Here is a 144179-nt window from a genome sequence, read left to right on the forward strand (position 1 = left end):
TATCGGGGAAACCCTCTGCATCTATGTGAATGGCCTGTTGCTTTTGTTGCTTCTCTCAAGTTGCTGTCTTCCTGTGCCTGGTGACTTTGGGAATCAGTCCTAGGGTGCTGTCTCCCTCCAGAGGATCGTGGCAGCTTCTGCTAGGATCTGGAGGTACTGATGGAGATCATTTTAATTCAGCTTAAACAACAGGTCTTCCTTGTTATCCTTTCAAAAAAGGACAACTTTCTTTTTGAAGGTCTGGAGTCCCTAATTTTGTCTCCTGTCATCTCTCCCGTCCACCTTGCTCTCATCGGTAAAGGTAGGCTTTTCAGAAGCCATGCTAGCTCTGAGTGACCTTGCCTAGGGCATAACTGACACTTGATCCACTCGGACCAATTTCTTTCCATCAGGAATTCAGCTGGCATTCAGAAACAGCTGGTCAGTTTCCATTACATAAACTCGGGAGCCAGAGGGCAGCTGGAGGAGGAGCAGAAAGCCAGTCAGCAGGGAAAGAAGGGAAAGCAGAGAACCACATAGAGATACTGAGTGTTCGAGTTGGGGGGGGGGGGGCGCTAGATGCCATCTATACTTTGGCTCACTGACACTTTCTGTGCCTTGAGGATAAACTTTCCTGTCTAGTTTATACTAATTTGGGGATGGAAATTGTAACTAAGAGCGATGATACTATTAGGAAGGAACCAATGGACTATTACCAGTGGATTCAGGGACAAAAGAATAAATCAAGAGTCAACATGGCTTCATTAAGTCATGATCTGTGACTGACAAGCCATCTCCCAATTATTTCTGTCAGTGATATCACATAGGATTTCCAAAACCACTCTACCAGAGGGATCACTCACGAGGAAAACTCAGCAGTATCCAGGGAAAGCTGTGGGTGCAGGACAAACGGAACATGAGACCCAATGGCAAGCAGCAACCACAGTTGTTTGAAACACAGCAGAGTGGGCTAGTACCCCGACACCTAAGGACATTCCATGTTTAAAGATGAAAAGCTCCGGAAGATGAGACTGAATCGTGCCTGAGTTTCAGGATTGCAGATAAAAGTTTACTGAAGGTAGTGATTAAAATCAGAGTAAGAGTAGAGCTTACAGTGTTTGAGAGGAGGCAAATTTGTGCTCAGCTTGATTCAATACCAACTAGGCCCAGCCAGGCAGTGGTGGTGCACACCTTTCATCCCAGTACTTGGGAGGCAGAGGCAGGCGGATGTCTATGAGTTCGAGGCCAGCCTTGATCTATAGAACGAGTTCCAGGACAGGTTCCAAAGCTACCAAGAAACCCTGTCTTGGTGGGTGTGGGGGTGGGGATACCAACTAGGCCCAAAAGGAGAATGACCAAACATTCAGTGAGGGAGGGTGGGGAGTGGGTAAGGGATCACACTGAAATAAATGGATTATGTGGGAAGGTTAAAGAAGATTGTTCTAAAGAACCGGGGCTGGGAAGTCTAAGAGGCTGGAGGGATGGTTCAGCAGCTTGCTATGCTTCCCGAGGACCTGAGTTCAGTTCCCAGCACCTTAGTTAGATAGCTCACTGACACCTGTAGCACCAGCTCCTGGGGTCCAGGGCCCTCTTCTGGCCTCCACAGGCCCTTCACACTCATGGCATATACTCACACAAATAAATTTTTTAAAAGTTTGCAAAAAGTGAAAGTCGGGTAAAGGGAAGAAGAATCAGGTCCTACAGGTCTAACAGTCTCATCACTGCTGTGATGGCAAATTCTCACTGGGAGTGGTGGTACATTCCTGTAACCTCAGCTTACTTTTAAGTGATGGGCAGAAGCCAGGCATGAAACACACCTGTATAGAAAGAAGCTGGCACTCAGGAGGCTGAAGCAGGAGGATTACCATGGGTTTGAGGCCAGTCCTGGCCATACAGAAGGCTGTCTTCAAACTAATTAATTAGGCTCTAACACTCATAAACATTGGAATAAACAACTTGCTAAGAGTAGTTGGACTGGTACCTGATGAATGTAGTTAAGGGTTTCAATTGAAAAGACGCTTGAGGGTTGGGAGAGCAAGAGGCGGCCTACTACCCAGCTACCTAGAGGTGAAGTTCAAACTAATTAAGGAAAGCTGACAGACAGAACTGCTAGCTTGGGGAACCCAATCTGTTTAGAAATACTATTTTGGCAAGAAAAGAACACTCTGTTAAGAGACGGCTTTCAGCACCTGCATTCTTTGTTTAGTTTTGGAAGAAAGAGCCAAGACAAAAAAAAAAGAAGGTTTTTAGAATTCAGGCTCTTTGAAATTACTACTAAACGCAGATCACCCAGCAGACCAACTGGCTAAGGGCAAAAGCAGGTTACTCAAAAAGTTAGCCCCTGCCCAGGTTTTATGAGCAACAACTCTGAGGCTAACCTGCGATGGTTTTAAGGAAACACACAGAGAGATTCACAGAGTTCAATGAATAGTCTCAGTTAAGAATTGTCACTTTATTCTACCAATTCAGTATCAATGATATACAAAAGGATATAAACAGATTATCATAAATAGTTATTACTATAGGAAGACACACAAACACTCATGAAGAAATCCAGAACAGGAACCCAGTGACTTCAACATGTCTACTCACCAATTTAAGGTTTATTCTAGAAGTTTCCCACTACTCTGCAAAAGCAGTTTTGTGGCTTTGTATGTCCAATTACTCACAAACACAGGTGCTGATAAAATCACGTTTTGTACTCACAGCCAGAGAAAGGCTTTCAAAGACTCTAATTTTCAGGCCATCACATCAGTAGGCTTGTCAGCAGGACGAAACTTCACCAAAGGAAATGTTTCTCTCCTCTCGGCCGCCCCCAGGTCCTCCTTGGTGCAGGAAGGAAGGTGCCTTTCACGAACACCCACACCCACTAACATAGAATGGAGAAAATGGTTGATCCCTTCCACCTTCCAAATACAATGCAGAGCTAAAGGGAAGGGCAGTGCCTTGCTCCCCACCAGGCAGACACAGTGTAGTCTCTATCTCATACACAGCACACCCATAAATATTCATACTGCTATCAAATACACTTTCACCCAGAGGACGTAAGAATGGCAAGAACCTAAGATGAACCAGACATTTCATAGATGTAAGTCGAAGTTTAAAGGAATCGCCTTCTTCTGTGAGTTACATGCCACAGTTCTTTATGGAAACAAAAGATTAAGGGCTTGTCTCCTGAAATGTTTCAGTCAGAGGCAACCAGGGAATATAAAAAGCTTATGGCTTTAATTCACAGAACACAACAGTTCTCCATTATCTAGCCATGCTTCTCTTGTCATCCGTAAGAAACTGACACACTGGAAATCCAACTTTCACACTGAAAAAGGGTCAAGTCAACTTAGCACACAAGCTAGACGGGGCACTTAAAAGACCCAAAACTTGACAATTGGGGAATTGTCCCAAAAGGACACTCTTAAAGCTAGCAGGCTTCATTTATAATTTGCCCTGTGTTGCTTGAAGGGGTGATAGGTTTTGGAGCTAAAATACACTACCAAAAGACATAATACATCAATGAGGCCAACAAAGGTTAGGCATACACATCACATTTAAGATTCATATACAATACTTGAAAGGAAATCTTTTGGGGACACTAGAGGGAAAGATAACAGGAAAGGATTTATGAAGGAGGATTTGGTCCAAAGCTAGTCCAATGAATATCTACCAGCAGGACCTCCAATGTTTCATCTCCAAAGAAATGATCTAATAAGTCATAAAATGACCACATGTACATTTGGGACATACACGCTCCTGAGTACAGTGAGCCCTCAGACATCCTGTCTTTGCTCAGCACTTGATGACTATGTGTTTCTGGCTCTAAGGATTGTCCTATTATATTTTAATTAGCCAGTTAACACAGCTGAGGCTGCTCCCTGTGTGAAGACAGACTAGATTCACAACATAATTTGATCTGGTAAAGACAAACAGTAGGGGAATAGGAAGCTTCCAAGGTCTTCTTACAAAACCTTTTCTCTCATTTGAAAACCTCTGCCAATCGCTTAATGTTGCTTCAAACAGAAAGCAAAACTGGCTGGGAAATGTCCATATTCTCATCGGTTACTAGCATAATACAAAATGAATTCATAGATGTTGCTCAATTATTTCTCAAAAACCAAATGTGAATGTTTAATCGAGTAACTTAAGAACTCAATTTTTCCACATTCCTTTATATAGAGTTAGCATCTGTAAATTGAGACTCTTTTTGGACAATCATGCAAATTTAATTTGTCCCTGGAAACAAAAACACAACCTAACAGATTAACAAAATATGTCCTGTAGACAATATTTTTACTGTGAATTTTTCTCCACTGTTACCATTTTTATCCTTTAGTAAACAAACTAATCTTAAGTTTATGTATTTTGAGTTTACAAAGAGCTAAACTCTTAAAGTGATTAGGAAGACAGTATCAAGTCACCCTACTTTAACTTCTGAGCTGGCTCCACTCTTTTCAAAAGTAAATTCTAAAAAAATTGTGAGTAATTATTATCAAGTTATATGAGCGAGAGACAGTTCGGCTGCCATAGATGCTCCTGTAAAGCTGAATAAAGATTTTATTATACCACACACACAAAAAGCATTTGGTACAGAAAAGGCAGTTTTCGGTTATTCTGCTGAGAATTTCTTTCCATGATTTCTCCCATTAAAGTATAGTTTTCAAAGCAAGCACCACGACAAAGGAAGCATCTAATTAGTCCATTTTCTTCTGATCCAAGAATGCTGAACACTCACTGTCCCATCTGTAGTTGTATCAGCAGGGTAATGAACACAGTTTATATTACTCAACTACTCTTTGAACTCCAAGAACTGTTGAAGTCTTTTCTGATGTTCTGCAGATGCTTGCACAGCACTAAATGAAACATAAATGCAAAGCATAAGCTTTATTTTACATTAAGCATATTAAGTGAACCACAGAGCGCAGAGTCAATATTTTTCAAAACAATTAAAAATGAATAGAAATCTTCACTTATTTAGTACTTCTGAAAAAGCTGGATGAAAACCCTTTTCAATCTAATGAAGGCAAGGGCTCGCATTGGGCAATGGCATGTTTCTACCTTCTGAAAGACCAGAGCAAATTCAGAATGACAAGTGCAGGCATCGCTCTAACCTGCTCTACCATGGAACCTGCTGTGCAGAGTTCCAAGCCCTGCAGTAGATTTTCTGGATTTTATTATTTTATTCAAACCAGATTCAAACATTATCTTTGAATTGTAGAGTATTTGAATTGCCTTTAATATAAAATCCTTTAAACTAAAATGTTTGGTTAAAACACAATAGATTCCATTAATCGTTTTCAAAGGTAACAGCTTGGTGGCTTGGATTTATTTCTCCCTTTGAACATACACTATGCTATGGATGGGGACTCAGTTCTCCCTCCACTCTCCATCACAAAAGCACATTATCTTGGCACAAAGCAGGCAAATATACCCTACAACTAGTCCACAACTTCTTTGTAAACGTTTGAACAAAAATTGAATATAACAAAAATGTTGGGTTTTTTCTATTTTTTTGTTTTGTTTTGTTTGAGACAGAGTTTGTCTGTTACAGCCCTGGCTGTCCTGGAACTCACACTGTACAGCAGGCTGGCCTTGAAGTCAGAGATCCACCTGCCTCTGCCTCATAAGTGCTGGGATTAAAGCTGCGTGCCACCACACCCAGAGATTTTCAAGTTCTTAATTAACAACAGAATCACCATTGAATGATAAAATAGCTGAAGAACACCCTTTTCAGTACCACAGAAGTCTTGTTTTAATGTCTTCGCTACAGAATATCCTACAATGCCTCTTCATCATCTCTGCTTCCTGACCCCACAAAGAAACCTCTAATGGAGCCACTTCACTGTGAAACACGGCACCCAGGAAGGTGCTCACGTGGTGGCTGTCGCTAACCAACCACCATCTTGCCCCATAACTCTCCAGTAGCAGATAGAGAATTGCTCTAAGCTCTGCCACTCAAGTACATTTTGATGTTATAAGCTAGAAGTAAACCAAATTTGCCTAGTTATGAGCCACTGGAGCTGGCTATGGTGGTTCACATCTGTTACCCCTGTACTCAGGAGGCAGAGGCAGGTGGATCTCTGAGTTCAAGGCTGGTCTGGTCTACATGGCAAGCTCCAGGGCAGCCAGGGCTACATAGAGAGACCCTGTGACAAAAAAAACCAAAGAGTTTACCTCATCTGTACCTGGTTCTCAGAGTGGAGCACTGGATGAATAATTAGATATTACACAGGGATAACACATATTGTATGATGGGCTTTACATAGATGGACAATTCCATTTTTTTCTCTATCAACACCAAGCAAAACAAAGTGGGAGCCTAAATACCATCTACAGGTTCAGAGCTTGGGGACCACATGGCTCACTGGTTAAGAGTGCAGCTAGAACCAGAGTTAGCAAGATCTGGTCTGAATGCTGGCTCTATAACTGACTACCTGTATGACCTGACCCTGGCTAAGCTGCTTCAGTAACTTCCCCACAACCACAGACAGCAATCCTGTAGCCAAACAGAAACCCAGAGCTAAGACTCTTCCGAGTGTACCACTCTGTTCTGACTCTGCTCTTCGGTGCTAGTGACATAAAATATGGCTTTCCTCAGAGGAAGGAGAAAGGCAGAACCTCATTCTCATAACCTTCAATTTGCCATCTGTCTACCTTTCTTAGCTAAAAAAAAATCCTTATTTGTACCCCCATGCTCTGTGCTTTTTGCTGTCAGTAGACACCCACATATACTCTTGATTGATCATTCTGTATCAATGAGTGATTTTGAGCACATCTTCTATGCCAGTTCATATCCTAGAGGCAGACTAGTGCTGTAAATGGAAAGAGGACAGATTTTGTTTGTTTGTTTGAGACAGGGTTTCCCTGTGTAGCCCTAGCTGGCCTTGCACTCAGAAATCCACCTGCCTCTGCCTCTCGAGTGCTGGATTAAAAGAGTGTCACCACCACCTGAAAGGCCTGAGAGGACAGAATTTTTAAGAGCAAGCATGACCTCCTTTCAGGTTCACATTCTAACATGAATGTACTACCAGACAAGATTTAACTGTTCTATGCCTGTGCTGACACACCTGTGTAATTAGGATAACCCCTGCCCTCACAAAATGGTTGAGAAAAACAAAAAGCTACAATCCATGGCCATCATATTAGATAGCACAGGTTTAGACGTTAATACATGATTTTTGTTTGCTTTTAAACAGTTAAGTAAATGTCTCAATGATACAGGACCATTTGGTTACAGAACCAAAGTGTGCCGGGAATATTTGCTATTGCCACTGCCCTGTACTGTGGACAAAAGCAGGCATACACAGTACTCTGTTACTGGCTGCATTAAAAAAAGGCAGAACAGTCTCTCATGCCTTCTAGAACTCATTCTAATTACAATAAACACAGCTTAGTTAGGAAACCAGTATCCTTCATCCTGTCCAGCTAGAGCATTTCATGAGAGCAAAGCAGTAAACATCAATGAAACTAAATATAAACAGGCCTGGCACTTGTGGTTTCTCTCTGGTTCAGTTTCTGAAGGTGTTGTGATCTGCCTGTATTTTTCCAGCATGATTCACAAAGCGCCAAAGCCTCATTTATGGAATATTCTGCTCACCCAAGTACCCAAGTCTCAGTTTCTTGACCAAAATGTAAAAAGAGAATTATTTTTAATATGCTTTTCTGAAAGGGCAGTCAGGACTTTTTTTCCTCCTTTAAGGATCTTTTGGTAACTTAAATATATCACAATTATATATATCATATTTGCTGCTCTTACAACTTTCTGTCTTTGGAAGAAATCCCCAAAGACAGTCATAAACAGAAATTTTAAATATAAATACTAAGTCCATATGTAAGCTCTACTCACAGAGAACCATCAAGGACCTATAAGAAAGTTTTCAATCCATAAACCTTCTCATACCCAGCTCTCAAGAGGACTCCTGAGATAGGCCATCAATGTGGATCAGATGGGTAAACTTACTTCAGATGTTCACCAAACGTGGTGGCTATGCGGTAGATAGCAGTTTTCAGAGAGGCCCTGAAGGCAAATCTTAATGTTTTGTAGGATGAGTCCATAAGGCTTCCTGAAATCCGGGGTGGTTTACTAGAAGCATGAGGCAGCTTAAAATACTTGTCAACAGCCTAGATCAGGAAGAAAGAAAACTCATTAGTTCAGATTATCCTGAAAGCCAGGGTAGGCGAGGCCTGAGACATCTCAGTGGGTAGAGGTATTTGCTGCAAAGCTGTGTGACCTAGGTTCACTGGAGTTCAATCCCCAGGACCCACAAAGGAGAAAAATGACTCCTTCAAGTTGTCCACTGACTTCCTCATGCATGTCCACACACACAAAATAAATGTAAAAACAATTTTTTTTAAACCAAATTTTAAAAAGTCAAGTCAGAGACAAGCATTGGTGGTGCATGCCTTTAATCCCAGTGCTCTGGAGGCAGAAAGAGGCAGACCTTTGTAAGTTTGAAGCCAGCCTGGTCTGCAGAGTGAGTTCTAACACAGCCAGGGCTACACAAGAGACCATCTTGAAAAACAAAAACAAACAAACAAAAAAGTCAAGCCAGTCTAACAAATTTTCATTATAGTTATCTATAATGTACACATCTACAATGTCATATGTGTTCTTAGTGAATCAGTCTCCAGGACCCAGCGAAGCCCCAAGATGCCACACTCTGCTTATCACTGGCGACAGGGGAACATCTTCTATCCTGACCGCAGCAGAAAGGACCAGAACTTTAATCTTTACTAAAGAAAGGCTTCACTAAACTGCTTTTCTCTTTCTTTTTAATTCCACATTAGGTTTTACAGTTCTAGAGGATGGGTGCCAGGGAGCAGCAGTAGATGGGACAAGAGACAGCATACACAGTGAAACTGATTTTATGTATAGTTGATAGAGTTAAGAAATGAAAGCTTAGTCTTTGAAAGGTCAAGAGCAAATATAGTTTTTAAAATTTATTTTATTTTATGTGCATTGGTATTTTGCCTGCATGTGAGGGTGTCAGATACTAGAGTCAGAGTTGTGAGCTGCATTTGGATGCTGGGAATTGAACCCAGTCCCCTGGAAGAGAGAGCAGTGCTCTTAACCACTGAACCATCTCTCCAGCACCAAATACCACGATTTTAAAATAGCACAGCTATTACAGTAAGAGGAGAGAGAAGCAAAGACAAAGGGTGGCGAGTGTTCAGGGAGGAGAAATATGTCACATCCACTGTATTCACAGCCACAGATACAATCACCAGGGGCGAAATTACCCCAGCCATTGTGTTTTGAATTTCAGGAGACCTTGTACATCATCTTGTTCTTTCTTATTTTAGCTCCCTATTTTTGCTCAAGGACATAATATACCCATTTCTTTGGATTTTGATGATAGTTCTTTTGTTTTTCATACTGTCTTTCCTTTGCTTCCTTTGGTCTCTATCAGCCATATTAAAGTCCTTCCTCAGAAAGCCAGTGATGCTTGGCTCCTGACTGCAAGTGGAACTTCCCAAGGAGCTGACTAAAGCTTCCTGGAGCTGACAGGGTTCCTGGAAGGTAATCAGCATGAACTCTGAGGTGAACTCTACACTCAGTCACTAGACATCTTTGTCTCTATATCACCCCAGAACAGTCATCTACTATCCTTGTGTGAAGGGCGGGGCCCCAGTGTTCAGTGAAACTCATCTTGTGCAGTCCCCACACTGCCAGCCCACCTAGGACCCGCCTCTGGGATCTGTTCAATGTATCAACATCTGCTTTCCAGCTTCACAGGCTGTGCTGCTATTCATTCTGCCCGCTTATGGGCTCATGTATTTAACAATCCTTTACCATACACCAGAATTTTGGAAAAGGAACAAAATTCGATGCATATGGTGAGTATGCCATGGCAACTTCAAGTCCAATCACTTGTTCTTTCACAATGATCACTCATTAGCGATATTACCTAAGAATGGGCATAGCTGAAATACTTTAGGCAGCATGGGAGGTAGTGTTCAGAGAAACACTTGAGCAATAATAAATAACACTGAGTCATAATGGAGAGGTTATTCTCGTTGTAATTTTCCCCCCACACTTGATTTCATACTGTTATACCAAGAAAACAGCCGTCATTCTTTACTACGTGGATTCACTGATCTCGTGACTTTTATAGTCTAGTTACATCACCTCCTGGATTCCTTCCCTAGCACCACACAACCACATGCATATACATACGGACATGCGCGCGCGTGCGCGCGCATGCGCGCGCGCACACACACACACACACACACACACAGCCTTTAGCACACTGACAGAATGACATGATAATGTAGAATATCTGGAAATGTAAGTCAGAATATAAAGATAGCAAACTCAAGTTTTATCCAGTATTTTACAGCTTTAGTCTAAAAGCAACAACAATCCAGGGTCTTATTTTGCATCTTGGCTGATCTGGAACTTGCTGTGTAGATCACGTAGATCCAACTCCTTCTGCTTATTGTTTGCTGATATTAAAAGCCTGGGCTAACACACCAATGTTCAATTCCCAGCACCCACAAAGCAGCTCACAACCTCCAGTTCCAGAGGAACTAATACCCTCTTTGGGTTTCTGCAGGCACCAAGCATGCAAATGCTGTACAGACATACACGCAGGCAAACACCCATACACACAGAATAATTTTTTAATAAATAACATGGGTTCTCAGGATTTGAACCAGGTCCATGTGGTTACACGGCCAGTGCTTCACCCACTGAACCATCTCCCAGACCTGTCTGTTATTTTGGAGAGTGGGTCTTTCTATGTATGCTTCTGAAGCTAGTCTGTAGCTAATGTGCAGGACTGATTGGCCTCAAGCCAGCATTTCTCCTGCCTCGGCTGCCCAAGTGGTAACATTACAGGCATGTGCCACCACGCCTGATTTCTAACTCTTCTAAGATCAGTGTCACCACAAACATTAGATTTCAGAGCCATGCTCCAAAGTCAACAACCACTCGTCAGACACAGATGCTGAGAATTTGAAATGTGGCAGCACTGAATTGAGGTAAGCTGTACAGTGAGAGACACACGAGATTTCCAAAGACAGTGTGAAGAAAACACAAAGTACCCGCCAGACAGCTGTGGCAAACATTTGTAATCCCAACACTCAGGAGGTAGACACACATAGATCTCTGTGAGCTCAAAGCCAGCCTGGTCTGCAAATCGAGTTCCAGGACAGCCAGAGCTGTTACACAGAGAAATTCTATCTGGAAAAACCAAAACCAAAATCAAACAAACAATAAAAAAACAAACCACAAAACAATTTTACTCTGATCACAATAAAATGACTGTGCTAACTAAAATAAATTAACACTAATTTGCATTATTAACAACTACATTCTGTTAAGGTAACTTTTACAAAGATGAGCTATTGTTGCCTGAGTCTGCACTATTCTGGTTTGTCTAAGTAACTGTTATGGTAGAGGGGCATTATCCTTTGTCACTGTCAGTGGAAGATTTTTATTGCTACTTTTCAGGAAAGAAGGAAGGAAGGAAGGAAGGGAGGGAGGGAGGGAAGAAGGAAGGAAGGAAGGAAGGAAGGAAGGAAGGAAGGAAGGAAGGAAGGAAGGACGAATGAACTGGAGTTATAGACAGTTGTGGTGAGCTGTGGGTGCTGGGAACTAAACCCAGGTCTTCTGGAAGAGCAGACAGTGCTTATAACTGAGCCATCTCTCCAGCACCAAATTACTTTATTATTAATAATCATTTTCCCCATGTCTAGTAAAAGACTAATAAAACAGAAGAATGTTAAAATCTTATGATTTCAAGAAACATTATATAAGAAGTTTGGGCACATGTTTGTAGTTATTTATTCATAAAGGTTCCATTGAGTGTAGTTGGTAAGTTCTTTAGCTGAGTGTGCCCATGCGTGCACTTAGTCCATCATGTGGGAGGCAGGGCACACATAGCAAGTTTCAGCACAACCAGGATCACAGGGGAGACCCTGTCTCACAAACAAAGACCCAAATTTTTAAAGTTTTAGATGTGTATGAGTGCTTTGCCTGCTTGTATATACGAGCACCATGTGTGGCTTGTTGCCCATGTCAGCATTGGAGCACCTAGAACTGGGGTAACAAGTGATTGTGAGCTGCTATGCTGGTGCTGAGAACCAACTTTGTCTTCCGATCCTCTCCAAGAACAGCTAGTGTTTTTAATTGTTGAGCCACCTCCCTAGCCATCTACAGAGAAATTACAACCATTGGCTTTTCTTACTTTAACTGCCTTATCCCCAAATCTGAAGTTAAAACAAAACAGCCTGAAAACTAAAAACTTTTACAGCTCCTTTGGTGGCAAAAACTGACCTGAACTTCCCTCATCTGGCAGAAAAACCTGACCTGAGCTGACACAGGTTATTTATAGACCTCTTCTCCTCACCCCACCCACAACACGTGTTCAGCTACTTCATGGGAGAAAAATACTCACTTTCCTTCTTAGGGGATCTGCCTCAGATACTATAAGGAATGTAACATAGTATGTTTAAGTCCAAAATGGTACACTTAAAAGAATTTTTAGAAGCTGGAGAGATGACCAGGGTTTGATTTCCAAAACCAACACAGCAGCTCACAACTGTCTGGAACTCAGGCTCCAAGAGATTCTACACCCTCATATAGAAATACATTCAGGTACCGGGCGTTGGTGGTACACGCCTTTAATTCCAGCACTCAGGAGGCAGAGGCAGGCGGATCTCTGTGAGTTTGAGGCCAGCCTGGTCTCCAGATCGAGTGCCAGGATAGGCTCGAAAGCTACACAGAGAAATCCTGTCTCAAAAAACCAAAAAAAAAAAAAAAAAAGTAATACATGCAGGCAAAACACCAATACACATAAAATAAAAATAAATCAACTAAAAAAAGAATTATCTGAATTCTAAAATATATGATGTGGTTTAGGATGCCAGAGTATCTTAAACCTGTATTCTATCTACAGGAAGCCAAACTAGATTTTACTTTTAACAAGTTCTTTTCTTTTAAATAATTAAGTTAAAAGGAATGATTTAAATACGAAATAGATTAAACATTCAAGTGACTAAGTAGGGCTAGTACAATGAAAGTATGTGGTGGGGAGCAACTAGGCTCAGCACAGGCAACTGTGGTTTACAACAACCCATGCATTTACTACCTGTAGTTAGAACTAAAACACTCATCAGCTGAGACCTGCACAAGCATCCACTGAGCACTTCTCTGGGAACTGTACTTGGTTCTTGCTCTCCACTCAGATGACGTAATGAGGGTCACACACAACTATCAAGTATCTCTGAAGAAGAAGAATGAGCAGTGATAGCCAGCACAACACACTGATGGACAAAATGCCCTCGGAGAAAAATTAAACACTGCTTACACTTTGGGCTTACAGAGAGGCTGCTATTATGAAAGTAACTGCCCACTTATATTTCCACACAGTTGTACGTGAGCAAAAGTGAAATAAAGACAATCAGAAGTGTCTTTAGACACTGCTAAATGTCTCCAAGATGACAAAATGCCCATGGCTGAAAAGCACTCTCAATACTGGTAACTTGGCTAAAATAAGTGACTACAATTACTGTGTGCCTGCAACTGAGGTAAGCACTTCAAAAGTATTATCTCAAATAACAATCTGCTAAAGCAGCCACACATGACAAGCTTTGCTCATATTAACAGTATCTGCTACTTACCATATGTTCAACCCCTAAATAAACCACTCTAGACCCTTTATAGTTATTTCTGATAATCCTTATAATTCTGTAAGGTACAGAATTATGAATATCCCAATCTAAAATTTTAAAGTCCAAAATGTTTTGAAATCTGAAGTACTCTAAAATGGATTTGGGGATATTTCAAATTAGGGACCCTCAACCACTAAAGTCTACCCAAATATTCTCAAATCTGAAAAACCTCATAATCTCAAGCATGCACTTCTGTGCATGTGTGCCAGAAGTCAAGCTCAGCCACTGTCTACCTTGTTTTATGAGAAGGGCCTCTCACCTGGGCTGGGGCTCAGTGACTAGATAGGCTGATCACTGTCTCTGGGACTGTAAACCACCATCGGCTTTTCTGTGGTTGCTGAGAACAAGCTCACATCTTCATGCTTGTGTGAGAAGCACTTTACTGATTGAGCTATTTCCCCTAACTCCAGGATCCGAAACCCTTTCAGCACCAAGCATTTCAGGGTGACAGCTGACATGTATTTCCACTTATGATCTCAGAAAGCAGAGCTGAATTATTTTTCTGTCCACTCAGAAAGCAGTGAAGCCTGGATATGAATGTGGAGCTGTCCTGTTGGGTCTCCTAGACTGCTTGCTTATAACACTACCAAAAGGTCTTGGGAACTTAGGAGAAAATGTTTCTTCTAATCTGAAAGCTTTTTACATATAGAGAGTTCTGTCCAACAACACAGGAGTGACAATAGCGCAGTACTAAGAATAAACATTTACCAACCACTTAGGAGAGGTCAAGAGACTTGACCACACCTCCACTCCTCCTGAGGCAGGAACCACTCAAATCACACAGAGATATATTGGTCATATAATGTATCCTTTTATACATTTCACAATTTCTAACACTGGTTTATTTATAGCTTCTAATTACTGGAATCTTGTCTTTGGTTTGGTTTTTTTCAAGACAAGAGTTTTCTGTGTAGCTTATTGTCCTGGAACTCACTCTGTAGACTAGGCTGGTCCAAAACTCAGAGATCCCCCTGCTTCCCGAGTGCTGGGATTAAAGGTATGCTCTACCACTACCCGGCTAATTAATGGAATTGTAAATGCAAAGAAAGACAGCAGATTTTTTCCAATAAAACCCAACTATGTTTGACTCCAGAGCTGACACTCTGGCACTTATCTTAAGAAAGGAAGTAAAGAAATTCACACCTTTGCCAAGCCCTCGAGGGAATCTGATATGTATACTGCTTAGGACTTGGGGTCCAAAAGCCTGGTTGCCAATTCTGACTCAACCACTTATTGGATAAGATCTTTTTTAATAAATCATAGCAATATGTAGCCTTTCAAGAGAAATTCAGTACTGTAAAACAACTTCCCAAGTTGCTACAAACATTTTTATAAAGCATCTCTTTTGCAGTATTACAACACACAAGTTAGATCAAACCACATAGATATGTACCCTGATTGTAGGGTACTGGTGAAAACTCTGGGCCTTTATGAAGACCAATTTCCATTGTCAACCTTATTGAGAATCACCTAGGTGACACACTTCTGTGAGTGTGTGTGTGTTGGGGAGTAGGGGGACCCTGAGGTTTAACGGAGGATCACTTGCTTTGAATGTGGGTAGCACCATCCCAGGCACCCAGTGATGTTCAGACTAAATAAAGAAGACACAGCAACTGACAAATGGTTGGTATAATGGACAAACCTGCTCCCACCATCACAGGTCTTCTTTGCCATGATAAACTGTATGCCTCTGAACCCAAGCAATACCTTTCTCCCTAAGGTGACATTTGTCAGGTAGTCACAGTGATGAGAAAATTAACTAATAGACCTTAAAACTTAAAGCTCTGGCCTGCAAGAATATTTCTTCTCCACCTTTACTTTCTTTCAACTTCTTTATCTTGAAAGAAGCTATTGGCCACTTCAAATCCCCTTCTATACTTCATTTCCAAAATTAGGTTAGGGCCAGCAAGATGGCTTGCTGAGTTAAGTACTTGCTATCAACCTTGCTGACCTGAATTTGAATCCTGGGACCTACATATGTTAGCAGAAAATCAATTCCTGCACATTGTCTTCTGACCTACATCATACAGGCACACATGCACAAACACACATGCACAAATGTAAGACCCCACAATCTTAGTTTAGAATCATTTGCTATGTTCTGTCATCTTCCTGCATTTCTTTCTAGGCATTGAATCCTTATAATGGTAACTAGATTTTTTGGGGGTTTTTTGTTTTGTTTTGTTTTTTTGTTTTTGGGGGGTTTTTTTGTTTGTTTGTTTTTTTGTTTGTTTGTTTGTTTTTTTGTTTTTTCGAGGCAAGGTTTCTCTGTGTAGTCCTGACTGTCCTGGAACTTACTCTGTAGACCAGGCTGGCCTTGAACTTATAGAGATCTGCCTGCCTCTGCCTCCTGAGTGCTGGGATTAAAGGTGTACACCACCGTAATTAGCTCTTGGTGTGGCTCTGTTCTAGCCTGCAGGTTCCTGTTAGAAAAGAATGTCTGTTTCCCACTGTATGTCATTCCATGGTAACTCCTGGATAGTTAAGTATCTGTTGGGTAAATGGATCTGGGAATGAGATAAATTTCAATGTTCCATGATCAAAATCTAACTTGCAGATAAAGAGAAAAAAAATACAAGAGGACTGACCTCCTATATCAAGGTGACATTTCAGAATGAGGCTCTCTGAGACTGTTGATGTACAGTGCCCTCCAAATGAACAGGGTCTAGAGGCTGATGGTGTGGATGGCCACACAGCGTGAAGGAATCCAGCCTATGCCACACAACTATCCACTCCACCTTCTCCCCTGCTACTGGGGAATGTAGCCCAGGGCTTTGCCTTTGAGCATACTAGGCAAGTGCTCTATCACTGAGCTAATCCTCAGACCTCTTGGTACTCTTATTTTGAGATAGGATCTCATTAAGTTTCCCAGGCCAATCTTGAATTCATTTTATAGTCTAGATTGATGGGGGATGTTCTTCTGTATATGTTTCTCTTATTGGCTGATGAATAAAACAGTTTGGCCAATAGCCAGGCAGGAAGGATAGACAGGGCTACAGGAGGGAGTGAGGAGAGACAGGGAGGCCACAGAGACACCATGTAGCCAAGGAAGGAGTAACAGGTCCGGACCCTTCTCCGGTAAGATAAGACCATGTGGAAATACTCAGATTAATAGAAACAGGTTAAAAATTAAAAGAGAGCTAGCCAATAAGAAGCCCTAGCCATCTTTTTATAATTAATATAGCGTCTATGTGTTTATTTGGGTAAAAGCGGCAGCGGGACCAGGCTGGAAAGAAACTCCAGAAACATTAGGTGAGCAAATAAGTTGCGATTCTCCTATCTCATCCTCCCAAAGAACTGAGATTTTATGCCTGCACCATTAGATCTAACTTGACCAAAAAGAAGAAAGAAGAGAGGAGAAGGAGAAGAAAAAAAAATTTAAAGATAGAGTGTCACTATGTAGTCTTAGCTATCCTGGAACTCAATATATAGACCAGGCTGCCCTTGAAATCATAGATCCACCTGCCTCTGCCTCCAGAGTGCTGGAATTAAAAATGTGCACCACCATGCCTGGCCTATAAGTAATTTAATGGGGGTATTTTAATATATATATATATATATATATATATATATATATATATCTGTAAAAAATTTTTATAATTAAAAAAAGTCATCTTGGCCCACAACTTTTTACCTCTAAGTACCTAGAAGTAAAGACAACAACAAAAATGACTGAATTTCAACAAGATGACAGTTGTTCCCTACCCACTGGTGACAAATTATCATGAATTCTGTAATGCTCTCAAATGAATTTCTATTTTAACTAACCAAAACAGCATACAAAAACCTCTGGGGAACAGCTGAATATCTGTAACTTATTCAGATGTGTATGAACTTGTGAGTCACTTGATGTGACCTAGAAGGATGGAGTGGCCACCACCAGAACCTACCTCTGGATACCCATCTCTCCACTCTTTGTCCTCTGAATAGCTTGAAGGGTTAGAGCCTCCCCATCCTTTTCATTTAGCCTTTAATGGTTCACAACTAAATGACTGATGTTATTATACTGAGAAGTTGAAAAACAAAATCAGAATAGTGCCACATAAACGACCCTTAGTAACAGCCAGAAGCTGATATTATGTAATTTGCCTTAATTATGGAGACCCTTAGAAGTTACCCTCTTCATTATGAGCAACTATTCCTTCAAGAAACATAAAACCAAAGACATAAAATAGAACTAACATTATATTCACACAACATTTCTGTGTCCTCAAAGTAAAGGGGCAGTCATTATCGTCAGTCCACTGCATCAGATTGCCACTCAATTCAAAACCCTGACTTATGCAAATCAACAAGCAGTTTAATAAACACCCGTCACTTGCCAGTTATCACATGCTAGGAGTAAGAAAATGAAACAAAAATAAATCCCTGCCTTTATGCTGACTAATTTGAGTCTTGACATGGGAATTACAAAGCAGAGCTATAAAAAATAAGAAAGCATGTATGTAAGAAAGTAAGTCACACTATAAGATTAATTACTAATACGTAGCCACATAATGTCAGGATATCTTTATTAGGTAAATGCCTAACTTACAGAGTTCCCTAGCCAACTGGCAGGAAAACAGAGCAAGACAAAGAAGCAGGAAAAAGAGAGGCTATCATGTGCGTTCCCTAACCCTTCAAACTTCTCCCACTTCACCCTGACATCACCTGGACCACACCCTGACAGGCGTGGTCAGGCACAGCTGTAGCCAGACATTAGGAGGCATGGTTACGGTATCTCCCTACATCACGCTTGAAGGGAAATGTTTTAATCTACAGTAGCTTTAAAGCCTGTGTCTAGAGTCAAAATGAGAGGGAGCTCAGGGAAGAGGCTGAAGTAACAATTCTGGGCAGGAATGTCCGAAAAAATCAGAGTTGGGAACAAGGAACAAAGAAGGGATGGGTAGCAGATAGAGAATTTTGTGGGTGTGGAGAGGGACTTTAAAACGCAAAGATAAAGGATCTAGCACTAAAGCAGCTGAAGAACCACACTAGCCTGGAGAAGGAAAGACCAGCTAAGGAGGAAACTAGAAGGCAGCGTGAGGGCAAGGAACCAGAAAAAGAGGGCTATAAAGCAAAAGCACAAGGGGACTGTGCTTGGAGCAAGGGCTCTTACCTTAAGCTTTACTAGATAAACTACATATTACTTTCCCAAAGCTCTGAATTAAAATTCAGCATTGGCTTTAATTAGGAATAGGGACATCAAATCACAGTAACTTGCAGTTTCTGTATTAAAGATGTCACCTCATCTTCACATCTGTTACTGCTGTTGCAGTTATCTTAACATACCATTCATCTTATTACTTATTAATGAAACAATCAGAAAGCACATAATACTATAGCATAAACTCGTATCTTGGTAATTACAACTCAATACAACTCATTTCCTTTTAACCCTAGGACTTTTAACAACATTAAGGGACTGCTCAGATGGTACAGCAGGCAGAAGTGTTTGAGTGCAGGCCTGAGTGTGTCCGTGATTACAACAAAAGGCTGTCTGTGATACAACACTCACAAAGGAAGGGATCTTAATTCTTACAAATGAAGTGTCAGCTCCCTGGTCCTATTCTTTGTCTCTCTGACTCAACTGCACAGGCCTCTTGCCTCTTTCTGTTCTGCCCTTCAAAAGTATTTTCCATCTCAACTCCTTTGTTTTCAAGGAAAGGACTGACTCTTACAAATCTGGAAATTTTATCCTCCCACCCAAAGGTATGAGTAACTGCAATCCATATAAGTAGACTGATTTCTTTCTAGTAAACTCTGAAGAAGTAGGAAGTCCGACAGTGGGGGAGGTATGAACAGAGTAACTGCAGAGTACTGTGAGGGCAGTGAGATCTCTGTGCAGTCAGTAAGATCATCTAGCTCACTTGTAGCAGCATCAGTCACTCAATTTCAAGGGGTTCCAGTTGGCACTTTCTAAGGAAATTAAACAAATATTAAGATTCATTGCATAGTTAAAGTTAAGTACTGTACCAAGAATCTTATACATATCTCTCTCTCTCTCTCTCTCTCTCTCTCTCTCTCTCTCTCTCTCTCTCTCTCTCTCTCTCTCTCTCTCTCACACACACACACACACACACACACACACACACACACACACACACACACACAAAGTTGAACATAACATACTATAGATCATAAGCCAAAAAGTTTCAAGGATAGAATCATTCTCTCAAGAATCCTATATGGGAGAAAACCAAATCCCAGGACATGATGGTAGACAAGGTCGAGAAGGATGAGGGATGAGGGATGTGAATTGCTGCTCTTCTTGAGGCTTGCAGTTAGCCTAGGTTCAAGTCCTAGCTCTGCCTACTCTGAGGTTTGTGTATAAACTCCGATGTACACTACTGTACCAGTGTGCCTCCCTCATCTATAATCAGAGAATCGTTTGCTTCACAAGACAGAAATAAAGATGTTCTGAGGACAGAAAACATGCCGAGTCTCAGTTGCCCCTGTTGTATATTTAGGCAATGCTGGGCTGGGAGTGGGTGGTACATAACTATAATCCCAGCCTTGGATGGCAAAGGCAGGAGGATTAGGACTTTATTGGACCACACGGGTTACCTTAATGAGACCCTATCACAAAAGCCCCCAAAATAAAAACAACTCAAAGAGAATCTTCAAAGCAACAATAATAAAAAGAGGGGGGAGGAAATCACTGGTTTTATTAAGACTTAAGTGGTAATATGAACTAACTTTTAAACAACTGAACTGTGGAGCAAGCTTTTTTCTCCTTTCCTAAAAGATTCCCCAGACTGAAAGATGCAACAAGTGTTACTCCTCAGAGCCAGCTCAGTATCTCCTACAAAGAGCCTATTTCACCCAAACACTATTTCTAAATGTCCAAGCTCTTTGTTTATACTTCCCATGGCCACAATAACAAAAGGTAGAGTAAAACAAATCATTTAAATTAAGAAAGGAAGGGCTAGGCATGATGGCACTTGTCATTAATCCCAGCACTGAGGAGGCAGACAGGCAGATCTCTTATGACTTACAGGCTCCAGTATTACATAGTGATACCCTGTCTCAAAACAAAAACAAAACAAAAAATGTAAACTAGGAAAAAAAAAAGAAAAGAAAGGAAGGAAAAAAAAGAAAGGAAACCTGCAGGGCTTGGGGATGTACATCTTTAGTCCCAGATCTCAGAAGCAAAGTTTGAAGCCAGCAAGTTCAAGACTACACAGTGAGACCTTTTCTAAAAATGAAAAGGATAGGAAAAAGAAGTAAGGAAGGAAAAGAGAGAGCCTGTTGGAAAGCAGGAAGTATGTTTTCTCATTTGCTTGTTTCTGCTTTCCTGTAAGTACAGGACTAAAGAGGCCTGTGGTGAAAACCAACTACCCTGGGCGTTGGTGGCGCATGCCTTTAATCCCAGCACTCGGGAAGTAGAGGCAGGTGGATCTCTGTGAGTTCGAGGCCAGCCTGGATAGGCTCCAAAGCTACACAGAGAAACCCTGTTTCAAAAAACCAAAAAAAAGGAAGGAAGGAAGGAAGGAAGGAAGGAAGGAAGGAAGGAAGGAAGGAAGGAAAAAGAAAGAAAGAAAGAAAGAAAGAAAAAAAGAAAGAAAGAAAGAAAGAAAAAGAAAACCAACTACCCAGCCTTGGGACACCCAGTGGCCTTAGTTGTTGAGCCTCTGGCCAATAGGGAACTTGCCTGATTAAGTGATGAAATCAATCACAGGTATTTTCAGCAGCTCGTGGGCTGGGGATGTAGCTCAGTTGGTAAAATGCTGGCTGAGCATATGGAAGCCCTGGGTCTGATCCCCACATAAAACTGAGGGTGAAGTACAGTATGGTGGCTTACACCTAGTAAGTACTCCAGCATTTGGGAGATAGAGGCAGAAGGATCACCAGTTCAAGGTCACCCCTGGCATACAGTGAGTTTAATTAAGGCCAGTCTGAGATACATAAAATAAAATTTGTTCTTCTTGTTCTCCCTTTTAGATTGTGATTTTCTAAGGGTGAAAACAGATTCAGGGTTTTTAATTTCTAACACGTTTTGTTACTGGACTGGAGAAATAAACAGAAACAGCCTGCACCCATGCCCAACACTATGACAGATCACTTACCTCCTGCAGGGTTAACAAAGTATTAAGGATAGCTGGGAGTGTGGTCTGGACAACTCCAAATCTATCTTCTGTAAATGATGCTGCTACTAAGTGAGACAGACCTCAAAGGGAGGAGAAAACAGGGAAGTAAAATTAGACAAACTCACCTGGAATATGTCTATTTGAGAAGACTGATAGGCTAGCCATAAAGAGAACTATAGAGAAAAGCTACAATACAAAAGTGGACAAAAGATCGAACAAGCCCTGAAAAAATGTTCAACTGTCTTAGCACCACAAAACAAAACATACAAACAAACAAGGCCTGACAGCCATAAGGACACTTTTCATGGAGTGGTCAAGACAGGCCTGACTGGGTCCCTGAAGCACCAAGAAGGTATTTATAAGGTAAAACAGTTCTTTAACAGCTAAGTTTTCATATTTCAATATAAGTAGCCATAAGGTAAACACTATGTACAGGCTGCACTTTAATTACATAGAAAAACATCTTTATTTATGTACAAGAAAAATTCTATCCAAATCAAAATCCATCTAGGCTTGTAACTGTGGCTCAGTGGGAGCGCTGACCTAGTAGATATGAGTCCTGGGTTCTGTCCCCAGAATTGGCAGGCGAGTGAGGAAGAAAACTATCCATATAAAACAAAGATTAAAATGTATCTGAAAATTCAAGGATTGAAAGCCAAATTCCAGAAGTGACCGCTTATGAAATAGACTTCAAAATTAACTGATGTTACAGATTACAGTTCTAAGACACTGCTTACCTTCTAAAGCCCAAATATGCATTTGGGCATCTGAAAATACAGCCTGAATGGAGGCCTCTGGATGCTACAAATAAAACAAAAATATTTAAGTAAATATTTTTGCAAAATGCAAAAATCGCAATTTTATCAGTTGTGTGGTCTGTAACAATAAGACTCACAGCTGCTCCCAAAATTTAAAAACTGAAATAACTTATTATAATTTTTAAGCACAACAGAGCATACAAACTTACTGTGTAATCCCAGGCCCCTAAGTGCTTCAGTCTCTCATTTAAAGTAAGAGTTACCTGTAATGAGCCCACCCCAGACAATGAGCACAGGGATCACTCAAGGAGGGTTACGAAAGCTCTTTAAAAGAGAAGAACCTTGTAACTATGGGTTACTTCTCATAAATTGTCTACTACTCTCAACCCAATAAAAAGGAAACGCACCAGACTTCCTTAAATAGCCCTGGGTAGGCAGTAAGAAGCAACAACTGGCCTATCTAAATAATGCTGGCAGGGCTGTGCTGCACAGGCCTGTAAGCATAGTTACTTGGGAGGCTAAGACAAGAAGATCTGAAGTTCAAGGCCTGCATGGGCTACAGAATGAATTCAAGACCAACCGCAACTTATTGAGACCTCTCAAAACCCAAACTAGAAGCAAGAATGCTGGCTTCCCATAAGTACCCAGTGGAGACTGGGCTCATTACTACAAAGATTCTCAGCATTGTCTACATCTTCACCACACAACAGCATCACCTACAGCTCTTCACCACACAACAGCCCTTACAGAACCAGAATCAAAGCAAATATTCACTTACAGAGGAAAAGACTTTGTGCTCAACAGAAACTTCCTTCTCCATAAAATAAGGACCACTGTTAGAACTACAGGAAGGAATTTACGTGAAAGTGCGGTCACACATAAGACACTCACAGTAAGCTTGTTTTCCCCTCTGGAGACCAAGAACTGCAGTAAAACTTCGGAGAACTCCCATCCTCTTGGTGAGAGATAAGACCCTTGTTGCTAAAAGATGGCTAGTACCCCGTTTTGGGGGAAGGCAATTAATTGACCATTAGGTAGCTATTCCCTTCCCTTGAAGTGAAAAAGCAATGTGAAGAAGTTGAAATGGCTCTTACGCATATTCACATACTCATTTCAGGGTGTCGCCAACATCATATATATGGCTTCAAAGAGTACAAGTGAATAATGAAAACCTTTGCTTGTGTGTGCCAGTGGCTCCATGAGCCCGTGCACTAATACTGCAGTGTGTACAGAAAGAGGGGTTAAGACATGAACATTAAAAGCAAAATACTCTGACCTATATGTGGACAAGGGTTTTGCTTGAAGAAGCATTAACACAAAACAGCTACGTGTAACCAAAAACACAAATAAATCTTAAGTTTCTGCAACTTTGAAATTTACTGCCCAGGGAGAGCGGAAACAAGTGGTAGGGCCACCTGAAGGGGTTGTTTGCTTGTTTGGGGGTTTTGGGGTTTTTTTTTTGTTTGTTTGTTTGTTTTTTTTTTTTTTTTTTTTTTTTTTTTGTGTGTGTGTGTGTGTGTTTGGGCTTTTGGGGACAGGATTCCATAAGTTGCCAGGTCTCATTTCACACTCTCAATTCTCCTGCCTCAGCTCTGGAGTGCTGTAGATTACAAATGTAAACCACAGTGCTGGCACAGAATACAACTTTGTGGCCTGAAACAGGACTTTTTAATCCATCAAAATTCAACATCAGTCATCTAATTCAGTCTCCTCTCTTTTGAGTACAAAACAGGCCACAGAGATGTGAACAGGAAAATGAGTCATGAAGCACCAGAAAGCTTGACAGCCAGCACCAAAGGGTCAATGCTGAAAATCAACACAAAGCTGCCGGCAGCCACCACCTCAGGGGAACAACTACCGATGCAAGCCCCAGGAATCATGGGCTTACTTGTGTGTCTAGGGAGAGAACTGTCCAAACACAGGGCAGTGATCTCAATGCAGCTTGCTGAGATTTTATCTGTAAATATTACAAGTCAGATCTTATCTGCTGCCTTGAATTTCATCTCCTCTCATCCCATTCTCAATGCTGTCGTTTTATATTCTTACCTTACTAAAAAAGTACATTATCAGCACCCGTTTTGACAAGAAATTCTTAATCTGAGTTGGAAAAAAAGAATTAACATGGTTATACTTTCAAGTCTACTTAAGTACAGTACACATTTCTAAGTTCTTCCTGCAGAAGAGTTTTCTAAGTGCAAATGTAGCAATGAACAATAGTTACAATAAACTATGTAAGCAAATACCTCTGTGCTATGGACTGGATAAACACCATGAGACACCTAACCTTAATTGTGTTTCCATGTACATGCACTGGACACCCAATTATAGCCTTGCCAATAACAGAAAGAAATCTAAGAGGTTTAGGTAGAACTTTTAAAAAACCAACTTTTCCCCTAAATTTGATACAACTGCTGTCCCTTTAACATCCCCAAGATGTTTTCTATAGGGTGTTACAAGATGACATTTACAGAAAATAAGTGTCCTATATCAGACTCTAAATTAACTGAGTTTAAAGTAAATCTGTATCTTGCTAGACTCTCTCCCAAAGCCACACTAAGCAAAGAGATGTAGAAGGATTTCACCAGCAAACATGTTTCTATTTATCCCATTTTAATAAGTAAGATTCTGCCAGGCAGTGGTGGCACACATTTAATCCCAGCACTAGAGAGGCAGAAGCAGGTGGATCTCTGTGAGTTCAAGGCCAACCTAGTCTACAAAGAAAGTTGCAGGACAGGCTCCAAAGCTACACAGAGAAACCGTCTCAGAAAAAAAAAAAAAAAAAATCTTTAAAGTCCCTGACCCATCAACTGCTTCCATTTACAGCAAAAGTCCTTGAAAGACTGTCTTCAAAGGAGGTATCCATTTTCTCTCCTAATCCCTCCTGAACTACCCTTCTCTACCCAAGAGCTCCTGTCAGGCAAGATGGTTCAGAACTATAGCCTCAGAAACTGACACTCTACTGCCTGACTGGGCTATAGAGAAAGTTTGGAGCTAACACGGGCAACTTAGGAGACCCAGTCCCCAAAGAAAATTAAACCCAGGTGGTGGTGCACGCCTTTAATCCCAGCACTAGGGAGGCAGAGGCAGGCCTCTGTGAGTTCCAGACCAGCCTGGTCTACAAGAGCTAGTTCCAGTACAGCCTCCAAAGCCAGAGAAACCCTGTCTTGGAAGGAAAAAAAAAAAAGTTATTAAAAAACAAAACAAAACAGGCTGATGTAGCTCAGTGGTAGAGAGTGCTTGCCTGTGTATACCAGTTTTATTTCCAATAGTGGACCTGGTGACCTCCACCTTCCTAGCTCCATGTTAACCCATCACTCCCACCCCACGCTTTTGCTGTCACTCTGTCCTGGTGAACTTCACCTTCCTAGCTCCCATGTTAACCTGTCACTCCCATCCCATGCTGTTTCTGTTTCTGTACCCCTGCCCTGCTCTGGGAAACATGTTCTTTACTCGCCTCAGCTGCCGCTCCTTAAGAGTCAGTCCTTTGCTATTCCCTCTCATCTCTCTGACTGTTAACCAGGTGAGGGTCCAGCTTAGCTCTCTTTCCTTCTGTAGTCACACTCAATAGCACGAAGTCTCAGGGCTTGGAATGCTCTCTATACCCTAATGACTTATCCAAAAGTACATTACCAGAATAGTATGTTCCAGACATATATCTAATTTTCACTTGCTTTACTATCTCAAAGTTCCCACACCCAAAATCAAACTCCTAAGCTCTCCACTTCACCTCTTCCTTCAGAATCAGTGGTAAATTGCCCCAATTACCTGCAACTATGTTAGTCTAGTGCCTCAGGTACTTGTTCCTGCATACCAAAAGCAAATTATAGGCAAACTCTACTACATCTGTATGAAAACATGTATCCAGACCTTGACCATACTTTACAGCTGCCATTACAACTCCCATGACCACACACCACCGTGCCCACTAGAAGACTTTAGCAGTTTTAGCACTGGCTCTCAGCTTCCATGCCTGCTTAGCATTCGAAGTCCAGATAAGGAAAAGTTTCACCTCAACCCCACTATTTTAAAAGCTCCTTCATAATGTAGGTACATTATAACATCCTATGAACAAAACAATATGGCATTTTCCATCTCACTGAGGGAAAAGGTCAGCTTCGGCAACATCAAATGCAGCCCAAACTCTGGTGCCTGCCACCTCTCTGAGCTCATCTGCCTACCAACCACTGTCCCTCACTCTGCGCCAGGCACACTAGTTTCCACTGCTCCTCCCTCATGCAAGCCAAGCGCACCCCTCCCATGGGTCTGTGACCGACTCTTCCCATCTTCCCTTCTGTTCTCATGAACTGTCACCCTCCTTCCTTTAAGTACTGTCTTTTCCTACCGCTCTCCTTTTTAATATACTTAAAACATCAAAATTCTCTTCTTTTTAAATATATTTTTCCTATTTTGGACATGATCTACCAGGATGCAACTTAGTTAAAAGCATGTCACAGCATGAAGCAACTTTTGCCCTTAATAGTTCCCAGAACAGCCCTTAGATTAATCCAATTAGTGGCACTCTACATTTAAAGAACTATAGCATAATATACTTGCTTACTCATCTATTTCCCTTACTATGATATAAACATATGGGAAGGGCTTTGTTTTACTTGCTGTTTAACCCAGAACCTAAAACCCAACGATCTCTTAAGGAATTAACTCATGTGAAATGCATTATAATTCAAAACACTCAAATACTGGTGATTTCATGAGTCAATCTGACACTTGAAGCATTAAAAAAAAAAAGAAAAAGAAAAAGCTATTACTGCTGTGAGACTCCCTATTCTTCTAATGATATAAATATAAAACCTACAAATGTATCTTCCTACCTGTTCACGTTTATTCTGAATCCATGAGTAAATCACATTGGGCTGTCTCACTGTCTTACCCTCAGCAGTGGCAGAGGTACAAGGAGATGGATTAGAAAAGTCAGATATTTGCTGATCTATTAAAAAGAAATGACAAGGTGAGAACTTGGACTGTCTGATCCTGCAACTATGAGACTTTAAATTTTAGAAAATAAACAGCCCTCACCAGAAGCATGAGTCCATAATCGGGGCCCTCTTCTTATTAGCTGAGGACTTTGGGGAGACCCATAGCAGGTGTTTACATCAAAAATTCCAGCCATCCGATTCACTACACTGGAGCCAAATGGGGTCCCAAAAGGATTTGAAACATCAGGTGTGGATAATTTTGGAGAAAACAGTGATGTTTTAACTAACGGTGGCACTGAAGGCATCTGGCTAGATTTTGGTGTCTGAAAAGTAGTTTCTTCTGTAAAAGAACAGATGCAGTGCAGATGAGACAACGAGGCCCAGGCAGGCCAGCAGAGGGTCTCAACTCTACACCCTGCCCCCATTAAGGCATTAAACCAAAGCACAGTAGACGGCTTCCATTTGGATTTAAGTCCCTATATCCAGATTTTATTTTTGTAATCCAGGAACAACTCCAGGAATTCTAGATTTGTTTGTTTTATGCATTATTTGTGTGTGTGTGTGTGTGTGTGTGTGTGTGTGTGTGTGTGTGTGTGTGTGTGTGTGTGTGTGCGCGCGCGCGCGCGCGCGCGCGCGCACGTGCCTGTGTAGAGGTCAAGGGACAAGAGTTCACTTTTACTGTGGGCTCCAGGGTCAAAGCCAGATTTTCAGGCTTGTACAGCAAGCACCTGCAGAGTCACCTCACCAGCCTGTAGACAACTTCCGTTTCCTGTCACTTCAATGTGGCTGCATTCCCCTCCACAAGTATCCTGATTTCATGGCACATTTCTCTAAGTGTTTTCAGATGAACTCATCATATGTATTTTACTTTTAAACAGCAGACTACCGCACCACAATCTATCTAGTTTGGCTGTATGTTCCCATTTTAACTACTCCTTGGCTAAACCCATCCAATGCATGGTAAAGACAGGCAGGAAAAAAAATGTTGGTGCTTTCCAAAAAAGTCCCACCAAAGACTAATTTGTTGCTGGACCCAGTAAGGCAGACTTGTAATCCCAACAACTAAGGGAGCTGAGACAGGAGAATTACAGGTTCAAGGCCTACCTGGGCTAAAGTTTGTCAAGGCTAGCCAGGAACACTTCTAAGACCCTTTGTCACAATGAAGAGTTAAAAAAAAAAAAAAGGGGAGGGCTGAGAATGTAGCTCAGGGTTAAAGTACTTGTCTAACATGCACAATCCTAGGTATAACAGAAAAAGACTAATTTGCCCAGGATATTTATCGATATGACCAATAAAGAGCTTTATTAAAAGCCATCTTATATTGGGCTCAAGTAGCTAAGTTGTAGAACATATTCTTAGCCTATGTGAGGATCATGAGTCAGTCATTTATCAGCAGAAAAAATAACAAAAAGATAGCTTGTAACAACCAATTCAGTTGAAGTATGTTACACAAAATCAGAGGAACTTTTTCAACACTCTGACACAAAGCTTTGAGACAAATACGCTGCATTAGGATTTTGCTTTTTTAGATACAACTGCAATAAAACATTAACATTGATCCCAGCACTCAGAGGCAGAGGCAGGTGGATCTCTGTGAATTCAAGGCCAGCCTGGTCTATACAGTGAATTCCAGACCAGCCAGGGCTACACAGTGAGACCCTGTCTCAAAAAAGAAAAAAGAAAAAAAAAAGAAAAACATTGAAAGTGCTAAACTTTTATCACATAACTTCAAGATAATGTTTTATTGTGGTAACTCTGGCTGTCCTGGAACTCACTCTGTAAACCAGGCTGGCCTTGAACTCACAGAGATCCACCTACCTCTGCCTCTGCCTCCTGAGTGCTAGGATTACAAGTGTGTGCCACCACAACAGGCTGTATCATTTTATTAACTAGAAAATGAAAAAAATGTACCTTTTAATGTTCAATGACTTGCTGCTTTTCAATCTACAATGATAACAAAGGTCTTTCTGTCTTGATTTAATACAGTATCTGGTATTGTTACTTTAAATCTATCTCACCTGAACATATACCTCACACATGCAAATAATCAGGGATTAACTACTGTCACTTCTCTAGGAAACAGATAATGTTTCTTTTTCCACTCTTATTCAGAACTAGAAGTCACCTGGAGAATTCAATTTCTTGGGTTCCACTGAGTATGATGAAGACATCCTCCCATTTGTAGCAGCAGCTTCTTGGTAGAGAACCAGTTTCTGAGTCATATCATTTAAAAGACTCAAACACTCCCTCGAAATGGCAGTCCAATTATGGGGATGTCCACCTAGGATAGCCAAACAACAGCTTTTAAAATGTAAAAATTCCTGTATCCTCTTCTCAAAGCTTTCGGCTTTGCTCCAGACCCACTTTTCTCAGATGAGCTATTATTGTTACTCATGACATCTAGTACACAGCAATTTAAGAACTTGGTTGAATCAATTTGCTTAAAAGTATGCAAACAAAAATTTGGACTGTGCCCTTAAAAAGCTGCCAAATTGGTTGCCAAAATTAAGCCAAGCACTAGGACGAGTTTTTTTCAAAGACCAGAGTTACTTCACTAGCAATGCTGAAGACTGCTAAGTCCATGGAAAATGAACTAAGACAGTGAGAGAGAGATCGCACAATGATGCTTCAATGGCCGCTACACTAGCTGTTCACAGTGCTTCTTTACATCTTCATCCACAGTTGTACTCTGCCTTTCCCCAGTCAACCACAATCCAAAACCAGCAAATATAAAACCTCAATAATAACCATTCTGTATAGCATTATTTAATCTCTGCCATTCCACAATAACTGACTGCCTGGGACATTAACTCACCTCACACCCGACATATTCATGCTATATATGCACTACTTGCTAGGCAGTCACTAAGTAGTCATCTAGGTTATCAAACTGACTGTCACAGTATCAAAATGCTGTGTTCAAACACCCCTAGTTTATTGAATAATGGCCCCTTGGCACAAGAGTATTAATAGTAGCAATTTCACCATAGTATATTATTATAATTGTTCTATTTTCTTCTTATTGCTATTCATCCCGTATGATGCTTAATTTAAACATTTTATTATAGGCATGCATATATATATATATATGTTTATACATATACACTGGAAAGTACAGGTACAGAGGGCTCAGTACCACCCATGGTTTCAGGCACCACTGGGAACCTTGGAACATGTCACATAGATAAAGGGAGAGACTGTATAAGAGCCAGTATTTGCACCAGGTGTGGTGGCATGGCAGGTGGATCCCTGAGTTGAAGGCCAGCCTGGTCTATTGAGCTAATTCCAGACAGCCAGGTCTAGAAGAGGAACTGTGTTGAAAATTATTTTTAAAAAGTGAGAGAGGACCTATAATTGCTATTATATCTCTAGGAGTGACTTGGCTGTTTGATAATGATATTTTTAAAAAATATATTAAAATAAGAGGCAAAAAAACCTAACCAAAAAACAAACAAACAAACAAAAAAAAAAACCACACACCAAAAAGCAGACCCAGATTCTACAACTCAATTCTTCATACTCGGAGAGTTTACATATGTGTCACTGTATTATTTAACATGAACTAATAAGTATCATTCATTAAAAAAATAAAAATCTCTTCATCTGTCTTTGATTTTCCAAGACTTTTGTCTACTGAGTTATCACATAAAGATCACGTATGTTACATTAAGTGTTAAGAAGAGCAGAAATCACTGTAAACTTCTCCCATCTCATGTCATTCGTTCCATCTTGTGGAACTCTCACACATACTCCTTTTGAAAGAGGACCATCCTAACCAACAAGCACACACGAGATTCCCATCAGTAGACTGATGTGCTTTATTGGTAACATGGAACAACTAGGAACTGTATAATATTCTAATTAAATTTCAATCACATGCCCCAGAACAGAAGTTCTGTGAAACAGCACATACTATTTTGTCAGTTGCTTGAATCTCTGGAAATACCATGCAGAAGATGAGCCCAAGAGTGACAGGAAAAAAGCACTGTTGCCACTTCTCCTCTATAGCAGCACCAGCTCTGGATTTTTCACCACTAAAGGGAGCAGCTCTGATCAATTATATTTTTATATAACTCGGCTTCATTTCCACATCACTTTTTACTACATATGATCCTTTAACAATCTGGGAATTGGCGGGCTTAGCAAAATAATGGAGAGCTAATTAGAAAGCAGATGAAAGGTACCCACTGGGGCTGAGGCTGGGGCTGGACTACTTCCCTGCCAAAAACAAGGCAAGAGCTCTGGCAAAGTCAGCCCTGAGCTTCCTGGCAAGCACAGTAGAGAGTCAGGTCTGCCAAGGGCACCCTCAGCTACCATCAGATCCAGTGTCTGCCTACCTTTTCTTCTAAGGGAGGCAGAGTAACCTAGCAGGAGCAGAGCTCTGTTCATGGAGCCAAATAACGGAAATCTTACTCCAGTCCTGACTCCCATCTAGGAATGAAGCTACCCAGTTCCTAAGATTCCCGGCAGCATTAAGACAGCTGAGATTCTTAGGCTGCTAAGACCCTTAGCACATAAGTTCCTCAGATTTAGGATTTAACGAGCTGAAAGAAATGAATATCCACAAATAATTGAATATTTTTCCTGGTGACATTAATTCAACCCACAGCAATGTAATCGCTCAAGTCATGTAAGATTTAGTCCATTCTTCAGGATGTGCGGTATGGATGAATACACCTCTCTTCCAAAAGTTTGGAGTACCTTGAGCACTTGTATGTACATGCACACGTGCACACATAATTGTGCCCAATTAAGAATACTAATCTGAGCAATACCTGGTTGGCTGAGGCTAAAAACTTCTTGCCTTCGAGAAGGAGAATATTGCGAAAGCAACATCAGGTCCTGTAAGGCCAAATACTAAAAGAAAAAAAGAAAGACTGTTAAAGCTTCAACAAAAATCATACGCAAAAACTAGACTCATTACATATCCAAAGAGAAATCAGATAGATGTTTTTACAAAAAAGCAGTATTTCAGAACTACAACCTTCTATTCTGGATCTCCGTAACTCCTGCCTCTACCTCCTATACACTATAAGCTCCAGTCATATACAAAAATTACAGAACTCTTCATTTTTATAGCTCTGTAATGGAAAACTCCAATATCTCTTGCTTCTGGAACTTTCTCTGTCCTCCCACACACACACACCCACAGCTCTCAGCTGTGGCACTTCTGTCTGTTGCTTCTTCTGCTCCTAGTAACCACACTGTGAGGCCCACAAGAATGGGGGCATTATCTTGCTCACTGCCGTACCCAAAGGCAGCACCTAAAACATAAAACACACAGCTATTGCATTTTGCTGAAAATCTACCTTCTCCCTGGCAAGCATCTTTACTGTAGTACTCCAAAGCATTTTTGCTTCTGAGAAGCTGCCTAGTATTGGAACCAAGGGGAGTAAGTGGCACCACTGCACTTGCCAGTATAAACTTAGCGGTGTTATGTGTCTGCCTTTTCCATTAGGCTATGCTATATCTTAGCCATCGTTCTAACCAAATGCAACCAGCAGTACCTGACACCTGCCTACTAATAAAGATTTAGTAAGTAGTCAAATGAGTAGCTAATTCCAACCATTTTCTTTTAACTATTTTTAAAGTAATAAGCTAGCTGGACATGTTGGTACATGCCTGGGTCTTTGCATTTAGAAGGTGGCTTAGGCAGGACAACTGCAAAGTCAAGTCCAACCTGGCCTACATAGCATGATCCTGTCTCAAAAACACAAAAATATACAATATATAAGGCACTATGATCTTTTAGCTTTATGTATACTGTTATATTTAGAGATTTCCTTTAAAATCTCAAATTGTAATTTGAATCAAAACAATTTTTCTCATTTAGTTTGATTTGTAAACTTCTTTAACTTTTATCATTATGATTTGTTTTAGAATGATCAGTAATCCGTATGTCAACATACAACTAAGCACACTACCTTTGAGACTACAAAGACTGCATGAATAAGAGTGTCTAGATCCAGTAATGTAAAAACTTACCATTGTTACTAGGTTATTGCCAGGAATGGTTTTATGTATTTAGTTGACTACCACTACATCTTATGCTTGAGAGAACTGTACAAGTTTATAAAGTTAGCTAGCTCAGCTATGGTAGAGCAGGCCCGTGGTCTCTATTACTCAGGAAGCTGAGATGAGTCCAGGAGTTCAAAGCCATCCAAAAACATATGTACATAGCTGGTGCATACACAGGGTACTTTACTTTTGTATTTAATCACTTGAAACAAGATTTTCTTTTTTTAAAGAGAAATGGCATTAGTAGGTCATTTTTACAGTATCAGTACTAGAATATTCTAGGCCTGTGGCTCTCAATCTTTCTAATGCATCAGTCCTTTAATACAATGCCTCATGTTTGGTAACCTCCAACCATAACTTTTTTATTGTACTTCTGTAACTGTAATTTTGCTTTATGAATCATAGCATGAATATATGTGTTTTCCAATGGTCTTTGGCAATCCCTGTGAAAGGGTTATTTGACCCACAGGTTGAGAATCCCTGTTCTAGGTCCTCAAAAAGTCTATCTAAATGCCTAGCTGTGCTGATTATTACCTCTAACTGTAAATAAGGCAAAGATAACTGACTGCAAGCTGCACTCTTCTGGTACCTTTATGATGAGAGGAGGACTGCTGTTTAGGACTTTCGGGAGGCATTCATCTGATTCCTCCGCAAATGGCGGCTGGACAGGGAACACATAAGCCTGTTGGATACAATCAGATACAAAGAATATGAAAGGAATTCTTCTCATGACCTTGTTATAATCAGTGAGCACTGACTGAGATTATAGAGAGACAAATACAATCAAATCAACGTCTTCAATGATTCTTGCAAAAGCACTGTTTAAATAAATGCTACTGTGAGGGCTGGAGAGATGGCTCAGCAGTTAAAAGCATTGGCTGCTCTTCCAGAGGGCTAGGGTTAGATATCTCAGCACCAATATTGCTCTCATATGGTACAGATAGATATACAGGCAGACAAACTCTCATATACACAAAAAGTTTTAAATAAAAATAACTATATTTTCTAGCCGGGCGTTGGTGGCGCATGCCTTTAATCCCAGCACTTGGGAGGCAGGCAGATCTCTGAGTTAGAGGCCAGCCTGCTCTACAGAGTAAGTTCTAGGACAACCTCCAAAGCAAAACAGAGAAACCCTGTCTCAATAAATAAATAAATAAATAAATAAATAAATAAATAAATAAATAAATAAATAAATTTTCTCAGGTGTCACTGTCCCTATTTTATCAAATTAGACAAGGTTTCTCTCTGTAGCTTTGTAGACCAGGCTGGCCTCGAACTCACAGAGATCCACCTGCCTCTGCCTATCGAGTACTGGGATGAAAGCCCTGCTCCACCACCACCCGGCTCAAAATGATATCTGTTAATAGAAATAAATTCCAGGAACAAAATTCCTGTGAAGCCACTGGAAATTACAACAGAGACGGTAAGATCAAATAAAACACTTCTTTTCTATGACAAACACATCTAGATGAATTTTTTTAAAAAATGCAATTCTTCACTTAAAAATATTTTTGTAGGGCTAGAGAGATGGCTCAGTGGATGTTCTTCCGAGGACTTTCGTTTAATTCCTATCACCCACATGGCTGCTCACACCTGTTTGTAACTCCAATTCTAAGGGATGCAACACCTTCACACAGACACACATACAGGCAAAACACCAATACACATGAAATAAAAATAAGTTAATTTAAAGCAAAAATTTTTATGGAGCTGGAGAAATGGCTCAGAGGTTGGGAGTCCTGGCTGCTCCTCTAGAGAACCTGGGGTCAATTCCCAGGCCCCATGCGGCAGCTCACAACTGTTGCAACTTCAGTTTCAAGGTACCCATAGCAATAGACATGTATGTGGCGCACACATATATGCATGCAGCCACATAACATAAATCTTTTTTAAAAAATATTTTTATGAGAATTTCCAGGTTAATTCAATTTTCAGAATTTCTTAATAAACTTCAAGATTTTCTTCAAAAAGCAAATATTGCATAACCACATACTTAAATGTTGATAGTATCTATTTCAACAGCATGTAAAATTAATTTAAAATTTAGGCCTATCTCATACTCAAAAACGCAGGAAGAAAGCCAGGCTCTAAGCAAAGCATAGCAAATACCATCCTGTTTAACTCCCAGAAACTCTGGGAACACCAACTCTGTTCCTTAGAAATACAGAGTGAATGATAAAACCGAAAACCAACTAAGTAGCACGGCTTTGAGCGGTGATCATCTTCTGAAAGCACAACTTTCTATACTCTGAAACACAATAGTATTAACAAAAAAACTCCAAATACTGACCTCTGTGGCATAGATTTTGAAGAGTATCCATGAGATGTACCAAGTCATCAAGAGGAAGACACCGCATAGCCAAACATGGTAGAGTAATGAGACATTCAGGAGGCCACCTATTGTGTCAAGAGGCCTGTGAGCCTGCCTATGAAAACAGTAAGTATCAAATTCCCACAGCAAAGACAAGAACTCCATACTAAGAAACACACTTGTTTGCTGGCACCCTTCTACAGCTCTTTCCCTAACAATTCCTCAGAGGGATGTTGGGGAGCCATAAGGAAACTGCTGGCAGGAACTGGCCTTGCAGGTCCCTGAATTTTTTGTTTGTTTGTTTGTTTGTTTGTTTTTCGAGACAGGGTTTCTCTGTGTAGCTTTGGAGACTATCCTGGCACTCGCTCTAGAGACCAGGCTGGCCTCGAACTCACAGAGATCCGCCTACCTCTGCCTCGCAGGTCCCTGAATTCTAAATGTGCAATACCATTTACTGTGGAAGTCAGAGCCATGTTTATAAGCCTAACTAGTTAGGACAGGTAGAAGCTTATTATTGCTAATTCATGGCTTAATTCTTTAAACCCATTAAAACATGACTAGGGAACAAGGCATGGAAAGAGAATTTGAAGTTCAAGGCCACCACAATCTCAAAAACACAGGACTTCTGGATCAGATATCAGCTCCATGTGTGTGCCATATAAACAGTTTCAGGGTTGCACATGTCACAAAAACAATGATTTCTGCTTTTTAAACAACTTTAAAAACTACTAGATTGTTACGAAGCTAAGAGCACACATCCTACAAATCCTTGAGTAATTTAGTTTGTAGTGCTATAAATTCTACAATCACAAAACAAAGCAATTGTCCAAAAACAGGCTTTGAATCTGAACGCCATCTACACACCGCTGTTGGGTAAATCACTACGTATTATCCAGCCTTATGCCTGCCTTCATTTTCCTTATCCATAGAACAGTATAATCTGTTCTTCAAACTCTTCAGACCCTCACAAGATTTAAAACAGCTTATAATAGGATTGTCCACACTGTACTTGGTATTCGTAGGGAAGGCCAGTAAATGACAGCATTATGTTTAGCTTCTAAGTAAATACCGACTTGCATGAAGGAAGAATATTGGGCAGTTGACCTAATATTATAAGGTATTTTTTTGAGTGAAAGAAAAAAACCCTAAATTTCTATCAAATATTGTTTTCATCTTTCCACTTGAGCCAGTTCACAAGGTAGACTAACTGAATGAATGGCCCATGCATTTGGTTTCTCGTCTAGTAACTAAGCAGAGGACAAAACTAAACTCTTCCAGAGATCCTGAGTTCAATTCCCAGTACCAACATGGTGGCTCACAACTATTTATAAGAGGATCCGATGTCCTCTTCAGGCATGCAAAGCACTCATACATAAAATATAAATAAATAAATAATCTTAAATTATTTTTAAAAATTTGAAATCTATAATACCTCTAAAATATCCAGACATATCAAAATCCCAACTACTGAACCTAGTGAATTTCACATATGATACAAATCTCACAGTGAAGTAAAGGATGCACATTGGAGGAAACCGATTTTATCCAGCAACAACAGGTTAAACCCTTTATGGTCTCTGCTTATTTGAAAGAGGATCTCCCTGTATAGCCTAATCTAGCCTCAAACTCATGATCCTCCTGCCTCAGCCACATTAGTCCTGGGACCATAGGATTGTACCACTAGCAAGCTGAAATGAACCCTTTAACGGTGTGCAAAGCATGAGTGAGATAACTAACATGGTGTGTGCCAGTGCATCTATTAACTGCCACCTTGCTCAACTATGGTTACCCCATAGGCAAAGTGAAAATAATGACACATTACTAATGTGTAAATTTTTTCAATATTTATTTGACAATTAAACCATCACTATGTCATTAAAAGTTCCGAGACAGTGATACAGCTCAGTGGGTAAAGACATTGTTACCAAGTCTAACACCTAAGTTCCATCCCCAGGGCCCACATGATAAAAGGAGAGAACACACATAATATGTCTCTGATGGCCATGATACACACAATAAATATACAAATGTAAAAAAATTCTATGAGAAGAAAATTATATTTGCTCATTTATCTGTGGTTTTTTAAGATAGGGTTTCTCTGTGTAGCCCTGGCTGACCTGGAACTTGCTTTGTATATTAGGTTGGCCTCGAATTCACAGAGATCTGACTGCCTCTGCCTCTGAATTGCTGGAATTCAAGGCATGTGCCACCACTGCCCAGCTTAAAAAAAATGCATTAATTTTTTAATAAATCATAGAGATGATGAACAGGATAAATTTTATGACATGTAATGAATGGCAAAGACAGACATGAGCCATGAAATTCTGAAAGTCCACTTTCTTTCAGTATAAAGATATCTAACAGCAGCAGCAACAAAATGAATTGCTAGTTCTTATGTCTGGGTGAGGGTCTGTGGGAGTGGAGATGGCCAGGAGTCTTTCATTATGTATTCATTTGTTTTTGTTTTAAATTATTTATTTATACTTTATATGTGATGGTGTTTTGCCTACATGTATGTCTATGTGAGGGTGTCAGATCTTGGAGTCACAGGCAGTTGTGAGCTGTCATGTGGGTGCTTAGAATTGAAGCCAGGTCCTCTAGAAAGAGTAGTCAGTGTTCCTAATGCTGTGCCATCTCTCCAGCCCCCTTGGTTTTGGTTTTTTGAGACAAGGCGTCACTATGTAGCCTTGGCTGGCCTAAAACTTACTATGTATACCAGGCTGGCCTCAAATTCAGAGACATCTATCTGCCTGCCTCAGTTCCAGAGTGCTGGGATTTAAGCTGAGTGCCATATTCTTAAACTATGGAAGCCACATGCATTAAAAACTAAATGTGGTAATTTTTCCCCTGAGAACTGTATGTGTGTAAATACATAGAACTCACTCTGTATATCAAGCTGGCCTTAACTCACAGAGATCTGCCTGCCTCTGCCTCCGAAGTGTTGGGCATGTGCCACCACTGCCTGGCTTAAAAATAAATGCATTTAATTTTTAATAAATCATAAACACAATGGACAGGAATCTTTCACTGTGTTCATACAGGTGCATGATTCAGAAATTTAGTGATTTATTAATGATTTAATTTTCAAACATACATTGAAAGGATTACATACCTTCCAGTATGTTTAGGGGATTAAAGTGAAGTGGATAAACCCCATGGCGCACAGAGTATGGCACTGAACACCCAAACTTAGTAAGTATGAGAAGCTGAGGAGTCTAGTACAGAAGAGACTGGTAGGGAAGCCAGGTGTCAAGAAAAACTTAGCCTTCACCTGCTCCCACAGTGGCTAATGAGTTTGAGCAGCAATGTGGAGTTTTCGGCCTACAAACAGGACAGGGCTTGGGCCAGCACCTTCTTGTTACCAAGCACCTCCTGTCTTCTGATGGCTCTTATTTCAATTAAAATAATTAAAGGGTAAACCTAAACAAAGCATCTAGAAAGTAGCAAAATTTAAAAGGAAGGAAACAGAAGTAAATAAAATTAGACTTGGCTTACTCATCTATGTGAAGGTCCATAGCAGTGCTAATCCAAGCTTTGGGAATATGTCCTGAGGAGAACAATACCAAGATAGGAATGTGAGACGTTAGAATAACAACTCTTCAGTGTGCTTTAGACTACAAAGTTCTAGTACACAGGGAGACTCAGTTAAAATGCTAGGCTGGGATTAGGAATAGAGAGGGAAAAGGGGTAATTTCTAAATACTGGAAGTCCTTCCACTGTACAATTCTAAGATATATAGGTTCCAGTCACCATAGATACTAAAAACAAAGCAAGGCAAGTCAACTCCAATGGATTTTACGCAGTACTTCCAGCTCTTCAGTACACAATATATGTGGCTAACAGATGCGTACCATGGACTGTGACCAATTCCATCAGCCCATCTCAAAGTCCACAGGTGAGTAGTCACTCATCCCTCTCTCACCCATATAGAGAAAAATATGTGGTTGTGTTGCTTCTGAGCTGGTAAGATGGCCCAGCAAGTAAGAGCTCACCACCAGAACCCACATGGCAGGAGAGAACCAACTCCTGAAAGCTGTCCTCTGACTCTGACATGTTCACTATCTTTAGCCATGCAGCACAGAAATGTCTGCTGACTATTGTGCAACAGATCTCTAGAACCATCTCACTATGTATGACTGAACACTTCACCCATGAATAGCTCTTCCCCTTTCCCCAGCTTTCAGCCTCCGTAACCACTGCTCTGTTCTGGCTGACTTGTGTAGCACCTGGTTTTCTGAGGTACATGTAACAGCTTTATTTTATGTGGCAACACAAGAGCTCTCTCCTTTTAAAGAGAATTTTACATGTATATATCACATTCCCTTTAATAAAAATTAACTGATAAGTGCAAATACTAATTCAATAAAGAGTAACTTTGCAAGTGACATTTTCTACACTATGAGCTAATAATATATTAAATTAGAAGGTAGAAATTCTTACCAAAAAAATAATACACAATGCAGAAATTTCTGACCACAAACAGGGATTCCACACAGCTATGTTTAACTAGTAGAGGGAGAGATCTCCTGAAGCGCAAAAATTTATACTGCTGTGGAAAACAATAAGAACAAAGTCAAAAGACACATTCAGCATCACCCTGGGATGGATACTATCAACAGAGGCAGAGGATGAAACACAATCACTAAGAGCCGGGGTTGCAGCTAGATGGTACAGGAGCTTGCCTAGCATCTGTGAGGCGTGGGTCAATCCCCACTAACAAAAGGAATTAAACCTGAACAGAGCACACTATAAACTGGGAGCCTATGAGATGGTTCAGTGGATCAGGTGACAAGCCTGATGATCGGAGCTCTAGCCCACATGAGACTCGGATGCTACAAGTTGTACACACACACAGAGAGAGAGAGAGAGAGAGAGAGAGAGAGAAATAAAAATGTAATTTAGAACTTAAAGATCCACGATAATTATACAAAAAGACAAACTATTCTGATGTTTAAATAGTTTATCATTTTTACACTCTATAACTAAGATCAGAAGTAAGAACCCTAATAATATCAAGTAAATGACTACCGAGAAGGAAAGCAATGGGCCAGTCTTCTCACATTTGCTTGTTTCCTATCAGCTCACCTTGCTTTATTCACCAACTTAAAATGCACAAGACAAGATCACTGGGCTGGAGAGATGGCTCAGAGGTTAAGAGCACTGGCCGTTGTTCCAAAGGTACTGAATTCAATTCCCAGCAACCACATGGTGGCTCACAACCATCTGTAATGAGATCTGGTGCCCTCTTCTGGCATGAAGAGACACATGTAGGCAGAATACTGTATACATATTAAATAAATAAAATTAAAAATAAAATAAAAAATATCACAAACAGTAAAAATCCTAAGCCAGTGTGCTCCTTTGCCTCGGCCTGCTCCTTTGCCTTGGCCTTTCAGGGAGGCAAACTTATCACAATAGAAATAAAGACTCGGGGCACCCAGATCCATCAATTCAACTATTGTCACCCACTCTTCACCTCTCTCACTCCACTGTCTTACCACCCTCAAAAAACAGTGCCCACCCAGACAGATGGCTACACACTTGTAGCTGAAATACACATTTTGGCCAAATGTTAAGATTTTAAAGTGAGGTATGATAGCACATGCCTGTCACTATCACTTGAGGTAGCAAGAGCCAGAGCTCAGAACTAGCCTAAGCTATTCAGTGAAACTACATATATATAATCATACAAAGTTAATCTGAAGTGAAAGTTTATCATTTTAGAATAAACTTTTGAGATTAAATTCAAAATTTTATCAAAAAGATTACAAAAAAAGGTACTAAAATTTGTCATTGCAATGTAGAAACAATAATTTATAAGCATTGTCAACTACTAGCTCCTGTGTTCATTGCACATCTGTGATGTTAAGTGATGGTCAGTTTCACCTGGAGGTCCAGCAAGATGATCAGGAGTGTCTTATTTTCTCCGACACTATTTTTTCCACTCTCTTTATGTGTTATGTCTGGACTTGAGGTCATACACAACAAGGTATTCCTGTATGGAATTTTTCTCAAGATAATGTGGGTGCATCCAACTTTTAAATTCTTCTTCACAAGTCTAAAGAGTTCCTAAGCAGGAAGTTTTCTTCACACAACGGCAGGAAGGTGAGAATCAGATCCTTTGAGGGACATATGTATTCTCACCAGAACTCATGCTCACCAATGCAGTGGACATGTGACACGCTAGCTGGGAGAACCCTCGTAGGCAACCCTCAAGGACAAAATTCTCATTACCACACATGATTGCTTTATACCTTGCTTCTTTTCCACCAGTGTGGGAGCCAGTGGGAAGGAACTGGTTCTAAAGCTAGTTCCAGTGCCCAGGCCTCACAGTCAGAGCGGAAATGAAGTATGTAAAAACACAAGCAGAAATAGCAGATACACATGGCTCACTTCCAGGCTTTATTCCTCCTAAATTAGTTGGGGTTTTTGTTTTTTGATTTTTAACGTACGTGTGTGTGTGTGTGTGTGTGTCTGTCTGTCTGTCTGTCTGTCTGTCTGTCTGTCTGTCTGTCTGTCTTCAAGCTGATGTGTCAAAACACACAATTGGAGGTAAGAGGGCAATTTTGAGAGTTGGTACACTGTGGGATCCAGAGACTGAGTGCAGATCATCAGATTTGTGCCCCAAGTAGTTTTGCCTGCTGAGTATCTCACCTGCTTCAGATTAGATCTTTTAAAAACCTAGTGAATGAGCAGGGGAAATGGCTTAATCAGTCAAGTGTTTGCCACCCAAGCTTGAGGACTGAGTTCAGATCTACCACACTCATGCAAAAAGTCAGAAGCAGTAGTACATGCCAAGAGAGAAGGATCCTGAAGCTCGGGGGCCAGCTAATTTTGCCAAGTCAATAAATTCCAGATTAAGTGAGAGACCTTGTCTTGAAATTTAAAGTGAGGATCAATAGAGGAAGACATCAATCTCTAGCCTCAACACATGCCAAGTGAGTAAGCATACACATGTACACATTCATGCAAAACACACACACCATAATTGACAACAGTTTTTACTATGACACTCAAGCCAGGTGTAAATTGTATTCTAAAAAGGGCCTTATTCTAAAAAGGGCCTGAGACAATAACTGATGTGTTCTTAAACCACTTGTACATCCCTAAGCAGGTGGCTACACCAAGCACTTAACATGAATGTTGGCATCCTCCCACTCCAGCCCTGCTAAATCATAGCAAGTGTTACTATGACCAAGCAAGGAGAGAGGGGTACAGCATTCTGAGGGGCAGCAGAAAAGGGTGACTGCAGTTCTCACAGCACATGGAAATCTCACAGGCACAAATGTCTTCTACATTGCCCTCTGAAGATTACAGTGTGAAAGAATGTGCGTGTCTGAGTGCGAGCCCATGTGTGTGTGTGTGTGTGTGTGTGTGTGTGTGTGTGTGTGTGTGAGTGAGAGAAAGAGAGAGAGAGAGAAGAGTCTGAATGGGAGTGGGTATTTGTGGAGGCAGAGGGCAATCTCTGCGTGCTGCTCTTCACCCCATACCCCCAGGCTGGCTGACCTCTGAGCTTGAGGTCCTCCAGGAGAAAGCAGATTCGACACCTGCACTACTGCATTCTTGAGGGACCTGAACTTGGCAGTCAGGAGATTTTACCCACCTATAATCAAATTCCAGTTTTACTGATCACATCTTGACATAATCAGATGAGGTTAGCCATTTGTATAGACACGGCAATGTTAATATTATAACTAAAGAAATGCTCAAATTATATCTTACCTGTATAATAGGAAATGGAAGATAATTCATGTTGTTAATGAAATATAGAAGACTGTAGCTATAGCCCATGAATGCCCCAGCCAGTAGGAAAAAGAGATGATGTTCATTCATGCAGGTTTGGGCAGCAGGGTTATCTAAGCTGAGGGGAAAAGTTAAGCTATTAATTCAACAGTCAAAGACACATTATCATTGTTTTAAGGCTACTTGCCAGAAGGCAAAATTCCAAGTTAATCACTTAAGAAACGCTCCAATTCTAACAAAATGACTCACTTTAGGTAACAGGAGCAAAGATTAACAAAGCATTTTCCCCTGACGCATAAGACCCTAACTATTGCTGTTTCCTTGGAAATCTGAGGTAAGAATGTGTACAACAGTCATGTTGCTTCCAAGGCAAGTTGACTTCATCTTAACAAGGACAAACAATCTGCAGGTACCTAATGGAGCTCTGTGCTACTCATGTCTCTAACTGGGCATCCCACTCAGCACCTCTGGATGCTGTCTTTTAAGTTCCCAGAAAGACACCAGATCTGGAGAGCACTGGCCTCTAAATTAGGGAGCACCATACCCAACTGACAAGGATCTTTTTTCCTTTTCCCTGTTATACCTATATCTGCATCCATGGCCTGTCATTCTTAACTCTCAAGCAGCTGAGACTGTCCCTGAATCACTTCCAGAAACCCAACAGCACCTGTTACACAGCGTCTTCCATAGACAAGTATCTTTAAAATTTTGCCAATTTCCTAAAACATAAAATATCTTAATACACAGAAACAGGAACTTCTGTGAAAGCCAGGAAAGCAGAGTGCTACACTACTGATCTCCACAGCTCTCCTTTGACTTGGTAGGGTAGCACGGTTTCTAGAAAGAAGAAAACAAACAAACAAACATATACTATACCTCTCAGTTCCAGTACAGGGAGCCACAAGAAAACTGTACTGGCCCTTGGTGATGATGGCCGCACACCACGCCACCACCATTCCCATCGCAGCATGTATTAACGAGTGCATAAGCTGCTGAGGGTGAAGGATTCTGCCTATCAGGGCCAGCCGGGAGCCGGGTATGGAGGGCACAACTGTAGAAAAAGCATAGCACCATGGCTTCATAATCGTGGCACCTAACACTGGAGGAGCCGCCAACCCCCCTCACCACAAACACCCAATCAGCGGAAATCCAGTATAGAAACCTCTTAAGCAAACAACTCTAGCTTTAAAAACTTGAAATAACGGCCTGGCAGTGGTGGCGCATGCCTTTAATCCTAGCACTTGGGAGGCAGAGGCAGGTGGACTCTGTAAGTTCATTGCCAGCTTGGTCTACAGAGTGAGTTCCAGCTCCAAAGCTATACAGAGAAATCCTGTCTCGAAAAACAAAAAAAAAAAAAAAATCTCTCTAAATTGCCTTTATTTCAGCATTTGAAACTCACTATAGAGTCCATCTGTGAAAAATAAGCCACAAAGGCGAAGATCACAATAATGAACATTAAATACTTGTACGGTTATTACTATTTATATATTTGTAGGGAGGTCCATGTGGAGGTTAAGCTAGCCCTCTCCTTTACCCACTAAGCCTGCATACGAACTTCTATACAGGTATTTCAGGACCAAAAAAGTTCTCTGGAAGTGACGGGGGTGGGGTGAGGCAGGGACACCCCACACACAATTGTGGGAATAGAGTAAAGAATATTTATGTTAGGCTGCCTGACATAGACATGCAATAATCTTTTAGTATACACAAACAAAAGAGATGCCATGTGGGCAAGAAATGGAGTGTGAAGGGAGGACTCAAACACTTGGCATTTTAGGGAGGACGCGGCCATCGCCTCCTCTTCCCACTAACACTGCCCTGAGAGCCAACTACGTATCAGACTTCCTAATGTGTCAAACCCTGCCAAGTCATTCAACATTCTTTCAATCCCCATCTTCTCCCTAGGAAATCATTCTTCATCTGAAAATCTCGCCTTCAGCGCTTAATACAACTCCTCCTTCAGAGTCTGGTTCGGCCATCAGCCCCTCTAGGCTGCGTCCACGCTGGGGAAAGGTGGCCCCTGCACTCCCTCATACCTGCCCAGAGTACCTGTCAGCAAATACACTCCAGATCCTCGGGAGCAAGCTGGGAGTGCATGATACTTGGTACACAGTACACACATAAGCCTATTCCAAAAGCCAACATGGCCAGTGAGGCTTTAAAAACACCTCTGATCCCAGCACTCAGGAGGCAGATCTCTGAGTTTGAAGCCAACTTGGTCTACAGAATGAGTTCCAGGACAGTCAGGGTTACACAGTGAAATCTGGTCTCAAAACAACACCAAAAAATAAAATAAAAACACTAACTTGAGCGCCCTCACCTGGCCCATCTTCATATAGAAGCTGGCCCAGGAGCACAGTACAGTGAAAGAACACAGGCCATAAGTATAGGAGCTCTGAACAGGGTTAGAATAGACAGAGACTCACCAGCAAGAAAGTGCTACAAAAGCAAAGAAATACAATACGTTACAATATCCAGTTGGGACTTAAAAATTTACATACTTTAAAAAAAAAATGGAACTTTTTTTAAATACTAAAAAGCAAAAAGGAGAGGAAAGATGTCATAAAACAAACAAATAATCAGAAAAGCCTTAAGTGACAAACTCAGGAGTCTGAAAAGGCAAGAAAGGAATAATTCTCCCAAGGCAAAGCCCAATTTTTTAAAATTAAATATTATAAAGCCATACACTTTGCTATTTGGGGAGAAAACCGCACAAAGTCAGTGACATATGCTTGCAATCCCAGTAACCAGGAGGCCGAGGCAGGAAGATTACAAACATGAGGTCAGCCCAGATTTGGTTCCTACCCTATAAGGAATTATTTCCTATTTATTTGCCTATGCACAGCTTTAACACTATCTGTGAACTACTAAAAGGGTTACTTACATTTTTTTCATTGTTGTAAAATATAAAAAATGTACACTTCTTAAATGTACAGTTCTAAGACATGAGAACATCTACACTGCTGGCACGCAGCCCAGCACCACCTCCTGACCCTTCAATCCTCCCAACAAACCTTACCCAGTGGCCATCAGCTCCTGACGCCACTATACCACTGTCTTTGTGACTTTGATGACTCTATATACCCAACTTCTGTAAGAAGACTCATATAATGTCTAAAAAGTCTAAATATATCTTCAAAAGAGAAACACCAAAATAATAGTAAGTACCACACTGAAGGAATAACAGAATATGACTATGTACACATTTTTGAAATTCTGTCCTGTGTAGAATACATTATTTTTGTTTTGTTTTGAGACATTGTCTAGCCATCTAACCTAGGCTAACTGTCTTAACTCACTACAAGGTCAAAACTGGCCTCAAAATTGTGGTGACCCTCCATCAAACATAGTTAATGCTAGGACTGCAAGCATGTTCCACACCCCTAATGTTCAAACTTTTAAAAAGATTAAAATCCGGAAACACACACCAGGCATTGGTGGTGAAACCCTTAAATCCCTGCACTTGAGAGGCAGAGGCAGGCGGATCTCTGTGAGTTCAAGGCCAGCGAGTGCCAGGATAGGCTCCAAAGCTACACAGAGAAACCCTGTCTCAAAAAACAAAACAAACAAACAAATTCGGAAACTTACCTGTATAGAACTCCACATTGAAAATACTTATTATTATAATTACCACTGACAGCAGCAGGAAGTAGAAGATTACATGGGAACTACATAAGTCATTGAAAGAATCTAAAACACAAGAGAAATGAATTACTGAGGGTTATTCAGTCTTACAATTGTGTCAGCACACTCCAATATAACACAAGTTCAAAATACAACTAGTGTTTTTAAGCTTATTTGTGTGTACAGATGTCTGTGTGAATATATATGTATCTGTGTACACACCACAAGGCAGAGAGGGCACTGGGTCCCTCGGAGCTGGAGTTACAGGCATCTGTGGGACATCTGGTTTCTTCTGTGAGTATCGGGATCCAATCCTTGGGCCCATGATTGCACAGCAAGCACCCTTAACCACTGAGCCTTCTCAGAAGATTCTACAACTCTAGTTCTAACTTTAAAAGTCTGCCTTTTCTTTTTCTTTTCTTTTTATACTGCTGACAATAGAACATCAACACAAAAACTCCAAAGTGAGTTATTTAGACTTTGTTCTGGGTACTGGAAAATGGTATTAGAATTTCTTTTAAATAGCACAGATGTTAGTAAGAGAGAAAATACAACCATATGCAAACATTTCATCATGTGAAAGCTACCATAGCAACATACCAAGTTTCTTTCAAAATGTAAACAGTATTTTTAAACTCTACTTAGTAAATGCAATTAGTGCCTATAGCTAAAGTCAAAGTAACATGGAAATAGTATAATTTAAAAGTCATCTAAAGGGCTGGTCTAAATAACAAAAACCAGTGATGTCCCCATGAAAACCAAAACACTCACATTTCAGAGCAACTCAACAACCAACATGCTTCCAAGTTTAAACTATGTGTGTTATTATCTAAAAATACTAACAAAAGAAAGAGACATGGGACATGTTTGCTGAACAGACTCACTTAATAATGAAAGCAATTATTTTTCAAAGTAGAATTCAGAGACCAAAATTAATTCCAGCATTTCCTAAGCCTCCACAATTAATTAGCTGCCATCTCAGTATTGGCTTATGGGTTAATTTCATCAGTCCTGTGTGACTTAGCAAAGACACATCAACAAAAGCATGGCTCTATCAATTAGTAGCAATACTTCCAAAGGCCAAACAATACAAGATTCTAACTCCTTGATTACTGGCAGTTTCTAACCCACCGCCCCGCCCACCCCCCATAGGGTTTCTTTATGAAACAGTCCTGGCACTAACTCTGTAGACCAGGATGGCCTTGAACTCACAGAGATCCACGCCTGCCTCTGCCTCCCAAGTGCTGTGATTAAAGGCAAGCACATTCCATCACTGCCCAGTTTAAATGTTTTTGAAAATTATTATTATCCCACTGTGGGAAAATAAATTTGAAGACAGAGACTTCAGACACTAGCTGGATGGTGAACAGATCATTTTAACCTGAACCTTAGTTTTATATTTACAAACCACATATAACAATACCTCATTATATGACAATATAGCAAAGAGGTAATATACGGAAGGTACTCAGGGCCTGGCACAGTAATGGCTACAACCAATAAAGCCAATAGCTACATTTCAATGAGCTCACTGATGGTTTTAAATTATCTTTGTGTGGGTGCGCTTGTTAATGCGTGCATCTATGAAAGCCAGAGACTGACACCTGATCTCTCCCTCTGTTGCTCTCCATCTCATGTTTTGAACCTAGAGCTCACCAGCTGGCTAGGCAGGCCAATGAGCTCCACCACAATACTGGGGTCATGATGCATGTCAAACACCTGGCTTTTATGTGTGGGCTGGACACCTAAATTCAGGCCCTCACGCTTGAGCAGCAAGCACTTCACCCACTCGGCCACCTTTCCAGCTCCTGAACGTCATAATTTTATTTTACATCCAAAGATTCCAACATTTCAGCCTGCTTCCATCTTCTTCAGTAAACTTTTCCTATGTCTTTCCTGTCATTCTTTATTTTTGACCTCTCTTATCTTACACAACTTTTGCTTTGTCACTTACTGCTTTTGAAATGTTTTCTCTGTATGTATCCCAGGCTGCCTGGAACTCCAGCGCCTCCTAATACACCCTCCTAAGAGTTGAGCTATAAGAATGTGCCACTAGCCAGGTGGTGGTGGCGCATGCCTTAATCCCTACACTCAGGAGGCAGAGGCAGGTGGACCTCTGAGTTCAAGGCCAGCCTGGTCTACAAAGTAAGCTCCAGGACAGCCATGGCTACACAGAGAACCCCTGTCTCAAAAACAAACAAACAAAAAAACAACAAAAAAAAGTGCCACTAAGCTACACAGAGAAACCCTGTCTCAAAACAACAAACAAAAAACAACAAAAAAAAAAGTGCCACTAACCTAGTTTAGACTTTTTTTTTTTTATAATTAGAATATAGGTCAGCTTCTATCTACAATTTTAAATAGATGACAAGGACAGTACTTTTATTCTTTAAAAGATAAAATTCAATAAATTTGTCAAAAGGAAAAACAAACAAAAAAGAGAAATGGGGCTGGAAAAATGGCTCAGCAATTAAGGGCACTTGCTGCACTTCCAAAGGACCTGGGATCAGTTCCCAAAACCCAGGAGGTGGCTCACAACCCTCTGCAACTCTAGCTTCAGGGGATCCATAGGCATCAGGCATGTATGTAATGAGCAGGCAAAATATTTATACACATAAAAATACATTTTTACCATAATAGAGGGAGACATTTTACGTTTACAGAGAAATCAGGCACTAGGGAAATGTCTGGAGATCTACAAAGATGACACCACTAACAATCTAAGCAACTGAGGAGAGGCTACCTTAAATGCCCTCCCCTGATTATGAGATTGATGAATGACTTATATGCCATCCTAGAGCCTTCATCCAGCAGCTGGTGGAAGTAGAAGCAGACACTCACAACTAATCACTGAACTGAACTGGAACCCAGATGCAGAGAAGGAGGAGTGAAGAGCACAGGGGTCCAGACCAGGCTGGTGAAACCCACAGAAACAGCTGACCTGAACATCAGGGAACTCTTGCTCCCCAGACTGATAGCTGGGATACCAGCATGGGGCTGATCCAGACCCCAGGAACATGGATTTCATTGAGGAAACCTCGGAAATCTACAGGACCTCCTCTAGAAGTTCAGTACTTATCCCTAGCATAGGTGTGGACTTTGGGAGCCCATTCCACATAGAGGAATACTCCCTGAGCCAAGACACACAGGGGTGGGCCTAGGCCCTATCCCAAAGGATATGATAGCTCTGATGACACCCTATGGAAGGCCTCACCATCCAGGGGGAGCAGAAAGGATATGTGATAGGTAGGGTTTTAGTTGCGGGGGTGGTAGGGGAGGACGGGAGAGAGAAGGGAACTGGGATTGTCATGTAAAACAATCCTGTTTCTAATTCAAATAAAAAAAAAATCTGAAAACAAAATACATTTTTAAAGGAAAAGACAAAAAGGCAGTCTTTATTTGTGTGGTGTCTTTTTCTTTTTCTCACTGTATGTCCCAGGCTGGCCTTGAACTCTGATGGTCCCACCTCTGCCTCCGAAGTGGCCCTGGGTGGCCTAGAGGTGTACACTAGCTATTTATGTAATCTTCTAATGATTTTTTTTGTTCTGTCATCATACAAAATCTCTGACACACTTACTGATTTTTATAAACAAAATGTCAGCTTGTGTTATGTAGGGAGTGCCTTTATCTTATCTCAGTGAGTGTTTTGACATGTCAATATATAGGCAGTAACTGAGAATTACCACTTACCTGACAGCCACTGTATAGGATGGAATAAGTCAATGCTGCTGAAGATTATAAAGGCTGTTGTACAGACGGGTAGAAGCAACACCGACCAAATGATACTTCTAACTATCCTCCAACCCAAAACCTAAAATTGAACAGAACTCCTCAATCATGAAGTCAGTTACATTCACTTAGCTATGCAAATCCCGCCTTTTCATATAGGCTACCAGCGCTAACCACTATTTATATCCCAATCATAGTCCATGCAGTTATATATAAACCGAACGGTTGCCGGTATCTGTATTGTCACATGCCACTACAGAATCCTGTATTGTCAGGGAACTGATCCTGGCATTTCGTCCAGAATCACGTGTAACAGCAAGAGTATTTAAAGAGAAATCACCTTTTTTTTTTTTTTTCCTCAGTGCACACATGTGCTCACTACCAAACACACAAGTACACGGAAAAAGAGAGAAAAAAAAAAAGAATAAATTCTACAGGATTTAGTGTGACTGCTGATACAGGTAATTAACAAACAGACCCAAATATTTTTTTATCTTTAGCCTGGGATGGATTAGAGTACATGCAGGTAGAAACACTATTCAAAAAAAAAAAAAATCTTCACTTTTATTCTCTTTGCGCCCTTACATAGAATCGATGCAGGAGTAGCCTTAAACCAGGAATATTTATATGCTCGGTTAGGTTCTTCCCAACCCCAGCGTCTGCTTTGGCCACACCACAATCTTTAAACGCAGGGCACCACTTGCCATTTCGTAACCCCAGGGATCCAGGCATTCATTATGTAGCAGCTCGAATCTCTACTAACATTTCGCGCTACATCTTTCCTACCCTGTCCAAATCTCCATTGCATTCATCCCACTCGCGCTGACCAACTTCTCTTTGGACTCCAGACCAACACCCCGAACCTAACTTCCACCGCACCCTTGCACGCAACCCTCAGGCGGCCAGGTCCCAGCGCGCGCCTCCGAAACCGCCCCTTCGGAGACAGGCCCCTTCCAGTCAAGCGCGCCGCACCACCAGAGCCTGCCCGCCCAGCCACAGGGAGGCAGTGAGCGTCACCGCGCGCCAACTCACGCGCCAAAGGATGTCCCGCGCCCCGCCGACGCAGGGCCCACTCGCAGCGGTGGCCATGGAGATGGCGGCACCTACTCTGAAGCGTGCCGGGGACAGAGTGCACGCCCGCCACCACTGTTCAAAGGTAGGAAGGCCCCGGGAGGACCCAGCTGGGGCTGCCTGAAATACTGCCTGAGCAGGGCCCTGGACAGCCGCCAGACTCTCTCCCCACGGTTTATTCTGAACAGACTCGGCAGGCCAGAACTGCCTCACAGCCGCATTTCCCCAGGGTGGTTGTGACTTGAGGAAACGTCCTCTGGAATCCAAGACGTCCTTCCGAAGCAGGGTCCATCGGGGCGCCAAAACCAAAGGGCGGCGGTGCTGCATGCTGGGAACTGTAGTCTCGACGACCCCTGCGAACCTAAGGGAGGAGGAGCGTTGCATTCTGGAACTTGGAGTTCCAAAGTAACAGGCTCGCGCTGTAACGTGATGCATGCTGGGAACTGTAGTCCTTTTTTTTCTTTTTTTCTTTTTTCTTTTTTTTTAAGATTTATTTTTTTAAGATTTATTATGTATACAGTGTTCTGTCTACATGCCAGAAGAGGGCACCGGATCTCGTTATAGATATTTGTCAGCCACCATGTGGTTGCTGGGAATTGAACTCAGGAATTCTGGAAGAGCAGGCAGTGAACCAATTCTCCAGCTTTCTTTCCTCCTTTCTTCCTTTCCTCCTTTCTTTCCTCCTTTCTTTCTTCCTTCCTTCCTTCCTCCTTTCCTCTCCTTTCCTTCCTTCCTTCCTTCCTTCTTTCCTTCCTTCCTTTCTTTTTTCTTCCTTTCCCTTCCTTTTTTTGATTCTTTCCCTCCCTCATCCCTTCCTTCCTTTTTAAAAAATAAACTGTGCCAGCCAGTGGGAGTGAGTAAGGATAGTATACATTAAGAAATAACAGAAAATGTAATTTTTACTCCTTTTTCCCCCCAGAATGCCACCTTTCTAAAAAGTAAAATCAAAGGATACAGCAGCCTTCTTCTTAATACTCAGTAATTTGATGAAAACCTTTTTTTAAAAAAATGAGTTTTATTGCTAAGAAAGGTGCATTTGTTTTTAACTCTAGCTGTAACACTTGCTAAGTGCAGTATCTTGATCCTCTTTGTGCCTCTGTTCAAATGTAAAACAGGATAAAAACACAACATCCTGTTGATGGGGTGAAGATGTAAATACTATGCTATAAAAAGATAAGCATTGTAGGCAGGTTTGTGGCTGAGTTAGTAGAATGCTTTCCTAACATGCACCAAGTCCTGGTTTGATCTGCAGCACCCCAAAAAACATGGCACAGTGGCATATGCCTGTAATCCCAGCACTCCGAAAATTGAGGCAGGAGTATAAAAAGTTCAAAGTCATCCTTAGATAGTGAGTTTGAGACTAGTCTGGAATACATGAAATGACTGCTTCCAAAGAGAGGAAAGGTCACCATGGACAGTGAAGTTCTTGCTTTGCAAGCATGAAGACATAAATTCAATCCCCAGACCCAGGTGAAAAGCTGAGCACAGGTGGGAATTTATAACACCAGTGCTGGGCCGGTGGAGATGATGAGGTCTCTGGGGCTCACTGGCCAGTCAGTGAGACTAGCCTACCCTGTGAGGTGTAAGGTGATGAGGGAAGCAAGGTGGAAGGAGCCTGAGGAACAGCACACAAAGTTGACCTCTGGCCTCCAAGCACATATGTACACACACGAATGCACACACGCACGTACACACGCACACACAGCTTCTCACTAAATCAAGTTCCCCTTTCCCCTCTCTGGTTGCTTTTGACCTCCGTTGAAAGCCCTGGGTGAGCACCGTGAACATGTTTTTATATTCAATTGCATGCCGTGCCAACATTCAGTACCCTAGAAAGGCTGAGAAGTCAGAAGACACCATGTCTTGCTGACACTGAGGAAACTAACAGGCTACTGAGAAAAACTGAGATGGCACAAGGATGCTCTGAACGGTTTGGCTTCTTGGCTTACTTACGATTATATTACATTCCAAAATTACATTATTATCAATCACACCTGAAACACTGAAGACAAACTGGAACTAGATTTGGTTGGTGCCATCTCTACCAAGAAGAAACCTTCTTTCTGAACCAGTCATGGAAAAAACTTTTTTTTTTTTTTTTTTTTTTTTTTTTTTTTTGGTTTTTCTCGAGACAGGGTTTCTCTGTGTAGCTTTGGAGCCTATCCTGGCTCTCGCTCTGGAGACCAGGCTGGCCTCGAACTCAGAGATCCGCCTGCCTCTGCCTCCCGAGTGCTGGGATTAAAGGCGTGCACCACCAACGCCCGGCAAGAAAACTTTTAAAGAATCAATTTACAATAAATCAGAAAAATATTTAAGGGAGTCAGTGACTGTTCTGAATCGTGGTTTCAGATATCTTGGTCTATGGTCAGATGACTCCATCTTTTCAGGCTTGGTGAAACAGACAGCATTGTGGAGGAAGGAGAGCTTGTGGTGGGAAGGAGGCTGCTCACTTCAAAGGGCCTGGGAAGCAGAAAGACAGGATGGGAACAAAATAGATCTTCAGTGACCTACTTCCCTTAGCCAGTTCTCCTAATTTCTACTGCCTCCCAACACTGCCATTAAATTATGAATCCATCCGGGGATTACCCATTGTTGGAATCAGCAGTGGGTTAAAATGTGAAACTGATTCCTCCACCTCTACCCTAATTCCCTACTCTGAGTGTGGTGGTGGAGTAGGGGATGGGGTCGGAGGGAGTGACCAATAAATAGCTTTACAAATATATAGATATGTAGATATATATACACATATATGTATATGCATATATATTTTTAAATCAGTCTAAATAAGTTTCCACAAGCACACGTCAGGTTCCAGGAAATTGGAGGTTAGTTTCTGCGGCACAGACTACCAGGTGTCTACCTCAGTATCCTCCCACTTTTTTCAGTTGTAGAATCCCAATTTCAAGAGATTGATATGGGGAGAACTTATACCCACCCTGTGCTTGTGTGTGTGGCCAAGGGATTGGGTTCAGGCTAACGCTATATTCAAAACACCACATGGCAGCTTCTCAGACACAATGCTAAGTGACTCAGAATGTGGTCCTCACCTCTTAACCCCTTCCTCCATTATCTGCCTGGATTGGGGTGCACTAGAGCACTAGCGCCATACTGCTCCACAGGAACAGGGTACTGCAGGAAAAAATAGACCACTGCACTTAGAGGAAATAGACCACTGCACTTAAAGGAAATAGACCACTGCACTTAAAGGAAACCGGTATTTAGAACAATCACACCAGTCCAGCAAAACCTGACTCCACACCCTGACTCAGATAACACAGGAAAGAGGACATCTTCTTGGTCAAGCAACAAGTAAAACTTGTAACTTTTACTATTTATAGATTTTCCCATGTTGTTTAGCTTGGTTTGGGCTTTTGAGGCAGGGTCTTGCCGTTAGTCTAGACTGCCCTTCAACTCATAATCCTCATGCTTCAGCTTGCTCAGTGCTAGGATTGCAGGCCTGGGACATCGCGCCCATGTTTATCATATTCTTAAGTCATCTTCTGTAAATATTCATCTTCTCCTTTTGTCCAACTCCCCACTGGCTCCTAACCCTCACAAAAGCAGGAACTTTGCCCTGCTTCTTATTGTTTCCAAAGGGCTTGTCATATTAGTAAAAGTCCAAGGATGCTTATTAAATGGACAAAATAATGAATAGGACAAAAGAAACTAAGTATATCATAAAATGTCCGTTCAGAGCAATGTTTGGTATCTAATCCAGAGAAATACAAAATGTGGGAAATTGACAAAGTGTTGAAACCGCACAGGACAAAGAACAGATTGTAGGCAAGAGCATTATTACCTAAATAGAGGAGGCTGATACCCCCCCCACACACACACACACCTAGTGAGACCACCCACATTCAGGGATGCTCGAAGCTCACTGCAGCTGTCGCTCAGGAACTGAGAAGTTAGTTCCCTGAAACGGTTGAAATTGTCACAAGCATCCACAAACAATCCATAGTTGCCGTCTAAGCCCTGGTTTCCTTGCCAGGAGTGAAACCATCTTGTAAGATAATGTATTGAGTGAGGTTTTGCTCAGAAACTATCTGGTACATAGTAGAAAATTACAGGCTCTCAGTCAGGTAACAACAGGTGTAACTAACTCCTTGGCCCGTGAAAACAAACAGGGAGGGGTGTCCCCTTTAGACAAGCAGCAATTCAGAAAATATACACAAGACATGTGAATCTATAACCCAGCCCACCCAGATAGAATAAAATTAACTAACTTATGTGATGTGGAAGAATCATAACAATGAGTGGTACGAAAACGCAATAGTTATGTGATAGAATTTAGGGAAGATATCAAAATAAGAGAAAAATCATAAATGGAAGTTGAACTAGAAGGAATTCAAGAGCTAAGAAACACAATAGCAAAAGTACAGCAAAGTAATTTTTAATCATAAAGGAATAAAAAAAACAAAAAGGATTCAAGTGACTAATGGGGGCTGGAGAAATGGCTCAGTGGTTAGCAGCACTGACTGCTCTTCCAGAGGACTCTGGTTCAATTCCCAACACCCACGTGGCAGCTCCCAACTGTCTGTAACTCCAGTTCCAGGGGATCTGATGCCCTCACACAGACATGCAGGCAGGTAAAACACCAATGCATATATAAAATATAATTTTTTAAAAGTGACTAGTAGGGGCCTGGAGAGATGGCTCAGCCATTAAAGGCTAGGTTGACAACCAAAAATATAAAAGTAACTAACAAAATAAATAAATAAAAACAAAGTGACTAATGGGGGCTTGAGAGATGGTTCAGTGGTTAAGAGCACTGGCTGCTCGTCCAGAGGACCAAGGTTTAATTACCAGCACCCACATGGCAACTGATGACTGTGTGTAACCAAGTTCCAGGGACCCATCACCCCCTTCTGGCCTGCAAGGGCACTGCACACACATGGTGCACAGATACACTTGCAGAAAAAAAAAATACCCATATACATACAAATAAATATTTTATGTTTTTTAACATTTTACTTCTTTTTTTTAAAGACTTATTTATTATGTATACAGTGTTTTGCCTGCAAGTATGCCGGCAGGACAGAAGAGGGCACCAGATCTCATTACAGATGGTTGTGAGCCACCATGTGGTTGCTGGGAAGTGAACTCAGGACCTCTGGAAGAGCAGTCAGTGCTCTTAACCTCTGAGCCATCTCTCCAGACCTCCAACATTTTACTTCTTTTTTAAGATTTATTTATTTAGTATGTGTAGTATTCTGCCTGCATGTATGCCTGCAGGCCAGAAGAGGGCAACAGATCTCATTATGGATGGCTGTGAGCCACCATGTGGTTGCTGGGAATTGAACTCAGGACCTCTGCAAGAGAGCCAGTGCTCTTAACCACTGAGCCATCTCTCCAGCCCCCATATTTTATGTTCTTAAGTGACTAATAGAGAAGAATACATTTTTAAAAAGTAAAAGTGAGAAATAGAGAAGTTAGGCAAAGAAGATCTAACTTCTGAATAATGAATGCTCCTGAAAATCCTCAACCCTTATCTTAAGCCAAACAGCAAGACACAGAAATGGGGGGATTTCTTTTTTGTTTTTAAATTTCTCTGATGATTAAGAACTATTAAAAATTTCCTATGTCATTTCAAATTCTTATTTTATTTTATTTGAATTAGAAACAGGATTGTTTTACATGACAATCCCAGTTCCCTTCTCCCACTCGTCCTCCCCTACCGCCCTCCCCCAACTAAAACCCTATCTATCACATATCCTTTCTGCTCCCCCTAGATGGTGAGGCCTTCCATAGGGTGTCATCAGTGTCTATTGTATCCTTTGGGATAGGGCCTAAGCCCACCCCCGTGTGTCTTGGTTCAGGGAGTATTCCTCTATATGGAATGGACTCCCAAAGTCCATACCTATGCTAGGGATAAGTACTGAACTGCCAGAGGAGGTCCTGTAGATTTCTGAGGTTTCCTCACAGAAACCCATGTTCCTGGGGTCTGGATCAGTCCCATGCTGGTATCCCAGTTATCAGTCTGAGGAGCAAGAGCTCCCCAATGTTCAGGTCAGCTGTTTCTGTGGGTTTCACCAGCCTTGTCTGGACCCCTGTGCTCTTCACTCCTCCTTCTCTGCATCTGGGTTCCAGTTCAGTTCAGTGATTAGTTGTGAGTGTCTGCTTCTACTTCCACCAGCTGCTGGATGAAGGCTCTAGGATGGCATATAAGTCAGTCATCAATCTCATAATCAGGGAAGGGCATTTAAGGTAGCTTCTCCTCCATTGCTTAGATTGTTAGCTGGTGTCATCTTTGTAGATCTCCAGACATTTCCCTAGTGCCTGATTTCTCTGCAAAACAAAAATGTCTCCCTCTATTATGATATCTCCATTCTTGTTATCATCTATTCTTCCACTGACTCAAACTTTCTGCTCCCTCATGTCCTCTGCATCCCTCTTCTTGAGTTGTAAAGATTTTTATATTTTATGAACCTGTAAAATATAAAAGCTTGGCCTGGCAGAGGACCCTTTCTTCTGCCCATTGGTGCGCATCAGACCCAGTCCTTCCCAGAAAGAATAAAATAAAAGACATCTCCTTTGAAAGACTGCACATTGGACACCCAGCATCTCTTGCACAACCACATTTAGTGACTGCAGCAAAAGGAATTGAGACACACGGGTGATACTTCCCTGTGTGGTGTATGGAGCACCTGTCTCAGGATAAGAGAAGGCCATTGTTCTGCCAACCCCAGGCCTTGGGAAAGACTCTCAAAGGTTCAGTCCATTGATAGATGCTGGAAGTTGCAGCAGGTGACAAATAGTGTCCAGATGTCAACCCACCAGAGGAGTAATTCTCCACTGGAGGAGAATCCCATCCGGGCAAGGCCTGTGGGACCACTACTGCTTCTGTCTGTAATTTCACACGTGCAGAAGGTGTCTCCCCAATACCTGCACTGCACCATGTAATCTCACGTGATGTGCATATGTAATCTCATGATTGCATCTCAATCTTACGGGCACATATATCTGTGGTCAGGAGGATGACATCGCACTAATCTGTATAATCTTGATATACAGAAAATATACAAGTATATGCTTCATAGCTAGATCTATTGTTCCATGAGGACTGTAAGACACTTAAAAGCCTGCTTTCTTTTACTCAGACTAACACAAGAAAGCAACAATTTCTCCCCAGTCTATGACAAGTTACACACAATTAGGTCATTTTCACCTCAGAGCAAGTTTAAACTAGACTGAATGTTTCTATTGATGGATAAGCTAAAAAACTTTACAGATAAGTACAAGGTCAGAGTTACAGAAGTCTACCAAGGTTAATACAAAGCAACCTAAAAAAATCATGCCAATTCTTCACTTGCCATGTCTGACTGATAAGACCTGACTCTCTCTGCAGCTTGTCTCATTGTGTACTATGACTTCTGGTCACAGTCTTACACCAGAAACCTTGAACCCTTGCATTGCCATGGTAAATGGCTCTGTCCTTATTGTTTACCTAAGGAATGTGCTATGACCAATGAGTTGTAATTCTTATAACTTCTTTTTGCCCCAAGCTTCCTATAAAAAAATGTATTTAAAGTTAGATGAACATAGAAGCAGAGAGAATTAAAATAAAGGAAAACTAGAAAGAATTAGAACTTAGAAGAAAACTAGAGGATAGAAACATAGAGGAATGAAGAACATGACTTGAAAGACACATGTGTGAGTTTACTCTATACCCCTCAGATAAAAAACAAAAACAAAAAACCCTTAAACTCAGTTTCGCTTCACTGTGGACTTCCTCAAACCCTGGAGGTGGCCTTGAAGAGCTGGACTGTCAGGCTACCAATAGAAAGGCAAGCTCAGGCTCCTCCCTCTTCCCCTTGGCCAGGTTGTGGCTATGTGGCAGGGCTGGCTGTGTCTCTGCTATCTGCTTCTTGGGGGTCAGAACTCATGAGGAAAAGCAATGAAGAGAGAACCATGGGGAACCCCACACAAGATGATCAAAGCATGTAATCCAGCTGCACACAGATTTCCCCCTTTTCAACACTGCATAGGCTCCCTACAAAGGTGGATTTAAGCCTATGACACAGATGGCCAAATGAGACCCATCGGTGAAGAACACAACCAACATCTCATTTGCAGGTATGGGAGGAAGATGCTGTCCTAAAGCTTTCTATCAGACACTCAAGAGTATATAGACTATAGGTAAAGGCTTTGAAGTGAAGCAATGCAGGGAAAATCCCAGTGGATAGCAGGTTCACTTGAACAAGTCACTTGACCTCACCATATTCCTCAACTTGAGCCCTGCCACCCACCTTTCAAATAACCTGTCAGCATGGCCATATGAGTTCTCATGAGCAGCAGTGCCATGAGTCATTTATAGCTGGCAGATTTCATTGCCACTGTGAGACAGCCCAGAGATCTTTTCCCCTGACACAGTGACCACAAATATTTTAGAACTGGTAGTATCCATGACCTAGTACCTGAGCGATGGAATGAACCATTTTCCCACTAACTGGTGAGGAATTTGGGTTTTTTGTTTTATTTATTTAGGTTTTTCTTTTTCTTTCTCCTCCTCCTCCTCCTTTTCTTTTCTTTTCTTTTCTTCTTTTTTTTTTTTTTTTTTTTTTTTTTTTTTTTTTTTTTTTTTTTGGTTTTTCGAGATAGGGTTTTTCTGTAGGTTTTGCAGACTGTCCTGGAACTCTCTTTGAAGACCAGGCTGGTCTTGAACTCACAGAGATCTGCCTCCCTCTGCCTCCCGAGTGCTGGGATTAAAGGTGTTCGCCACCACCTCCTCCCCTCCTACATGCACACGGGAATCTGTAATATGAACAAGAAATACAACACTGATGCTTTAAGTTGACACTTTGGAGTTGATGGACATTATAGAGTAACATAATGCCCTCTCAAACAAAGTTAACACACTCAGAAGACTTCTGGGACCCAGACCCATCATCCAAGGCTCTCTCAGAGGCCCTGATGAAAGGACAAAGGACATGCTAGATCTGTGTCCTTGCCCAGGGCAGACTTGGCAGGCCCAGTCTGGGACTGGGGACAGGGCCTGCCTCAAGGGAGTTAAGGTTTTGGTTCCTGGGAACCTGGCTTTTTCCCCTGAAGAGGACAGAGTTATCAATCCCAAAGCCACTGTGTGTTCATCTGTGACATACTTGAGATATCCTATGTTCCTTTTGTGCAACGTTGCTTGCTTACTTCCCCGCTGACTTCATCTCACTGTACTATATGGCTCTCTGCTGACTCTTGTCCCATTTCCCCTTGCAAACTGTATGTAACACGCTGCACTTCTTAATTAACTTGCTCAGCAAAAGGCACAGCTTGTGTAAGACCTCTCCTGACCCCAGCTTTCCTGTCTCCTTCACTCCTTCCCTGGTCCTTCCTCTCAGGAATCTGGCACTGAAGAACAACCTGCTGGTCAAGGTCAAGACTTGAAAAAAGTTCTTGGAAAACTTACTTTGTGTGTCACTTTGTTTCAATTAATCCCCCAGCACTCGGTAAGCAAGGAGAAGAGCCAGGCACTGTGCTGGGTGCTTCTGTCTGGTATGCAAGCTTAGCATTTAGCCACCCTGTGTTCTCATGGGCATTCAACCAGTGCACCCAGAAAAACTGGTTACTAGCGCTCAGCTCACATGGGCACTGGTCTAAGACAGAAGTGGCGGTCTAAGGAACTAAAACTGAGGGCTGGAGAGACGCTCAGCAGTTAAGAGCATCGCCTGCTCTTCCAGAGGACCGGGGTTCAATTCCCTGCACCCACATGGGGTCTCACAACTGCCTGTGACTCTCCAATTCCAGGGGATCCAATACCTCTTCTGACCTTTGAGAGCACCAGACACACACACATTGTGCATGTGTGTGCCTGTGCATATGCCTATATATATATGACTCACACAGAAAAAGATGTTTTTTGAAGAAACTGAAACTTACCCACTTACAAACCCCTCATAGGCCCCAAAGATGTTTCTTTCTGTTTTTATGGTGCCTCTGTATGGTGGACTCTACTTTCAAATCCCTTTATGGCTCTGCTAAAGTGCATTCTGGTATCAAATCCCACGCTTTCACACGGGACACATCCGTAATCACAGTACTTGGGAGGCTACAGCCAAGATTACAGGCTTAAGGCTCACCTGGGCTACACAGCAAGGTGCTGTCTAAAAAAGAAAAAAAGAAAAAGAAACCAAAATTTCATTGTCTTACTAGAATATGTCTAAATGCTGATGTCTGTGAGGATTTTCCCCAGGTAGGACGTATGCCTCTCTGTACACTGTTATGGGATTACGAGTGACTGAGGGTCGAGGTCTTACTATGTTGCCCAGACTGGCCTCCAACTCCTAGACTCCTCACCTATGCACACCCCGTAGCCTACACCACTCCCTCCCCTTTCATTCCCATCAGTTTTAGTCAGAGTGGTATCAGTATGTGAGAAAGAAGAGCTGACAGACGCATGTTAAACACCACTGCGCTTTATTTCCAGGCTGGACTTTCAGGGCCTCACATACACTAGGCAAGGCTCTATCCTGTGGCCGACACCTCCAGACCAACACTCAATTCTTATTAAACAGGTGACGAGGCTTCAGTGCAACGACAGTTCCCCGCTGACACTGCCCATCCTGCTTTCTGGCGGTGGACATCACGTTCAGAAGAGCCACACAACACCAAATGTGAAAGAACTGAAAAAAGAAAACAACAAAGTGAGGTTCAAGATAAAAATCCTGGAGCTAGCAGTAGAAAGGACCTTCAAGCCTCAGTATCAGGCACCCACACGTGGTGTGGAGATCAGCGCCAGGAGGGTACGGCCACGCTTCTCCTCTGCTTCCGGCCTGGACCCCAAGTTCTGCTCACTCCTCTCCTGCCTACTTCTGAGGAGCCATGAATCAGATATGGAGGGACCTAGAAAGATCTGAGACTAAGGCCAGGGAGATGGCCCAGTGGACTGTGCTGACCCAGTTAGCATCCTGGGTCCTCCAATCTTCCTCAAAGACAGGGAACAACGAAGAAAACGGAAAAACCAAGAGTCCAAGGCCTGGAAAGAGGTTTTCTGGGCAGGGCACTCCCAACATGTCTGGTGTGGAAAGGACAGGGTACAGTGTGGGTGACGGGGTGAAACCATGCAGGCTGCAGGGTATGTCAAAGGCGTTCATGGAGAATGAACCTGAGGATTAGGGTTAGAAGTGGAGGGTAAATGAGATCAAATGTATGAAATTCTCAAAAAATTAATTAAAATAGTATATTTTAATTTATTTTCAAGAGAGGGTCTACCTATGTAGCCTTGGCTGGCCTTGTACTCACAGAGATCTGCCTATATCCACCCCCCCCACCAATTGCTTGGATTAAAAGCACCCCCAACTATTTTTTTAAATGGTTGCAGAGGGGGGGCTTGCGGCACAAAGTCAAAGCTGATTTCATAATAAAAGAACTAATGTGTTGAATCCTGGGAAATGGTTTGTACCTTTAACTTATGAAGTAAGCACTCGTGGGTCAGCAAGATGGCTCAGAGGATAAAGGAACTTACTGCCTTTATCAGTTCGATTCCCAGGAGCCACGTGGTAAAAGGAGAGAAACAGCTCCCTCCGGATGTACTCTGGCCTTCCACATGCGCCATGACATACACACACACACACAAACACACATGAACACATGCACACATACATACACACTGAGTATACACATACATGAATACACACATACATGCACGCATACATGTATACATACATACACATGCATATACATATACATACATATACATGAAAACACACATACATGCATACACATACACACATACATACACACACGAATACACACATGTATGAACACACACACATACATGCATACACAGATTCACACACACACACACACACACACATGAATACATACACACATCCATTCACACATCCATCCATCCATACACACACACATCCAGACATGTTCAGAAAGAAAAAGAACTAAGTGCTCATACCATGAGCAGGTAAAAGGACGGCAGCTCAAATGCACACATGGCCAATCAGGAGGATTTTAGTTCTAAGGCCTCACAGGAAACCCTCTGTTCATCTATTATTAAAGCCCTGGTCACACTGCAGTGTGACTGGCTGCTCTCCTCTGAACACACATACTTGTCACTGCCTGTGAAAAGGTGCCCCAGCCTGGAGGTGGTCTTTCATATAATCCCACAAGCCAAAGCAGACCTTCCCAGGTAGTTTCTGGACTTTCCCAGGGGCTTGACACGGGAGAAACAGCATGGACATTCAGGTAACAAGCCAGTGCACAGGAAAGGATGGCCGCAGTGACCTGCTTTACTGACTTACTTAGGGGCAGCTTCCCTGCTTACTAGTAATAAGAGGCTCCCCTAGGATGCCTGAGCTCCCGGGAGAGAAGAGGTTAATGTTCTCACAAGAACTCACTCTGGGCTAAGCTGTCCTCATGCACAGATTTATGCAGGGAAGGTTATTGTTGAGATTTGAAGCCATTTTTCTTCAGTGAAGGCTAGGAGCCCAGAGCTTACAGGAGAAGGCATAGCCAGCTCGTAAATCCACAGTGCCTGGGCCCCTGAACAGCCTCTCTTATTGGCAAAGCGATGGATGCTCTGCCAGGGAGGCTGCAAAGAAGCTGTTTATCACTATCTCATTTGGAGGCTTGACACCGAAATGGAGCTGCCCCAGCTCACAGATCTGTGCACAGCCCACTCTGTGTAGACCAGGCTGGGAAATCACTTCCTGGACCCGGCACCAAGTCTCCTCCGGAGGGTTACAGCGTGTGTGTGGGGGGGGTAGTGTGTCTGGCTCCTTTGTTGTAAAATGTAGAAAGAGCCCAAGTCCCCGCTCAGGAGGTGTCGGTCAACAGAGCCCTCATGAGTTTGATGTCAGATCATCTAGGCCAAGCTGCCTGTGTATATCTGTCCCTGTGTTCTCAGAGACGTGTGCCTCTGGGGTATGACTGTGTCCCACTGAACAGCCTAGATCGTCCCCTTTCCAAGCCATGGGATGTGGACTCCTCCAGAAGTGAGTACTCACCTTCAAAACACAGTCCAAACAAGACCTTCCTGGGAAGCCTGAGTCATTCCCTCCTGTGCCCTACAAGGGCTCAGCTGACAACCTACCTTAGTAACTACTCTCTCATACCGTATCATGTGACCTGTTAGGCTGGATCAAGCCATCAGATTAAGGATCCTGGAGGCAGAGACCAGATCTGGCTTTCTGGTCCCAGAGAACCATCTCAGTGGGTGTATGGGCAGCAGTGAAGGCCTGAGCTCAGTGCAGAAAACATCATCTTGCAAACGCTGGCTCACCCTCCCAACATGCACTGGGTGTCTGTGCTGTTCAAGCCAGCCAGGCCCCAGGCCAAGCACAACAGAGGCCAAGCCAACAAAGATTCTGTCCTATCCCAACTTTGGCCTAAGAAAGGGACCCGCCCTGCCAAGGCCTTCTTCTTCAATGTTAGAAGAGTCCATTTGCAGGACTACCTGAATGAGTAATAAATACAACATGATGCAAATGAGTCACTGTGTATTCATGCTAAAGTAGGAGGCTCCACACCAACCCACTGAAGAGTGAAAATAGCAGAACTTCTATTTATATTTTCTCAAAAACTTTAAGTTTCAATAGTTATCATACTGACTGGCAATAGTATATCCAAAAACTTAAAGCATACATCACAGGTTTGCACTGGGTAAAGAATGGAAAACAGCCCCTATAATGGTTATTTCATGCCTTTGTATAACCCCTCCCATCCAGCTTCAGCATGGGCTAGACCTGGGGCTTGCTTCTAATCAACACAATGAAGCAAGGAAAAGACTCATTTTCAGGTCTGTGCTATGTAAGACATCCACTTCTATCTTGCTAATAGACTCTTACTAACCCCTTGTCTGTTTCTGGCTTTGATGAAATATGCGATCATATGAAGAGACCCATGTGAAAGGGAACCGAGTGTGGCCTCCAGCCAACAGCCTGCAAGGCTGCCACAAGGAACTAAACCCCACCAACAATTCTGGGAGTAAGAGTTCTTCCCCAAGTGTGGCTTCTGGATGAGCCCCAGTCTAGTCCACACATAGTTATAGCCTTGTAAGAGAACCTGAAAGTGAGGAAAAAGCTAAGTTGTGCCCAGTTTCCCCAACACACAGAAACTGAAAGGAGGGTCATTGACACAGGATTCAGACTTGCTATGAGCAAGATGTGTAGTCAAGGCACTACAAACTATAGCTCTGTAGACTCGACAAGAAGGCTCCATAAAAATTCTAAATGGCAGCAATGTGGCCCACAAGTTTCAGTTGTAGAAAGAACATCATCTTTAAAACTTGGGGAAGATGGGCAAACTCAGAAGTTGGCTCTTCAAGACCTAGGTTCAAGTCCCAGTTCTGCTTCTCAGCAGTGGATGACCACAATCAACTCAAACATATTCACCCTCCCCACCTATGCAATCATGAACAAGCCTGGTAAGAGATGCCGATGGGACAGCGACCTGGAAAGCGGTCTATAAAATGGACTGTGACAGATGTGTGTCAGTTTGCCACCAAGCTCAGGTGGCTGTGAACAAGGAATTCTCTTGGCCTTAGCTTCATTCACACAGATGAGGACAGAAACCCATCCCACTCTGGTCTTTGAATCTTCGCTGCATATCCTTGAAAAGAAAGCATCAGCTAGGGAGCCGTTCCCAAGGCCACTGGAGGCACCTTTAACCATCACATCTTGGGAACTTGAAGGGTTTACAACTGGAATTCCTCAATGAAGGAAGAAAATCCCCACACATTTTATGAAAAGGAAATAAAGTACCAAAGCAAAGTCAATGGGAACCACCAAATTTCAATATAAATTATCAGCCATTGTCAGGAGGACAGTTGCTTTCACTTTACTACTGAGTGCTTAGTTGCCAGGAGCTTATAAAAATTGTCTCTAAGCTTCTCGACAATCTTCTCATATAGGCTACGTCACCCTTATTTTATAGATAAGGTACCTATGGTTCAAATGTACCTTGTAAGTCGGAGGTAGGAGCAAACTTTCGTTCTATATTCTATATGACCACTAGCCCGCTGGTCATTGCATATACCCTTCGCCCTGGGAGACGGCAGCAGCTCAGGCAGACAGGAAGTGAGGGATAGCCAGTCTTCACAGAACACAGTAAAAGTTCTTGGACCACAGTGAGGTCAAGTGTCGCTCTACAAACATTTACTGAGTGCTCTCTGTATACCAGGTTATGTAGTGGACAAGGAAATCCACCCCTTGTTCTCAAGGAGCCAATTCTAACCAGGGAGTCACACTGACACACAGAAGATAAATGAATAGCTAAAGGACTGAACATATTAGTGGACAGGCAGATGGACACGCGGTTGGCGTCTTGATCACAAAAGTAGAGTATGAGTAGTATAACGAGTGACAGGATGACCATGTAAGTGACATCTGTGGGAAGGGAAGAATGTTCTAGACAATGGAATTGCAAGTGTGGATGCATTCCAGCAATAGCAATGACCAAATGTTCAGCATGGGAGCAGAGAAAACTCAGGACCTGTGCAGAGACACAAACATGGGAGACCCCCATGCTCCCGTCAGCTCTGAGAGGCCGTGGGTGGTTGCCAGATGAAGTGTTGCTTCAGTCTGTGAGCATCAGGGAGGAGTGGCCAAAGGGTGGTAGGGGCATCTAGGTGAGTCCAGTCATGACAGATCAGTGCCAGGTCAGTGCCAGCACTGGTACCACACAAAGAAGCTCCCCCTATCCTGAGTGAAATAGGAGGCACTTCCCAGTGCTGGAAGGTGCCAGTCACCATGTGACATGGTAGAAGGGCTGTGTGGGGCTGTGGGAGACTGATCAACCTGATCTTTTCTTTTTGATATCTTTCAAATGTTCCTCTTGACAGGGGGCTTAACGCCCTTCATAACTCAAGTATGTAAATGCCACTGACAACACATTCATCTCTGCTTCTCTAGGAGAGGAGTGAAAAAACAAACTGGGAGATCCTCCATCTTGTCTTCTCATCTGGAATAAGATAATACAACGGTGGATAGGAAAGGCAATAAAGTGTGAAAAAGCTCAACGAAATTCGAAAGCTCAAGGAACAGACAAAAAAAAAAAAAAACTTTAAATGTCGCTCCTCACCCTTCCTTACCCCTTCACTAATGTGTGTTACCCCATAAAACTAAAATACAGGTGGAGAGCCACATGCTTGGCAGGAGAAATTGCATCCTAATTAATTATTGCCCTTCCCCACCAAAGCTCACCATGGAGTATATGGTAAAGTACTTGCTAAGCTTGTAAAAGGCCCTGGGTTCAGGTTCAATTCTTACCCAGAGGAAATGGCGGAGGGGCACACTAGGCATAATGACACACACCTGTAACACCAGCATTTGAAAACCAGAGGCAGCAGGATGAGGATCGAGAGTTCAAGGTCAAGGCCATCCTTGGCTATGTGGTGAATTGGACTACACGGGAACTTGTCAACCAAAAAGGGCTCAGCCTTGGTCCACAAAGGAGGCAGAAGGGGAGGCAAAGCGTAAGTCATGAAGCTAGATCTTTTCCTTGCGCTCTAACCCACTCAGCTAACCATTCATGGAAGGATAACTTCAGAGGCCCCAACAAAGGAAGCACAAAAATTCAGAAGCCTTTAGAGAACTCCAGGGGTCATTAAAGGTTTCAGAGGCCAGCCTGAGACGTCACAGAGATACAGAAAAATCACTAGGACAGTTACGAAATGGAGAAACCCTCCTGTGCCAATGGAAAGCACACAGGAAGTAGAGAAGGTAGGTGCAATAATGAAGCAGAGCCTCTATTGCCAGGGTTCCCAATTCTGTCAGGGAGACAGCACGTGGACTTCAAAATGGAATTTTCAGCCATAGAAACATCCCCACATGAAGGTGTGCAGAAAGACACAGGGTCTAGCCTCCTGTCCTTAATGCTAACACAGAACTGATGCCCCTGCCCATTTGTAACGTACCACACAAGATGAAAGTTGCTTTCCCTGTTAGCTGGATTTGGCTGCTGCAACTGTCTGGTTGGGAGTGGCTGTAATTGTTGGGAGATGGTCCATCTCTGGGGCATCAAAGAAGTAAGCCTGCAGGAAAAGAGACACACCAGGGAGCCAGGTGAGCATTCTACCAGCCATGCTAACACTTCTTGGAGCTTCTCCCCTCCCCCATCACCTGTGTCAGCACACCAAACTGCAACTACCCACTCAACCTTGTAAAACTTAGTTCCCACTCACTGGGTGCGCTATGTTGCATGCCTGAATCTTCCCAATGACCTTAGGGCTTGTCACAATGATCCCACCTGATGGGTGCAGAAACTGAGGCTCCCAGAGACTGCCCTTGGCTCAGTACAGACAAGCAGTGGAGCCAGGACTCACAGCTCTGCTCACCTGACTCCAAAGCTCACTTCTGCAATGACCATCACACAGGGGCTGTCTTGTCTGTGTTACCTGCATCTCATCAGGTTTGGCACAATACTAAGTAGTAAGATGCTGGTGAGCTGACTGTTGCTAAACCAGTTGGTTGACTCTCTGCAGAGACTTTGAAAAGAAAGTGCTGGGCACACTTCTCCTCCTAGTACTTGGAAATGAAGAGTGTGACAAGCGCTTCTACTCACCATCCAGTTTAGCTGTCAGGAATCAGGAGGTGGTGGGAGAGGGAAAGCATTAAAGAATCTTCCCTGTAGCCTTGAGGTCTGAGGATGCTAACACTAGCCCAGAGAAACACCCATCTTGTTAGCCCTGAGCTTCCCTTCAAAGGGAAGGACTATACTAAGGTCTACCAGAGGCTCAGGATGGCTCAGATACCAGGTGACTCAGAAAGATGCAAAGGAAAAAAAAAAAAGCTAAGAACTATTTTCAGTAGCTCTGGCCTTACTAGCCAGAAGGGGGAGCCAACACTACATGCTTGGGCTTCCCATACTGTTCTAACCTTGAAACTTAGTTTCTCTTGGCGTTATCCCTTGTACTCCCTCTAGCTTATCACATCCCCAGAGCAAACCTACTTTTTTATTTATTTATTTATTTATTTATTTATTTATTTATTTATTTATTTTTGGTTTTTTGAAACCTACTTTTTTTTTTTTTTGGTTTTTTGAGACAGGGTTTCTCTGTGGCTTTGGAGGCCGTCCTGGAACTAGCTCTTGTAGACCAGGCCGGTCTTGAAACCACAGAGATCCGCCTGCCTCTGCCTCCCAAGTGCTGGGATTAAAGGTGTGCACCACCACCGCCCGGCTTGAAACCTACTTTTTAAAGGCTTCCCTTGCAGCTGTTTTCTGGCACAAAGGAAGGAAACTCTTCTATCTGGGGGGCACAAGTGAGTCAGAGACCACAGTATCCTATTTATCCCTGAGGGTCTCTCCCTGGAGCACTGAGTGGGACGGCAAGTGAAGCTCTCTTCCAGGTCACTGGAGGAAACTTCAGGACCCTTGAGCCTCAGAGCTGAGTGTCCAGGTCCCTCATCTGCACTAGCCACTGAGGCACAAATTCTAATTGCTCTTAACAATAAAAACTCAGAGTCAGCTATCGGGGTGGGGTGTGTGTATGTGTGTGAAAGCTGAAGGATCAAGAAGCAAAGTGGCCAACCAGCCAGCCACTAGAGTTCTTACGTCTACCGATGCTCAGACCAAAGGGGCGATCCTGTCCTCAGACTGACTACCTAGACTGTTTCAGACTGACTGCTGCTCAGACTACTCTGAGCTCCTGGCTCCTCCTACCTTATATTCCTCTCTCCGCCCAACCCTATCACTCTCCACCTCCCTAGTGCTGGGATTAAAGGTGTGAGCTCTATTTCTTTTTTAGACTGGATATTTTATGTAGCCCAGGCTGGCCTTGAACTAACAGTGATCCGCCTGCCTCTGTCTCCTGATTGCTGGGATTAAAGGTGTGTGTCACCACTGCCTGCTCTCTATAGCTAACTAGTGTGGCTAGCTCTGCACTCTGATCTCCAGGCAAGCTTTATTTGTTATAGCATAGACAAAATATCACCACAAGCCACTGGCACTGTACCTCTAGACAAGCCTCCCTATTCTCTTCAGTTTGGTGTGTAAAAAGATTGATAAGATGGTCTCTAAAAGGAACTATCTTTTAGTCTCTACACAGCCTCTGATCTGGCACAGGGTCTCTGCGGGGGCCCAGCTCATCCTGAGGCACTGTGGGCAGTAGGCACTGTTCTCTCTGAGGTCGGCAGTAACCATTCAAATGTTGGCTTGTCTGACTCTCGACAACCCCACTGAGGGCCTCCGCCTCCGGGAGTTTCCTTCATTGTCCTCGCCAGGTGTGTTCAGTGAAGACCTGGAGATCATTTTCAAGTGCAGCCATTGGGGACCCCAGCAGGTGTGATACCTCACTGTACTGAGACGGAAACACCAATCTGGGTTTCCCAGGGGAGACTGAGAAAGCCAGGCTAGGCTGTCTGGCTCAGCTGGTACCCCTCAGCTCAAACGACTCCCCAGTCAACTCCTCCCACTTTCCACAACAATAATGTCTTCTGATTACATGAATAGGCATATTTTTCTTTCTCTCCTTTTCTGTATAGTGTGTCTATGTACATGCTCACCTGTGTGTGGAATCTAAGTACATGTGTATATGTGTGCACAGAGCATACCCTCGAATTTATTCCTCTGGCACTATCCTCTTCCTTCTTCAAAAACTCCCAAGGTCTCTCACTAGTTAAGAATTCAACAAGTAGGCTAAACTGCCTGACTGTGTGCCTCAGGGTCCCGCTCATCTCCATTTCCCCAGTTCTGGGGTCACAGGAATGCACATGCCCAGCTCTTTTTATACGTGTTCTGGAGACTGAACTTGGGTCCCTAGAAGCACTGTATCAACTGAGCCAGCCTCCCAGCAATCCTTTGTTCGTAAGTCAGGGTCTTGCTATAGACCTCTGAAACGGCATGGAACCGACTTATGAAACCCAGGCAGGCCACACACACACTTGTGGCAATCTTCTCGCCTCGGCCTCCTGAGCACTAGGATGACAGATGTGAGCCTCCAGACCCAGCTATCTTGTCATAACTTTCAAGCTGCTTATCTCATTCAGTCCTTCCAATGGGACAGACCGTGCTGTGGTATGCATGACCAGCACCTTTATCTATGGAAAGAGAAAGGAATCCAGAGAGGAGAAATGGTCATAGCAGGGGTGGGCAAGCTGAACTGGACCCCTGGCTTCCTCTATTCTGATCAGCCCTCCTCCAGAAGAGAGAAGCCATGTCCAACACAGTGGCTTCTCCACAAGAAGAGCCCTTCTCGGGGTGGACACCTCTGCCCACAGTCCAACATCCCGATTAGGAGACTTCTCAGAGCTGAATGGAATGTGCCTTTCTCCTCCCTCGGCCTCTCCACCACTTCTCAGCCAAGTGGACGATGTGAAAAGTTCAGTCACAGATGGCCCAGTGAGAGGCACCAATGAAGGGCAAGGTCAGGGTGAAACAAGAACCCCACTCAATTTATGAACTGTGTAAGCTTGGGTCACTCCTAGGAGAGCATCAGGTTACAACCTGCAGCAGAGTGGCCCTGGAAACCTGCTGACAGCTTTGACCTGAAGAGCCCTTCACAGTAGAGGAGGGGATTCCTGCCATATGCTGACCCTCACCCAAGCCCAGAAAGAAAGGACAACTGGGATTGTGACAGCTAAGGTGCCTCAGTTTACATCACTGAGCACCTCCCGGGTCAGAGTTCTTTCTGTCTCATAACGATGCTCTCTTTTAGACAACTATTTTACTTTCAAATCACACTTACTAGTGTATGGGGGTCACAAGGGATACAGAACATGTTTGGAGATCAGAGAGCAATGTGAAGGAATTGGTTCTCTCCTTCCCTCATGTGGGTCCTGGGGCCTGAAGTCAGGTCATGGAGCTAGACAGCAAGTACCTCTACCCACCAAACTATCTCATCTTATTGGCTCTCTTCTAAAAAATTCTTGAGCAGCAAGATGGGCAGGACAATTCTACCTTCAGTCCCATTACCTGGCAAGGGAGTGTCTTAGGCAGTAAAAGATTCTGCAGGTCCTGACACCAGTACCACAGATTTTTTTTTTTCCCAGGGGTGAGGGTGGGGTGGGGTGGGGTAAGGTCTCTAGCTTAGGCTGCCCTCCAGCTCCTTATGTAACTGAGAATGATGCTGAAGTTTTGCTCCTCCTGCCTCTACTTCCCAAGCCAGACTAAGTTTATATGGTATAGGGAAACAAACCCAGGACTCTGTGCAGGCTAGCAAGCACTGTATCTGAAAGGGGTAAACTAAACTCAAAGGTTTCACTTCTAATGATTTAGAAATAAAGGGACCAGACCCTCACTCAGACCCTGCTTTAGCAGCCATGACAGGCTATAGAAAAGACACATAGGCCTGTAACACAAGGAAACAACAGATCCTCTGGCCTCCCAGTGCATAAGGCAAAAACTGAACACAAAGAAACTCCAGACCCCCCCCCCCAGTCTCCTAGGTACTTGGTTCCTGGGAACTGTTTGGCCACAAAAGAAACTGCAGGGGAAACTAAAACTTCCCCTATGGTCTCCAGGATACAGTTCTGAAAACTATTGGTATCTATGAACAACAGGCCACCTGTAAGTAACAAGACAAAGCCATAAAAACCACAGAATGTTCCCTCTCAGCACTGACCAATGAGAATACCTGGTATACAGGTATTTCATGCCAAAATATGACTTTGAAAAATTTCGATTGTTCCCCAAATGTCAACCAATCAGAAACCAACCCTGTGTCTTTTATCTTTAAAGCCTAGCAGTAGACAGAGAATTTCATCCCCTCTGGTGGCTGCTGCATCAGCTTGCTAGATGAGGTCCCTCCCTCGGTATAGGATAAACAATTTAATAAACCTTGTGCATTTGCATCAGTGGTCTATCTCCCTGGTCTCTTTGGGGATCCTTGTGACTCAGGCATAACAGTATCAACAGAGCTATACCCCCAAATAGGTTCTTTTAAAATTTAATTTGATTTTATTTGGTGTGTGTGTGTGTGTGTGTGTGTGTGTGTGTGTGTGTGTGTGTGTAATATGCAATGAGTGTGTAGATTCACACATGCTACGTTCATGTACAAAACAGGGTGGAACATAAGGTACCTTCCATCTTACTGGTTTGAGGAAGGATCCCGCATTGAACTGGAAGTTTGTCATTTGGCAAGGCTGACTGACCAGTGAGCTCCCAGGATCGACCTATCTCCAACCCCCAATGCTGGAGTCACAGGCGTATGTAGTCATGGCCACCTTTTGTTTTCTCTGAGTCAGGATCTATGTAGCTCTGGCTGACCTGGAACTCACAGAGATTTGCTTGCCTCTGCCTCCCAAGAGCGAGGACTGAAGGTGCATGCCACCATGTCCACATGCCTAGCTTTTTATGTGGGTGCTGGGAATTCAAATTCAGGTCCTCATGCTTGCAAAGCAAGTGAGTTTACTCATTAGGCAACATCCCCATGCCTCCAAAATGGATTTTTCTTTCTGTATTTATTTACTTATTTCACGTGTAAAAGTGCTTTGCCTGCATGTATGTATGTATGTATGTATGTATGTATGTATGTATGTATGTATGTATACCACATGTGTGCCTGGTGCTCATGGGGGTCAGAAGAGAACATTGAATCCCCTGGAACTAGAGTTACAGGCAGTTGTGAGCTTCCATATGGGAAAAACTGAACACAAAGAAACTCCAGACCCCCCCCCCCCCCCCGCGCAGTCTCCTAGGTACTTGGTTCCTGGGAACCACACCCAGATCCTCTGCAAGAGCAGCCAGTGCTCCTAACTGCTAAGCCATCTCTCCAGGCCCCTGGAATGTGTTCTTAATAATGATTATGATACTTCCCTGCTCCACTATCCAATGCTCCCTGCTCCTCTCTAGTCCTCAGTCCTAAAAACAGCCCTCCCTCCCTCCTTCCTTCCCTCTCTCCTTCCTTCCTCCTTCCTCTCCCTCCTTCCTTCTTTCCTCCCCTCCACCCTTCCTTACTCCTTCCTCCCTTCCTTCCTCTTCATCTCAGTCTACCTGACCATGTTAAAAACACAGAAGAGGAAGACCGTGTCTGCACGAGGCAGTAGAGTGGACATAAGAGTCCAGAGGGACACTGCAGCTTCTCAAGAGCTTGGACCTGTCTCCTTAGATCCATCCCCTCCCCCCCAAAAAAAACCCAGATCTATAGGCAGTTAGTGGACAAGTTCTATGTCACATGCTTCCTGTGTATTATCTTGCTTGATTCTCAGGCCAATCGATGGGGGAAGATGCCAATCAGATTACAGATGAAGCAGTAGGAGCTGGAGGAGCACAGAGCCATGGCTGAGCTCACACAGCCACCACATGACAGAGCTGGCCTTCTACTGGGCCTGCGTGTTTCAAAAGCACATGCTCTTCCTAAAGGGACGCCCAGGCACAGGGACTCAGACTGACTTCAAATACAGTGTGCCTTCTAAACAATCCAGTTCTCTATATTTGACTCCAATCTTAAGCTTCCTACCCATGAAATCTTTTTTCTTCATTCTAACCAGCCAGGAAACTTTTAAATGCCCAACATCTGTCTAGCCATGGACAGGAAACCCAAAAGGCAGCAGCAGGCAGAGTCCCCATCCTGCTCCCCAGCCCTATAGAGAGACATATGGCTACTCATACCCCTCTGGCCAGACACTGAATTGTGGGGGACCCCTGGGAGTCTGCTTTTCTTCTCTTATCTAAGGTTGATCTGAGGTATCATTGGGGAGCTACTGGCTGCCTCACCTCTAGTTCCTTGTTTTCCCTCTTCCGACAAGGCCTGTTTACAAAATATGCAGATTATCTGAGTATTGCCAGAGTTTAAGAGCTTGGACTTTGAACTGAGTTACTTCCTAGGGTGCTGCTGTTGGTATATAAGTCAACTCCCCTCTAAATAAAAGGGGCATTCTTCTTTCAAGAGTGACCGACTGTCTTGTCTTTATTAAATCCACAGATCCCTCGCTCGAACCTTTAAGAAGTTGTAGCGCTGGACGCTACACCGAATCTTAACCACATCACAGAAACAAAGGGAAGCCAGACATTAAAACCAAATCCTCACACCTCTGCCACCTTCCTTCCAGGGTAGCCTTGATGTTTAGGTCACAGTGTCAGTTTTAAAAGAACCACTGAATCTAACAGCTTGAGGATTTTGCAGAGTAAGTGTTGACATTTGTGTATGATATGCACCCAGAGAGCTGCAGAGATGGTTCATCAGGCAAAGATGCTTGGGGGGAAGCCTGATGGCATGGGCTTGAGAACCCATGTGATAGAAACAGAGAACTGACTCCAGTTGCCCTCTGACCCCACACGTGAACTGTATGCACCTGCCTACACATGAACATCCACAATAAATAAATGCTTAAAACCACACCAAGAGGGCACAGTAAGAACATACCAAGCAGCCAACAGACAGCAGCACGTGAAGCAACACAATTGTCACAATGGTGGCCAAGGCCACACGTCGGTTATCCTCTCGAACAGCTGGCCAAAATGTCATTGCCAACACAGACCCCGAGATGCCCAGGGCAATCATGACTAAGACCCAACGAACAACTCTCTGGGGAATGATCCACAGTACCTGGAAAAGAGAAAGCATGAGGGAGAGTTTTCAGAGGTGTCTGTTCCTTTTCAGCAAGCATGTTCACAAAGCCCCTGAGTCAGTCAGCAGCTGGGCATGCACTGCCATGTGGCTTTGCAGAGCATATCACCAGCAAGGAGATGGATGTCCTAACCCAGTGCTCCTGACACAGTCAAAGCCCTTGCCTTCCCAGCACCCCATTCATCCTGTGCTTTAAATTCAAAAGGAGCCTCCAGGGGCATGGAGGCAGTAGGCTGGAAATTTCAAGGCCCCATGGAATACCTGGTTGGATTTTCCACCCCAAACAGCATCACTTGGTCTACTTGGCATGGTACTCACTGCTGTGGGGATATAAATGAAGAGCGAGTAGCCGTAGACGCACACGATCTCCAGAAAAGAATAGGAAACGATGTTCATCACTTTGCTGTTTCTCCACATGAGGAAGCCCCAGAGAGCTAGAGGCACGAGCCAGGCATAGGCATAGATGATGGTAGCCGCTATGGACACTGCAGATGACAGAACAGTTCTGTCTACATCAAGCCTTTAGCAAGCCCACTCTCAGGGTGCTTCATGTGTTTTGTTTTAGTTTTTTGAGACAGGGTTTTTTGTCTAGTCCTGGAACTCACTCTAGTCCAGGCTGGCCTTGAACTCAGAGATTTGCCTGCCTTTGCCTCCAGAGTGCTGGGGTTAAAGGCAAGTGCCACCACTACCCTGCTTCACACCCTTCTTCTGTTCTGTATTTCCTAGGCCTGGCACAGCACCTGGCACATAGTAGGTGCTTTATAAATGTTTGCTGATCTAATGACTCCTTGGCATGTATCTCTGTGGTAGTGACCAGTGTCTCCTATGTGGGTTTTTTTTTCTTTTCGAGACAGGGTTTCTCTGTGTAGCTTTGGAGCCTATCCTGGCACTGGCTCTGTTGACCAGCCTGGCTTCAAACTCACAGGGATCCGCCTGCCTCTGCCTCCCGAGTGCTGGGATTAAAGGTGTGCACCACCAACACCCAGTTCCTATGTGGTTTTATAATTGACTTAGTGACTAAAAACTAGTAATCAAAACAATTGAAGTACGTAACTGAAATACTACTTCAGAGAGCCATGTTAAAAGTGTCTAAGTACACTGAGCTTTTGGATCAAATAAAATCCAACTATTCCCCTGGAAGAACACGCTTTCCTCCCTAGCCAAACAAGAACTGACACTGATTTCTTTAGCAAATGTATTAAAATGCCCTGGGTACAGATTAACTTGTTCTGCATGCCATCTAGTGATATGTCTCTAAATGATGGAACTGCAGCTCAGGAGTGCCTGAGATAACCTCCACACTCGTTTCTTCCCCACATAAATAACTGCACCGGAAGCAGACATGCCCATTAGCAGCTCCTGGGAACCATCACTGGACATTAGTCTCCTGGTCTCCTCTCCTCTCTGAAGAGCAGCTCTCCAGGACTGTCTTCATTGCTTCTGGAGTGACAATCCTAGAGCTTGCTAAGCCAAGGCACCTACCCTTCCGATGTAAAAATAGGCAAACAATTCTACTAGCACCTCCTGCAAAAACAGGCCCCTCCTAGCAATTACAGTTAGACTCTGATTAAAGTGTGCCACTGTTCGGAACCTTTGAGGGCTCCATGGCAGTTTTCGATCATGCTGAAATGCCATTATTGAGCCACGTGAAACATTGCTGACACAATCCCTTTTCTTTGGGTGGGGAAAGAAATTCTACCCCTGCTGCAGCTACTGCTTATTAAGCACTGGCTGGACATCAGACTCTGCATTCAGAGCTTTACAAAAGGCAATGTGGTGTCTGAGACAAAGCAGATTCCAGGCCATGGGTTCTAATCCTGGGCAAAGCAACTCTGGGTGGAGAGTTACAAAACCTTCCTGCTTCAGTTTCCCTATCTGCAAAATGGGAATAAGATTACTTTATGAGGCTATTAGAAAAATAAAACAAGTAAACACAGGTAAGCACTATTATGAGCAGTGACTGGCCAATAATACATATTCAATTAAGAGTTAGATACAGAGGCTGGAGATGGCTAAGCAATTAATAATACTAGCTGCTCTTCCATAGGACCCAGGTTTGATTTCCAGCACCCACATGACAGCCCACAACCCTTTATAACTCCAATTCCAGGGAATTTGATTCCTTCTTCTGATCTCCTAGTGCAATAGGCAAGCAAGGGGTGCAAATTAATACATGCAGGCAAAACACCTGCTTACATAAATAAAACTTAAAAATAAGTAAATAAGGCTGGGTATTGTGCTGCACACTTTTAATCCCAGCACTCGGGAGACAGAGGCAGACAGATCTCTGTGAGTTCAAGACCAGCCTGGTCTACAAGCAACTAGTTCCAGGACAGCCTCCAAAGCCACAGAGAAACCCTGTCTTGAATCCCAACCCCCCCCAAAAGGTTTTAATTATTATTAATGTATAAGTGGTGTGTGTCTGTATGTGCGCATGCATCATACATGCACATACCAGACAACTTTTCAGGAGTCAGTTCTCTCCTTCCACTGTGGTTTCTTGACTCAAAGCATCAGGGTATGGAAACTGAGCCAACCTCAGGCTTACGACTCACACTCTTCACATAAGCTGAGCCAAGTTCACGAAAAACCAAACCAACAAACAAACAAAAACATCTTACTGCTCTATAAATCAGATACTGTGGTGCCCAGCTTAAGGGGACACAACAGACAAGGACCTTCTTGTGTCCAGCTCCCTCCCCAGGCAGGGAAGGCCACTTTCTTCTCAGTCAGTAGCTCTGCACAGACTTGCAGAGCCGAAGTTAAATGACTCACTGCAACACAGTCTTGCTCTGACAACCACTGAGCTACTTGAAGGCAATGCCCATGCCTCTCAGGGAACATGGCCCAAGGTTATATTCAATGAAGAGTTTTAATAAACAAGACTGAATCTATGTCTGACTCCATGCTTAAAGGGACAGAAGAGAAGAAAGAGGGACATAGGAGGTAAAAAGGGAGCCAGGCGGTGGCAGTGCACACATTTAATCCCAACACTTGGGAGGCAGAGGCAGCGGATCTCTGTGAGTTTGAATTCGAGGCCATCCAGGGATACAAAGAGAAACCCTGTTTCAGAAAAACAAACAAAATGAAGGCAAAAAGGGAGAAAAAGAAGGATACAAGGACTCTGGCCCTCCGTCCCTCCCTTCCTTCCCTCCCTCCCTCCCTCCCTTCCTCCCTCCCTCCCTCTCTCTCTCTCTCTCTCTCTCTCTCTCTCTCTCTCTCTCTCACACACACACACACACACACACACACACACACACAGATACACAAATCAAAGAAGAGGAAGAGAAAGAAGGACATTTTAAAGCAAGAATGTCATTTACGAGCCCACACTGGGGTCACATTCTATGTGGTCTTCTCCAAGTCTTGGCCATTTGTTGTTAGCAAAACTACCAACACAACAGGCACCATTTAGAATAGTTACTGGTTTCCCATGATCCTTAGGTGCTTTATGATGGGGAATGTACTGTGTATGTTTATCTTATTGATTGTTAAATAAAGTACTGTTTGGCCAATGAAACAGCAAGTAGACGGGACTAGGAGTCAAAGAGGATTCTGGGAAATGTAGTAGAGAAGTGTGATCCAGGCAGGAAGTGACATAGCAAGGAGACTCATATTTAAGCGAAGGAGAAACTGGAAGGGTCCTCTTTTCCCCTCCACTCCTGCTCCAGCAGCACAATGTGATCCACTGGCAAGGAGGGACGCCAATAAGGCGTCTGATAAGATAAGTCTTATAAAACATATAGGTTTATGATAGTTAAAACTGAGCTAACAGATGAGAATCCTATCATTGGCCAAGCAGCATTGTACCTAATACAAGTTTCTGTGTATTCATTTGGGCTTAACTCAGGTGGGCGGCTGGCATAAAGCTCACATGTGGCAGTGGGGCTCAGGCGGCTTTTGGCGGAAAGATTTATAGTAACAGCTTTATAATTAGTGGCCACAGTCATCTCGGCTAGCTGAGCCATCAGAACTTAAGAACAATGCCTCTGCTGTTTCTAGTCCCTGGATAATGCAAACGCTGCTACAGTCAAGAATTCATGCACACTGCTTTAGTCACTTATACATTTTTAGAATAAAATCCAATCACACACTATTCAGTCTGACAGCTTCCCTAAAAATCATATAGATTTACAAGACTGTGAGTATATGTGTGTCACTGAATAGTATACATTTAGGATGGAAGATTGTATGCAATAGAATTCTACGTGGTGGGAAGGAGGACTGTGGGTTACACAGACATGACACGAGGTAGGAGCTGTATTTGAGAGCAGGAGTGCAGTGCCTAGATAGTGGACAATGTGCTCAGAGGGTAAAAGCTCGAAGTTAGAGGCAGTCCACATTCTAAACAAGCCACACTATTCACCTACCTTTTTGGAACTCGGGCACATAACGGTACGTCTTCTCTCCCAGATGGATTAAGAAGTTGGAAAGGTTCCCACTAATTGCTATGGCAAAGACCAAGGTGGCACATATCCAAAAGGGGCCTGCAAAGCAACAAGAAGATGCAGAAAGAGGAAATGGGGCACTCGCTGCTAGACTCTTTCAGAATCATTTCTCATCAGCCTCTTCCTCATCAGACAAGAGGAAAAGAACTGTGGATGTCATCAACACTCACCTAATGGGAGCGTTCACTCTCAAAAGGTCAAAACACAACTCAGTAATTAGGTGCCTTAAAAGCAAGGGTAATCAGAATCCATGGCCAAAACACAGTCCACACTAGGTTAATGAAGATATTGATGTATGGTTTCCCTGAGGAAAGGATAATCAAACATCCACACGCATTTCGTTGAGCCTTCAGAACTCAAAAAGCAAAGATTACTTCCTGTACCCAAGCACCCAAGTTAAGATCAGATGACATGTGGCTGAATCAGCCTGGTCCTTCTGAATTATAAATGAAGAGAGGTGCAAGGAGAAGACTTCATACAAAAGTCAACTTGGGGGCTGGAGCAATGGCTCAGTGGTTAAGAGCACCGACTGCTCTTCCAGAGGACTCAGGTTCAATTCCCAGCACCTACACATTGGCTCTCAATGGCCTATAACTCCAGAGCCAGGGGATTCAGATGGCCTATTCTGATCTCTGCAGGAACCAGGCACACATGTGCTGCACACACATACATGCACGCAAAACACTCATACACATATAAAAAATAAATCTTAAGGGAAATCTATAACCTACTTAATCACCATCGCTGCATGTGCATGTGTTTGTGTATGTCCGAGACACACAGTGACAGAGAGACAGAGATGGAGAGACACAGTTAAAATACTGCCATTTTTTCTCCTTTCCTTTTTTTTAGACAACCTTATATTTTTAAAGTTTTACACAAATTTATAATGTACGTGACCACTCTCACACACACACACCCTCCCATCTCCTTACAACAGCCGTCTACCTCCCTGTTCCCTACAAATCCTTCTCACACTTGTGCCTTTTTGTTTTGTTTTACACCAGGGCCATCCATGTGACCATGTGTTTGGAGCTGTCTTCTTTCCCTTTCTAGTGAAAATAATCCATCAGCCAGACATAGTCACACATGTCTATAATCAATCCCAGCACTCAGGTGGCAGAGGCAGGAGGATTGCTGCAAGTTTGAGTACAAAATGGTCTATGCAATGAGTTCCAAGTCAGAAAGACAGCCCACAAGACCCTATTACACACACACACACACACACACACACACACACACACACACACACACACACAATGTAATTCAGGTTGAAAAGAGAATACAGGAAAAAAAGCAAGCAAGCTTCCTGCCCCTTGTCCCAGCTCTGCACTTGTCTACTGAGAATACCCCACTGTTCCTAGTGAATCTTGCCTGAAACAGTCAACGCATATACATAGGGGTGTGTATATATGTGTTCATGCATGTGTAGGTATGCATGTCTAATCAGATGAGGCTGAACACTTTTCTATTTTACCAAGGAACTCACTCTATAGACCAGGCTGGCCTTGAACTCACAGAGATCCACCTGTCTCTGCCTCTAAGTGCTGGGATTAAAGGTGTGTGCCATCACCACCCAGAGTGCTTGATTTCTTAACACCATCCTTATCCCCTTCTACGTAGAAAAAGTATTAAGGGGTCTGGAGAGATGGTGTAGCAGCTAAGAGCACTTGTTACACTTGCAGAGGACCTGGGCTCAGTTTCCAGCACCTACAGAGTGGTTCATAACCATCTATAACTCAAGTCCTGGGGGATCCAACACACTTTTCTGACCTCTGCAGGCACCAGGTACATATGTGGTGTGCATACATAGGGACAGACAAAATACTTATACACATAAAAAATAAAACAAATAAATCTTTAAAAACTTTTTTAATTGGGCATTGGTGGTGCATGCCTTTAATTGCAGTAATGGGGAGGTAGAGGCAGGTGGATGTCTGTGAGTTCAAGGCCATTCTGGTCTATAGAGTGGGTTCCAGGACAGTCAGGTTATACAGAGAAATCCTGTCTTGAAAAAAAACTTTTTTTCTTTAAATTACTATGGATCATCTGGTCTCCAGAGCAAGTGCCAGGATAGGCTCCAAAGCTACAGAAAAACCCTGTCTCGAAAAACCAAAAAAAAAAAAAAAAAAAAAAATACTATGGATCTTAGATGGCTCAGTCGGTAAGAAACCTGCCATGCAAGACTGCCCATGTACGTTTGGCTCCCCAGCACCCACGTGAAAACCACACACAGCATCAAATGCTATGACCCCAGATTCTGGTGGGAGAAGGGGCAGGAAACAGAAACAGGCAAATTTCTGAAGTTCCCTGCACAATCTGACTAGTCAAATAGATGCACTTCAGATTCAGTGAGAAATCCGTCTCAAAAAATGAAGGTAGAGCGTATTCAAGGAAAACACCCAGTTTTCCACACAAGTCAACCTCAGCTTTCCACACAAGCACACATATATGTACATGTGCACATGCATGCCTGCATGTACACACACACAACACACATATAACACACACAACAGCACACACACATAAAAATTACTGACTATGTAGAACAAATGATGATTTTTAAATTAAGATATTTAAGTCTTTCAGTTTCACTAATATTTGGCAGTATCTTTGGGGCTAACTTCAGATACCTTGAAATATCATAAAATCAATAAAATTACTGAACTGGGGAGAATAACACAGATGGATGAGGGCTTTCCAAAGGTAGGAAAGGGAACCTGGGCAATCAGTGACCCCACGGAGCCAACAATGTCAACTTTCACAAGTTACTTGCTTCCTCACTCGAGTGCAGGCTCTGTGCCATGGTCCAGGGCAAACCTCACAGTATTATTTTAACTTCCTATACCACAAGAGACATAAAAATTGAAATGAAACCTACAAAAACTCCCCTGCCAAAAACCTTTGCTAGGGCTGGAGAGATGGCTCAGTGGTTAATAACACGGACTATTCTTCCCAGAACCCACAAGTGTTATGATTTTGGTTCCAGGGGATTTGATGCTCTGGCCTCCACAGGCACCAGGCAGGCATGTGCTGCATAACATATATGCAGTCAAAACACCAATACACATACAATAAAACAATAATGATAATAAACAATAATAGAAGTTTTTCTAGGCCATCTAAACATAAGAATACAAGTGGCCAAATATTATAGTGTCATATGACTTGAAGCAAAGAATATAGCATGCTCTCTGCCAATATTTACTAAATACACACTACTGCCAGGCCCTGGGCTAGGCACTCAGCACACAGCACACATGGTCCCTGCCTGTGGTACATCAGTTACCACAGGGAGATACTGGACAAGATCTAGTCTTAAGAGTCTGCCAGGGACACACCAAAAGGGTCCCAAACCTAGAGACAGGCATGTCCAAGCTGAACCTAAAGAAGAGCAAGGGGTAGAAAAGGGTGATTCAGGAAGAGGCAACAATGTGAATCAGGAAGAGGGAACCACACAGACAACGACCAAAATCAAGAAAAGACTGCTCAAGGTCAAGGGAACAACCTGAGGTTGGAGACAGACAAGGCCACATCATGGAGGGCCCGAGGAGTCCTGTAAGGGAGAGGAACTTAACTTGCAGCAAGAGAAAACCGGGTGTGGGAGGCAATTATGCAGCTGCTCCTCTGTGTAAGCGTAAGTATGGGACTGGGTCCTGGATGCTCAAGTCCTGTTGTATCAACTGACACACTGTTTGCATATAATCTCCACACAGCCTCCCACACACGTCTCTCCTCTTCAGATTACCTGTTATACCTACCGCAATGCCAGTGCTCTGTGAGGTGATCAAACTGTACTATTTACGGGATAATGACAAAGAATCTGTGTGCATGTTCAGCACAGATGCAGTATTTTCCAAACCTACTTCTGAGCTTTGGTTGGTTGAATCACAGATGCAGGTCCTGTGGACAAGGAGTCCACTGTACTCACAGAGGCCTTGCCTGCCATTCTTGGGCTGTCCTGAGCCCTTACCTAACAATACAGACATTTCCAGCCTAAAAGGCCATTGACATCTGCTTACAGCTCTGCCAGTTTAAATCAAATGCACACACCCACCCTTGGACAGAAGCAAGAAACCTGTCCTAGCTCTAAACTATCTTCTGAGGTATTTTTATCTGCCTTCTCTCCTAATTGCAGGCTTTTAATGAACCCCCAGCTGTTTAAGAACAAAATCTAAATACCTCAGGCTGATAGAAAAGACCCATGATGATCAAGGCTCAGTAACCTTATCTGCTCCAGTGTCATGCAATATACACTCATCCCGGCTTCTTCCAAGTTGCTTCATTCTGCCTTCTCTCTCCCCCTTTCCTCCCAAAGCCCAACTCTTAGATGGTGGAAGTGGGATGAAACTTTAATTTGAGTTATATTTATAATTAAGGGCATTTTAAAAATTATTATATAATTTTATTATATCCAATATATTTTAATATAGTATGTTAATAAAATGTTGATATTTATTGCATTATTGTGATTAATTTTATTTGTAAAATAGTTGTAACAGAAAACATCCAAGAAAAATAAAAAACAAACAGGTGTACATATACTGCTTTAAAAATTATCTTTTTTAAAAAATATTTTATTTATTTATTTATTTATTATGTATACAACATTCTGCTTCCACGTATATCTGCACACCAGTAGAGGGCACCGGATCTTATAACTGATGGTTGTGAGCCACCATGTGGTTGCTGGGAATTGAATTCAGGACCCCTGGAAGAACAGTCTGTGATCTTAACCTCTGAGCCATCACTCCAGCCCCTAAAAATATCTTTTTAATAGAGCTGTGGAGATGGCTCAGTTAAGTATGTAATGCGAAAGCATATGATCTGAATTTCATCTCCTACCCTCATGTGAAAGGCCAGACACAACCATGTACACTTGTAATCCAGTGCTCAGGAGGCAGGGGCAGGAGGAGGACTGTGACCAGCCAGTGCTGGGGAAACAGGGGGCAGGACGGGTATTAGGACTGTGACTAGCTGGCAGTGTAGCAAGATATCTGATTACACTGTGTAAAGATATGTCACTGTGATTGGTTTAATAAAAAGATGAATGGCCAATAGCAATACAGGATATCTAGGCACAGAGGATTCTGGGAAGAAGAGGGGTGGAGATACCATGAGACACAGAGTGAGCAGTATGGGCACTATGGAGATGAGATAATACAGCCATGTGGCAGCACATAGATTAATAGAAATGGGTTAATTTAAGTTACAAGAGCTAGTTAGAAACAAGCCTAAGCTACTAGCCAAGCTTTCATAACTAATAAGAAGTCTCCATGTGGTTATTTAGGAGTGGGCAGGCGGGACAGAGAAAGACTAGCTACAAGCTGGTGCTGGGGAGAAAGGGGCAGATGTACTGAGACTATGTATGACCAGCCAGTCTAGTCAGATCAGCAAGCTTCAGCCTTGGCAACCCTGTTTCAAATAATTAAGTGAAGAGAAATTGAGGAAGACACCCAATACTGACCTCTGGTCTCATATATGGGAGCATGCACAATTGCTAATGATATCAATAACAGCATTCATATCCTTCAACAGCTTCTTCTTCATTTGTCATTATTCTGAGATCTATCCATGTTGATGCTTACAGATCTCACTCTAAGAACTACAGAGATCCCATTTGCCTCAAAGAATAAAGTGAAAAGCAACTCGGAAAGACTCCTAATGTCAATTTGGGTCTTCACACATGTGCCGGAGTGCCCCACGTAAAGGCCACATATGAGATCAAAGGACAACTTTTATGAGTTGGTTCTATCCTTCCACCATTGGGTTTTCAATATCAAAATATGGTCATCAGCAAGTACTTTTACCCTTGAGTCATCTTGCCACCCTGTTCTTGATTGTTACTGTGACTGGATTTAGACTCACCTAGAACATACACCTCTGGGAGACTGTGAGGACATTTCTAGAAAAAAAATTAAGTGAAGGAGAAGAGCTGCCCTCAGAATGGGCAGCCCAGCATAGGGAGTCCAAGGAAAGAACAGGGTTGCCTTCTTGCCTCATCTCCCCTCAAATACAAAAGGCCATGGACCCTTTCCTTAGGAGCCCTTGGCAAGCCTCTGTGTTTCCTTCAGGTAGCAAGGGAGTCGGAGGTTACACTCACTCCTTAGCCCACTCCTGTTTTAGATTGTCAATGGAGAGCTAGTGTCCCCCACCACACACACACACACACACACACACACACACACACACACACACACACACACACCCTGGTAGCTGAGAGAGAACTCAGTACATAAGTGACAAAGTGTAAGTGAACTAGATTAAAACACCGTGACCACGGCAATCCACAGAAGGTTCATTCGGGCTTATGGTCCATCGTCATCAAAGTGGTGAAGTGTGACAGCAGGCAAGCAGAAAAGCTGAGAGCTTGCATGTTGAACCACAAGCAGCAAGCAGAAAGGGTGAACGGGAAGTGGCATGTGGCTTTTGAAGCCACCTTAGGGCCTGTCCCCAGTGACATACTTCCTCCAGCAAGGCTACACCTCCTAATCCCATCCAAACAGTGCCACAAACTGGGGACCAAGCACTCAAATTCCTGAGACCATGGAGTATAGTCAAAGCCTACTCCATGCTCGCCCTATACCTCCAAACCCTCCATGGAAGAAAACCAGCAGCACTGGGAAGCTTCATTTGCCTCAAGCGCACACCAGAGTCCCCTGGAGCCTTTAAAGGGAGACTAGTAATTGCAGCTGTAGCACTCATGTGACATGAAATTCCATCCCCCAAATTCTTTGCAGATTGTTACTAAATCTCAGAGAGTCAAATAAAAACACTGCACACCCTACTAACAGTGCCGTTCTCTAACCTTCCACGCAACCCCCACATTTACTGGAACTTAACGGGATGTGATAGAGAAGCAAGGGCACTGTCCATACCATAGAGATCTGGGTTGCTGCGGACATACAGCCTCACGAAGTTCTTCCCAGGAACCGGCAACAGAGACCCTTTTATTCTGTCAAAGACCTGCAAGGTAACACAGCAGTAATTCTACTGAAGATTAACTTCCCTTAGGATTTAATCTAGTTAACTACTACAACACTTAAAGTTGGTTATTTGAGCTTTTATGACAGTGTTTTACGTGCAGCAAGTCTTCGTGCTTTAGGAAGACCACTTTCAGTATAGTGGCTCTCACGTGATGGCTGCTCCATCTCAGAAGAGACAAGTCCCCATTATGGAAAATAAACAATGAAGCTGGTTCACAAACCTGGTAAGTGTCCACATCAAAGAATGTCTGATAGTATTCAAATGTCCAGAAGGGAGAGCTTTTCTTCTGGCCAGCAAGTAACTGTCAGAGGGGAAATGAAACACGGTCAACTCCAAGCAGACTTCCTAATTTCTTCGTCTTTCTCTTTTAATTATTTACATATATATTTATAGATTTTATTTATGTATTTTGTCTGCATGTGTGTCTACACACCAGAAGAGGGCACCAGATCCTATGTGACTTAGGGTTTCTACTGCTGTGAAGAGACACCATGACCATGGCAATTCTTACAAAGGAAAGCATTTAACTAGAGCTGGCTTACAGTTTCAGAGGTCTAGTCCATTGTCATCATGGGGGACATGGCAGCACACAGGCAGACATGGTGCTAAAGAAGGAGCTATGAGTTCTACATCTTGATCCACAGGCAACAGGAAGTGAACTATCTCACTGGGCGTGGCTTGAACAAAACCCACCTCCACAGTGACACACTTCCCTCAACAAGACCACACCTACTCCACTCTCTTTGGAGGTCTAAAATGGCCTGATAAGAAAGCTTAAGATGAGTGTGGTGGGGCTGGAGAGATGGCTCAGAGGTTAAGAGCACCAGCTGCTCTTCCAGAGGTCCTGAGTTCAATTCCCAGCAACCACATGGTGGCTCAGAACCATCTGTTATGAGATCTGGTGCCCTCTTCTGGTGTGCAGATATACATGGAAGCAGAATGTTGTATACATAATACATAAATAAAATCTTAAAAAAAAAGATGAGTGTGGTGGCACATGCCTTTAATCCCAGCACTTGGTAGGCAGAAGCAGGCAAGTCTCTAAATTCAAGGCTAGCCTGATCTACTGAGGGAGTTCCAGGGGCAGCCAGAGAAACCCTGTCTCAAAAAAAAAAAAAAAAAAAAAAAACAAAGAAAAAAGAAAGCTTAAGACAGAATTTGGTAAAGTTCTTTGCCTACTTAACAAGGAAGTCTGAGTTGCATTCACTGCTTTAATAAAATAAGTGCTTTGCTATTATATATCCTTGGGCATCAGGAAGAAGTCAGTCTGTAGTCACTGTTGATGCTTCCTGAATTTCTCAGAAGTCTAAAGCTATGCATTAATTTCCTTTTCTTTCTTTCTTTCTTTCTTTCTTTCTTTCTTTCTTTCTTTCTTTCTTTCTTTTTGGGGCATGGGGTAATGCAGTTAATATATATGGACCTAACATTCTTTCAAGACAGACTCTACATTTTACTTCAAAAGCAAAAGATGAAGCCAGGTGTTGTAGCTCATGACTGTAGTACCAGCACTCAGGAGGTAGAGGTACAAGGATGGCTGTGAGTTCCAGGCAGGCCTCAAAAACAAAACACAAAAAACCAAAAGTAAGTGCAAGCCAGGCTTGGTGGCACATGCCTGTAATCCCAGCACTCACGAGGTGAAAGCTGTGATTCCAACTAATACTGCCTTCTTTGTATACTTAATGTATTTATGTTCCTCGGTGTATGAACCTTCTAAAATGCAGCACTTAGAAGGGCATGTTACCTCGCAGGTGTCCCCCAAACCCGAACTGTTAGCAGTGCTAGCTCAGGCTCATGTGTGCATGTTCTTAATTGTATAATGATTATTATCCTTGAGCAAAAATAATTATTCCTGCCCAAACACTTGACACTCCAGGGAGGAAGTGGCATTCTGATAACTGAAAGAATTGGACATTAGTCACTTAGGAAGTCCGTCTGTAAATGAGAACAAAGTGTTAACAGCTATTCTCTTTCCTTTTGGTTTCAGTTTCTTCTTTTTGTTTTTGTTTGCTTGTTTTGTTTTTTTGAGACAGGGTCTTGTTATGTGGCCCAGGCTGGCCTTGAACTTCAGACTCTTCTGCCTATACCTTCTTAACTCTGAGAGTACCAGGGTTACAATATGCCCACGATACCTGTCTACAAAATGATTAATTATTTATGTCTTTTAATATTTCATAATTTGCTAAAAGTAACCTCTTAATAAATTATGGGGCCAAGCATGGTAGCATGTGCCTGTAATTGTAAAACATAGAAGGTAGAAACAGGAAGATCAGAAGTTTGAGGCTGGCTTCAGTACACAATGGGTCCAAAGCTAGCCCAAGCTACAAGAGATACTGTCTCAAAACAAGTTTGTTGTATTTATTAATTTCTTGTTGTGCAGGATGGGTGCATGGAGGTCAGAGGACAACTTTGGAGTTGTTTCTCTCTTTTCCTTCCAGCTCTACATGGGTTTGAGAGATCATACTTAGGTTACCTGGCTTGTGCAGGAGGACCTTACCCACTGAGTCATCCTGGCAGTCCTGGAGCAAAAAAAATGTATTTAAAAAATCAACGAGAGTCTTATTAATCCCAGCATTGGGAAGGCAGAGCCAGGCAAATTTCTGTGAGTTCAAGGCCAGCCTGGTCTACAGAGTGAGTTCTAGGACAGCCAGGGCTACACAGAGAATCCCTGTCTCAAAAACCCAAAAGAGAGCAGGGTGTTGGTGGCGCATGCCTTTAATCCCAGCACTCGGGAGGCAGAGGCAGGCGGATCTCTGTGAGTTCGAGACCAGCCTGGTCTACAAGAGCTATTTCCAGGACAGCCTCCAAAGCCACAGAGAAACCCTCTCTCGAAAAACCAAAAAAAAAAAAAAAAAACCAAAAGAATAATAATAATCACAACGACGATGATGATAATGATGATGAGTCTAATTAATTAAGGGATGACAATGTGAACACTTTAAGATTCCTCTCAGGGACTTGAATTGGCTGGGCTATGTCTCCACTTCTGACCCTGCTCTATGTTATGATGGCCCCAAGTGAACAAAATTAAGCCCAATTAAAATTCTGTCCAGCCGGGTATAGATACACATGCATGTTCTACCATCACTCTGGAAGATCCCAGCAAATTCAAAGCTAACCTGGTCTGCATGGTGAGTTCGAACTAATTGGGGCCACATAGCAAGGCCCTGTCTCAAAAACCAAACCAAACCAGACAAATTCTATCCAAAAGGATACATCTTTGTGCCAAGATTTAACAGTCTTAAAGGGAACAGCCATCTGTTTGCTCTTTACACCTCAAGGTGTCTCCTACATCTACAGAAATTACAAAAATTAAGACTAAAACCCACCACTCCCCTTCAAGACTGGAGGGACTGACCCAAGTGCTCAACAACAAAGCTTAGAAGTACTGCCAAGGAAGGCAGAGGATGTCTTTGAAGAACCAATGTTCAGCACTTGGCCCTTAAAGTCAGACAACACCCAGAGGGCAAGGGGCTCTCTCTGAAAGGGATCAGCAACTCCAATAAGTCACCAGTCCTCTTTGTCAGAGAGGTTGCAGCTGTCTGAGGTTGGCCTCTAACCAGGACCCATTCTGCAAAGAGGAGGGTCATTGGAAAGGGAATACTCACCATGCTTCAAAAATAAAGCCACATGGCTGTGAGACTCTGATATGACCCAGCAGAATGGCCAATAGACAACAAAGATGAACGGAGCCAAGGGTGTTCTCACAAGGCCCTAAACAACCCCCAACGAACCTCAACTAACCTTAACATTAGAGGGGGAAAGGGGGAGTATTTTCGGACCACCTTTTCAAGCTTAAACACAAGAAAGCATAACCAAAGAATATAAAACTTAGTAAGATTTTAAATCAATGAGAACAAAAGCGAATCTATTAGGGACTGAGTGCTGGCTACTGTGTCACGCACCTTTAATCCCAGCACTCCGGAGACAGAGGCAGGCAGAGTTACAGGCCAACCAGGGCTATATAGACCCTGTCTCAAAAAAGCAAAGTAAAATGAAATCAAACAAAATGGATTCTGAGAGTTATGTCAGCTACTTATTATAGGACCTGCTCAAAAAGAACATGTGAGAACAGCTGACTGATTCATCAGTCTGAGAATCTCAGATTCCCAATTCCACCAGCTTGTCCACAAATGGACTACTGGCTCTTCTTAGCAAACTGACATTTGTTTGTTTTTCGATACAGGGTTTCTCTGTATAGCACTGGCTGTTCCGGAGCTCGCTTTGTAGACCAGGCAGAGATCTGCCCTCCTCTGCCTCCCGAGTGTTGGGATTGAAGGTGTGCAATATCATGCCCAGTTGCCATTATGTTATTTTGATATATATTTTTTCAACTATGTAAGCTAACTTGCTGCTGTCTCCTACAGTCCTATATTTGAATTGTCTAGAGTCAGTAACTGCAAAAGTCTTTAGGTCTACAGAGCAGAGTCCAGATCTCATGGCCTGGGCCCATGATAGAAGTTATTCCTACATGCCTTGCTATTTGATGGATGATGGTCACAGGTCACACAAAAGCATAAATATCTCTGTTTGACCTTCTGCCCAGCTAAATTCTTTTCTGTGCTCTACCCTAGGACTAAATATCTGGTCTCCCCCCCCCTTTTAACTTTCTTTTTTAATTTCATTTATTTATATTTTTCTGTGTGTTCACACATGCATGCAGGCACCCACAGAAACCAGCAGGTGGTGTTGGATCCCCTGGAGTTGCATTTATAGGTAGTTTGGGGTCCCCTGATAGGGGTGCTGGGAACCAAACTCTAGTCCTCTTGCAGAGCAGCTAGTGCTCCTAACTGCTGAGCCATCTCTCTCTAGAATACTTGGTTCTTTTTAGGTACTATTTCACATACCCAAAGGCTACTGGGTCAGCAGTGAAAACTGCCCTGTTCCTCTAACTTGGCTCCTACCCCCTTAGGCTGGCCCTTTCATGGTTGTACTTTTGTTAGTAGCCCATCTTCAGCCCTGGATTCTGTAAACATTTTGGCTGAATTTGTTCTTCTAGGTTACAAGGATCCCACCTAAAGTTAACATTCAAGGGCTGAGTCTACCCCATTCCAACAACAGGGATGAGAGGCCAAGGCCTGCCGCTGGGGCCCTTATTAGAGATGGAAACCTCTGAGAAGTGAGACGGATGGGGAAGCGCAAGCAGCCTGCAAACAAGCAAATAAAAACGACAGGAAGCTACGGGCAAACTTCTGACCAAGGATAGGACGGTCCTAAGACTTTCCTGGTTTTGTTTTGTTTTTATTTGAGATAGCCCAAGCTGGCCTTGAACTCTCAATCATCCTGCCTCCTCCTCCAGAGTGCCTTGATTTCAGGTACATACAGCCATGCAGGCTTCCCTGAGCTTCATTGCACGCTGTTGTAAAACCGTAGCACTTCAAGAGCCTTGTCAGTGGGAGCCGTGATGCACATACAAGCACATATTGAGCCATGAGCAGGGCTGCAGCTCTGCGCTGAGCTTCTGTCCTTTCCTAGAGAACACATGACATTCAAAGCCTTCCCTCCCCGCCTTGCTCCTGGCCCCTGTCCCAGTGGGGCAGCCTGCTGTCACTTCTCCAATCGCAGTGCTCTGCAGTCTTCTGGAAGTCTTTTCTGTAATAGATTCATCTTCCATTCCCCGCAGGACTAGTCAGTATCTGATTTCTAGCCTACTTGTAACAAAGGACCCATGTAGCTGGTGATGGTATCCAAGAGCTGCACGGTGAAGCCACTGATACACACTGAGCAAGTGTTCCTCTCATGGGCTGTGGGCATAACTCAATGTGTAGAATACTGAGGAAATACTATTCCCCTCACACACCCCAACTGTGTGCCCATGGTGACAAAGACCCACTCAATGTATACACCACCAGATCCAATGGAGGCCTCCACATCTCTGCAGCCATCTGCTCTCTCTTTCACCTATACCATTTCATAAGTCCTGCTGAGTCCGCTCCCATTGCTGGCCAAGACTCTTTTGCTTGGCTCTGTCTGGTCTTCTGCACTCTAGTCTGTCTTCCACCAGTTTATATTTAAGGCCACCAAATCTAAATTGTCTTTAAACTTTTTTTTTTGGTCTTTTTAAAATAATTTTTTTCCATTCATTTATTTAGTTCATAAATAAAGTCATGCACAATTATGATACAGAATACAGTATGTTCACAATGGCATGGCTAAATTAAACCAATTAACACGTTATATCACACATATTCATCATTTTTGTTTTGAGAGCACTTAAAGTGTACTATCTCACAACTTTTAAAATACAGCATTTTGTTATCAACCATGTTTATCATGCTCTCAGTAGACCTCAAGACTTCACAGAGTCCATGCCTCTTGTCCAACTGCAGTTTCATATCCTTAAACCAATCGTTTCCCCATTGTTAAAAGACCCACATTGAAGCCTAATAGCCACCATTCTGCTCTCTGCTCCCATAAGTTCATCATTTCTAGGTTACACATAAAATTGAAATTGTGTGACATTTGTCTTCCAGTGTGTCACTTATTAATTGTCCCACTTTCTCAGCAATTGTCTTTAAACTTAACAAGGTACGTGGTTTAAATCATCCACTGGCTCCTGATGATTTTCAGAATGTATGAGAATGAACTAAACTCTGTTGTTGGGAACTTACAACAAAACTCACGAGAAGTCCCCCACCCATCGGTAGCCTTCCCTTACCCTTCACTCCAATGCAGGGGGCCGCAGCTGTTCCTGCCTGCACCGTGCTCTTTTCAGGCCTCTCTGACTTTACTGAGGCCCTTCCCTTGGCCTCCATCACCCTTACCTGTCTTCTTCCCCTCACTACCTTCTATCTTTCAGTAGACTTAGCCAGGTGTCACTGATCCCAGAAAGCCTAACCTTCCCTCTGCTCCCCTGACCCACACATCTACAAGCACGTCCCACCAGTGATGGTCTGTTTACCTGTTTCCCCCACCAAGTGACGTCATGGGTCTCACACCTTTGTGTCACCAGTGCCTGGCGCTGTACCAGGCACACAACCAATAATGAGTAAACGCGTGGACTCTAAGATCTGAGGAAGGTAAAATGCAAGCTCAAACCTCAGTCTCGTCAGAGTCATTGTTTCCCAGCAGCTCCTCATCCTCTCCTCTCCCAGAGCCTCCTCGGGGTCTGGGTTGGTGTTTGGAAGTCTCACCAGGGTCCTCGATGTTTATTGTGGTGGCATCTGGGTTTGCTGCTAGCAAAGTGGCTCCATCGCCAAACTCTGAAACCAAGCAAAGCACAAAGGCCTGGAGACCTTCCCACACTGGCAACTGGGTGCTTTCCACGCCCCGCACCCTGACTCCCCACCCTAGCCTTGGTGCTGGGGAGCAGCTCAGTGGTGGAACACAAGACCAGCATGCCTAAGGACCCAGCTTCCAGCCCGCACACCTCTTTTCTGTCTCAGCTCTGCTACGAACCTCTTCTATGACAAGCAGAAGAGGCTTTGAAAGCAAGCCCAGCACACTAGGGAGGCTGAAGCTGGAGGGCTTCACTCAAGATCCTCCTGAGCACACAACACGGTAAAAAATAAATAAATAAATAAAAAGGGAGTGGGGAGTATTATCTAAAGTCTCCAGTAGGGTACCTGATCCATATGAACATCTCTTGCTCAAGTTAAGTCCTATATAATCGACACAGAAACCACAAGGACCAAAAACAGAGTGCAGAGACAGGCGGATCTCTATTGAGTTCAAGGCCAGCCTGGTCTACATAGCAAGTTCCAGGACAGGTTCCAAAGTTACAGAGAAACCTTGTCTCAAAAAACCAAAACGGGGGGGGGGGCGCGCTAAGTGGAAATAATATAATAATCACTCAGTTTATAGCTGGGCGGTGGTAGTGCACACCTTTGACCCCAGCACTCAGGAGGCAGAGGCAGGCGGGATCTCTGTGAGTTCCAGAGCGGCCTGGTCTACTGTGAGAAGGACCCAGGGTCAGAGGAGGAAGTGTGTACACCTGAAGTGTAAGGTGCGGTGCATATTCCTGCCACAATGGCCCACATACCCTCCTCTGTACTACACACTTTGGTCACCCTCAGTCCCTTGAGAAAGGCGGGAGTGGTGTGATTTCCAGCGGTGATGTGTTCTGCTCTGCATCGTGGCCTAGCTGAAGCTCCTTTGCTTCCATCTTTCCCCAGTATACTGTGACTTCTGCCAGAAGAGCCCTGAGCTCCACCCTGTCATCTTCCACTCTTCCTCAGGAAAGCCTTCCGTGCCTCCCTCGGCGCCACATGCTCTCTCTGAAGCCAAAGTCCTTCATAGCACCTTTATAGCTTCATCTTTATCATTGCCTGCCTCCTCTCAAGTCACCTCGGGCTAACAACCTTCACTACCCATCTATGATCCGGAACACAAGCCAACTTTTAGCCCTTTGGAGAGAGAAAGAAAATAATTTTTTTTTCCCTCCCTCTGCAGGGGCTTTGTAGATGCTGTTCACAACACTCACACTTCCCTGCACTGGCTGTACTTCTAGACAGCATGGCCAACGAAGCCCTCCTCAATGAAGCAATGAAGCAAAAACTGAAAGAAAGCAAGGAGGAGCAGTGCGAACTCTCTGGAAGACTGCTTCCAATAGAAAAACGCACTAAGGCCCTAAGCTGGGCTCTATTAGGTCACAAGCTCAGTGTAGCAGGGGAAGAGTGGGGAAGGACGCAAGCTAAGAAAGGACAATGAGAAGATCAGAGGCAGTGAGTGGAGCCTGCTTTTCCAAGCTTCCACTCCCAGTGAGACGGGAAGCAAGGAGCCGGAGGAAGAAGGCAGGACTGTAGCTTAGACACACAGTGCCAAAGGTGACCTTGTACCTTGAACCTGATGAGGGGGTGAGAGGGGGTGAGAAAGAGACACTTGGTTTATTGTTATTTATGTGTATGCGTGTGTGTGTGTGTGTGTGTCCAGGTGAGTGTATGCCACCTGTGTACAGGTGCCTGTGGGGGACAGAAGGGGGTATCAGATCTCCTGGAACTGGATTTACGGGCAGCTGGGAGCCATGTGATGTGGTCAGATGCTGGGAACCCAACTCAGGTCCCCTGGAAGAGCAGCAAATGCTCTTACAGGTGGTCAAATACGAGATGGAGAATTATGGTCATGACAGTATTTGTCCAAGCAGTTATTTATATTTAAACATCAAATCTTCCTCAGACAGTGGAGAGTCTATGATGTCACACTGCCTGGGTTCAAGTTCTGGTTGTCTGGTTTATTAGCTGTATGACTCTTAGGTGGATAGTTTGATTTTTCTGTGCCTCAGTTTCCTTACTAAAAAAAAAAAAAGAAACCAAGAATGACTGCTTTATAAATTTGATATAAGGAGGGTTACATAAGCTGTCCCTTGTAAAATATTTATAATAGTGTCCATAGAGGATGTGCTTAGAAAACACAAGGCAACTGCCATGTCCAGTTCCTGCTGCCTGCTGCCAATCAGAAGAATTCTGTAAGAACAGTAAGCAGCTAGTATGGCCAAACTAGAAAAACCTGGGTGTGGCCAACAGCCTCTTACCATGATGTTTGAAATAAAATCCTTTAACCTATGCGTCAGTAATGAAATCCACTGCTGTGACAGCGGAAGCTGGGTTGTAAGATAAAGGTGGGCACCCAACTGCCATACCTTCAAACTGCAAGTCATCTGCAGCTGCCATTCAGCCAGAGGCTCTTCTCCCAAGGGTGAGGAAGAAAACTGTCAGGGGTCTAAAACGAAGAAATAAATAAGCTTAGGGATATGGAACAATATGCAAAAAGAAACCACAGTAAAAGAAAAGTTTATAGCCAGCCTCGGTGACTGGCGCACACCGTTAACCCCAGCAATCAGAGGCAGAGGCAGGCAGATCTCTGTGAGTTTAAGGCCAGCCTGGTCTACACAGCGAGACCCTGAATTAAAAATTTAAAAATGTATGTAATTTCTTTATCCTGTGTGGCTCCAGGAGTCTGTTCTTTCCTTCCACCATGTGGGTCTCAGAATGGGACTCTAACCATGTTTGGGGACAGCTGCCTTTACCTGCTGAGCAATCTCCCCTGCCACAAAAGCTTTCCCTTGCCTATTTTCAGTGGGGTCGATGGTTTACTAAGAATTACGTCTAAGCATCAGATATTATTAAAACTGTTATAAAGGAACTGAGGGCTAGGGTTGTAGCTCATTTGAGAGAGTGATTACCTAGCATACTGGAAGTCCTAGGTTCAATACCCAGGACCTGCAAAATCTGGTGTATGCCTGTAATTCTAGCACCGAGGTGGTGGACTCAGGAGAGTCAGGAAGTTTAAGGTTATCCCACACAACTTGGTGAGAGGCCAGTTACAAGAGGCCCGTATCAACAAAAAAGAGACTGGCTGCAGGGGTCACTCACTGTGTGTATGTTTAGGGATCAGGTGAAGCCTGGAGATGGAAGCAAGTTGAAGAGAAGCCTAGGATTTGGGAGTGTTGATGGGGAAGGCACTCCAATGCGGCTGGTTTTAGGGTCCCAGAGCATATATGCTGGGGTCAGACAGACCTGGGTTTGAGTCCCGATTCTGTTGCTTCTCTGCTGTGTGTGAGCTCCTCGAGGCTTCAGCTTCCTCATCTGTAAAATGGGTTCATGATGGTGTCTAGACCAGTCTATAAAGACAGTGTGTGTAAGGCTCAGAGCCAGGCAATTAGAAGCGCTAGAGTGTTGGCTGGCGACCCTGCAGTCCGGGACGGGGGATGCACAGGCAGGCTTTGTGGGAGGGAGGGGAGTGCTGAGCAGCAGTGGCCTGGGCGGGCAAGAGATTCCCCAACTGGCCCAGAAGCCCCGACAGCCTCACCTCGCTGGGAGAGGGTCCAGCTGTCCAGGGAAGGTAGGAGCCTGGGACGCTCAGCACTAGCGGCCTTCGAGCCGGGTTCCCGGAAGCCGGAGATCCGGGGGAGGGAGAGGGTTTCTCCGCCTCCTCCGGGCAGAGCACCGCCCCCTCTCTTAAAGCAAGCGCGGCCTTGGAAGACTTCCGAACACGGAGGCTCTCCGATCCGGGTCCCGCCCATCTCGTAGGATTTAAAGAGACAGGCACAAGTAGGGCGAATTCTCTGGAGTTCGGGAGTGTTTTACTCATTATTTTTAACCTTTTTAAAAAATGGAAATAAAAAATAGAGCAATGAAAAATAATCGAGAAAAGGAAAAACATAGATCACCAAGTCCAGGTTTCTCTGAAAAATTTAACCAGCGAGGAAGGGTCCATAGCAATCTGGCTTGTGAAAAAAAGGCGTCCTCCTGACCACTGTTAGTGTGGGCGATGGCTAGGGATGGCCACACAGGTGTTTGACAGCCACCTCGGAAACAACAGGACTCAGCAACCTTGGAGTGGTCTGGCAAGCAGCCTTGTGGCCAGTCTCCAGCCTGGGCCTGGATAATATCTAGGAGGTTCTTCAGACTTTGGGGACGCCTCCTCCTCGTGGAGGAAACTACCTTCTCCTACTATATTAATCTCCTGGGCTTACTTCTGCCCTGGCGACGCTAGTCTGAATTGCTACTGTTTGCTCATCTTTGCCAGCCTGTGAACACTTTGAGAACTGAGTCCTGGAATGATTCTGGTCTCTAGGTGGCCAGTGCCCGCCAAGGGCGGTAGCACACAGCTGTTCACAGCACTAACACAGACTGAAAGGGTCTATAGATAGTTTTTGCTGTCTGGAGCAGTGTAAACAGCAGACACTTGATTCACAGCCCACACAAGGAGACCAGTGTCCTTAGCCTCACCACGCAGGGTACTTCCCATTTGACTTCTAACATATTCTGCTTATTATTGTTGATAATAGTTTTTTTTTTTTTTAACTGGCGAGAGTGGTCTGATGCAATAACACGATAGTCATTATAATTCATATGAAGAGGCACTTTTTGAAGTTTTTTTGAAATAGGATTTCTCTGTGTGACCTTGGCTGTCCTGGAAGTCACTGTGTAGACCAGGCTGGCCTTGAACTCACTGAGATCCACCTGCCTCTGCCTCCTAAGTTCTAGGATTAAAAGTGTGTGCCACCACCCTGGCCACTGGAGTGGCTTTAAGAACAGGTATCATGATCAGGCTTTGTCCATGCAGGACTCGACATTCTCGGAACAATGCTGCAAATTTGAAGGGGCTGCCCTAATGAATAAGGGAAAAACTGGGCTTGCTGTATGTGCCCTCACTTTTGGCGAGTGTCAGGAACATCATCTTAGGGATTCAGTTGTGCAGGCACGCCCAACATCTCCTCCACCTCACACTCACCTGCTGCAGACCTTACCACCCACTGATCTTATTCCAGTCAGAGCAGGCAGACCCTGAGGGAGGGTCGCCTCAAACCCATGCCCAGCTCCTCATCTGCCTCGTTTCTTCATACCACAGGTCATGGGACTCTACAAGAAACACCAAGCACCTATGCAGGTACATGGCAGAAGTGCAGAGGAGAGAGCAGTTAGTACCTCATGAGAAAATCCTTGATCAGTGGAGACAACAGATGCCAGATCCGTGCATCTCCCCACACACAGAGGCCCACAGGTGCTTCATGCAGCCTTCAAACACAAAGAAGGTTAAGCAGCCAAATCCCTTTAATGCTGCAAACTTGCAATGGCTAACTTTTCTTCCCTGACTTACACTTCCCCCTGCTGCTCTCCTAGTCCTTGGACTCACACTAAATTACCCACAAGAGAGCTCACACGCAGGCGGGTAGGCACCGAGCATAGCCCCAGGCGAGTGTGGAGGGGGGTGCTCAATGCACGAGGGTATGTAAATATTCACTGCTAGGTTGAAGTTTTCTCTACCAGCTGCCTGTACAGCACCTTCTGACACTGTTCTGTTTCTGTGATGGACACCATGGCCCAATGCCACTTGAGAAGGAAATTGTTGGCTTGGCTTTCACATCCTAATCATAGTCCATCAGGGAGGGCAGTCAGGGCAAACTCAAGCAGGCACAGAGGCAGGAACTGAAGTAGAACTATGGAGGAATGCTGTTTACTGGCTGGCTTCACATGGTTTGCTCAGCCTGCCTTCTCATACCACCCAGTACCACTTTCCAGGGGTGTGGCACAACCCGTAGTGGGCTGGGCCCTCCCTTATCAATCATTAATCAAGAAAATGCCCCGCAGACCCGCCTACAGGCAATCTTGTGGAGGGAACACCTCAGTTAAGGTTCCCTCTTCCCAGATGAGTATAGCTTGTGTCAAGTTGACAAAATACCCACCAGCACAATACTATGAACACTAGTCAGTAGGCAGGAAACTGAGGTCAGTGCCAGCTTGAATTCTGCATGTCCCATGACCCTATGTGTGGTGGCTTCAGCAAGATGGTCTTCTCAGGGCTGGAGAGATGGCTCAGAGGTTAAGAGCGCCGACTGCTCTTCCAGAGGTCCTGCGTTCAATTCCCAGCAACCACATGGTGGCTCACAACCATCCATTATGAGATCTGGTGCCCTCTTCTAGTATGCAGACATACATGGAAGCAGAATGTTGTATACATAATAAATAAATAAAATCTTTAAAAAAGAGAACGATGGTCTTCTCATCTATCTCTGGTTGGTAACCTTGAGCAATGACATTGACCTGTGTTGTCCTAGGTGGGGACCCCAACAATTTGAAGGACTATATCCCACCCCTGGCACTGGGCCAGAATTGAACATCAGACATCTTAGGGGTTTCTCACTGAACTAGGAATTCATTGTTTTGGCTAGACTGGCTAGAAAGGCCTTGGCCTATCTCCACCCAGCCCCCACTGCTGGGGTTACAGACACACATAACAATACCCAGATCTTTTATTTTTTTTCCTTTTTGAGACAGTGTTCTCTGTATAACAGCCCTGGCTGTCCTGTAACTCACTTTGTAGACAAGGCTGGCTTTGAACTCATGGAGATCCTCCTGCCTCTGCCTCAGGAGTGCTGGGATTAAAGGCTTGTAATAGCCCGCTTATCCTGAAGACTAGCTTTTCTTAACTTCATTGGAAGCCTTGAGAAAAAAAGGGCCAGCCAGCCAGCCAGCTGCCATCTAAGGAATGTTGTGGACACTGCAGAGCCTCTGTGGAAGCTTTGAAGGAGACTTGTTCTGCAACTTTTTTTAAAAAGCAAAACTGCCTGGAAATCAGTTTATTGCTAGGATAGCCAAGTGTCAAAGAGTACTGATTGCACAGTCTCTTAGTCGCTTCTATCAGAGTTCCAGCGTGGGCAGGAGAAGTTCCAACCTGAGCATTGGATGTGGATGACTTGTTGGGAAAGCCAGACACACCTGATTAACCCTACTCCCAGGTTCCCCTGGGTCTTCCAGAGAGACAGAAGCAATTCTTCCTATTGCCCAAGGAAGAAAGCTCCTTTTGGTTATACATACTGTAACAGAGTTCCAGGAAGCTTTTTGTTGTCACAAATACCCAAGAAAAGGCATTTTAAAGGGAAAAAGTCTATGTGAACTCAAGGTTCCATAGGTTTCAGCCTAAGGTGATCTGGATCTATTCTTTTGAGCCTAAGACAAGGCAAAATATCATGGTGGCAGGAGCATGTGGCAGCCCATCACATGGCATCCAGGAAGCAGGAAGGGACAGACAGGAAGAAGCAAGATGCTCTTGCCTCCTGTGGTCTGCTTCCTTCTACCTCTGAGGTCTCTCCCACCTCTCAATAATGCTGTCTAATTATGATTCATCCGTGCACGACTCTGCTGATGGAGCCAGAGCCCTCATGATCTACTCACTAGCCAGCAACCACGAGCTGGCAACCAAGCCTTTAGCCTGCAACCCTCTTGGGGAATGTCATTTTTCAGATGACAAATGGTAATTTGTTCATCATTGTTTCAGACCAAGGGACCAAACTAATTGGAAAAAACTTGCAACAGGGACATTTGACCTTGGATCTACTTGGAATTCAGTCACAGAGGTAGCCAACCTAGCAGAATTGTATAATTTGTTGAAGATACAGCTAAGGCACATTTGAAGAAACCAAAGTGATGGAACACTGTCCTTCATCACAAAGTACAGGGTATTAAACATATGGCTTAGCAATTACAAAGGGCTTTGTTGGAAATATATAGTGATCACAGTTCTGTACGCCACAGGGTGTTACAGGATATTTGATCACACTGTGAAACCCAAGACTGTGTTAATAAAATCAACCTTCTGTCAGAAGGTGGAGCCAGTAACTAGTTGACAGGAATTAGCCATAGAGAGTATAGAGGATCCAGGAAGACAGATAGAGAGATGCACAGGAAGGAGTAGGGACAGACTTGGAGTTTTGAGGTCTTTTTTGGTTTGAGATGGCTGGAGAAATGCTCTCTTGCTGGGTCTCTGACCAAAAAGGAAGGTCAACTGGCTATTTCTTGGCCTCTCTGAGCCAGCAGGTTTCGCTCCAACATCTAACTCCCAAGTCTTCATTGGTTAACAGAATAATAGAGACTTAGTTAAAATTCAGGTGCAGTCACTAAGCCAACAAAAAACAAGATTTGGCACCCAACATGAGGCATGACCACATGAATGGAGACGCCAGTCAGTGCCACCCACAACAGCTGCTGCTCTCAAGAGGCTCTGCTCCAGCTGCCAAAGCCACTCACAGGGACTTCTCACTGGGACTCCAGAGGATGGGCTCATGCTTGGGAATTGCAAGAGACCGTGAACTCACTACTGAGAAGTCACTAGATCTGGTGAGTCTCCTGGGAAATTCTTAAGGAGAGAGTTAAGTACATAAAAGAACAACCAACGGATGCTAGGGACCTCCAGGGTTATGCAGAAGTTAAATGGAATCCTATAGAAATATTAGATTTGAGATATTTAAGGAAGTCATTGTTTCTTATAGTATATATTCACCCTATGTGAAGCAGATGTTTAATTCATGGGCAGCTCAGAATAGAATTATTCCCTAAGCCTGGAAATATTTAGCAATATTGGAAACTGGTCCTCAGTTACGGTGGAAAACATGGTGAAAAGAGGAAGCGAGGGTCATAGAACAATGAAATAGAGCTTGAGACATTAATATGTCTGAAGATCAGCTTCTGGGTGAAGGCCAATATGCTGAGTTGCAAAGACCTTGATTACAGCTTGGCTCTATGTAGTTTTACAGCCTTAAATGCTTGGGACAAGGTTGAAGAATCAGGAAAGAGGTCTGAGTCATTTATAAAAATTATACAAGTCCCAAAATAAACTTTGACTGACTTTTTACAAAGATTGACTTCAGTTGTAAATAGAATAGAATCAGATCCAGAAGTCAGATTAATATTAATTGAATATTTGTCTTTTGAAAATGCTAGTTCAGGGACTGGAGAGATGGCTCAGAGGTTAAGAGCACTGGACTGCTCTTACAGAGGTCCTGAGTTCAATTCCCAGCAACTACATGGTGGCTCACAACCATATGTAACAAGATCTGGTGCCCTCTTCTGGTGTGCAGGCAAACATACAGACAGAATACCGTATATGTAATAAAAGTAAGTAGATTTTTAAGTAAAAGGAAAATGCTAGTTCAGAATGTAAAAGGGTGACTAGACCTTTAAAGCCCAGATCAGCAGCAGTAGATGAGTGGATTTCATACTTATGATGCTGCTTTCATAGAAGCAATTTCTAGAAACTAAGAAAAATCAGAATGTCAGATGTTTTAATGAAGAGTTTACCTATCAATAAAAACTCGAGAGTCAGATATTGGGGTAAGAACCTGAATGGTCAGAGAAGCAGTAGAGAAGCAACCTGTGACTTCCTCTCTCTCTCTCTCTCTCTCTCTCTCTCTCTCTCTCTCTCTCTCTCTCCCTCCTCCCTCCATCCAAAAGGGCCTAGAATCTTTCTAAGCCCCACCCTACTACTTCCTGTGTCTCTCTGTATGTCCTTGGTCCTCCAAAACCTCTATAGCTAATTCTGGTCAGCTAGTAGCTAGCTCCACTTTCTGATTCAAAGCAAACTTTTTTGTTTGTTTGTTTGTTTGTTTGTTTGTTTGTTTTTGTTTTGTTTTTTGAGACAGAGTTTCTCTGTGTAGCTTTGGAGCCTATCCTGGCACTCGCTCTGGAGACCAGGCTGGCCTCAAGCTCATAGAGATCCACCTGCCTCTGCCTCCCGAGTGCTGGGATTAAAGGTGTGCACCATCACCACCTGGGTTTGCTTTGTTTTTAATTAATATTTTTAAATTACTTCTTTTGGGGGTGTGCTACAGAGATGAAGGGCAGATACAGAGGGACTGGGAAATGATCAAGATTAGGGTTCATGATGTGAAATTCCCAAACAATCAATACAAAATTAATTTCAAGCAAAAAAATTGGGAGAAGGTGTGGTGGCCCATACCTGTAATCCAGCATTTAGGAAACTGAGGCAGGAGGATTGTTGTGAGTTCAAGGGTAGCCTGAGCTACACAGGAAGAGCAGAGACAAAAGGGAGTCTCTGGACATCTGGGAATTCCACACCTAGGAATAAGGAACTTAAGCCATTGCATCTTGGCAAGGGCATATAAGGGCTGAGCCACTGAGGGATGACATTCTAAGTCATTCCAAAGTGCTAGCTGAGGATGAGGGGAACCAGAGAGAGGAAATGATGGAATTTTATTTTAGCCTCGGCATCCCTTACAGAATCATAGAACGTAGGGTGTTTCCATGGTCTTTTAACACCTCTTCATTGCAGGCTGAGCTGTCCTCTTCAGTGAAAGGGGCTCTGAAAGGTTTGACTTGTTCCTCATCAGTCTCAGGAGGCAGGGACCATGTCCTGATATAACTAAGCTCAGTGTGACCAAGTAGAGTTTGTGCAGTGGCACAGCCTCTCTGTAGATGCCATTGAACACCCCTCAACCACCACTTCTTGCCTTCTTGGCTCCATCTCTTGCCTTCCAGACATCTCTGCTGTGACTGATGTAGGCCTTGACAGGCTCTTCATGGGTGCCACCTGATGGCGATCTGCCTCAGGGCTCTTCCACAGGGACCTTCTCATTGCCTTACATATGTCCTGGAATATGGTAGAGTTAACATCACAGGGATAAACACGATCTCACTATATAGCCCAGGCTAGCATCAAAGTTGCAACCCTCCAGATTCAGCCCCCAAAGCATTGGGGTTGCAGGAGTGTGCCATTATGTCCTGCTCTGGGAGACTTTTGACTAAAAGAGATGAGCTCCAGTAGATAATTGCCTCTCACTTTCCCACAAACAGATGACCCCAAGAGTCCTTTGGTACATTCAGATGTCAGCAGATGTGGCATTTCATCTTGATACCCAGCCTTTGGCTTAGCTTTCCCTGCTTTTTCTGGCCCTCATTATGTTAATTTAATAGAAAAATCTCAAATAGAGGATGGGCACGCAGCCCAGTTAGCAGAGTGCTCTCCTAGGATGCAGACGTACTGGGGTACCAGCACCAGGTGTGGTGATATTTGGAAATCCAGCCCCTGTGAGGTGAGGCAGTACCACCAGAATTTCAAGGGATAAACAAGACCCCACTTCAGAAGAAATAAGAATATACCAGACAATTCAGAGTCCTCTTCTCTCCTTGGAGTATTGCACCCTCACTGGGCCACACCCAGACTCATGATGAACAAGAAGATGATCATAGCAACTAGAGGACCCCTGATGCTTAGGAACAGCAGCAAACTTAAACACTCCTTCAAAAAACAAACAAAAATCAACAAAGAAACAAAAAAAACCCCTTATCTTTGTGCATGATGGCACATGCCTTTAATCCCAACACTTGGGAGGCAGAGACAGGCAGATCTCTGTGAGTTCTAGGCTAACTGGGGCTACATAATAAGACCAGGTCTCAAATACCCCAATTTTATCCTTTTTATAATAATTATTATTGGGGTGAGTGCACAGGTGTTGGTAAGAGGACAATTTTGTGCAGTCTGGTCTCTTCCTCCACATTTATGTGGGTGCTGGGGAATTAGACTCTGGTCGTGAAGCTTGCACGCAAGTGCCTGTAAAACAGAATAAATCTAAAGATATATGAACAAGGTCAACAAAACTGTGACAAAACAAATCAAAGAGCTGAGAAGTCAATGTGTCTTCCATGTTCAGACGGGAAGACCTAACACCCAGGATTTCCATTCTTCACAAGTTGATCTATAGATTCAATACAACCCAGAGTTATATCCAGGAAGTTATGCTGGTGATACATTATGTTGCTGATACCGTATCCACAAATTGATTCTAGGGTTTATGTGGAGCAGAAAAAAGATCTCAGAATACTCATAATAATAATTAAGGAGAACAAAATCAGAGGACTAACATTATTCAAGTTTAAGATTTATTATAAAAATACAGTAATTTCTAGGTATAGTGCACGCCTCTATAATGGCAACACTTGGGAAGCAAGGGTAGGGAGGCCAGTCTGGGCCACAAAGGGAGACCTTGCCTCAAAAACACAATGAAATGAAAAACAAACAAGAGAACCTCGACTTGGCAAAGGCATTTGCAAAAGACATATCTGAAAAAGAATCTTACACAAAACATTCAAAGGACTCTTAAGACTCAACAAGAAAATGGACACCTGACTTCAAAATGGGCAGAAGATGGGGCTGTGGGTGGAACTGGGTGGTGGAACTCACCCAGGATGCACAAGACCCTCAGTTCAGTCACCAGCACCACAAATAAAAATCAAAAGCTGTGTTGGTACATCATCCCGGAGTAAAGATATTGCTGAACTTTCAATGCTCTGCTTGGGGGTTTTAACTTCACTGTGGTGCCAAGGTGTACAGGTGAGTTTGCCACCAAGCACAATGACCCGAGTTCGATCCCTGGGACCCACATGGTAGAAAGAGAGAAGTGACTGTCAAAGTTTTCCTCTATACATGTTACAGGATTCATGGCCCCTGCCGCCTCCCCCCCCAACATATGAATGCAATTTGATTTTTAAGTGATATGCTACTATTGTGTTTGATAGATTGATTGTTTGTTTGGAGACAGTGTTTCTCTGTGTAGCCCTTGCTATCCTGATACTTGTTCTATAGACCAGGCTGGCCTTAACTCAGAGATCTGCCTACCTCAGCCTTCTGAGTGCTGGGATTAAAGATGTGTGCCACCATGCTCTGAGACATTTTCAAGTTTTGACATCTTTGACTTGCAGTGGGTTTATCAGGATATAATTTATCTATTATTAATTGATCTATTGTCATCGAAGAGGTGCAAACTGTAATGAGATAGATGCTGGTGCACAGATACTAGAATAGCAAAAATCCAAAAGACTGACAACATCTAACACTGGCAAAGGCATGAAGCAACACGGATATGGAATCTGGCTCACTGCTGGGAGCATGTAAACTATCCCTGATACGATGTTGCAAGACAGTGGGGCACAAACTTACAAAACCAAGCACCCTCTACTATACAAAGCATCAGTCTCACCCAGTGGTGGTCCAAATGAGATGACAAACTGCCTTCATCTGTATATGATGTTTGTGTCTGCTTTGTCTATGATCTTAGGAGCAACCAAGATGTTCCCCACTTGATAAATGGAGTTAAGTTTGGTAGAGCCAGACAATGGGGAATTATTCACCACTTTCAATCAGCTATCAAGTCAAGAAACTTAAATGAATACTACTAAGTAAAAGAAGGCAACCAGAAAATTCTACAAACTATGATTCTAACTACATGGAATTAAGGGCTATGGGGGTGTCCAGGCCACACCCTCTCCAGAGGGCTCTGTCTCCAGAAATATTCAGCCACACACTATAAATGTCACTGAGAAAACTAATTTTCATGATTGAAAGAACCCAATTTTTTGTTGTTATTGTTGTTGTTTTGGTTTGGTTTTTCGAGACAGGGTTTTTCTGTGGCTTTGGAGGCTGTCCTGGAACCAGCTCTTGTAGACCAGGCTGGTCTCAAACTCACAGAGATCTGCCTACCTCTGCCTCCCGAGTAATGGGACTAAAGGTGTGCGCCACCACCGCCCTGCAAAAGAACCTAATTTTATTTGCTTTATTTTATTTTGTAGTTCTGGGAATACAACACAGGATTTGTATATGTCTGGCTAGCATAATCCCAGCATCTTTTATATTACACACACACACACACACACACACACACACACACACACACACACACACACGAAGGGACTGGAGAGATGACTAAGTGGTTAAGAACATTTGTTGTTCCTGCAGAGGACCTGGGTTCTACTCCCAGTACCCACATGTCAACCATCCAAAACTCCAGTTCTAGAGGATTCTACACTCTCTTCTGAGCTCCTCAGGAACCAGGTATGCACACGGTGCACAGATATGCACTCAAGTAAAACACTCATACACATAAAATAAAACAAACGAATCTTCAAAAAATGTAGAAGATAGCTAACATTGAAAGCTAGTCATTTGCAATAGGTTGGTTTTTCTTCTCTTTCCCTTCCTTCCTTTCCCACTTCTTTTTTCTTCTTCTTCAAGACAGGGTCTCACTACACAGCCCTGGCTGGCCTAGAGCTCACTATGTAGATCAGGCTGCTCTCAAACTCACAGAGATCCATCTGCCTCAGCCTCCTGAATGCTGTAATTAAAGGTATGTGCCACTACAGCAGCCAGAGATCTTTTAATAGGGTCCCTTTTTGTTAAGGGGGCTGAAGAGATGACTCAGCAGTTAAGAGCACTGGCTGTTCTTCCAGGCAACCAGGGTTCAATTCCTAGCACCCACATGACAGCTCACAACTGTTTATGACTCTAATTCTAGGGAATCTGACACCTTCACACCAATGCACATAAAATACATTTATTTAAAACAAGATTGCATTATTTTATTATATAATACTAATTTTTACAAAATAATGGCATTCATTATGACTTAACAAGATCCCTTTCAGTGTGATCTTTTCAAGTGTTAGTAAAAGAAAAAAAATTAATCAGAGAGAAACCAAGCATCTCTCAAAAGGTAACAAAGAATCTGGGAAGATAATAACTAAACGAGACCTCTGTGCATGTGGTTAGGAATTTTCCATCCAATTGACAGCAAGGCAAACACACCTGCTGTCCTGTCTGGCATAGTCCTCTTGTCAGGGTTGGCTGCTGTGCCCTGCACCTTTGTCCAGCTCCGCCCAGTGTTGTCTGGCTGGGGCCTCCCTGTCTGTCCGTCCGCCTCAGAGTCAGTTCTAGCCCTTGCTGAGATGGGGCTGTCCTGGCTTGGGCTATGGCTGAAGCGGCTAGGGATATTCTTGCAAGTAGCTGTGGAGGTGGCTGTGGGCAAGGTGTTTATGATGCTGTTCCCAGAGAGAGCCAAGCAGAACATCCTGGCCATGGGCCAAAAGACCGGCATGGCCAGGAACCCCCTATTCTCCCCCGACAACTGGGTCCCGACCTTCTTCAGCATCCAGTACTTCTGGTTCGTCCTGAAGGTCCGGTGGCAGAGATTGGAGGACAGGGCTGAGTATGGGGGCCTGGCCCCCAACTGCACGGTGGTCCGCCTCTCAGGACAGAAGTGCAACATCTGGGATTTCATTCAAGGTCAGCAGGTTGCTTCGGCTCAGGGGCTTGGAGCAGTGGGGGCAGGTCGGGTGGAGATGTGAATCGGAAAACTTTAAATTTTCTGTCATTGCTCAGGCTGCTTCCGTGGGGCTTGTCCTCCTGCTTAGTGGTGGGATTCTCTGAGGTGTTTTCTCTTGGCTGGCATCTCTCCAGGGTTCATATCAAAGGCCATCCACTCTGGCTTTCCAGCCCCTGGATGTAGGCAGCTCCTTTTTTAGCTGATGAAATCCTTCTCAGCCTTTAGTCTGACATACAGTGCCACTTCCTGCAAGAAGCCAGTCCCAACTTCCCCAGGTTACCCTTGTTATTGTCAGTTAGCATCCTAAACTTTGCTTTCTCCACACTCAGGGTTTGCAGTTGTGAGTGGGTACCTAAGTTTCACCTGCCACCCTTACTATCCTATAAATTCCACAGCAGGGAACCCTCTATAGTGCCCCAGTGTCTGATGTGGGCACACAATAGCAGTAGAAGGACTCTCTTCCCTGTCCACCATATAGTCTGTTCGGGTTCTGGAAGCCCTAACTAGTCCTCACGCCTCCTCTCCCTGGAAGAACTCTTTACTCGAGCTCCTTACTCTTTTCAGGCTCCACTCGATGGCTGCCAAATCACTTGTTCTTAGCGCCCTGCAGCATCACTCATTCAGAGGAGCTTGGGGTCAGACTGGTGTTCATTGCCCCCTCCCCCGCGTCCTCCCCCACCCCGTCAAGCTTAGAATGTTATTAGAACGTTATTTCCAGGATTCCTTCATGCTAACTCCATTAGACCAATGTGGGGCTTTGCCCACCTGGGCTTGGCTTCTATGTCCCTTCGCTAACAATCTGTGATGATTTGGAACACCCTTTTGTGTGGACAGCCACGTTTCTCTATGCACCAGGGCCCAGCTCTCATGCCTTGTCCTCTGAGACACCACCTCAGACCTCCACACTGAGGGAGATGCTCTCTCCCTGCTGGACCCAGGCTTCCCTACTCGCCTCGCCCCGCCCCTCAAAGAACTGCTTCTTCCTACCCACTCAGCTCCCATCACCCCGCTCCCCACCAGCAGAGTTCCCCGGGAAAGAGCTGGGTCTGACTCAGTTAAGCCCCTAGGCTCCAAGACTGAGGGATAACCCAGAGCTTTTCAAAGCATGTTCTTTGGGACCCAAGCCCCTCGGAAAAGATTCACAACATACAATTCCTGGGCAAACTACCGTGGAAATCCCCATATCCTGTGGCAGCTCCTGGGATGCCATGAGACAAGGGGGTCTGCGACAGGTCCAGAGAGGCTCTGAGGCTTAAAAGCAGATCTGCAAAATAAGCCCACACCCCCACACACTCCTCTCTTTCCAAGGAAAACCTTTGAGCAGCCGGCTGGTTCCCAACACCACCCTTTGGGAAATGTAGACCTGACTGTGTCTCCTTGTCCTAGAAAAGGAATGGAGAGAACTGAGAGACTGAGCTGACTGGCTGGCTGAGGGAGTAGCCAATCAGACTTCTTCCTCCCATTTCTCAGTGCTAGACACTGGAGGAACAGAACAATGTGCTGGGTGTCCATCTGAAGATCAGTTCCCTGGAAGTCACTCTGCCTCGGGGCCACTACACAGAATCCACTGTATCAGTTAACTGTCCACTCTCTGTTAAAAAGAGTTTATTTTTCCAGGCATAGTGGCAAATACCTGTTGTCCAGCACCAGAGAAGCAGAGGCAGTAGGGCTGGAGTTCAGAGACAATCTGGGGTATATGATAAGAACTGTATCAAAAACTACTGTCTGGGGACATGGCTCAGTGGTGGAGTGCTTGCCTAGCATATTCAAGACCCTGACTTTGATCCTCAGTACAGAAATAAGAACAAGTCAGGCCTGGTGACAGGTGCCCGTAATTTCTAGAACTCTGGAAGGAGAGGCCAGAGGATCAGAAGTTCAAGGTGGTGCTACCTTGAGCTGTAGGCCAGCCTGGGCTACATGAGACCCTCATTAAAATAAAGAAAGTGGAATGTAGTGAACTGGAGAGATGACTCAGTGATTGAGAATGGTCCCTGCTCTTCTAGAAAGCCTGAGTTGGGTTCCCAGCCCTCATGTTGGGCAGTTCACAACTGCCTGTAACTCCAGCTCCATGGGATCCACCTCCTTCTTCTGGTCTCTGCAGAAACCTGGACACACGTGTACACACACACACACACACACAAAAAAAAAAAAAAACCCTTTTTCCCCTATGTTCTTTTTTAAAGATTTATTTCTTATGTATACAGTGTTCTGTCTGTATGTATCCCTGCATGCCAGAAGAGGGCACCGGATTTCAATATAGATGGTTGTGAGCCACCATATAGTTGCTGGGAATTGAATTCAGGACCTCTGGAAGAGAAGCCAGAGCTCTTAAACTTTGAGGTATCTCTCCATCCCACTAAACCCTTTTAAAGAAAAGCAAAAGGAGTGTACAGTTTGGCCCTGATCCCTGCTGCTGTATCAGAGAGCAAACTATGTGAGAGGCTGAGATAGACCACCTAACCTTCTTTATAAAATAGGGTTGATTTCAGCACATTGACCCAGTATGCCCTGAAGGCACTGGCATTGGTGAAACAGACATGAATGTCACTGGCCTCTGCCCTGGCACACCACAGGAAGTGAGAGAATGGGAGAGGAGATGGGGTTCTGTGTAAGAGAAGGTTCTGGAGAAGGCACCCATGCCTGAATGACTCAGGGAACACTACTGGGAGGACACTGGGGAGCTGACAGCTTAGCAGCCCTGGAGCTGTGGGACAGATGAAGGCAAGAATGCAGGGAACAGCACAGGACAGATGGGAGGGGCAGCTGAGTTCCCAGGTACAGAAACCGCTGAGGTCATCAGGGACCAGAGTGGAAGAATGTCCTGTCTCCTGCCCACAGGTACACACACTCCTGAAGGCATTGGTCAGTTTGTGGAAGGATTTCCAAATAGAGTCATTAACTACAAAGACATCCCATAACTCTTCAGAAACCCCCAGGCCTTTGAAACATTCTGAAGGAAGCTTTGGGTGTAACACTGAACTCATTTTTCCAGTCACAGACCAGGAGGCCAGGAAGCATGCTTACGGAAATCTAATCTAACCAACCCCTTCACTGTTAGAGATACAAAGGAAGGGAGTTGTCAAGAACCCGTTCAGGTCATACAGTGAACTCTCAGTGGAGTGGGAACAAGAGCTGTGCTTCTGGCCTGCTTTTTACTGTTGAATGGGGCACCAGGGCCACGGGAAGATCCTTGGCCATCTCCAGTCTTCTGCATGGCCCTGAACAAGGACTCACACGCACAGTATGCACACTCCTGAGCATCACACACATACACGGAGTAAATGGTTCTGTAGTCTCTCCAAGTGCACAGAGGAGGCCTCGCCGAGTAATGAGAAAATGGGCTTCTCTGTGAAGACTGCCTGGGCCAGAGGCTCACATCCTGGCCAGGGGGGTGGGGGATTGTGAGCTGAGCCCAGTCCAGCTGCACTCTAGAACTGTTTCCTATTTATGCAACAGAGCAAACCTAACTTCGAGTCCTTACCTGACACCCTCACAATGTGGACTGTGGCCTGTGGACACTAGCAGGGTGCCAGCTATGAGCACCCATCCTTTTTCTCTCTGTTGTCAGGTCGACAGGGCACTAAGTGCAGAATTTACCCTGGCTACTCATCACCATGACAGACACTCTCTACTTAAGTAAACATATGGTCCTGTCCATTCTAGGGCCTGTTGGATTTTTGCCCATTAAAAGCAAGAAAAGAGATACCATAATAGAGGGAGCCATTATAGGTTTAAAGAGAAATCTGGCACTGGGGAAATGTATAGAGATCTACAAGGTTGACTCCAACTAACAATCTAAGCAATAGTCAAGAGGCTACCTTAAATGCCCTTCTCCAATAATGAGGTTGATGACTACCTTATTTGCCATCCTAGAGCCTTCATCCAGAAGCTAATGGAAGCAGAAGCAGACACCCACAGCTAAACACTGAGTTGAACTCTTGAATCCAGTTACGGAGAGGGAGGAGTGATGAGCAAAGGGGTCAAGATCAGGCTAAAGAAACCCACAGAAACAGCTGACCTGAACAAGGGGGAGCTCATGAACCCCAGACTGATAGCTGGGGAGCCAGCATAGGACTGTTCCAGACCCCCTGAAAATGGGTGTCAGTTTGGAGGTCTGGTTAAACTATGGGGCCTCTGGTAGCGGATCAGTATTTATCCCTAGTACACGAATTGACTTTGGGAGCCCACTCCACATAGAGGGATACTCTCTCAGTGTAGACATAGGGGGAGGGTATAGGCCCTGCTCCAAATTATGTGACAGACTTAAGATCCCCCATGGAAGGCCTCGCCCTCCCTTGGGAGCAGAAAGAGGATGGGCTAGGGGGTCGGTGGGGGGCAGGGGAGGAGGGGAGAGAGAGGGAACTGGGATTGACATGTAAAGTAAGCTTGTTTCTAATTTAAATTTTTAAAAAAGGAAAAAAAAAAGCAAAATTCCAGATGGCTAGCATTTTGAGCTGGTCCTGACCTGAAAGCACTTTTCTTGTCTGAAGAGTGGCTCTCTAGAGTTACCACAGTCCAGTGACTGGCCACTTGTCGATGACTGGCCTCAGAACCTCCCCTGCTAAGGCCCGGGCCTCCCTGTCATGTGGTGAGGAATCATCATGAAATCAACCATCAGGGACGGAGAAGGCCCTGCTCTGGAACTTCCCAGGGCCACCTGGGAAAACAGTCTGTAAACCAGACAAGGAGGGCTTTGTGTCTGCAGAGAAACCAGCGTGTCTACCCCTCACACTGAAGACCGAGAATTTAGGACTTTATTTATTTATTTATCTATCTATCTATCTATCTATCTATCTACCTACCTACCTATCTATCCTGTGTATGTTACATGTGCCCATGCACAAACCACATGTGGAGGTCAGAGGACAACAAAGGAGCAGGTTCTCTCCTTCACCATGTGGACTCTGGAATCAAACTGAAGTCGTCAGGCTTAGCAGCAACCACCCTTAATTCTGAGCTATCTCGCTGGCGCCATATTAGGAAATTATAACTACTGTGCTTCTCCTTTTACTTGACTACTCGAACACTCTAAGTCAAATGTACAGCTCTGTTATAAGGATTGCACGGTAGCCGGGGACACAGCTCAGTAGCAGAACTCTTGCCTAGCACATTTGAGGCCTTGAGTTCGATCTCCAGCATTGCCAAAAACTAAGCTGAATTTCAAAAGGCACATAGCACCTGAGAGCCTCTTTGCCCCATTTCTTCTCCTGTTCTACACTCCTTAGGCGGCCGTGGTCTCTTTCCTTGGTTACTATTTGCTATTTTAACTTATGTGCAAGCTGCCTCAAATCCTGTACCGGAAAGGAAGATGTGTAGCTGATAACATGAACCACAAGCCAGCTGAGGGGCCCTCTGTCACCATCTAGCAGCATGCCCTTCAGTTCTGCCTGCCCCCTGCCTGTGCATTAGCTGAGGAGCCTACTTCCCAGTGCATCCAGCTGCTGCCCCCCCCCCACCATCCCCACTCTGTCTTTTCTCCATACAACAGCTAGTGTGCCTTTCAAGTGTGAATCTGATTGCTACATGAAGCTTGGTGTTTCTGCAAGCAACAGACTTCACTCTGATCTCCTTTTAAAAATTTTATTACACCGGATGGTGGTAGTACATGCCTTTAATTACAGCACTCAGGAGGCAGAGGCAGGTGAATCTCTGTGAGTTTTAGGACAGCCTGGTCTACAGAGTGAGTTCCAGGGCAGCCAGGGCTGTTATATATAGAAACCTTGCCTTGGAAAACCAAAAAAAGTTAATTACATATTTTATTTTTATATGCATGTGTGTATATATGCACATGTGTGTGGCCACAAGTGTTTCACACGTGTGCCATGATGCATGTGTAGAGGTCAGAGAACAACCTGTGGGATGGAAAAATGGTTCAGTGGGTAAAAGCATCTGTAGCCAAGTCAGACAACCTGAGTTCAATCCCCAGGACCCATGTGGTGGCAAAAAAGAAGAGACTCTTGCAATCTTGCAAGTTGACATCTTCTGACCTCCACACAGGCACCTATATACCTACCTACCTACACACACACACACACACACACACACACACACACACACAGAGAGACAGAGAGAGAGAAGAGAGAGAGAGAGAGAGAAAGAGAGAGAGAGAGAGAGAGAGAGAGAGAGAGAGAACATGCTCACACAAGTGCCAAGGAACATATGAGAAGGAGTTTGGGCTTCCCAGAACTAAAGCCTCTGGAGATGGGTATGGGGTGCCTTTTAACATCAACACTTAGACCAGATCTTGCAGTCACCATGATCAGGATGTCCATCACCATCCCCAAGGTACCACCAGGCTGTGGATGAGTTCTTCTATCTTAGTGACTCTGGAATCAAGGACCTAGATGGGGAGTGCTGTCTGCCCCCAGTTGCTGGGACAGAGGGCATACCTGCTTCTTCTGCCTTCCACATAGCAAAGCTGGGTATACTGTCTCATCAATCATTCACAGAATAAGGAATTCCAAACAAGAAGAGAGATTAAGGAACCAGGCAGGCAGGAATTATAGCATACACCCACCCCCCCCCTTGCTTTATAGAGCCAGGTCTTCCCAACACAGCTAAAATAAACCCAGCACTTACTGATCTGGCCCATTGCAGACTAAGCCAACACTACCCTTGGTACTCCCTGCCCCGTTCCAGACAGTGGTCTTGCAGGTCCTTAAAGAAACTGGGCTCTGTCCCCGTTTGAGGACTTTGTCCACTGACTCACTTTGCCTGGAGTGCCCTTTCTTCCATTCCCCAGGGCTGGTTTGTTCCTGTCTTTCACCGCTCAGGTTGAGTGGCAGATCCCCAGAGGCCCTGCCTGCTCCACCTGTCTGCAGCGAGCCATTCCTTTATGATCTCTTTCCAAACACTTATCACAGTTTCACAACCCTTGTCTACTGTTTATCTGCTTGTGGTCATTGTCCTTGCTAAACAAACCTTACCGTACATGGGGGCAGACTCCTGGTGTCCTCCTTCTGCACTGGCATCTGCCTGTGGTGGGTGAGCCTGGCATACTGTAAATTCTGAATAAATGCTTCTAGGTAGAATGAGAAGTGTGCTCAAAATGGGGAAGTGAGTAGGAACCCTTCAGGGGCAAGGAACAGCTTGGGAGATGTGGCAGCTCAAATAGATCGTGTCACGGTGCAGGGCCAGCCAGCCTCCAATGTGTGACAGGGCTCAACAGGGCTCAGCATTAACCATAGAAACCTCAGGGTATAGTAGTAGCTCCCCAGGGCTTTCCTTAGCCTTGGCTGAGTAATTAGAGAATGCTCTTACCTAGAGCTGGCTTCATGGGTTTGAGACTAGGGACTCCCACAGGGTCCCACACTCAGAAGGCCTCACACTTGGGGATTTGTATTCTGCAGTAGCTAGTTTGAAATTCCTCATGATTTCACCTTTTAGGAGGGTGAGGTTGTGAGACAGGGTCTCACTACTTTATGGGTCTCAAACTCACAGCAATCACCTGCCTCGGTCTCCCCAGTTATGGAACTACGTGCTTGGACTATTATGTCCAGCCATGTTTTCATCCTTGGGTCCACATTTAGTTGTTAAGCCTTGTGGGACAATGGATGAGCTCTGAGGGCCTGGATCCTCAGTCCACACAAGTACAGCCTTTTTCTGGATGTCTGAGACATGTCCTCTGAGACTCACTCTTCTATTGCTGGGTGTGCTTTCCTGCTCCCACAGTGACTACTGTCACCTTCTGTCCCAGAATGGGCAAGATCACTGAACAGGAAAGACAGGATCTAGTGTGGGCATCCCACAGTGTCTCATGGCAGGGTCCTGTCCCCATCATGAGCTGGCATTGACATCTTGAGATTTGGCAAGTGACTAGGAGAGACTCAGAGGGAAAGTCTCCTTGTCAGTCAGCCTCTTCCCCATGGAACACCCAGAAATAGAAGAGGTAATACCCAGTTGGAGGAAGGTCAGGCAGGCAGGAGGGGAAGCTTCTGCCTCAGTTTCTATGCTCCAGGCTGAGAGTGTTTTGGTCTGGAGGAGATGGGAGGGAGGTATATGCACAAGCCCACTGAGCTATGCGGCTGCAGGGTGACTACAAGGGCCTGCTCTCACCCTCCCAATATCCTGTGCTTAAGGGAGTATGGCATTAAACAGCAGCCACCTAAAACACCATGCCAGATGATGAGAAAGACCACAGAAGGCATGAGGACTGTACTTAGCAAATTTAGCAGCATCCGCTTCATTTTTGAAGATTTCATTTTCCAGCAGGTCCCACCCCTGTCCCCTTTGAAACACCCTCTACACTGTTTCACTATTTGAGCTCAAGAAGTAGATACAAGCTTCTTGAAATAGTGTACATTTATTGAGCATCTAGTTTGTGCCAGGAACTCTATTAGGATTTATTTTTTATTGTATGTGTGAGTGCCTGTGTGCATGTATGTCCACCACCTGTGTGCCTGGTGCTGCAAAGACCGGTCAGAAGAGGGCATCTGATCCCCTGGAACTGGAATTACAGGTGGTTGTGAACCACCTAGTGTGGGTGCCGAGAGCAGCACCTGTGCAAGATCAGCTCTAAACTGCTGAGCCATTGTTCCAGCCCCCTGTACAGTATGTGCAATCATGTCCATTGTGTACGAGGAAACTGAGGTACTTTTCATAGAAAGAACCGTGACTCAAGTCCAGAAGCCAGTGGTTCATTTGAACTCCACTGCTGGCCTGCTGTGTGTGGTGCTGAAGCAGGTCCATACTTCAGATGCTTTGTGAGAATAAAAGAGAATTTCCAGGCTTGGTTGTGCACACATAGAGGCGGATCTCTGTGAGTTCAATGCCAGCCTGGTCTACATGGTGAGTTCCATGACAGTGCTACATAGTGAGACCTTGAATATTAGCAATCACATCCCACAGAGGACGGACGTCTGCCTACCTCATAAACTACAGTCTCAGAGGAAGGGATCCTTCTATTATTTTAATTACCATTTAGCATCTGCATTGGTCATTGAGTCCCTAATAAAAATCTCTGGTTCCAGGGGCAAAAGTCAGCCTTAGCCCCCACTAGCCACGCTTCTCGGCTTGGGCTCTACACTGAGCCCAGGACTCATCCTACAGCGACGGAAGGAACAGATTTGAATTCAGGAGGGAAGATGTTACATGCAGAAGAAAGCTATGCAAGTCGTGGCTCCTGACAGTTCTTCTGTTGCAGGAAACAGGCCACTGGTGTTGAATTTTGGCAGCTGTACCTGACCTTCATTTCTTTTCAAATTCGACCAATTCAAGAGACTTGTAGACGACTTTGCCTCCACAGCAGATTTCCTCGTTATTTACATTGAAGAAGCTCATGCGACAGGTACAAAGTCTCTTCCCTCTACTCCTCCCACCCTCTTCTTTCTCCCATCCTCCAAGTCTGTCTCACAGTTGGGGGTGGGGGAGGGAAATGTGGGAGAACCAGAGAAGCCCTGCTCTGGCTTTCACGCTGCCTCTTCCTCCACAGTCTGCTTTCAGCCAGGGCACACAGAGCAGAAGTCTGAAGAGGAACACAGATAAGTGGCGGGGGGGGGTGGGGGTGGGGGTGGGTGGGGGGGGGGAGCCAACTGGTTTGAGAACATTTACAAGGAACTGAGACCCGATGTGTCACAAATGAAAATGGCTTCCCTATAGCTATTTGTCAGGATATAGCCTAAGATCAAAGAGACAATATGGCCTGTCTGGATTGTAGCTCACCAAACTTTGGTGAGCCCCCATGCTCCTGGGGGGTCCTGCTAAAGCAGATGCCTTCACAGGCCTGGGTTGAGTTCTAGGTGATGATTCTGCCTCTGGTGTGAGGACCACACTCAGAGGAACACTGTTATAGGATAGCTTTTACCCGAGGAAGTTTCTGTTCTCATCACATTTGGGGGACAACTTAAAATATCATGGGGTAATGAGTGTGTGGGTCATCTCAGGGGCTATCAATGCCCTGTCTCTTCCCAGCTATGGAGATTACAGATCTCGGTGGACTGCCCAGGGCCTACTTCTCACAGAGAGACTCACTGTGCCTTGTGCTTGAGCTCCTGCCGCCTAAGCTGATCTTTAAAAATACCTATTTTTTAAATTTTTTAAAAGATTTTATTTATTTATTTATTTATTATGTATATAACATTCTGCTTCCATGTATATCTGCACACCAGAAGAGGGCACCAGATCTCATAAGGATGGTCGTGAGCCACCATGTGGTTGCTGGGAATTGAACTCAGGACCTCTGGAAGAGCAGTCAGTGCTCTTAACCTCTGAGCTATCTCTCTAGCCCTAAAAATATCTATTATGGAAAGGTTTACATATACGTAAAACTACAGACACCACCCTGCCTCTGCCTCCATTGCTGGTACTAAAGGCATGAACCACCACTGCTCAGTCACTAAGAGCAGTAGTTCTTAAACTGTCTTGTACATTAGAGCCATAAAGAAGGCTGTGAAAACACACACTTTAGAGCTCATTCCTCTATGACCTAGAGCAGCACTGGGAATCCCAGTGACTAACAAGCTCCCAGAGGGACCACACACCTGGATAACCACTGCTTTGTGTTATTCTTTTGTTTAAAAAGAAAAGAGAAATGCTAAGATATGAGACATAAGACTATAAGTTTATTATAAGGCCCGGCAGAGGAGGGAGACTAAGAAGAAGAACAGGGGTAAATGGCTGACCGCCATGGCCGGTCGCCATAGAGAGAGCACATAGGTGAGAGAGAGAGAGTAGAAAGGAAGCTGAGAGGAAACAGAGCGGGGGAAACAGAGAGAGGGAACAGAGAGCGTAAATGGGCAGGGACTTGTCTTTTAAAGGGGTCCTCTGAACCTGCGTGCAGACTTAGTTCCCATGGAATCTTGGGCTGACCAGGGTATTGCCTGTTCCACTAGGTAACAGGGGCAGGCCAGCATAATGCCTGAACCTTTCACTCTGACCTCTTCCCCTAAATGCAGTTGAGGTACCAGCAACCTTGGCATCCTGGGAATGGGCTACACTCTCACTGCCCTCCCCCAGACAGACTTTTCCTCTAACAAAGCTCCCAGTGGCTCAAAAGTAGACTAACGATCAAGAAACACCTTGTCTGGCTATGTCTCATTGAAGACCCAAGGCCTACCAGGTAGCACTCAATTTCTGGTAACCCCTGTGTAGCCTTACATTTTTACCTCTAACAGGAACCAGTTTCTAAGAGGGTGCTACTACGCAGAGCTTTCTGTTAAGAGTAGGTGGGACTTATTCAGTTCAAAGTAGGTGGGACTTAGACCACGGGAACAGAAAGTCACGTCTACTGGACTGCAGCCTAACCTTCCTCTTGCAGATGGCTGGGCTTTTAAGAACAACGTGGACATCAGGCAGCACCGGAGCCTCCAGGACCGCCTGCAGGCAGCACACCTGCTGCTGGCCAGGAATCCCCAGTGCCCTGTGGTGGTAGACACAATGCAGAACCAGAGCAGCCAGCTCTACGCAGCTCTGCCTGAGAGGCTCTACGTGATACAGGAGGGCAGGATCTGCTACAAGGTGGTGACCTGAGGCCAGAGGTCTGGGGAAGGGCAAGGGGTTGGTGTCACAGGGGCAGAAGAGGATGTCAGCCCAGGGAGAACTGTATTCCAGTACTTCTCACCACGTAATCTGGGCGAGTCTTTTCATCTCAAAGCCTTCCGGTCTTCTCTTCTGCAAAATGAGATTGGTCTCCACCCAGTGCAGTGTGAAGTGTGCCCGTGAACATGCCGGCATTTCACTAGAGCTGCAACCTCCTGGCTGCCTCAGCATCCAGAGTCTGGATTAGTCCTTATCTCCTCTTGTTGTTTAGTTTTTTTTTATTATTTATTTATTTATTTGAGACAAGGTCTCTCTACATAGCTCCAGCTGTCCTGGAACTCACTCTGTAGACCAGGCTGACCTTGAACTCACAGAGATCCACCTGTCTCTGCCTCCTAAATGCTGGGATTAAAAGTGTGCACACCATGCCCAGCCTTTATTTTTAATTTTTTAAATTACATTTTTTTACTTATTTTACATGTGTGAAAGAAGGTACATGCATGCCACTGTGAGTCGGGGGGGGGGGTCAGATTATAACCTGTAGGGGGTCAGTTTCTCCTTTCACCAGGTGAGTCTTAACAATCAAACTCAGGCCATCTGGCTTGACCAAAGGCACATTTACCCCCTGAGCCATCTCAGTGGGAAAAATGTTTCTGTTTTATACACGAGTCTCAGAGAAGGGTTAGCTTGCCCAAGGTCACCAGGCAAGCAGAAGAGGATGGCTCTGAAGCTGCCACTGCTGAGAAGGACTTGGTGACTAGAAGCTAGAAATGAAACAGGAAAATGAAACTTGGAAACTGAGTCAGGCCCGCTTCATAGCAACTGTTTCCCCCTCAAGGTTTCTGTCTGGTTAAGTAAAGAGGGTAATCATAGCCATGACCCATCAGACACAATTAGCCTACCCAGAGGGTAGAAGCTAAGTTGTGTAGTTCTGAAGGAATTTCAAACCTTGAGAACAGACTATGGATACTTAGTCACATAGATGACAAGCTGGTTCTACAGCCTGCTAGTAAAACAAAGAATAACCTACAGCTGGAGCCCCAGGGTGCAAGGGTCACAGTAGAAGACCCATCTTCCCTTCTCCCTGAGACCTCATCTCTCTCTCTCTCTCTCTCTCTCTCTCTCTCTCTCTCTCTCTCTCTCTTTTTTAGATAGGGTTTCTTTGTGTGGCCCTGGCTGTCTTAGAACTCACTCTGTAGACCAGGCTGGCCTCGAACTCACAGAGATCCACCTGTCTCTGCCTCTGCCCCCCCAAGTGCTGGGATTAAAGGCATGTGCCACCACACCTGGAGAGCCCTCATCTTAAGATGATACTATTGAGGCAAGCTGGGCACTGAGTCTCTACCCTAGGTAGGCCCCGTGCAGGTACAAGAAATACAGAATGACCCCTGGCTTACATCAAAGGTATCCATAGTCTAGAGGCTACGAAAGATGCAAACAAGAGCAGTTGAGATGGAAAGATGGATCAGCCATTAAAGAGCTTGCCACACAAGCACAGGGACCTGAATTTGGTACCCTGAACCCATGTGATAAAGCTCAGCTCAGTGGCATGCATCTGCAATCCCAGTGCTAGGGATTAGAAACAGGCAGGTGGAAACTGCCCTGGATTGACAGATAACTCTCATACAGATATTCTTACTAGTGGTGGTGGCAGAGGCAAATGCCTTTAATCCCAGCACACAGCTATCGCTACTGGGATGCCAAGATTGAAGACAGGCAGATCCTTGGGGCTCCGTGGCCAGGGAGTCTAACCTAATTGGTAAGCCCCAGACCAGTGAGAGTCCCTGTCTCAAAAAACAAGGTTATAGCTGGAAAGATGGCTCAGCAATTAAGAACTTGTCTGCTCTTCCAGGGGACCTGAGTTCAGTTCCCGGCTCCCATGTCAGGCAGCTCACAACCACTTGTAACTCCAGCTTCAGGGGTTCTCACACCTTCTTTTCAACTCCATGAGCACTTGCTCTGGAGTTCATACACCCAGCCCTTTCTATATAGAGAATGGGAAGAGAGAGGGGAGTGGGTAACAGGGAGCCACATGCTGTAAGATTCCAGAGCAGGGGTTAGTGAAGGTTTTCTACTGATGAGCCAGAGAGTAAATATTTCACTTTATGAGCCAAGTCTCTGAGTCCCCAACAATTCAATTCTGCTGTTAGAACACCGAAGCTGTTGAGGACAACACGGGAATGAAAGCGTGGGTGTCAGAACTGATCGGGCTCTCAGATGTCAGGTTTCCGGCTTCTGGGGGAAGGGCAGGCTTTTCCGAGGATCTGGACAGCTTGTGCCTTGAACAGCAAGGAGTCAGTCAAGCCATTTCGAGGAGGCAGACTTGTTGAGAATATTGGAAGCAATTGGGTAAGGTGTGAGGCACAGTAGGGCAAGGCATGAGGAGGGAGGGAATTAAGCATTTAGACAACCAGGGTCTGGTTCTGGACCAGGGAATTTCATCTTCCTCCAAAGGTCAAGAAGAGCCACAGGAAGGTTTTAAACAGGAAATGTGCAATCTGATTGGGTCTGTACTTTAGGAGGATCACTGGTGTCTATGGATAGAGAACAAAGGGAACAGGGACCAAGGACAGAAAGTACTATTGTTACCCAAATTGGGATGAAGAGGACTGAACGAGGGCAGAGGGTGTGGAGAGCCAGAGGTGGTTCTATAGAGCAGAAAGAACTCAAGGCTGATGTTGCAAGAGCTTACAGTTTGGTCCCCTTCTCCTGTACCTGTTATTTTGCCTCTAGCCTTCCTCCTAATCCCCTGTCCAGTCTTCAGGTTAAATGTTGGTATCACTCTCCACAATTTCCCTGAGTGGCATGACCTACCTCAAGGCTGCATCTGCCCTGCGTGGACAACTCCCATATAGATATATCATTAGTCCAGACCTCTCAGTCAAGCCTCAGACACGATATGCACTGCAGGGTGGAACCGATGACACCTGCCATCTCTCTTGCAGGGTAAACCTGGACCTTGGAACTACAACCCAGAAGAGGTCCGCGCTGTCCTGGAAAAGCTTTGTACTTCACCTGGGCACATGCCTCAGCTCTAGGGAACCAAGAGGAGGGCTCCCCAAACTTGGTGCTCCCCCACCCAAGTCCAGGTGTCTTTTACCTTTGGCCTGTTTTCCCAGGTGAACTACCAGTTGGGATGTTTCTGATGTAAACAAATAACTCACAGGGAGGCAATGTAGGTCACAGCACACAACCAACACAAATTGTTGCAACCAGAAAATGAAGCAAAACTGAGCTTTTAGCAAAAGCAAATGTGCAACTCGGCACTGCTCCCACAGCCACCAGTCCAGTTTGCAACATCTTCTGGGGGCAGGGCACTCAAGCACCACTGGGAGACTTCTGAAGTGTAGTGACTCTTCTGATGATGTCAAGAGCTCTGATACGGCATCCTTTACATTCAGTCAATCCAGCTGACCAAATTTGCCATTCCTAGAACCAATCCTTTAAAATGCTGAGCAGTTGGTGGTTTTTTTTTTTGTTTTTTTTTTGTTTTTTTGTTTTTTTTTTTTGGTACCAAGCAGAGGATGTATTTCTACTTGTTAATGAGAGATGAGGAAGTGAAGGCAGAGAAAGTGGGAACCAAAGACCACAGATTTCTTCCTAGCCAAAAGATTGAAATCAGTTGGTAATGTTAGTTATAGGTGTTTCCATGGCAACACAATCTAATTCCACTTCTCTGGATCTCTGGTACAGACCCAGCAGCTTTGTAACTTTAACCAAACCGAAACACAGGCACTGGCAAAAGCTAGCGTGCAGGCCCTGCTGAAACTCTGTTTACTGACTCACACGTCTCTTATTGGTCCTTTGTGTTAGATGGTATTGGACTGATGGGCAGCCCTCGGTCCATCTGTTGTGACTGCTTCTTTTTATATTTGCTTATGATGGTCACAGTGTAAAGTACACACAGCTGTGACTTGATTTTTTAAAATGTAAGAGGCAACAAGCTAACAATTAAAAACCTCTCAGTCTATTTTGAGTGGCCCCAGTGTGATCTGTACATCTTCCAACTTGTGATGGCCTGATCTATCTTTTATGATAGCCCGCACGTCATTTCATCAGCTAAAACGTCATTTGCTTGGGGGGGGGGCTCATTCTGGAAGAAGAATACTCACATGTGGCACATGTCAGCGTGGGTATTGTCTTTGGAAATGTTACTGAAGGGGCTTAACTTTTCACATCACAACTAAGCACCTTCAAAGGTGGTGAGAGAATGCTCATGGGAAACATTCGAGCATACAAGTCTTAGTTATCACTGGTGTGGCTTAAGCAAAGGAGATCTCAAAGCCCAACCCCACAATGACACACTTCCTTCAACAAGACCACACTTACTTCAACAAGGCCATACCTCCTCATAGTGCCACTCCCTTTGGGGGCCATTTTCTTTCAAACCACCACAGGTATTATTATTTATCCTCATTGTGGATAAGGAGTCAGGGCTCAGAGCAGTGTAAAGTCTCTGAGCTGGTAAACACCACATTGAGGTTTGCACTGGCTGAAGGCCGGAGCCCTGTATCTGTTCTGATTCTCAGTTAAGCTGCTTCAGTATCCTGAAGAATAAAACAGGACATCAGTAGTGCCTCTCCAGGGGATTTATAAGCAAAACCTTAGAACCATGCCTGGTTCAGAAAAGTGCCAAAAGAGTGTAGCTGTTGTCATGATGGTGTGCTATTATATAACTGCCTCCTTGGGCTCCCCTTTTTTCAGAGTGAGGGTGTGTGAGAGGACAGTACAGTCACTGAATAAAAATTCTCTGCATTGTCAAAGCAACTAGCTAACCCAGGTGTGAGTCTCTGAGGTGACACTGAGAACAAATGGCCATGGGAGTAGCAGGACTGAAGCAGAGGGGGGCACTGTTCTCCTTCAGTACTCTGTAAGACTGCACACTTCTGACCACTTCTCACACTCCTTCAGTTCCTGTCTGTAAGTACACAACAAACTCTCACTTGTCAACAAATGCTGGCAGCTGGAATTGTCTTTGTTAGGGTTTCTATTGCAACATTTCATTGGGGTGGCTTACATTTTCAGAGGTTTAATCCATTCTCATCATGGTGGGACATGGCAGTGTACTGGCAGACATGGTGCTGGGGAGAGGTAGCTGAGAGTTTTACATCTTGACTTAGAGGCAACAGGAAGTGGTCTGTCTCACTGGGTGTGGCTTGGGCATATATGAGTCCTCAAAGTCCACCTCCACAGTGACACACTTCCTCCAACAAGGCCACACTTCCTAATAGGTCCACTCCCTTTTGGGGGCCATTTTCTTTCAAACCGCCACAGAAAACAAATTTTTGGAATAAAATATACCTCTGTCTTCCCAGTTCAGGTCTCTTCAATATACCAAGCAGTGAGAGCAGATTCTTCTGGGTGCAGAGTGATGCAAAGATGTCTTAGTTAATGTTCTATTGCTGTGAAGAGACACCGTGACCATGGCAACTCTTATAAAGGAAAACATTTCACTGGGGCTGGCTTACAGTTTCAGGGGTTTAGTCTGTTGTCATCATTGCAGGAAATGCCATGGCATGACACTGTGCTGGAAAGGTAGCTGTGAGTGGTACATTTGGATCAGCAAGCAGTAGGAAGAGAAAGACACTGGGCGTGGCTTGAGTATTTGAAACCCCCAAATCTACCCTCAGGAGCACTCTTCCTCCAACAAAGCCACACTTCCTAATAGTGCCACTCCCTATGAGCTTATGGGGCCATTTTCATTCAAACCACAATATAGCGGAGGTCCTCTGCGGGGGTGGGGGGGTAGCAGACCTGGCAATTGATAGGTTCTAAAGAGGAGGCAAGGAGTAGGTAAGGGAAGGATTGAGCCAGGCCATGGTGGTTGGGAGAATCTCCAAGCCTCACTGATTAGCAGTCAGAGTGCTTCTTTATACAGAATTCAGTAAGCAGGGATGGATTCATGTCGTTCCAAAACATAGATCATATCGTTTCTGTTCTTAGACACTTGTTCAACTTCCTCTTGCATATCTTTTAGTCATCATTGATAAACCATGACAGAACAGAGTTATCTTTTTTTTTAAGATTTTATTTATTTAGTATACAGTGTTCTGACTGCATGTATGCCTGCATGGCAGAAAGGGGCACCAGATCTCATTATAGATGCTTGTGAGCCAACATGTGGTTGCTGGGAATTGAACTCAGGACCTCTGGAAGAGCAGTCAGTGCTCTTAATCTGTGAGCCATCTCTCCAGCCCCAAGTCTACTTAATCTTATCAATAGAAACCAGGCATCAGAGATCAGGTCAAAAAACCAGAAATATAAGAGAAAAAAAACAGAAGGATCACTTCCTGTCTCTCTGTACAGTCCTCCAGACCTCTATGGTTAACTAGTGGCTAGTTCTGCCTTCTGACTCCAAGCAAGCTTTATTTGTCAGAACACAAGCACGCTATCACACAACACACATTACTATGTATATACTTCCTTCCTTCCAGTATCCTTTCTTGTTTGTTCAATGGGATCAAGTCCAGACCTCCCGAATGCTGGACAGGTGCTCTCCCATTGAGCTACACTGGCAATCGTGTGTCTGCTTTTGAAGGGAGGGCCCCTGCATCACAGTTTGCTTGTTCGTGAGGGTGGTGCCCTTTATAGTGCTTGGCTTTATATGAGGATTCTGAGCCTGCACCCCATTTTGATAGGGTCTTCAGGGCCTGGCAAGAGGCCGTGGAAACCAAAGTTCTGCAAAATCAGAGATGTTCATCTCCTGAGTTAGGCCCAATGCCTTACTAGTCACAGGGTATTTTGTTTCTGGTAAATACAGACAGGAACTTTAAAAGGTTTGTTAAAATAATATATCCAGGCCAGGAATGGTAGCACACTCTTTAACCCCAGCACCAAAAGGGCCAAGATAGGAAGATCTGAAGTCAAGACTAGCCTAGGCAAGACAGTGTTTCTTTGTGTAGCCCTAGCTGTCCTGGAACTCACTCTGTAGATCAAGTTGGCTTCAAACTCACAGAGATCCACCTATCTCTGCCTTCCGAGTGCTGGGATTAAAGGCATGTGCCACTACTGCCTGGCTTTGGATAGTGAGTTTTAGGACAACCTGGGCTAATGACACATGAACACATTCCTTCTCCTTCTCTATGCATGTGTGTGTTTTACCAAGTATCATTAGTGTTTGGGAAAGGGTTCCAGGATTAGGATCTCCCCAGCAGACAAGTTCACTGAAGCTACCAGTAGCTTGCCAAGAAGGCCACACGGACGCTATGCCCTGAAACTTCACACTCACAAAACCTGGCTGTCATCTTGGGCATTTCTGGGTAAGATGACTCCTGTCAATTGAGGGCGGTCTCAGGAGCAGGGACATCTGTGAGCCCTCAGCAGCCAGCACTCAGAACAACTGGCACGTGAGTCAACATCTGGCAAAGCACCAGCAACATCTCCTGAGGCGGAAAGCATCATGACTGAGCTGAGGAATCTCATGCTCCAATCTCTGACTGAGACTGGTGGACATGACTAGATGATGGTCTGACAGCAAAGTTATAGAGGAGGTGACTTGGGGCAGCCGCACTTAAACCACTTTTTCTGCCTGGAAACCCATAGCCCCTTTTACACTGAAGTACAGCACCTCTGCAAGGCCCATCCTAGAATGGATTGTCCTGTAGCAAATATTCCTGGAATGTGGGAGTCAGAAGTAGTGGCAGGTACCTACATTCTCAGCTACTCTGTTGGGAGGACTGCTGGATCACTTGAGTCTGGGAATTGTGTGTGTAATTTCTCTTGCAACACATGTTCTGCATCTTCTCTATTTTCCCAGGGCTTTATCTGTTTTACAGCTTCCAGTCATCTGCCCTCGTAGCACAGTGGTTCCCACATTTGCACATGTACTGAAACTACCAGGAGGGCTGGATAAAATGCAGATGCTCAAGTCTCACTTTCAGGGTTTGGGGCTCAGTAGACTTGGGGGTGGGCCGAGGGACCAGAGATGAAGCTGACCCTGCTGCTCCTGGAGCACCAATGCAGATGCGCTGCCTCAGGAGATGTTGCTGGTGCTCTGCCAGATGTTGACTCATGTGCCAGCTGTTCTGAGTGCTGGCTGCTGAGGGCTCACAGATGTCCCTGCTCCTGAGACCGCCCTCAATTGACAGTAGTCATCTTACCCAGAAATGCCCAAGTGATTGTTCTCTACCTGGGTATGGGCTGGAGGTGCCAAGGCTGGTCCCTTGCTCTGGGTGGGCAGTATACTCTGGTGCCATTGACACTCCAAGGCTTGCTGTGCCACTGGGAAGAGGGGAAACTTGGGCTGCAGTTATCTTGGGTTAGATTTTGTCTCTGCTCTCTGCTGCTCCTCACTTCCCCAGAGGGTTCTCTGGAGAGTACCATCAATAAATCACTCAGACAAGAACCCTTGCTGGGCCTAGTGAGAAGCAAGCCTATAATCCTAACACTCAGGAAGGAGGAGAATCTAGAGTTTAAGGCAAGCCTGGGCTATATGACACCTTGTCTCAAAGCAAACAACAACAACAACAACAAACTTGGCTTAAAGAACCTACTCTAAGCCAGTTAGCTAGGCTCAGCAGCAAATGCCTCCACCCACTAAGCCATTCCCACAGTCCTGGCACTGTACTTTATACCCAGAAGTCTCACATATGTCTAGCCTGGTTTAACTTTTGGTCCCATATCCTGGCCCTTCTGCATTTATCTGTCTAGCATCTGTGGGGTCACTCTCCATCTTCCTTAAGCCACTGTAGAACTCAAGAGATTGTCATGTTAAGTCTCTAGCCCTCGGAGACAAATGTCAGTTCTTGCTTTCCTCCGTCACTACATGCCTAGGTCTGTAATACTTAGCCAGTAACAGGTATGTGCTCTAGTTTAAGGTCAACAATTATAAGTATTTCCTTGATGGCAAGGAATACTTATCTAGATGTAGACACAAAGAAATACCTGATGCCTTCTCAAATAAATACCTGGTGCTTTCTCAACTCTACTTTTTGATCCAGAAGCAAATACAGCTGTGTCCTGCCTTGTTTCTCTTTGTCAGCAACATCATTCCACCAGCAAGGCTGTGATAGGTCAGCTAAAACAGGAACACCACGAAGACTTCTTTCCATATATTGCCTACATTGATGAGGTGTCTGTAGTCTTCAAAGCTGCTGTCCTAGGTGGGGAGTTCTAGTCTACAAAGAAAGGGGAAGCCCCTTCCTTGACTCAACACCTTTCTTCCCCCTTGGGAGGAAGCACCATCTCCCTTCTTCAGGACCTGCCTTTAGACGTTTGAGCTAGTCTCCCTAGGCCCTTAGCAAGGCAATGGAGACTCAGGTCTCTGGCATGTCAGTTTGTCCTCCATCCCTGCTCAGCTTCTTCATTAACAACCTCTGTGACATCCAGTGATTGTTCTAGTTTCTATTCCCTTTCTAACTGCTCAAGGGATTCAGAACCCTAACAGTCGCTTTTTTTTTTTTTTTTTTTTTTTGGTTTTTTGAGACAGGGTTTCTCTGTGTAGCTTTAGAGCCTATCCTGGCACTCACTCGAACTCACAGCGATCCACCTGCCTCTGCCTCCGAGTGCTGAGATTAAAGGAGTGTGCCACCAACGCCTGGTGCAGTCGCTTCCTTTTACTACCTTCTTTTGGTGGGGTAGATGGAAAGGACTGAATTATGGAGAAAAGTAGGAGACACACCAATAGAGGCAATCACCAAACTGAATTGAAAAAAAAAATGGGTACATTGTTAGCTAACTACATGAAAAACCTGGGCCTGGGATTGGAGTTTAGTTGGTAGGATCTACTTAGCATGAACAAAACCCTAGGTTTGATAGCCAGAATTCCGTAAACCAGGCATGGTGGCTCAGTCCTGTAAGCCCAGCACTCTGGAGGTAAGTTGGATCAAAAGTTTAAGGTCATTCTCAATAGTTCAAGGCCAGTCTGTGATACATGAGATCACAAAACAAACACCTTCTCACTGCAGTGTGTGAAGGAACTGGTCCCACAGAACCACACAGGATCTACATGACTCAGAGCACCAGCAGGATATCTGAGAGGAAATTCAGTGAGGATCCAGTATTAATGGTATACCTCAAGCCAGAGGCCTCAAACCTGACCAACAACACATTTCACAATGAACATTTACAAGTAAAGCTGTTTGGACCAAAGGGTATACTGTACGATAGATACACAGCAGCTCCTAATGTCACCAAGATGAATGAAGGGGTGATAGAGAGGTAGGAAAGATGGAGGGTTAAAGTGTGCTTGTTTTAATATTTTTATTTCAGTCTTTTTTATCTTATTTTTATTATTTCTTTTTTAGTTTTCCTTGGAAAATACACTACAAGGGTGAAGGGCATATACAGAGGGACTGGAATATGAGTAGGACTGGAGCATGTGATATTGAAATTCCCAAAGAATCAAACACGGGCAAGTAAACCAACGGCTCTGTTCAGTCAACAAACATTTACCAAGGGTGTGTACACCTAAAGTAAATGAGGAAGGCAGCTGAAGAAAGGGGGCTCTGGGCAGAGGGCCTTACCTACAGCACAACTGCAATGGGGGGGGATCCTGTGGGCAGAACAAATGAAACTTTAAGAATGGGGTTCTGCAGAGGGAGACTTGAACCTGGAATAGAAATGGAATGAGGTGCTCCCTCATTAGTAGTAGTGAGCCCCTACTACCAACCAGTGAGAACGGTTTTAAGGTGGAGGAAAAAACAGACCAGAGCACCCAGATTTCCAATGGTGCATGTCTGTCTTTATTCGTTGTTTGCTTTTGTTTTGGGGAATGCAACCCAGGGTCTGGAGTTGCCAGCACACTCTACCACTGAGCCTCCTCCCCTGCCCTGTCCCCTGCTCCAGCCACCTTCCAGTCTCATAGGAAGCAGAATTACAAGGATGGCATTGACCGCTTGTTCACTGAATCCACAGAAGCTGCTTAAAGAGAATTCACCAGGCATGTGCCAGAGATGGATCAGATAAACCCTGGAGACCCCTTGCAGCAATCTGTAAGCCTTAACACAGAGTTCTTACAGAAAGAATTATTGACATTTCAGTTTAGAACTTGGCAAAAAGAAAATCCTCAGCATTTCTGCTATTGAACATGAAAGCGATTGCTCTAGGTCACATTCTCAAAAACCTTAATGGCTCCATGTTACAGGAAAATACCGGGAAGCTGTACAGGTGCTATGATGAGCTGGTTCTTTGCTCCATCAGGCTTTTCCACTCATCCCTCCCCAGATGTGATTTACGAGTAGTGTTTGCCCTCTCATCCTTGATGACAATGCTGCTGCTCACACGCCTTTCCAACTTCCTTTGTTCACCCTCAAACCTTACTTTTCAGGAGTAAATCGGTGTCACAGATCTTTGTAAGCAATTTATCAGAAATCCTAAGAGCCTTAAAACCCTGGACTGAGGATGTAGCTCTCTGTGAAAGAACACTTGCCCAACAGTGTGAGGCCCTGGCCATGATTCCTCCTCCTTGCAAACAAAACAACCCACCGGTACGCCTAGCTTTGATTCCTTCTGGGATCTCATCAGAGAAAGCTATCTGAAAGGTACACAAAACATAATTCTGAAGTATTCCTCCCTGGGAACCCTACTCTCAGAGGTTTTTGTCACTTTCCTTCAATAAATATAAGTTCAATATGCTAAAAACAAAACAAATAAAAGTCTTCTGGGTCATTATTTTTACCTTTATCCTAAACAATCTTAAGAATACATAGAAGTAGGCTACCATATTGAACCCCCATATTCAATAATTCATGGACACATTTGCTTCAATTAACTTCAAAAACATTATGAAAAATCTCTAGTTGGGCTGGGGTGTAGCTCAGAAGTAAAGCATGCTGAAGCCACAAAATAATAACTATCACTGCTTATATGCTTAAAATCAAATCCTAGCTATTACTTTATTTTTTACCCATGCATAGCTCCGTGTATGTCTTTGAAAAGCCTGGGCATGTTTTTTTGTTTTTTTTGTGTTTTGTTTTTTGTTTTTTTTTGAGACAGGGTTTCTCTGTATTGCTTTGGAGCCTGGCCTGGAACTTGTTCTATAGACCAGGCTGACCTCAAACTCACAGAGATTCGCCTGCCTCTTGAGTGCTGGCATTAAAGGCCCGTGCCATCACCGCCCGGCCCCCTGGGCAGGTTTTTTCCATACTTTATTTTTTGTTTTTTTAGACAGGCTCTCTCTACATAGCCCTGGCTGTACTGGAACTCACTATGTAGACCAGGCTGGCCTCTAACTCAGAGAGAGCCATCTGCCTCCTGAGTGCTGGAATTAAAGATGAGCACTTATTATGTTTGGATCAACAGTTTTTTTTTTTTTTTTTTAAACAAGCTACATCCAGAATATCTAGAAAGAAGAACAATACCCATTCTACAAGCAAATACCCCAATTTGTCTTTAAATTGTATTTTCTCAGTTGTTTTGTTCAAGTTTCCTCCAGACAAGATCCACGCATGACATGTGATTGTAAGAGCTCTTATATCTCTAGAGTGGAGACCCTTCCTTAACATTTTCCATGACAGTGACAAAGTAAGGCAGCTCCAGAAGCTCTCAACCCCAGAACAGTGATGCCTTCCTGTAACATGAAAAATAAAACACCCAGAGACTGATATGGGGGTTCAAACTTCAAGCTGAAGGTCAGAAAAGCAAAGCAGCCAGCCACTAATTCTTACCTCTACCTAGGCTGAAAGGGCTGACCCATGAGCTATCCTCAGCGTGGCTGGAGACTAAATGATCATCTCCTCAGTGTGACTGGAGAACGAATGCCTCTCTGAGACCTTGCTCCTGTCTTATATACCTCTCATGAGTCCTGGGATTAAAAGTGTGAGCTATAATTCTCTTTTAGACTGGTTCAATCTTGTGTAGATCTGGGTGGCCTTGGACTCACAGAGCTCCGTCCTATCTCTTAATTCTGACTCCTAGGATTAAAGGTGTGTACCACCACCTCCTGGCTTCTGGCTGCTGGGACTAAAGACATGTGCCTGGCTTCTATGGCTTTCTGAATTTTCAGGCAAACTTTAGTAAATCATAATATAGCTCCACACCACATCATTCCTACACAGTCAATCCATACTAAGCTTCCTATCTGTAAGCCACCGGCCTCACTCCCATCCCCAGACTGGATTTGCTACAGAGCATTACTGGCTACTGGAGCATCAGAAAAGAGCCTTGGGGGTCTCACCAAGGCAATTGATTGCTTAGCCTTTAAGTTTATTACTCTTCATCTCATTGGCCAGAGCTCATCACATGGCACTAACCAAAGAAGGCCGGAAGTCACAGATAGGGACGATTCAGTTAGCTACATTAATGGTCACTTGTCTATTTACTTTTCTTCAACTGCCCTGTGAATTTTCTGAAAATGGAAATTAATTCTAGAGCTTGATCAGATTCAAGCTCAGTCATTTTGACCAGAGTATCTCACAGGCTACTCTGTGCTTCATACAACATCACACCAGGAGAAATTCAGTATAATGGATTGTAGCATTAACAGCCCCCACTCTCATACTTCATTAAATGTATTTTTAGTATGACACTGGTCTTTGCTGTGTGACATGATCTCAAAATCAGGGCAGACTGTAAACATGCCTGCACTTGGGCTTATTCTCTCCCTTCCTTGCTACTTTTTGGAATCACTGAAGAGGCTCAGGGTAGACCACTGAAGGGACTTCCTGGGGCTGAGAACTACCCCAGTTGAGGCCACCTAGGTCCAACAAACCTTTGTTACCTAGACTAAGTTGCCAGCTGACCACAGAAATCAGCCAATCAGGTGCAAACTAGAAAAGGCCTGCCAGGATGGTGAGGTGAAGCTGTTGCTCTCTGACAGGACACTTTGGGCTTGTTTGTAACGAAGCAGAAGCTAGCTTACACATACATCACCTACCCCAAAGAATTCAGTAAGCCCCAGTTTGCTCGGAAGCTAGGGAAGGCTTGCAAGAGGAAGATCCAGGGAAGAGCCAACGCTGCAGCTGGAGTCTCTTCTTGTTTGGGGAAGTAGTCTTTCCTCTGTTAAGACCTCCAAATGACTAGATGAGGCCTAATGCTTTGTAGAGTGCAATCCACTTTATTCAAAACCTACCAATTTAAATGCTTAGTTTATTAAAAGTGAACACCTTCGGGGCTGGAGAGATGGCTCAGAGGTGAAGAGCACTGGCTACTGTTCCAGAGGTCCTGAGTTCAATTTCCAGCAACCACACATAAAAATAGCAGGACATAAAATGATGTCAATAATGACTGTTTGGGGTTAATACAGAATATGTTTTTTTCTTTGAGGTCTTTTCAAAACATAAATAAGTAAACAAAATCATCAAAATCAAGACAAGCCATCATAAAAACAAAAAACAACAATAACCACCACCACCACCACAACAACAAAACAACCCCCAAAGCCAAAAGCCCACAAATTGGCTTGCTTTTTAGTCTGACTGCATTCCAGGACCATAGTCACACCTCCCCTGAGTACTTTTCCTCCCCTAGACTCCCACACTGTTTACTGCTTATACTGCTCACTTAGCTTTTGTAACAATCACTTAATAAATTAAAAACTTAATGCATGGAGATCTGAAAAACTCTATAGTAGATGCTACGGAGGCACAATGAATTATAAATTTTCATATAGAGTCATTTCCTTGAGTAAGCTGTATATTGAAGTCAAAGTTTCCTCATCACCTCCAACACTGCTGACTCATGTGACCAGAATTTGTCAAAAGTACTGAAGAAAATATGAATAAACATGGAAACAGTGATAAAAATATATTTAATAGAAAATATACCAAAGAAAAGTAGTTTAGAGAATTTTGTTGTAATTACTAGGAAAGAGTTGAGACTGCTAGTCCCTCTGCAGAAATGCTATGTACAGATGCAAAATGATCGAAGGCTGAAACAATAATGAATCTCAAGAAAGTGGCGTAGCCATCTCGTGCCTGTAAGGGAAAAAAAATCAATATGGATGCTTTTAACAATCCTAGCAAACTATTAATAAGCAGTTGGCAGAACAGAGGCTTCAATGAAGAGTAACTTTCTAACATGTAACAGAATATAAGACAGAGTTCAGAAGACAAGCCAGCTTCGTCTAGTAGTTGTCTGGGAGTGATTCAGCATAGTATCTATCATTCTTGGTTTTATGAAAAACAGTGGGAGGCCTATAAAGTACAAATGTACATTGATGACCAACTGTTTTACAAGTGTCTTTCTAAAGTACTGTTTATGCTAAGTGGTTTCTGTTGTTAATGATGCCTTGCATATACTATCCTGAAGTATGACTATACTCTCACATTTATATAATTTCCCTGGAAACCAATTTGGCAATATATGTAAAAAGCCATAAAATATTTATACTCTTGTGCCCAGCAATTCCATTCCATGAAATTTAATCCTAGGAAATAAAATTTTAAAAAGGTAAAGATCGTAGAGCATGTATTAATGTTCCCTACAAATTATTTGTAATGACAGAGAAAAATAAATTAGCTTAAATGTATGTAAATATGTAAACAGTACCTTAAAAACATAATTATAAAGCCTGGGATATAATATTAAGTTTTTAAATGATACAAGGTTTTCTATACATTTTTGTTGTAACTATCTGAGCTCTATGGTCAACAGGTATAAGAATGAATGGAGCCATTCTGCTATGACAATAATAAAAGTATGAGTGGTTTCCAGCCTTCCATTCTTCCTCATTAGTTTCCAAATGTTCTATACCCTCCCCAGCAAGTCCTCAACAAATACAAAAGAATGTAGAGGCTTCCTAATCGTAATCATAAAATCAGCATAATTAATCTTTTTTATGGGGGGTCCCACTGGCCTCTCCAGCCACTCACTGGAAGATGAGCCCCAAAGATCCTGTCTCTTCCTCGCCAGCACTGGTTTGCATGTGGGTGCCACCATGTCCCACATCTTTGTGTGGGTGCTGGAGAGCAAACTCAAGTCTTAACACTTGTACTGCCAGTGGACTGAGCGCTCCCCACTCTCTGAAGAGTCTTTGAAATGCCAATTTCCCAGCAGCTCCAGGAGGGTGCAAAGCTGCAAACCCTACAGATAGGAAGCCACTCTAGATGTCATGGAGACCAGTTGTACACCAACACTGGCACCTAAACACACTTGGAGTGTTTTACTAGTTGCTATTTGTTTAAAACGAGGGCATGGCAAACTAGCAGAGACAAAGGACTCCTGACGAAGCAGCAGCTTCCATCAGTGGGCATTCATCCCACTTGACAAGGGGAGCCCAGATGGAATGCTGTCGGAAAACATTGGTTCTCTTTCCACTTCAGCTCTCTCTGGCTTAGTTGTTGCTGATCCTATGCTCCAGCTCCCTTATCCAAACCTCTCTTGTCCTTTCATGTGTAATTAACATCCAACTTTGACATCTCAACCCCTTTAGTCTCCTATTCTAAATGGCTTACAGAATCAAATGAAAGAAAGTAAACAAATACTTTAAAAATAAATGATTGAACAAAATTAAACAAACAAATGAATTCAATTCTGTTTTTATCCATGCAGCCACTTTCTCCAGGATTGGTTAAAAAAAAAAAAAAAGGCGCAATTATTGAGAATAATCTCTAATAATTAAGTATGTAAAGAACTGCTAATACCATGAGGATATTCATCATGAATAATTCATACTAGGAAAGTTTAAAATCTAAATTGGGCTCACTGAAGAAATCTTATCTCTACAAAGTATGTATACTTACCACAATTTCTTCGTTTTGAAGCTGCCCCTCTGTGTGTATTAAATCTAAGACACAAATTTAATAGAAATAGATTAAGGTTCAAAAATATGAGGATAGCTACAGAAATTTGTGCCCAACAAAAAGTGATTATTTGGCAAACTATATGTTAAAGCCAGATTTAAAGGAATTACCATTATTTGGGGGTTGATTTGATATAAGACATTTGACTTTAAAAAATGAATGAGCTGTAAAATACCTCTAGTGAGTTTACAACAGAAATGCAAATGTAAATCATACTAAAGAAATATACAGCAGGAAACTGGTAAAATGCAGACTCCTTCCCCTTATTAATCGAGCTCCTAGTAATTTCAGACTTTACCCACAGGAAAATTTCACTGTGATGTAGAACAGCCTGTGACATGATCTCTTCTGGTACTCAAGTTTAGTAACATACTCCTGGAATAGTTTACTTAGCCAGGAGTAATTGTTCAGAAATGTGAACTATTTAGTTAATATAATAATATCTTTTGACATTCATTTGTACCAAATAATGTACAGAATTTCAAAAGCTACCCAGGACCAAAGGAGAAGACTTTGGGAAGTAAGATCCTGGAGGCTTTTTTCCTGCTCCTTAATGCTTTCCTTAGATAATAAAAAAACTATTATCCCTGCTTTCCTGTGCCTACTCCTCTGGTTATGCTCCCTAGCAGTGAATGTGTTCCACTTTGTAGCCCGGAATTGTGGTGTACACCAGAAATCCCAGTATTCAGGAGACTGAGGCAGAAGGACTGATTATAATAAATTCCAGACCAGCCTGGGCTACATGGAATAAAAACCTGTACAAAAAGTGGTGGTGGGAGGTGGAGGGTGGGGGTCCTCCAAGATGGCTCAGTGGTTAAGAGCACTGACTCTTCTTCTAGAGGACCTGGGTTCCCTTCCCAGAACCCACATGGTAACTCACAACTGTCTATAACTACAGTCCCAGGGGATCTGATGCCTACCTTCTGGCCTCTGTGGACACCAGGCATGGTGCACAGATATACATGCAAACAAAACATCCATATACATTAAATAAATTTGTGTTTTTTTTCTGGAATTTAATATGTTTATACTCTCTTTCTTACTTACATGTAAGTTAAGTTTATATTGTGGTAAGTAGACCACATGTCCACTTCCTGGTCTAACTACATGGACAGTACAATGCTAAAATAAGAAACCAACTATGAACTAGTCTCATTCATACTTTCCACATCACCTGCTGCTCTCACATTTAGGCCTTCCTGGGGTTCCATGTAATAAATTAGCTTACTTCATGATACTTTCCTTGGAAGGCACTAGGTTACAACCTAATCTGCTGTGTTCTAGAAGTTATGGCTGTCCCTCTGGCAATAAAAACTATTGATCTACATTTGCCTGGTTCACTAGGTTTATGTTTTCTTTTCTCACTATAGTTTTATGTGTTTTTATTCTACTGTTTTCATGGTATTTGCTAAGAAAAGGAGATAGACACATTATGTATGTTTGTACTTAAATGGAAGATAGTAATTTAGTTGATGATGTTTATCAAAAAAACTTTTTTTTTGTTTTGAAATAGGGACTCACTATGTCATGCTGGATGGCCTAGAAAGATGTATGTAGATCAAACTCAGAGATTCCCCCTGCCTCTACTTTCTGAATCTTGGGATTGAGGACATGTGCCACCATGCCCAGCTCAGTTTAAATAAACAGCATCATTAATCAGGAAAGAAAAGTACAAAATGAATATTTTTTGCTTATCATAAAAGCCTCAAATGTGTCATCTCTTTTTTTGATAACCTAAATTTTGAAAATGCTAATTTTTGCTTTGTTTTGTTTTTTCAAGACAGGGTTTCTCTGTATTGCTTTGGAGCCTGTCCTGGAGCTCGCTCTGTAGACCAGGCTGACTTCGAACTCATGGAGATCCAACTGCCTCTGCCTCCTGAGTATTGGTATTAAAGGCAGGCGCCACCAACGCCCAGCAAAAATGTTAATTGTTTTATAAACAGTACATGAAGACTACAAATGTGTGTTTTTCTAGGCCTTATCTGTGTTAAAGAATCATTAAAATAACCTTTTATTTACCAAAATGCAGTTGGACTGATATCACAGAGTCAGAGGCCAGCCATCTACTCCCTCATGCTCAGAAAAGTACTGGCATCATACACACCTTTTTCCACCCACTGCTCAAAATCGAATGGCTCTTTAGATGCAGTCTTTTCAATCCTCAAGGTCCGCACTGGCATTATAAACAGAATAAATAAATATTAATTAGCTTTTTAATTCTGTTTTGTTGTTTCTGTTTTTCTTTTCCCTACTACTTGACTGCCATAGATTGATGGGTACCACACAAAGTGCTTGGAACAGGAATAACACATCCTGGAAGCTATGACTGTTTTTCCCTAAGTCCCTATGGCAAAATGTAACACTGTCCAATGGCAATCTTGCCACTGTTTATCACTCAGAGCACAAATCTAATAGAGCTTTTCTGAATCTGGTTATTATCTGGAGTGTTTATATACTGGTTGTGATACTTCTGGTAGCCATGGTCCTAACCCTTTATGGAGAACATGCTGGGTCAGACGTCTTTGTTCATTCTCTCTTGGCTGAAGTCTTTATGAGAAAGGTATTACTAACCCACTTCCCTGATGAGGACACAGGTTTACAGAAGCTAGGCAAGGTGTCCAATGGACTAAAGCTGGGAAATGCAGAACAGGAGTTCATACATGAGGCTTGTCCACTCTAGGGCCTCCACAATTCATGACAGAAGAAGCTCCCCACATGACCCCCCAGCCATCCTTCCCCTTCTATTTCTTATTATGGAGGGGCTTGCTTCTATAGATTGCATCTCCTAGAACAACTAGCTTTCTTTGGAGCTGGCTAGTAGCAGGCACCAGAAGACTGTAGGGCAGAAAGTGAGCTGGATATTTTATTTACACTCTGCCCTGCTTCATGCCATGTCTTTGATAGTGGTCCTGTCCCTTCAAAACCATAAGGCTCCTGCTAGCCAGATCCCCCTGTACAGCCCCGAAATCTCCCTGGGCTCTGGTGACACTTTCCTCTCCTTGTCCCAGGACAGGACTCTCTCTGCTGTAGCTAGTTTCTGAGAGCTATTATCCCTTATTCATTCCTGCAGCTCAGGCCAGAATTTTATAAGTAGATCTATTAATAACGTCTCTTCATTTGAAACATCTGGGATCTATTCTGTTTCCTGCCATGATTCTGTCTGATACACTTTATCACAGACAGGACTTGATGTTCCAAAGGGAGATTCCATTCCTAATCCCCAGAAAATATCATTAGCAATAGAAGAATCAAAACTATCCAGTGGGAATAATAGGGGTTATCAGATTTACAGAAAGAATCTGAGAACTACAGGCTAAATGAACCCAGAATGAAGATGTCATAGGACCTAGCATTCTGGCAAGCCAGCTTCTTCTTACATCCTAATTGAATCTTCTGCCAAAGACTTTCACACAGTAAACTGCATGGAAATTATGATGTGCTTTGGAAGGGTTTCAAATTTACAGTTTAAGAGAGGCTAATTGTGCTGAAGACAGTTAACCCAATACTCTCCACCTTCCTTTTCAGCAATAAAACAGGGTCCCATGCTGTAAAAAAAAAAAAAAAAAAAACACAACTAGTTCTTTGCCAAAAGTTGACATGTGTCCTCTGTCTATGGAAAAACTCAAGAATAATAAAAGGTTAGTGTGTGATTGGCTTACCTAAGTAACTTTGGATCACGAGCTTTTCAATCTTCACGTGTTTGTGAAAACAAATAATGAACTCCTGGGGAAACATGCCTGTGGTGGTCCAGAAGGTTTCTGGATTCCTAATGTTAATTTTAAAGGAATAAAAGGAATAGACAGATATAAAAACTAACCATGATATTCTAATGAATAAATATTAAAAATATCTACTGTTTTATTTTCAAATCCCTTTCTAACTTAGTTCTACCTATGATCTCCCCAACTTTAGTACTTTTTTTAAACTACTGACAGATACCCTCTTCTAAAATGCTGAAACAAAACTGATGTCACTCCCACCTAAAAGCCTTCAGCAGCCCCCTACTGACTGTAAATCCAACCTCTATAGTTCCATCATTAAAGTATATTGTATAGTATAATATATTGTAAAGTATAAAGTTCCATTACTACATCATTCTATCACTGCTGCCACAGCCAGCTGCTTACAACTCTCAAACACATCATGTAGACTCATGCTTCTATAGCTAACTTAATGAGTTCTCTTGACCCCAAAGCCCTTCTTCCTCTTCCAAAAGTTTATGGTTCCTACTCCAACTCTAGCAGATGAGAATCACAGCCTCTGTGCTTTCCACTTGCCTCACTGCATCCATTCCCACCCTAGACACATATCTTTTGCACTTTTATGGCTCCTATGGAACCCAGACATCTGCCTTTCTTTACTTTTAACAGGCTCTTTTTTTTTTTTAAGATTTATTTATTTGTTATGTTTAGAGTATTCTGTCTGCATGCATGTCTACACACCAGAAGAGGGCATCAGATCTCATTATAGATGGTTGTGAGTCATCATGTGGTTACTGAGAATTGAACTCAGGATCTCTGGAAGAACAGTTAGTGCTCTTAACCTTTGAGCCATCTCTCCAGACCCATCCTTTATTTTTATGTTTTTTTTTTTTTTTTGGGTTTTTTGAGACAGGGTTTCTCTGTGTAGCTTTGGAGCCTATCCTGGCACTTGCTCTGGAGATTAGGCTGGCCTTGAACTCACAGAGATCTGCCTGCCTCTTATTTTTATGTTCTAATAGCTATTATAGTAGGGGACTCCTAGTGTAAGAACAATGTTTGCTGAAAACAAAACATGAAGTTTCAATTTAAGTCTCATACACTATATATACATATATGTGTTTGTGTGTGTGTGTATGTATATGTATACAAAATTTCTACAGTCAATACCATATGTGAAATAGTCTGTTGCAGGTATGGCATTGGCTATAGAAATAATCATTTCTATTTTAAACAATATAAGCCTTTTCTTTCTTTTTTGGGAGTAAAAGTTATATATAATAAAATTGAAGTATAATGAGTTTTGATAAATGTATATTCTCATGTAACTGATTCACTAAGGTAACCAATACCCTCAATGAGGATACAGAACTTTCCCATGATTCCAGAAATCCCCTTATCTTTCCTCTAGACACTTTCTTGTGTTTGTTTGTTTGTGTTTTATTTTTTTCGAGACGGATTTCTCTGTGTAGCTTTGTAGGCCAGGCTGGCCTTGAACGCAGAGATCAGCCTGCCTCCTGAGTTCTGGGATTAATGGTGTGAGCCACCACTGCCTGGCCCTCCAGACAATTTCTACATTCCCTTAGCCAACAACTGCTTTGATTTCTATCATGGACCTTGCAATGGTTTATGCAATGACAATTACTTTATTCATTTCTTTGCAGTTTTTTTTTTTTTTTTTTGAAGCAAAGTTTCACAAGGCCACTCAGGATGGCCTGAAACTTGCTATGTATCTGAGGATGGCCTTGACTGTTCACCTTCCTACTTCTACATCTCTCCACCTTCCAAGTGCTGGGATTACATGTATGTACCACTACACTCAGTTTTATTCCATTCTGGGAACTTAATCTGGGCTTCATGCATGTAGACAAGCACTCTACCAACTAAGCTTCATCTCCAGCTTCTGTAACTGAAATTTACAAATTTTTACTTCCAACTAATATACAGTAATACAATTAATTTTAATACCTTGATTTTTGTAGCCACTGAGTTTACTTACTAATTCTACTAATCCCTCCACCCCTTTTTCTTTCTTTTGAGTCAGGGGGTTGAGACAGGGTTTAACTAGAAGCCATCTCACTAGCCTTAAGATGTTGTTTTTTATGCAAAATTGAAAAAGTAGAAATAATGTCTATCTACTTAAAATGCATAAATACTGTGTGCTCCATCAACACAACTGAATATTGTTTGACAATAAAAAATTAAATAGT

At 43.6% G+C, this 144179-nt stretch overlaps 4 protein-coding genes across 13 annotated transcripts in view; 1 reads left to right on the top strand and 3 right to left on the bottom strand.

Moving 5' to 3' along the window:
* Positions 1-2410: 2410 nt before the first annotated feature.
* On the bottom strand, positions 2411-52206 carry Ndc1 (NDC1 transmembrane nucleoporin). Of its 4 annotated transcripts, none has more exons than XM_027402378.2 (18): positions 51866-52205; positions 50795-50915; positions 47069-47170; positions 44357-44531; positions 43460-43598; positions 40178-40283; positions 39233-39284; positions 35717-35852; positions 34016-34108; positions 32184-32265; positions 29534-29689; positions 27509-27748; positions 27304-27419; positions 24521-24571; positions 22454-22517; positions 21696-21796; positions 7931-8091; positions 2411-4823 (listed from the first exon to the last, which is right to left on the bottom strand). In XM_027402378.2, exons 1-18 carry the CDS (start codon positions 51920-51922, stop codon positions 4760-4762), a joined length of 2016 nt encoding a protein of 671 aa, XP_027258179.1. In that variant the 5' UTR covers positions 51923-52205; the 3' UTR covers positions 2411-4759. The 4 variants fall into 4 exon arrangements, with proteins under 4 accessions (XP_027258179.1, XP_027258178.1, XP_027258180.1 ...); XM_027402377.2 differs by having other exon boundaries at positions 40178-40286; positions 51866-52204; XM_027402379.2 differs by lacking the exon at positions 24521-24571 and having other exon boundaries at positions 40178-40286; positions 51866-52206.
* A 10087-nt stretch (positions 52207-62293) lies between these two features.
* Yipf1 (Yip1 domain family member 1) lies at positions 62294-98762 on the bottom strand. Of its 5 annotated transcripts, none has more exons than XM_027402375.2 (11): positions 98534-98668; positions 98242-98310; positions 97365-97444; positions 94826-94989; positions 88011-88091; positions 87682-87769; positions 80726-80842; positions 76674-76840; positions 76152-76334; positions 68766-68882; positions 62294-62520 (listed from the first exon to the last, which is right to left on the bottom strand). In XM_027402375.2, exons 3-10 carry the CDS (start codon positions 97393-97395, stop codon positions 68793-68795), a joined length of 921 nt encoding a protein of 306 aa, XP_027258176.1. In that variant the 5' UTR covers positions 97396-97444; positions 98242-98310; positions 98534-98668; the 3' UTR covers positions 62294-62520; positions 68766-68792. The 5 variants fall into 5 exon arrangements, 4 of the variants coding, with proteins under 4 accessions (XP_027258176.1, XP_027258175.1, XP_027258177.1 ...); XM_027402374.2 differs by having other exon boundaries at positions 98242-98345; positions 98534-98657; XM_027402376.2 differs by lacking the exon at positions 98242-98310 and having other exon boundaries at positions 98534-98648.
* A 10953-nt stretch (positions 98763-109715) lies between these two features.
* Positions 109716-125562, top strand: Dio1 (iodothyronine deiodinase 1). Its single transcript, NM_001256759.1, has 4 exons — positions 109716-110077; positions 119260-119403; positions 121372-121571; positions 124538-125562. The coding sequence occupies exons 1-4, from the start codon at positions 109741-109743 to the stop codon at positions 124628-124630; spliced, it is 774 nt and encodes a 257-aa protein (NP_001243688.1). The 5' UTR covers positions 109716-109740; the 3' UTR covers positions 124631-125562.
* A 10697-nt stretch (positions 125563-136259) lies between these two features.
* The window catches only part of Hspb11 (heat shock protein family B (small) member 11), a 26165-nt gene continuing 18245 nt past the window's right edge, over positions 136260-144179 (bottom strand). For all 3 annotated transcript variants that reach the window (XM_027402372.2, XM_027402371.2, XM_027402370.2), the window contains 4 exons: positions 141931-142037; positions 140376-140444; positions 138212-138255; positions 136260-136444 (listed from right to left, as the gene is read on the bottom strand). In XM_027402372.2, coding sequence (XP_027258173.1) covers positions 136331-136444; positions 138212-138255; positions 140376-140444; positions 141931-142037 — 334 coding nt within the window. In that variant the 3' untranslated portion in view covers positions 136260-136330. The remainder of the gene's footprint in view (positions 136445-138211; positions 138256-140375; positions 140445-141930; positions 142038-144179) is intronic.

Source organism: Cricetulus griseus, chromosome 2, assembly GCF_003668045.3.
Source record: "Cricetulus griseus strain 17A/GY chromosome 2, alternate assembly CriGri-PICRH-1.0, whole genome shotgun sequence".
Taxonomy (NCBI): Eukaryota; Metazoa; Chordata; class Mammalia; order Rodentia; family Cricetidae; genus Cricetulus; species Cricetulus griseus.

Excerpts from the sequence above, each read along its gene's own strand:
- Ndc1 (XM_027402377.2), bottom strand. The coding sequence starts at position 51,922 with ATGGCCACCGCTGCGAGTGGGCCCTGCGTCGGCGGGGCGCGGGACATC. Across the intron at positions 50,916-51,865 it reads CGCGGGACATCCTTTGGCGC|GTTTTGGGTTGGAGGATAGT; the intron begins GTGAGTTGGCGC and ends GTTCAATTTTAG. Across the intron at positions 43,599-44,356 it reads CCCTGTACTGGAACTGAGAG|CTTAGATAACCCTGCTGCCC; the intron begins GTATAGTATATG and ends TTTTCCCCTCAG.
- Yipf1 (XM_027402373.1), bottom strand. The coding sequence starts at position 98,747 with ATGGGCGGGACCCGGATCGGAGAGCCTCCGTGTTCGGAAGTCTTCCAA. Across the intron at positions 87,770-88,010 it reads TTGATGTGGACACTTACCAG|GTCTTTGACAGAATAAAAGG; the intron begins GTTTGTGAACCA and ends GTTACCTTGCAG. Across the intron at positions 76,841-80,725 it reads TGTGCCCGAGTTCCAAAAAG|TGTCCATAGCGGCTACCATC; the intron begins GTAGGTGAATAG and ends TGTCATCTGCAG.